Here is a 144,179-nt window from a genome sequence, read left to right as displayed (position 1 = left end):
TCCCATACTTATTCATTTCTACCTATCAGCATATCTATCCTTTCTTTTAATCCGGATTAATCTTGTTTTCATGTCCTCTACTCTTCTAGACCATGTTTATCTATATGATATTACCCCAGATTAGTTTAATCACTGCCTACATTTCCTTTACCAACATATTCTCCATCATATTCAAAGTCTGGCTCAATGATTATCTCAATATTAGGAAAGCTTTTAGCCTAACTGACCATCTCAATAACAAAGTCTGGCTTAAGACATTTGATTTAAGAGATTTACCTGACTGACTTCAATCAGGAAGTGACCATTCCTTTGCTTCATGTTCTCTGGCAATCCTGTGAGATTTATACCATATTAGTTAGATCTTACTTAATGATCTTGAAGGCAGTGTGATCTAGGGCCATATTGGTGAACCTATGGCATGTTTGCCAGAGGGGGCTGCTCCCTTCCCTCTCCATGCACACCTGAGGACATTTCTCTAATCACCTGCCCCTCTTCCCAGCAGCCCAAAGGGAGTACTTGCTTGCTTGTTTGCTTACTTGCTTGCTTGCTTGCTTCCTCCCTTCCTTCTCTGGGGTAAGGTGGGGGCTCAAATGATGTGTGGGTTGCAGTTTGGGCACTTGGTCTTTAAACGTTTGCCATCAGTGATCTGCAGGAAAGGGCTCAAGACTTGCAGTCAGGAAATACCTGAATTCCTTAGCTTAATCACTTACTTGCTACGTGAATTTGGGCAAATTTCTCTGAGCCTCAATTTTCTGATTTATAAAATATAGTTAATCATGCTTGCACTCCTTACTTCCCAAGGGTGATGTGAGAAAGCAGTCTGGAAACTTTCGAATGCTATACACACATGAACTCTTTATATGAAAATTACTTACATTATCAAATTGCTTCCAGGACTAATTCAATGTAAAAAGCACAAGATTTGAAGACTGATAATTAGAAAAGAAGTCCTGGCTTTGTAAATCTTGGCAGTATGGCATAGTAAGTAAAACATTGGACTTAGAGTCTTAAAACTAGAGACTTAGAGATCTAGAGGCAGCTAGGTGATGCAGTGGATAGAGTGCTGGGCATGGAGTCAATAAGATGTGAATTCGAATCTATACTCAAATACTCTGTGACTCTGGACAAATCACTTAACTCTGTTTGCCTTGGTTTTCTCATCTGTAAAATGGGGATACTAGCACCTCCCTTCCAAAGTTATAGTGAGGATCAAATAAGATAGTTACTATAAAGCATCTAACATATAGTAAGCACTATATAAATTTTAGCTATCATTATTATAGGAACACCTGAGTCTAAGTCCTGCCTCACATACTTACAGGTAGGGGTTGGGATGGAGATTCTGGACAAGTTACTCAGCTTCCATAGGAAGCCAGCTGGAACAATGAGGGCAACAGAGGAACAGGAAACTTTTCAAGAGCAGCAAAGAGATGTGAAAAGAATGCTATCTACCTCCAGAGAAAGAACTGTTGGATTAGAAATGCAGATGAAATCAATATGATTTATCACTTGTTTATATGGTTATATATGATGTGAGGTTTTGGTTTTAAAAGATCACTCTATTACAAAAATGAACAATATAGAAATAGGATTTGAGTGATAATACATATAAAACCCAGTGGAATTGCTTGTCAACTCCAGGAGTGGGGAGAGAAGAAGGGAAGGAGATAACATGAATCATGTAGCCTTGGAAAACTTAAGTGTAAATTTGTTACTGAAATAAAATTTTCAAAGGGGGGGGGGGGAGAGCAAAGAGAGCTGATCAGACTCAGTAACTTTTAAAGTCTTTCCCAAATCTTGTATCTATGATCCAGTGACCCTAACCAGTGAGAAGCCTATGAAAAATGTGTTTTATTTCTCCAAGTAGTTTGTAAACTTGTGGAGGGCAGGAATTTCCCCCTGTATATCTGTTGTTTCCTTCATAGAAACTATTTCAGCACTGTGTTTAAATAGGCATTTGTTCACTTTTTGCATCTTTTGACAGCAAGGGATCCTGCGAATAGTAGATGCTCAATAAATATTGAATTGAATCTATCCTGTAAAGTTTTATGCAAATATGTAATAAATATCCCCAATCCATATGTGCTTTGGAATTATTATTCTGGTTGAACATCAAGGAGAAATATGGCTCAAGTCTGTTTTCAGGAGCTACTCTACTAATATATGAATCAAGAACTATAAATCAAAGTATGAAGGAAAAGTAAGTAGCGAGACAAATTATTCTCAGCCAACATCAATAAATGATCTCATCCCCAGACTTCATGTCTTATTGGGAAAATGGGGGAAAAATAGTTCTGGAAAACTCAGGTGTTGAAGCAAGGAAAATTCAAGGTACTCTGTGGATTGGTATCTGTGCTGCCAGCTGTGGGTTGCACCTGGGAAAACCTCCCTGGTGAGAGATCTTCCATTTCCTTCTCCTAGCTAGGCAGCCTTGCCAACACTGCTGTTTGATGAAACTCTCCCCTAGCTCTCTACCAGACCTCTCTCTGGGACTATAGCCTGGTGAATCACCCTGGGCTGTCACCTCTATCTATACTTGCCAGTGTCACTTTGGAACAGTGTCACCACTGGTTTAGAATGAGATCACCTGGGTAAACATACTTCTGATTTAGCCTACATATTCTTCATTGGCATATTAACCAGCCTTGATTATCCACCTTGGCTGGGATACAAAAGGGGCTAGTGGAGAAACTCTAAGACTTCTGAGTTGCCTTACTCAATGAAAATTGTTTTAGATCCCACTCTTAGGTGAGTTGACAGGCTGAATCCCATTTTCTTCTTCCCTATCCCTAGAGGAAGAGTAGGTGTCTCCTGGACAGTCAGTACCTTTTTTGAAGGATTTCTGAAGCTGGGAATATGCCTTTTTAATTTGCCTTTCTTCTCTCTCCTCCATTTTCGTCTCCCTCTCCTCTCCTCTCCTCCTCCCCTTCCTTCTCCTCCTCTTCTTCTCACCATTATCTCAAGGTAGAGCTAGAAATACCAGAGGGAATAAGCCTAAGATGTCAGCCTCTGTGGGAAGGGCCCTCATTCCTTATATATATTATCTCCCACTACCTTTTAATTTCTGACATATGGTTATTAATATTTGGGCTTTTTCAGTTATTCTCATACTTTTCCCAGTTATACTATATAGGTTGTTTAATTGAACACAGCAGTAGATCACAGCCAGACAGCTAAAAACAAGAATGATTGTATTTTTTCTTTTATCATAACAGTAAACACACATGGAATTATGTATGAATATATAGGCAAATACTTGATTACAAACAAAAACTTGATTACACACACCTTTTCTATGTTCAGTAATATCCTTACCCAATTTCTATTTAATTTCAAATGTCCACTGCTCACTATATTTTATATCCTGATCTTAATAATATCAGTGACTAGCACAATTTAAAAAGAAACAACTTTATTATGCTTTTTCTAATTGCCAAGGAAATGAGAAATGATCTATAGTGCTAAGAGCTGTTTGTAGTTTAGTATGCTATCTGAAATTTGCCCAACTTTACCAAGAAGATGTCATATTATAACTGACTTTAGCCAACAAAAGAATTAGTACTGGATTATAACTGGTGTAACTAGTGAAAAGTAAACAAGTAATTTTTCCAAATCTTTTCAAAAGTAAATTTAAGAATTTCTGTGTTTTTAAAAAGTGTTGTCCTATATAATGATACTGACTTTACTGGAAATCAGAACAATAAAGGGTGAATGTGAAATCAAATCCTACTGTGATAATAACAGCTTAATACAACCTGAACAAAATAGCACATTTTTGACAGGTTTAATAAAATTACTTGTTTGGAATTCTCAAGTTCTATTGCATATAACAAATAGTCACACAACTCACTAATAAATTTTATTTCATTGTATCTTATAGAGGGATTAATGATATAAAATACTTACATTTTCACATTTAATCCTCACCTCAATGCTGTGAGGCAGATACTACTCTTACTGTGACCTTGATTTCATACTTTCTGGAACTTCCTCAAGGTGATACAGCTAGTAAGATCATAAAGGACATTTTGTTCAATGCCTTCATTTTATAGATGAGGAAACTGAGATGCAGAGGTATGACTTGTTCAAGGTCACATAAATAGTAAGTGGCACCAAACTGGGATTTTAAACCAGGTCCTTGACTCAAAATGCAGTGATTCTCCTTCTAAAGCTGGAATTTTAACATGGTCTTTACCTCCAAATCTAGTTGTTTTCCTATAAAGATTTTCTAGGACATAAGAATTGTTTGGGACCAATTCTGACTTTGGTCATTTAAGATTGAAACAGATCATCTGTTGTTGAAAATTGCTAGTAAATTGGATTTAAGAGAGGCACAGTTGTGCAGAGTTTCAACCTTACTCTCCCTTCCAGAGTCATCAAAGGCAGTGGCAAGACAAAAGTCAGGACGAAGACAACTGGTGAGCACTTCAGATGCAGTGGATGACTTTGGTGTCTTCAGCATCTGACCAAGCTCCAAGCACTCTACACTGCCTGCTTCCACCTCCTTCATGGCAATGGAACGAATTGTTCTCATCTACCCATTCTGTCAGGGGAAGCCTTCACATGTTTGGGGTAGACATTCCCCTAATTGACCAAGAGGGTTGAGGCCTTTTGGTTTCCCTCAAACTGGTTTAGCCTGTTTGCCAATGTGGTTGGAGTCACAGGTAAGAACTGAATGCCACCAAAAGTGTCTGTACAGCCCTGAAAAGGGCTCAGCAGACTCACACCAGAGGTGTTAGTTTCCCCCAAACACTCCGTACACCCCCTACAGATTATCTAATATTTAGCAAAAGGAAGGTTTTGTTTAAAAAAAAAAAAAAGAAGGGCACTATGCTAAGTGCTTTTGATCTCATTTGACCCTCCTGACAACCCTAGGAGATAGATGTTCTTATTATCCCCATTTTATGGTTCAGAAAAGTGAGGCAAACAGAAGTTAATAAATTTGCCCAGACTCCCACAGTAAGTAAGAGTCAGAGGCTGGATTTGTACTTCAGACCTAGTATAATCTCCCTTTTACCACCTAGCTGAGATTATAGCAAGTGGCAAAGATGTTGCCTCTAACTCTATATTTGTCTTTGTAGTTTTTCTGGATACTGGAGTATGTCAGACCCATGGAATTCTCACCTCATCCTGCCTAGGGCAGCTAGGAGCTACAGTGGATAGAACACAGGGGTTGGAAACAGGAAGATGAGTTCAAATCTAGATTTAGGTACTTACTAGCTTGTGATTTGGGACAGTTGCTTAATCCCTATTTGCCTCAGTTTCTCATCTATAAAATGGAGATACCACTGGAGAAAGAAATGGCAAATCATTCTAGTATCTTTGCCAAGATTACTCCATGGGGTCATTTAGAATTGGACATGACTGAACAGCAATAGCAATTTATGAAACTACATCTGTGTTTAAGACTCCAGGATGGTTTCATTGCCTTTTAGGGAAAATCTAGCTTAGTGTAGACAATTTCAGGTAGATGTTGTTCCTAACACAAAAACCCTCAATGAAATAACAGTAATGAAAATTTGATTATATGCAGAATAAAATAAGAATAGTAAATTAAAATGTTCTGTATGACCCAGAAAATTGATGTTTCTTACTGAAAAAGAAAAGAGAATGGGGTAATTATGCATATAATCTTTACATAGGAAACCTGGAAATAGATTACATTTTTAAAAATCCCTTACCTTCCATCTTAGACTCAATACTGTGTATTGGTTCCAAGGCAGAAAAGCAGTAAGAGCTAAGCAATGAGGGTTAAAAGACTTGCCCAGGGTCATACAGCTAGGAAATGTCCGAGGTCTTATTTGAACTCAGGGCATCCCATCTCTGGCCCTGGCTCTCAATGCACTGAGCCACCCAGCTGCAGTATACGTTTAAAAAAGACAGTTCTCTCATGTCTCTGGGAATAAAGCTAGAATAGGTGAGAATCTTTAATGAGTCAGACAGAGCCCACTTTAATCCTCCTCATATTACACAGGCTTAGGTTCTGTGGCAACTGCCTCCTAGATACCAATGTTTGTGGTACAGATGAACAGTGCTACCCTGAGTCCCTGCTGGGCAAGCTTAGCCAGCAGCTGGCACCAGCCGTAGCCAAGTCTGCCCTACATTGAAGTGCACCTCTCCCCAGAGCAGCTAATGACCCTCAAGAGGTTTCCTCGGACCTGAAGGCTTTCTGCAGCCTGTTCAGCAGCATCTCTGAGATCCGTGGGCCCCACACCAAGAACTGACAGCCCTGGGAACTGCTGACAAATACTTCGAGATCCCCAAGGAAAGAATCCACATCATTTACTTGGAGCTGAAAGCAGGGCAGGTGGGCTGCAAAGACTCCACCTTTGCCTGAGCACAGGAGCTCCTCCTGGGCACAGGACCTGCTTGGTGCTTTGAAGGACCCCTTCATCATTGGGGTGTCCTGCAAAAAACAGCCACCTTTTTCTGTTCAGTCACCCTGGAGGTTATTATGTGGTTGGCAAGCAAAGTAAACAGTTTAGAAGACTGAAAAAAATAATCTTTAGAAGACATTTGCAGCAACTTTGGGCTCAGAGTATCCCATCAGTAACTTGTCTTGTTCAGTTATTTGTAGGTGGTCTTGTCCATTAGACTGTGAGCTCCTTGAGGGCAAGGACTGTCTTCTGCCTTTCTTAGCATGTCCAGCACTTCGCAGAGTGGCACAGAGGCACTTAATAATTCTTGTTGCCTGACTGAGATTAGCGCTGCAGGGAACAATTCAGCAACAGCTGCTTCCAAAAAGACATGGTATTTTTAAGTGTACAACTAACAAAGTCAAATCTGTGCTTTATTTTTAAGTATACAACTAACAGTGTCAAAATCTGTTTCATGTAATAAAGAAAGAAAAAATGTCATTATCATGGGCTTGTTTTTGCAATAATATGATTTGAAAGTATACTTATTCTCATTACTAACACTGAATTTAGATGTTACATCTGTCTGGCTTTGGTGTGATAGATTTTATTTCTAATACTTTATGTACAATGACAATGACCCTGAGCTGTCAAAATAGATTATGTGTTGGTTTAACAAAAAAAAAGGAATTCTTTATAACATCAGAACCATTTTTTTCCAACCTTCTACATTTGTCTTGGAGTTAGCAGTTAGCCTCTTTATCCAAAGAGAAAGTTTGTTTAATATACACATGTATATTTTATATATATATATATATATTTACAAATACATATATTCATAACATATTAAATGTGTTCACAGAATCACTTTTTTCCTTCTTAAATAGGAACTTGTGGGAAATGGGGTAAGATGGAAGAACAGTTTCTGGTTTCTTTAGAGTAATTTGACAGAGATAATCATATTATTCTTATGGACAAGACTGAGATATATAGGCTAGAGTTTCATAGAGGTAAATGAATTTGACATTGGTTGAATGACTGGACTCAAAGTGGAGTGATTAATAGAATGATGTCAACTTGGAAAGAAGTCTCTATTGAAATGTCTCAGGGATCTGTTCTTGGCCTCGATACTGTTCAATATTTTTAATGACTTAGAGAAGCACAGGTGGCATGCTTACAGATGATAGGAACCTGGACTCTAGTTATAATGAGCTGAATTTAATTCAATTCAAACCTTTACTAAGACTTTCTTATGTCCATGACACTGTGCTGGAGAAACAAAGATAAAAACTCCAGGTGAGAGTCTGGATCCCAAGGGATGACAATAGACTGGAATAATATGAATAAGATGAAAATTAACAAGGACAATGACAAAGTTATGTCCTTGGGTTAAAAAAATAGCTTCAAAAATATAGGAAGAGGGAGACATGGCTAGACAATGAAAAAAGGCAAAAGAATTTTAGTGTACAGTAAGCTCAGTTTGAGATGATACTGTAACATATATTAATAAATGTGTAGTGTCAAAAAAGAAAAGATGCTTAAGTAAAACAAATTCCCACCATGGCCATATCTAAAAATGTATATCTCATTCTTCCCCTTTCAGTCATTAGATGGGTAGCAAACTTCATCACTGGTTCTTAGAATCATCAGTGCATTAATCAGTTTATAAAGTGTTTCAAAGTTGTTTTTGTTTACAATGTAATATTGTAAAAACTGTTCTGGTTCTGTTTACTTCACTCTGCATCAGTTTATACACAGCTTCCCAGTTTCTCTGAAATTATCATTATACTAATTTTTTAAAGCAAAATAATATTCCAATATATTTATAAATGATAATTTGTTTAGCCATCCCCCATTTGATGATGATATATTTTTTTTTTATTGTTTCAGGCATGTCTGATCCTTTGTGATCCCATTTGGGGTTTTCTTGGCAAAGATACTGGAATGGTTTGCCCTTTCCTTCTCCAGCTCATTTTAAAAATGAGGGAACTGAGGCAGAGTGAAGTGTCTTGCCCAAGGTTATACCATTAAGATACTGGAGTAGTTTGCCATTTTCTTCTCCAGCTTATTTTACAGATGAAGGACCTGAGGCAGAGTTAAAGATTTGTTCACAGTCATATAGCTAGTAAGAGTCTGAGATCAGAACTGAACTCAGGCCTTTCTGACTCCATGTGTTCCACTTAGCGATCCCCACATTTGATGAGCATCTTCTAAACTTTTAGTTCCTCGCTAATTTTAAAAAAAATTGCTCTAAAGATTTTTGTCCAGTAGGTCTTTTTCCTCTTTTTAAAAATTTCTTAAGAGTACAGACCCAGTAGTGGTACTGTGGATCACTGTTCAGTGATATTTGGGGCATGAATGAATAAATCATGAAGAAAGCATTTATTAAGTACTTATTATGTGTCAGGCTTTGTGCATGGTGTCCAGGATAAGTAAGACAGTCTCTAACCTCTGGAGCTTATATAATAAATATAAAAATTATAATTATAAAAAAATAAGAAGACTACACATAAAGAGGATCAGAAGTTTAAAAAATTCAAGTGCAAAGGGATTAGGAAGGTAAGAGATTACAGCCTGGTTTAGGAATGGCTAGAAAGTATGGAGTGGGGCCAAGGACTGAGCCAAATAAGGTGAGAGCCCAGGACTCCAGGGACAGGAGTTTGATGAGAGGAAGATAGAATGTTTAATTCCAAATTTATTTCCAGAATGACTGGACCATTCCTAGCTCTGGCAACAGTTTTTCCTGTAGTCCCTCCAAAGCTTCATTTTTGTCATCTTTTCCAAGCTGAGGGAGTAAGGTAAGCCTTAAAGTTATTTAGATATCTATTTCTCTATTAATGATTTATGTTTTTTCATATGTTATCAATTAGTTATTCATGTTTTTTGACCACTTCTCTTTTGGGGAATGACTTTTATTCTTGTATCTTTGACTCATTTCCTATATATTGGATATGAGACTTTTATCAAAGAAACTTCCTGCAAAGATTTATTTCCCAGTTAACTGCTTCCCTCCTAATTTGAACTACACTCATTTTGTTTGGGCAAAACCATTTAATTTTATTTAATAGAAATTGTCAATTTATTTTCTGTGATCTCTATTCCTTTTCTGTTCAGAAACTCTCCCTTTATCCAGAAAAGGTATTTTTTTCTCTTCTAATTGTTTATGATGTGACTGGTTATAATTAAGTCATGTATCCATTTGGAGTTTTCCTTAATATATAGTATGAGATGCTGATCTAAATTTCATTTCTGCCTTTTTTAGTTTTACTACCAGTTTTTCTCAAATAGTCCTTTTTCAACTTTTTATATTTTAGGTCAAACAAGTTTGTTAAAATTGGGATAGAGGGAAGAATCAAATGTATATTTCTGTATACTTATGCTTAAAAAAAGTTTTCCTGGAGGGTCGTAAAGACACAATGCGTAAAACAGAAGATTCAACTGTCATAGGATAGCTTGAGCTCAGAATATACTGTAAATGCATTATGGCACAGGATTACAGATGCAAAAGCTTCTAATACTTCTTGGAAATAATTCTTTTAAAATATTCACTTCAGTAAGTATTTATAAGCATTCTGACTATATGCCAGGCTTTGATCTAGAGTTTATGGAGAATACATAAAAAGTATAAAACATGAATCCTTCTTCCAAAAATCGTATGGTTTAACACATGCATAAATTAAAAAATAAAATGAGACCAATGGTGAGAAGCACCCCCAAAATGAGGGGAACCAATAATAGGTACAGAGGGTGTTCAGAAGATAGAAAGATCATGTCCGTTTTAAGAAAACAGAAAAGTATAAGAGTAGGTACATTTGAAACATCAGGAAAGAAGAAGTTGCCCTTCCAGGGGAGGGAAATGAACTGGCCCAAAGCAGAAATAAGGGTGAAATGCTGTTGGTTGAAGAGTAAAGGGGTCAGAATAAGGGGGGTAAGAGTCCATTTTGAGAAGTTTAGGGAAGGTAAGGAAGGGAAAGTTATGGAAGACTTTCAAAACTGAGTAGGAGAATTCAACATTTCATCCAAGGGGAAAGTATATATATTAAAAAAAAAAAGTATAAAGTATATAAAACTGCTACTTTAAAGGGTTATCTTTACAACTATTAAGAGAGGCAGTAATACCTGGAAATTATTACTGTTGGAGTTGGAATTCTTAAGCTTAATAGAGTCTGGTGAGTAAATGAAGCTAAAGACGAAAGAAATCGTCCTTTTTTCCAATCAATTTCTACATTGACTTAAGGTGAAAGTTGACTAAATTGCTTGAGTTTAATGGGGGGTGGGGGGAGGAATCAAATTAGTTTATTTTACACCCTAAGCCTTGCTAATCACCATTTTCTCTTTTCCTTCAGGGGGAATTAGAGCTGTTGATATGAAGGAGGAATGTGCCCTCCAGACTTACTGGCTCTCAAGATTCTTTCACAGCTTCTGGGCTCTTTTCTGCCTCATTGACCCTCAGCCACTTGAGGAAAGCTCTTTGCTACTTTTCTTTGGTTTTAATCTGTGGTTTTGTCATTGTAGGGAATTCATTGTGTGGAAAGCTCCCTGCACTTGATTATATCTTGCTAAGAATATCCTAAAAAGAGATTTTTAAATATATTATATTCTAAAATTGAATTATGCTGATCACTGAATTTTGCAATTATAGAGTTGCATAGAATGCAATGTGCTGTAGCATCTATGAACATCCATGGTTGCAATATAGCTTTATTATATCAATTTTTTTTTACATTTTCTTTGGTTATGATAAATATTGCTTGCCAAATTACAGAAGCTAAAGGGGCATTTTCAAAATTTCATAGTAGATTAGACATGTACCAAGGAATAACAAATTTAAACTTTGCTTTCTGATTTATTATGAGACAGCTAAGAATAACAGTCCAGTGCAATGCTATGAGAATAGTGCATTTCCAAATAAAATGTGTTAAAATAATAGCTCTGATCAAATATTAAGTAGAATAATCATCCTACTCCAAACCTTAAAAGTTAAACAATTTTGCGAGATTTGAATGACAAAAAGAAACTGCCACATGATGGCAGCATATTAAAAGAAAAAAATATCATTCACTGATAGCTGAATCACTGAATAGAAGAATTGGACAGGACCTCTGGTTAACTTAGCTAAAACTAACAATTTTTATACATTTTGCCTCTGCATAAAGCAGGGGTCCTTAACATGGTGGTCTGTGATTTTTATCTGATAACTATATTTCAACATAATTGTTTTCTTTCTAATCCTTTGCATTTTATTTCATGCATTTAAATACATAAAAAATAAGGGGATGGAGTTTCTAGGCCTCACCAGACTTCCAAGGAGGGCCAAGATGAAACAGAGGAGAACCTCTGGCTTCAAGACTTTTAAGGAAAAAGGTTCTCTCTCTCCCAAAGCCCCCATCCTTCAAATAACACAATCAACCAAGAGTCTCAGGATATGATTTTAAAAGTATAAAAAGAATTTCTTTTGGAATTTTCCTACACCTTACAACATAGGATTAGGTTTTAATGGATAAATAAAGATTATCTAAACCTTGATCCCTTTATCAGGTGTTAATAACCCTCTCTAATTGGGTCAAGAAAGGAATAATATAATTGGCTAGGAGAATTAGTCTCAATCCTTGGCCTAGTACATGAAAGCAGTTAGGAAGTAGTCATTTCTGAAGTCAAAGGATTCCGAGCTAGGGGAGTGCTTTATGGAGGCAGACCCCTTGTGGGACAAGAAGCCACCTCCCTCCTCCCCATCATTAGCTATGTCATCGGAGCTACAGAACCAGCAAAAGGCAATGCACCTAGTTAGAAAGAAGAGAGACAGACACATGGAGGATAAACAGGCATAAGAGAGACAATAACCCAAGGGAGGAGTGAGCTTTAAGTCAGATGACTTAAAAAATGTTCCAAATAACAATAATAATAATACCTATCTTTTAATAACACTTTATGTTTTAAAAAGCACTTTACAAATATTACCTTATTTGGTCCTCATAACAATCTCTAGGAGCTAAGTGTAATTATTATTATTAATATCCCCATTTTACAGATGAAAACGTTGAGAAATACAGAGGTAGAGTGACTTACTGAACTAATATGTGAGAGGCTGTATTTGAACTCAAGTCTTCCTGAATCCAGATCCAGTCCTTGATCGGGCAAATCATCCACTATCTCAAGAAGTCACAAATGAAGTCAACTTTGGCAGTTTAGCTGAGATGGCTCCAGAGTGTAGAGTTTTACCCCCAAAGGAGGCAAGGGAGGACTTAATTCAGAGAACAGACTTCCAGAACCAGGTGTTGTGACTTGGACATCCTACCCTTGGGCCTATTTGCTATTGAATTTGAAATCAGAGTCCATCCTACCTATGGATTTTGTGTGTATTTATAGGAAAGTGCCCCTCAGATTTGTTTGTTTGGTTTTTTTTGGAAGGGGATGGAGATATACTTTTCAAGACTCATTAGTGATGTTAAAAGTAGCCAACCATAGGTAATAGTTGACCCATGGGGACCCAATCTACATGAGTTGGAAGGGGATTGACCACAACTCCCAGAGAAGCTGATATATCTTTTGCTTGGTTAAACATACATTTTATCAAATGGAAATTTCTTGGTGTTTTATACTTTTTTTTTTGATCATTCATTCAAAAGTACAAAGAGAATTTATCACCTGCTCTTATTGGATGATGTAAATTTTTATATAAATTATGCAATATGAAGTGGTAATACGGTGTCATTTCAATAGGAGATATTATAGGTGCAATGTTTATTTCACATTGACTAGAAAAGATTTTTCTTCCTTCCTTTAAAAAAAAATCCTTACCTTCCATTTTAGATTCAGTACTGTGTATTGGTTACAAGGCAGAAGAGTGGTAAGGTCTAAGCAATGAGGGTTAAGTGACTTGAGGGTCACACAGACTAGGAAATGTTTGAGACCAGATTTCAACCCAGGACCTTTTGTCCCAAGGCCTGGCTCTCAATTCACTGAGCCAACTAGTTGCCCCCTACTGTGAGAGGAGATTTTAACATAGAGTGGAAATGGAACACTACAAGAAGCAAGAGTGACAGCAAAGGTTGGTTGGAATGTTGAGAACAGGAGCTGCTAGGAAATTTACCAAAGGACTAGGGGGAGTTCAATATTGAACCCTGAACAGAAAGGAGGTCCCTTCCTATCTCTGGATTGATAACCTGTCATATCCTGAAAATTTCCCAATCAAATCCATTGTTCATTTAGTCTGTAATTATTCCTGACTTCTCTGCTATCACAAGACCTTGTGGACTGACAAGATTTTCAGCTGTCTGAAAGGGTTTTGCCCTGGAGGGTAGATTGAATGAGTCCTGAAGAAAGAAACATCCTCTGTGTCAACTAATCCTACAAACAGTTTTTCCTTAACATTAGATTAGGATAGCCAGCAACAGGAACTCAAGAAGACAGAGAAAGCTTACAAGCTAGTCCTTTCAGCTGATGGCCTAGACTGGAAGGACCCTTCATCATCATCTGTGTTTAGCTTAAGGAACTCCTGGTTTACCTCTTCCATAATTCCATCATAGCTATCCTATCCCAAATAAATAGAGTTTGATTATTTGATAGCAGTCAGACCTTTAAACAAAGATAAGAGGGTTGGTAGGTGGAGGTTGGTCTGGGAGGAAGATCTCTAAGAGAAGTCCTGATTTGACTAACATTGGAGTCTTCCTCCAGCAGGGGTTTTTTAACAGAGTGGTACTCCCAGGAAGATTAGGTTTTGCAAAACTTCCTAATCACCTGATATTCTCCATTCCTATGGTGTGCCAAATGGGGTAAAGTCCTTCACTTACCTGTGTCATCATCATATTTGAAAGGGGACAGAGGGAAGCCATCAGCTGTCTGCTGTTAAGGGGTAAAATTTAGGGGTTATTGACTGAATATATTATACTAGTGGTCACCAGGGATTAATTCAATCCCAATAAAAATACTCAAGTCAATTTGGGAATTTTATGGTGGTTTAATTACAATAGAGGGAAGGAATTAAGAAGAAGAGAGAGAGAAAAAGCTATAAGATTTCTCTGGCCTAGCCTAAAACAAGGAAAGTTCAGAGAACTCAGCCACAAGACCTCCTCAGAAGATTAAAACTAGCTCAGCTTCCAGCCACAAGGTCTACTCCAAGATGAGGGGCCTCTTAAGAAGATAGTGCTTTTATGAGATAAAGGAAAAAGGAATCAGCCTAAATCACTCACTCAGGTCACTCAGGGAAGACGCCTCACCTAACCCACACTACAGAGCTTCTCCAGTCCCTTACTGGCAAGCCACAAACACCAACCACCAAGATGCCAAACGCCACCCAGCACTCCCCACAATGCTGACAGAGACCAATGTCTCCATGAGCAAGAGTAAGAACAAGCGCCACATCTCAGTGAGAGAGCCCAGACAGAGGAAGTGATGCAAAATATATAGACCGTTCTTTACATCACTTTCTGCATCTCATGTCTCACATATGCCAATGGTAGCTTAAGCTTGACTTAAGACAGCCCAGGGGGTCTGTCAGTTGTTTCTTATTTGTCACTTGCTAGCACATGTCTGTCATAGGCCATCCTCCTCAACACTTAATCCTTAAGTAGGGGTGTATACATTCCTGGTTGCTAGACTAAGCAGGGTGGAGTAAATCTAAAATTCACACTGCCCAGCAGACAGGGAGGAAAAATCCTTGGGGGGAGGGGGTTAGTTCACCAGCACAATCAAACTAACCTTAAACCATCATTCCCAAGTTTCTCCTCATTTCCTTCTTAATACTACCTATTTTTTTTCTTAAAAGGAAATGTAATTGCAAAAGATCTGATAGGACATAAAGGAGTCCAAATACCTCATAAATAGAGCTTAGAAATCCACTGTTTAGAAGAAATATGAAGAATCACTTGTAGACTTCTGTACCTAGCTCTAGGATCCACAGAAACACCCTCAGAATTCGATGTAGGAAGACAAGACAAGGAAAATAAAAAGTAAAGTTCCAAGTAGTTGGGACCAGAAGCCTTGAGACTGGGTCAGGCAGAACCCTAGCAGCAATGGCCCACAGGTGAGAGAAAGATCCTATGCAAAGGCCATCTAGACAGAGCATAGCACAAGAGTAGCATCTGAACACATCAGTGTAGGGAAGGATCCCAGGTAGAAGGTACTAATGGGAGGGAAGTCCCTGAGCCCATTGGCAGAACCCAGAACTACAGCATCTCTAGATTCTGTTGAAGGAGGAGCCTAGTTTTTGCACCATACTTGGGACCAGACAGATCCCACCCCCACCATTCAGTTGCAGAACTTAGCTCAAGGATAGTCCCTCTCCCCAATTCCCTCCACCATGTAATGAGGCTGTTAATAAACAAACCAAGTAAAAAATTTAAAACCATAAGGTAACATTTTGGTTTGGAGTCTCCCAAGGGATAGTGACTCCACAACAAGTTCAGGTAAAGTCTCAGGGGGAAAAAAAGTCCTAACTCTAAGAATGAGAGCAATACTAGAAAGGAAATAAGGGGTATATAATGGAATAGCTATAGATGAAAGAATGTTGAAAAGAATTGATACATTAGAACAGACAGTGAGCCTGACAACAAAATGCTCTGAAAATCAGAATGGATCAGATAAAAAAGAAATTTGCAATAAGACACTAAGAATAATTAAAATAAAAGAAAATGTTTTGGGGAAAAATCACAGAAGAAAATCTAAATAATCTTAAATTAAAAGCAACCAATTAACAAATATGTTAAGGAGAGATAATCTAAGAATTATTGGCTTATCTGAAAATCCCAAGTCACAAAAAGCTGGTTACCATATTTTAGGAAAAAATGAATGAAAATTGCCCAGAACTCTTAGAACCAAAGGGCAAAGTGAAAATAGGAATGGAACTTCAAGATGAAGACTTTCAATATTGTAATAGCCTTCAAGAACAGTACTATCAAATTAAAGGGGGGAAAAAATCAAAGCAGCAAAAAAAAAAATAATAAAGTATAAGAATCATGGAACCATAGTAAGGATTACAGAAAACTTAGTAGCTGCAATTATAAAGGAAAGAATAATGTTAAATATAGTATTTCCCCAAAGGAAAAATAAAAACTTATAACCAAGAATAACCCATGTGACAAAATTAAGTGTGATTATGAAGGGGCAAAAATTGATCTTTAATGGAATAGAGGATTATCAAGTATTCCTGATGAAAAACCAAAAATGTAATAAATATCTTGAAATGGGACTGCAGATATCAAGAGAAACATAGAATCATATACCCATTGGATTAATTAATATTCAGGAACTGAGTTGTTTACATATTAGAGGAAGAGAGGAAAATAAATGTCTTCTTAGAACTCTAATATCTTTAAGCATCATAGAAAAGGTAAAAATGTCAGAGGACTTGTAGATGGTTTTGATGATTCCAAGAGAAGATAAAAATGGGAGGGAGAAGAGACTATGTTAGAGAAGAAAGAAGGGACAAGGAGAGAGAAGTCATTATCACATAGTAGAAATGCAAAAATTGAAGAATATATAATAATATCTGGGCATGATAGCAAATTCTTACTATTCCAGCTATTTTGAAGACAGGTTGGTATATTTCTTTAGCTTAAGAACTCTTAGCTGATATGGGTTATGATGATTGGTTGTCCATTCCAATTTAAGCACTAATATGGAGAGTCACCAGGTTGCCTAAGGAGGGAGAGAACCATATTTGATAGGAAACTGTAAAGGTCAAAGCTCCTATAATGATTATTTGTAGGATCAGACCCCTGAGTAGTCCCTGATTTTCCACCCTAGATGAGATAGGAAGACCCAGATGTTACAGAAAAAAAAAAGGATATTAGCATGGATGAAGTATATATGTGTGTATGGGGCTGAGGACAGACATCTCATGAATTATATTTCCATTTGAACTATATATAAAGAAAAACTAGTTTAATTCCCCAAATATATAAGGAACTAAGTCAGATTTACAAAAAATCAAGCAATTCCCCAATTGACAATGGTCAAGGAACATGAATAGACATTTTTCACACAATGAAATAAAAACTATCAAGAAGTACATGAAAAAGTGTTTTAAATCCCTCCTGATTAGAGAAATGCAAATTAAAACAACTCTGAGGTACCACTTACACCTAACAGATTGGCCAATATGGCGGCAAAGGAAATTTGGAGGTGATGTGGCAAAATTGGGACACTAATACAGTGCTGGTGGAGTTGTGGATTGGTCCAACCATTCTGGAGGGCAATTTGGAACTATGCACAAAAGAATGCCTACCCTTTGACATAGCCATACCACTGTTGGGTTTGTACCCCACAGAGATAAGGAAAAAGACTTGTACAAAAATATTTATAGCTGTGCTCTGTGGTGGCAAAAAAAAAAATAGAAAAATGAGGGGGTGTCCATCAATTGGGGAATGGCTGAATAAATTGTGGTATTTGATGATGATAGAATATTATTGTGCTAAAAGGATTAATAAACTGGAGGAATTCCATGTGAACTAGAAAGACTTCCAGGAATTGATGCAGAGCGAAAGGAACAGAAACCAGGAGAACATTGTATATAGAGACTGATACATTATGGCACAGTCGAATGCAATAGACTTTTCTATTAACAGCAATGCAATGACCCAGGACAATCCAGAGGAACTTATGAGAAAGAAAGCTATCCACATCCAGAGGAAGAACTGTGGAAACAGAAACATAGAAGAAAAACATAAGCTTGATCACATAGTTTGATATGGATATGATTAGGGTTTTTATGTTAAAAGATCACTCTACTGCAAATATGAAATAGGTTTTCAATAATGATACATGTATAACCCAGTGGAACTGCTTGTCAGCTCTGGGAGGGAAGAGAAGAGAAAGGGAAGCATAAATCATGTAAGTATGGAAAAATATTCTAAAGAAAAAAAATTAAAAAAAGAAAGACTATACAAAATTATCTCCCTTCTCTCCCCTCTCCCTCATCCAGGTACAGAAATACATCAAATTCAAAGGGGAAATAGGAAGAGATAAATATAAGGTAAAGGAAGAGAGGAATCTAAGTGAGAGAACAAGAGGTAAGAGAATAGTTAAGAAAAATAATTTTAAATATTGAAGACAGTAAGATGAAGGAGAATTAAAAGGAAAGGAAAAGAGCAAAAATCTGGGATCAAGGATGAGAAAATGAAGAAAAGAACTACAACATAGGAAAGAGACCATTTCATTAATAGATTACAAGTGTCAGACACACTCCCTCTCTTTCACCATTTTCTTTCTTATAAAGGGAGAATGTTAAAGGAAAGAGTGAAAAATGTACAAAGAGACAGGATAAAGAGAAGTACACATTCAATCATTGTAATCCTGAATGTTAATGGTATGAACTTACCCACAAAATGGAAAAGAACAGTGGAATAGATTATAAAATAGAATCTGACAACACGTTTACAAGATGTAATTGAACTATAAGGATTCACAAAGAATAACAATAATGTGGTGGAACTATATTTATTATCCTTCAGCTTAATTTAAAAAAAGGAAGATTAGCAATCAAGATTTCAGATAAAGCCATACTAAATATAAACATAATAAAAAGAAGTAAGCAGGGAAATTACATTATCCTTAAAGGCATTACAGATAACTAATCAATATCAATATTTAACATATATTCTCCTATTAGCATATTATCTAAATAATTAAAGGAAAAGTTAATTGCATGGGAAAGAGAAGTAGTAAAACTATAATCATGGGGGAATTTAATATACTCCTTTCTGATCTAGACAGCTCTAATCAAAAGATATACAAGAAAGAAATTAGGGATCTGAATAGAGCTTACCACAAAATTAGAGATTATACATCTCTCACAATTATTTACATACTCAAATATTCATGGTACCTTTACTAATTCACCATATTTGGGGAGCATAAAGACCATTAAAAATGTAAAAAAACTAAACATATAATACTGATCATGATACAATAAGAATTACATTGAATAATACAATTTTAATAAAGAAACTTTGAAAGGAAGTATCCTCCTATTGGGGAATGGATATCTAAATTATGGTTCATAAATATAATAGAATACTATTGTGCTATAAGAAATCATGAAATGAATAGTTTCAGAGGAAATATAAGACATTTGTGAACTGATATAGAGAGAGGTGAGGACTAAAACTATTTATATAGTGACAACATCTTTATAAAGAGAAATAACTTTGAAAAACATTAAAACTCTTATAAATATGATAATATACCTTAATTCCAGAAACCTGAAGGCAAAACATGTCACTTATCTCCTACTTAAAATTAAAATTAAGAGAGGATGTTTGGGGTAATGCCTAAAGTAGGATTTTTGTTTTTTGCATTCACATTATAATAAAGATTTTCTTTTCTTTTGGTTCAAAGGTATGGGAGAGAAAAGGTAGTAAATAAGTGAAAAAGAAATATTTAAGGTAGTCCTCAAGATTAACTGCTTCAGAGCTCTGGACCTTAAGCCATTAATATAATTTCTTTAATACCTTCAATACAAAAGCCAGTTCTGGAGCATTTAAAGATTCTTCTCTTAGGCTTGATACATGCCTCTGAGCAGCAGGCCACCATGGCAAGTATGGAGACAGGGAAGCCACTCTCAAAGGAATTAGTGCTATATTCTTCCTGAATATCCTTTCCATATGATTGTTAATCTGTGATATCTGAGTATCTAATTTAGTTCCAACTCTGGATCTGAACTACCATACTAGCATTAGTTAGGTCTGGACTAGAACAAAAGAGGAAAGAATGTGGAAAACCCCTCATCCTCAACTCCCCACCACAAGGTTAGCAAAAAGTCAACAGCAGACTTTTTCTTGGTTGCTATATGAAGTCCCAGTCTATGAACTATGTGGCAGGATGTGTTTAAACATGTTTAGTATTGCATTGAAATGTTCCATGTTATACATTGGCCTATTATCTGTCTGTATAATTTAGTAAATAGCACTTGCTTTTAACCATGTTTTGTATTGTGTGAATATTCATGCACTATATTAAAATTTGCTTTGAGTGTGTCAATGATATGAATAATTTTTAAAAATGTATGCAGTGAGCTAATTTTTTAAACTCAGAGATGAAATGTAACTCTAATTAAGAAAGGATATGTAGGGGAATCTGGATGCCTTTTGGATAGAAAGCCAGAGCTGGAGTTCAAATCTGACCTCAAACACTTTTTAAATGTGGGACCCTAGGCAAGTCACTTAAATTCCATAGCCTAGCCATTACTTCTCTTCTGCCTTGAAACCAATATTTAGTATTGTTTCTAAACCTGAAACTAAGGGCTAAAAAAAAAAAGAAAAGAAAAAAAGAAAAAGAAAAGAAAAGAAAACAAACCCTGTGAACTCTATTTAGGTTATAAAATATGTGATCTGGATAAAATTCGGGATCCCCTCCTTGTGCAGCATTCATGACTGTGATTAATAAATACTTATTATTGGATGATACTAGTCTAATTATCACATTGACATTTTTACCTAACAAATTGACCTCCAAGTTTAAATATATTGAAAAATGTACAAACTACCAGCAATTTAAGAATTATTTTACTTAGTGAAGACACACCTACACCAAAAACACCAGAAAACTGGTGCTTGGACAAAGAAGAACCCAAGGATTCAGATTGTAAGGATATAAGGATGAACATGACCAGGTAGATGACCAGTGAGGTATTAATTCCCCATTTTAAGTAACCTTTCCATCCTCAGATCTTTTTTAAAAACCTAAACAAACTTAAATAACATAGTGATTTTAAATGATGTCAAAATTCAGATGAACTCTTACGTTCTAATTTAGATTAACAAATGGGCACCAAAATATGTTCAAACATGAAAATTTTCTTGAGAAGAATTAAGTATGAATAATATGTGGGAATCTGAAAAAGAATGCTCTTTAATAAGAATTATGATATGGGTCTCCCAAATATTGCTGCTTTATTTGGGAGTGGGAGAGCAAAGACAGAAAAAGACAACACTATATTTTTAAAAATACCAGTTTAAAAGGAAAGAAATTATCATAGGCAAGAAAACTGGTAAGTCAACTACTGATCAGTTCTGGAAAATTATGCTAACTTTCATCACATATTAAACTTCGTTCAGTGAGAAATTTTAAGGCAACAGATTGTAAAGATGTAGGTTTTCCTTATCTGAAAAATCTGTTGCTAAGAATTAGTGAGGCTAAAGAAAAAAGGGTCCCATTGGTTCCAAAACAAGGGAAATTTAAAGAGACACACATTTTAAAGAGTAGTTAAATGAAGTTGGAAGGAGCTTCATGAAAAATTTTTTTTCTTTTTTTTCCCCAAAGAGATTTTGTTTTCCCGGTTACATATAAGGCACTTTTCAACACATTTTCCAAAAGTATTAGATGAAATTATTTCTTTCTCTCTTCCTTCCCCTTCTCAGAGATGATAAACAATTTGATCTGTGTTGTATATGTGTATTATCATGCAAAATTTACTTCCATATTGGTCATTGTTGTAAGAGAATATTCATATAAAATCAAATCACCAAATCAAAGCATAAACTAATGTGAAAAATAGTATGTTTTGGTCTGCATCTGACTCCAATAGTTCTCATAAAAATAAATTTTAAAAGAGACCAAAAACTTTTTTTAGAGGAAACTGCAAGACAAAAAGGGCAACTAGTTGCCAGGACTGGGGTTAGGAAGACTCATCTTTAAGATTTAAATCTGGCCTCACATACTTACTAGCTGTGTGACCCTGGGCAAGTCACTTAACCCTGTTTGCCTCAGTTTCCTCCAAAATGAGCTGAGGGAGGAAATGGTAAACTATTCCAGTATATTTGCTAAGAAAACTCCAAATGTGGTCAACAAATTTGGATATGACTGCAAGCATGACAACAAAAATTTATTATTTGGTGATGTTTTCAGGAATGAGATTAGAGAGACGGTTGATAATTTAATGCCAAGTTGCTTCATTGCTTTTTTAAAGCAGTACAGAATATTTGGGTAGCTCTAGATCACCTATCTTTCTGCTCATATTTGAGAAAGCCCAAACTACTATAGCAAAAAAAGGTAGAAAATCATCTTAATTTATTGTCCTTGCCTAAGTAATCTTTCATCAGTAGCCAACAGATAATTTATTGAAAACTTTCTTTGTGGCATGGAAATTTTCTCAGAAAGTGTTTAACAAGAAAATATGCAGTTTTCTATGTATTGGTTCTGAGGCAGAAGAGTAGTAAAAACTAGACAATTGAGGTTAAATGACTTGTCCAGTCATAGAGCTAGGAAGGTTCTGAGGCAAATTTGAACTCTGCACCTTCTGTCTCTCAGCTCTCAATCCACTGAACCATCCACCAGGCTGCTCCCAGTGAGTTTATATTGTTAGAGAGAAGGCAAAAAACAAAGCACTAAGAATTAACAAAAGACAGAAGACCAAGCTTAACTCAGTCTTTGCTTCTCCCCACAGAAATAGAGTTGGAACTATTATTTGATTCAATTCCCATCCTTAAACAACCACCAAGTTCAACTCTGAGGTTACAAAGATGAAAAGTGACCCAAATTTTGTTTGTCTCAAAGAGTTCATCTCAGAGTAGGGTCAGGGTAGGAAATGACTCATTCGGAAGTTCAATACTAAGCAGAAGGGGATTAGGGCTAGGGAGAAATTCTGATGAAGTGTTCTAAGAAAATCTGAAGAGAGAAAGAACACTTAAATGAAAGATAGGAAGAAGGAAGGTTTTCCAGACGTGTCACTTGAGCAGAGCCCTGAAGGAAAAGAGTGGAGATGAGGAAGAAATGAATTCCAAGACAGAGAGATGCCTTTTGGGAATTGTAAGTATTAAAATTAATATTCAATAACTAAGTATTATATTTTAAAAGTTTTATTAATAATAACTAAAGTAAAAATAATACCTAAACCCAGCCCATTCACAAGAAGAAAAGAGCGATAAGGAGGAGCTACAGAGCTTATAAACAATTGCATGAAGATACAAATGTGCACAAAGGGAAAAACATTCTGGGTAATGTAGTTTTAGAGGTTCAAGATTTTCTAACTCTACAGAATGCACTGAAGTAGGGGATGGCAGGATAAGACTGGGGAATAATCTATTCACTGAAAAAGTAACCCCATGAAGTAAGACTAGAAGGGCAATTTGGATCCTATGGAAAAACTCTTGTTTGGGAATTTATATTTTAACCTTTGGGCAAAAAAAAAGAAGTCCTGAAAATGTTGGAGCAGTGGAATGACATGGGTAGATTCATCATTAAGAAGATTTTGGGGTTGGAGGAGGTTTGAAGGGGAAGGGGAAAGAGAAGGATGATAATACACATTAAATTAAATAAATATTAAAGTAATAAAAAATAAAATGAAATAAAACGAATTGGAGAAGGAAATGGCAAATTGTTCCAATATTTTTGCCAAGAAAATCCCAAATTGGGTCATGAAGAGTTGGACCTGACTAAAATGACTAAACAACCATAAAGTATCAGTTATGTGCTAAGCACTGTTCTCAGCCCTTTATAAATATTATCTCATTTGATCTTTATGATAACCCTGGGAGTCATGTGCTGTTTGAAGCTCCACACTAGAAACTAGAGCAAATAGAGGTTAAATGACTTGCCCAGGGTTACACAACTAGTAAGTATCTGAGGCTAGATTTGAAATCAGGTTTTGACTTCAGGTTCAGGCATCTATCCACTGTTCCACCTACCTGCCTTTCTTTAGTTGTAAGAAGAATGGACAGAAGAAGAAAGGTATTTAGGGCAGAGAAACCAATTTAGAGATTATTATCACAGGCTATGAAGGAGGTGATAACGGTCTGAACTAATAATGGGTTAAATAGTAATGAGTTTTGAGGAAAGGATTGAAGAGATAAATATTTTTGTAAGGGTGGGGCATTCAGTGAATGGCAAAGTTACTGCAAAACACTTAAAGTAAGTGATAAAATCCTCTGATGTTCTTTAAACATTTCTTATGAGGGCAGTTAGGTGGCTCAGTAGATTGAGAGTCAGTCCTAGGATGGGAGGTCCTGGGTTTAAATCTGGCCTCAGGCACTTCCCAGTTATGTGACCCTGGGTAAGTCACTCAATCCCCATTGCTTAGCCCTTACCACTCATTACTCTCACACAAAATTGGTTCTAAGATGGAAGGTAAGAGTTAAAAATTTTCTTTTTCAATTTTCTGAGACTAGAAGTCAAGAAAGATTAGGACTGGACAGTTCTGAGAATCATCTTACAGAGATGATGACTGAATCAATGGATGTGTCCCATTGCCCTACCCTGGACTTTTTTTTCCTTCTTCCAATACATTATTTCCCTTGGTGATATCAGCTCCTATGGATTTATTGATCATCTCATCTCTATGATTCTCAGAACCATTTATCCAGCTCTAACTTCTCTCCTAACTCCTTAGATTGCATCTCCCAACTGCCTACTGACCACCTTGAACTGGAGGTCCCAAAGGCACATCATATTCAGCATGACCACACCAGAACTCAAATTTCCCCCCTAGTTTACTTCTTCTTAACTTCCCTATTACTTTCAAGGGTACTACCAATCTAAATCCTTTGCTCCTGATTCTTCCCCATCTCCCCAATATCCAATTGGTTGGCAAGTCCTGTCAATTTTATCTTATTACTATCTCTTGTATACTCCTCCTTTTTTCCTCTGACACCATCCCAATCCTAGTACAGGGAACTCATCACCTCACACCCGGACTGCTTCAATGTTCTGTTGTTTGGTTTCCCCACCACAAGTCCTCCCCTCCTCCAGTCTATTTTCTATTTACCTATTAAAGTGATTGTCCTTCAGGTCTGACCCTGTCAACCCCTTATATAATAAACTTCAGTGGCTTCCTATTGTCCCCAGGATCAAATATAAAATCCTTTGTTTGACTTTTAAAGCCCTTCATAACCCTACTCCTTTACCACTCCATGTCTTCTTCCATGTTTCTCCCTTCTACATTCTCTAGAATCCAGTAACACTGGTCCCTTTGCTATTTCTAGCACGAAACAGTCTGTCTTCTGGCTGAGCATTTTCTGTCTGTCCTTCTCTTTCCTTAACTCCCTCTCCTGGCTTCCTTCACGTTCCAGATAAAACTCTAGCTTCTACAACAAGCTTTTCCTGATCATCCTTAATGTGAGTGCCTTCCTACTGTGATTATTTCCAGTTTATCTTCTACATATTTAGTTGTCTGCATGTTCTTCACCATTAGGCTTCTGAGTCATTGAGGGCAGAGACAGTTTTAAAAATTTTTATTATTGTTCTTTTTTGCTTTTCTTTGAATCTCCAGGTACTATGTTTATCATAATACCTACTACATAGGCATTTAATAAATGTTTGGCTTAAATCTATAGAATTCTGATGAATGACATCACCAAGCAAAATAATATAGCAGAAGAAGTAAGGACCCAGAGCAGAGCCCTGGGGGTCACCTATGATTAATGAATGTGCCTTGAATAAAGATATAGCAAAAAAGACTGAGGAGTCATTAAACAGGTAAGAGGAGAACCAGGAAAGAGTGATATCATGAAAACCTAAAGCTAAAATAATATGAAGAAGAAGAGTTGTCAAGAATGTCTAAGGCTGCAGGAGCATCAAGGAAGAGGAGAACTGAGAAAAGGCCATTTGATATGGAAATTAAGATACCATTGGTAAAGAGAGACAGACAGACAGACAGACAGACAGAGCCAGAGACAGAGCCAGAGGGGAGAGAGCGCAGTTTCAGTTGAATGATGAGGTTGGAAGCCAGACTGCAAGAGAGTTAAGAGGAAGGAAACAGATACTGATTGTAGAGAACCTTTTTGAGTTTAGCAGTGAAAAGGAGGCAAGATATAGGAAAGTAGCTAATGAGGATAGATGAATCAAATGAGGATTTTAAATATGTATATATCATAAAACATGAATATACACACAACACATGTATATATACATATATACCTTATATACATACACACATGTGTATATACATATCCTATATATGTGTATGTGTGTAGAGAAAGATAAAGATAAGGGAAGGAGAGAGAGTGAGAGACAGAGAGAAGGGGAGAGAGAGACATACACACACTCAAAAGGAGAGAACAAAAGAAAGAGAGAGGGAACCCATGAGAAAGAGCAAGACCCAAGAAGGTTAAATGACTTACTCTAGGTCACACAGATAATAAGCAGCAGCACTGGGATTCAATTCCGTGTCTTTTGATTCTAAATATAGCATTTTCTAGAGTTTTTTACTTTCACAACATTTTCAGAAATATATACACATACAATGTTTAATTATAATGTATATCTCTCTGTGTATATATATATATATACACACATATTATACAGTAAATAAGGAGAAGAATGGCAGAAACTGGGGGAGTCAAGAAAAACCTTTTGAAGAAACTGTCTCTTGAATTGAGGCTTGAAGGAAACCAGGAGTTAGTAGGATTGGTTTTGGAGGAGTTATTGTCTGTGGACATTTCACCTTGGATTCCTGTTTTGGCTCCCAGAGAGTCTATTGTAAGATCCAGCTTCCCTGTTTGATTTGCCTTTAGGATATCAGTGTAGTTAAATAGAATTATTAATTTAGGAGTTAAAATTAAGGGTTTAAAGAAAAGACCATTCTCTCCCTCTCCCCAAGCCCCCTCTCAAATCTCAAATAAATACAAACTATTTAAATGTTTATCCTTATGTGTTTCCCTTTCCTAAAATCATAACATAGTCATATAACATATAACATAACATAACAGAGGTCACATTTATTTTATTTAATTTAAAATTTTTTTAATTTATTTTATTTTATTATTTTTTATTTTATTTTAACAGAGGTCACATTTAAACTCAGGTTTTTCTGACTCTAGAGTCAGCACTCTATCCACTATTCCATATAGTTTAGGGATTATCTCTTCCAAACCTCTCAATTTATAGTTGAGGAAATTGAGACCTGTAAATGTTTGGTAACTTGCTCCAAGTCACATAGATAGTAACAGCTGTGATTCATTCCCAAATCTAGCACTTTCCAGGGTTTCTTACCTTGATAACATCTCTTCTATACCTTCAATTTCCTTCACTTATAACCAGTCCTTCTGTCATGTCATCATTACCAGTTTACTGCCATCATCACCACCACCATCATCATCTTCTTCCTTCTTTCTTCTCTTCCACCTCCTTTTACTACTTCTTCTTCTCCCTTACTTTCTGTCTTAGTATCAATTCTATGACAGAAGATTGACAAGGGCTTGACAATGGGGGTTAAGTGACTTGCTCAGAGTCACACAGTTAGGAAGTGTCTCAGGCCAGATTTGGACCTAGATCCTCCTGAGGCACTGATGATCCACTGTGCCATCTAGCTAACCATAGCCTTCTGACTTATCTCCCTTTCTCCAGTATCTCTGAACTCCAACCTATCTTCCATTTAGCTGCCAAGATTATTTTTTTTTTCAGTACAGATATGATCCCATCACTGTTCTGGATCAATGAGCCCTGGTGGGGGGGGGGGTTGAGGGGGGTGAGAGAGACAGAGAGAGAGAGAGGGGTAGAAAAGGGGGAAGAAAAGAGGAGCTAGAGGAGGAGTGAGGGGGGCAGAGAGAGGGAGAGAATCTACTTATTTATATATTGTCTCTCCCATTTGAATGTATATTTTTTGATGGCAGGGATCTTTTCTGGCCTTTCCTTATTTCTCTTGGCATTTAGGAGAATGCCTGACATAGAAAGTGCTTAATAAATTTTGAATGACATCTTCATGCCTTTCAAGTTAAAATATTCTTGGAGGTAGGGAGTGGGGAGGTGAGTATAGGTGAGGAGGTGGAGGGGGAAAGGTTGTAACATTAATCTCTGCTTTCCCCACTCTGTATATATAGCACAGCACCTTATACACAGTAACTGCTCATAAATACATATTTAATGAACAGGATATTAACACAGTGATAGCAATTATGTATGATGAGCAGTTGTGAATGATTTTAAGTATTATCAACAATGCAAGGATCCAAGCTGACCCCAAGGGACTTATGCTGAAAAAGGCTCTCTATTACCTTAGGAGGAAGTGATGGAGACTAAATGAAGATCGAGCCATTCCATTCTTCACTTTATTTTCTTCTTGAATTTTTCTCTAGCGTAAACGATACGTGTCTTCTTTCACAACATGACAATCATAGAAATAAGAACTGCAGTTGGAGGGGAATTTGGGAAAAGTCATAGGGAATGTGAGAAAATTGGGGCATTAATACACATTTTGGGGAGTTGTGAATTGATTCAACCATTCTGGAGAGCAGTTTGAATCAATTCCCAAAGGCCTATGAGACCATCCATATCCTTTGATAACACAATACTATTACCAGATCTCTTTTCTAAAGAGATTAAAAATAAAAGGACCCATAAGTATGAATATATTTATAATAAGGTTGTTGTTGGTTTTTTTTTTTTGGTGGTGGTAAAAAACTGGAAAGTGAAGGGATACCCACCAATAAGAGAAGGCTGAGTAAATTGTAGTATACAATAGTGGAATACTATGTGTTGTAAGAAATGATGAGCAGGAAGATTTCTGAAAAAAACTGAAAAGACATACAATCTGATGCAAAGTGAGATGAAGCAGAACCAGAGCATCCTACACAATAACAGCAATATCACACAATAAACAAATGTGAATAACTTATTCTCAGCCATACAATGATTGAAAACAATCTCCAGGGGATAAAAAATGTCAGCTAGTTCCAGAGAAACAACTGATAGAGACTGAATCCATACCAGAGCATACTATGTTCCATTTTCTTTCTTCACTTTTTTTTTAGTTTTCTTCCACAAAATATAGGGAAATGTTTTCCATAATTGCATATGTAAGATCTACAACCGATTGCTTACTGTTTTAGCAAAGGGGTTGGGGAAAAGGGAGAGAGAGGGGTCAGAGGTACAGAATTCAAGACTGAAAATGCAAAAAATGTTAAAGATTCTTTTTATGTGTAATTGAGAAAAAGAAAATATTAAAAAGAAAAGATATATGAATTACATGATAGCACATGTATAACACACACACACACACACACATATATATATATATTGCTTATTGTTTGGGGAGAGAACATGGCCTACAAAATGTCAGAAAATTATTCTTTTTGTATCAACATGTAAAAAAAGAAAGATGAGGAAAACAAGCAAACAAAGAAACTCCCAGGATATTAAAATCCTACTTTTGGAGTCTGCATGTCCCAACCCTTTTTTTCTTTCTGAGGCTCATTTCTTTGACCTGACTTTTTATCTATTTTGGTGGGGGAGAGGTGTATATTCTCTTCCAATTAGGAAATAGAGTTTTACATGTTGTGGCATATCTCATCCCCCCTTGATTTCTTATAGCAGGTTGGAAAGCAACTATGGTGATTGGTACTTCTTAACTTCTGATAGTTTGCCTGTTATTGTCCTTGTGTTTCTGAATAGAGGGACCATTGGGAATTGTATAGAAACATTAACATTTTAAGGGTTGGTAAAAGGTAGATAGAACTATTATGGGGAAAGAATCTTTTTCCTCTTTGAATCTAGGAGGAGGAGACTGGCTATCAGATACTTCATGCCAGGGTCTCTTATCTTAGAAAGCAGCTGTATTATCTCTGTCATGAATAGAAGACAAAAATCCTGCCAAATGATGCTAATGAAATTTGGAGACTGGGTATTGGCTGAGGTTGGAAGGTAAGATGAGAATGGGTAGAAATGGAGGTGGGAGGGAGATGAGAAGTAGCCCCCCCTCATGAGAGGACTAGAAAGTCATGCAAAGCTACTGCTTTAGCAAAAAGGTAAGGAACTGAGGAGATATTTTCTTCTTACTGGAGAAATAAGATGCCCTCACTACTTCAAAAACGAAAAGGAAGGGTCCAGGCAAAAAATAGTGAATCCTTCAGAGTACTGATGTCACAGAGGACCAAGAAACACACTTCTGTCCCATGGAGTAAATGTGAGGTAAGTGTATAATTACAGGACTTCAAAAGCAGACTATCAACCAAAGAGGGAAGGGGGTCTAGCTGCAAATCATCTCAGTCTTCCTCATCAGAATATATGATCTTAGAGCCAGGGATTAGGTTTTTTTTGGGGAGGGAAGCTGTTCTTTATATTCCCATGCTTAGTGTAGTTCCTGGCACACAGTAAATGCTTTGTGGATTGATAAAAATGTATATACTGAATCGTATTCTCATAATGCCCCCAAATATAGAATGAGATGCAGAAAAAAGTGTTACATAGCATTATGGATTTTACAGTCAGTTAGGTGTCATCATAGATGGAATATTTGGCCCTGGAGTGAGGAGAACCTGACTTCAAACCTGCCACAGATGCACTTAACAATTGTGTGCCCCCAGGCAAATCATTTATTCTCTCCCTTTGTTGGCTCATCTGTAAGATGGGATAAAAATAGCTTCTACCTCCCAGGGCTGTTGGGAAGATAAAATGAGATAATATTTGTGAAACATTTTACAAAAGTGCTATAAAAATACCAGTTATTATTACTAAAAGGTAATATTAGAAACAGCAACTTATTTTAATGTTTTATCCACACATACCAACTAGTCTGACGAGTCAGACAAAATAGTAGCTACAATTTAGTCAAAAAATTGTATTTCTTTGGTCTGTTTGCTCTGTTTTGATAGACTATGCCATGTTTTGGCCAACCTAGTCAGAGCCTTCCCTAGGTGGTCAACACTTAGCTGTTAAGCTCTAGCACCAACAAATATACTTAGAGAAAATAACATCTTGCCTCATATTATGTCTGGTATTTCAGGTTTGTGGAATATAGGCCTTTGTACACTGACTATGCCAGCTGGGCACACACTCTCTCTCCAGGTTCTACCTAGATGGAGAAGCTCCAAACACTGTGGTGGCTTGTGTGTCCATTATTTGACGATCCGCCTAGCTCAGTTTGGAAAATAACATCACTGTAATTCCCCTGCTCCCGCCAGCCACACAACAATTCCCGAAGATGATCTCCTGACTTATAAAGGGGTTGCAATTTTTGCTACCAGAGGGAGGGTCCAACAGTGAAATGACAAAATTACAGATTCCCAAGTTTCTGAAAAAGTTAAATGTGAGTAAAGGAAAATTGTCAATCAACCAATAAACAATAAGTACCTACTATCTAAACACTGTACTAAAAGCTGGAGATTCAAGGCTTGTCTCAAGGAGGTTTTATTTGCTTATTTATTTTTAACCTTTATCTTCTATCTTGGAATCAGTACCAAGGCAGAAGAGCCGTAAGGGCTAGGCAATGGGGGTGAAGTGATTTGCCCAGGATCTCACAGCTAGGAAGTGACCTTCCCTGTACTCTTTTGTATCTTTTGTTGTATTCCCAGTACTTAGTATGGTGACAGGCACACAAAAGCACTCATTATTATTATTTTTAAAAGCTTGATTTAAAGAATATTGGATTTGGAGTCAGAGGACCTGGGTTTGAATCCTAGTTCTCCTTACCTGCATGACCTTGGCAGGTTCCTGCTCAACAGAAGTCTATTGATCTGACTGTAGAATGATGAGACTGGATTCAAGGACATCTAAAAAGGTCCTTTTAGTTCTAGATATGATTCTATGATATTTCTAGATTAAAGCTTGGGAACATGAGATTTGCTTTTTCTGGTTTACCAAAAATCTCAAAAAATGAAGTTATCCATTCCTCTAGAGCTCTTTCTTAAGACTTGAAAATAATGAATTGATGTATGGAATTTTATACACACACAAATGTTCATATATGTATGTGTGTACAGCCACTGGGAGAATTTGTTTTGCTTGAATATGCAGATTTGTTATATAAAATTGGTTTTTTCTTTTCCTTGTTTTTTCTAATGGGGTAAGGGCAGGAGAGGAGAGAAAATAGAATTCTATTAATTAAAAAATAGAGGTGTGTGTAGTGCTAGAGATGTCAAATGCTGTATACACTTTCAGATGAGTTGACTTTTATTTAGCTGTAATTTATTTAATAAATTTATTTATTTAACTACAATACTTTGCTCTCACAAAGTGGGAATGATCTGTAAATATATAGCATGTGAAAATGAAACACATCAATAAAACTGAGAATAACCTCCCCCAAAGAGAGAAAATAATGAGTTAAGAACGAGCTGTGCATTTTCCTGGCAAGATAAGTGACTCTCCGGAAACCTTTAACTCAATCCCATATCTTGATAGCCGAGAACTGCCTACCCAGCCAGGGTTCCCCCAGAGGGAAGTTTCCTTTTCTCCATACCTCGACCAAGGCAAGTATGGAGATTCCATCTCAGATGCTGCTGATTTTGAATAATTGCTAGCAAACGTGTTTTTTCCTTAATGGGCTATACTGCACGAACCTATTGTCTTTCTGATAACTGTGGTTGGAAACAAAAACAAAACTGTTTGTACTTTCACTTGAAAGGTTTAAGCTTCTTTGTAAAAGGCAATCAGGCTGACTCATTGTTTTCATTGTCACTTTTAAGGCTTCATTTGCGATTTGAGTCTTCAGTCAAGTGAAAAAAAAACCACAGATTAAAAACAGATTTTAGTTGATAGGTTTCCCTCCCCTCTCCTCTCCCGACCCAGTCTGTGCAAAGTACTGATAAAGGTCTCTGAGTAACCTGTCTGCACTGGAGCCCTTATCAGCCAATACTCAGCTGTACTGGGTTGCTGTGGTCCAAGAGTTTTAAAGCTACATCCCAATTATCTTGGCAACTAGTAACATTTTCAAACTTAAAGGAAAACATCCCCACTAGGAAAGAAGGAAAGATAATGAGGGGCCCATCCAAAATAGTAAAAGAGTCTAAAAATTATGCTAGTTGAAGAATGGAATGGTTGATGGCACTGAGGTTATTTAACCCAGAGAAGAGACAGTTAAGGTAAAAAAATCAAACTAACTTCAAATAGTGGAGCAGAAGTGATGTGTGGTTTCCACATTTGGTACAGGAGGCAGAGCTAGGGCCAATGGGTAGAAGTTACAAGGAGACAGATTTTGGGTTAATATCAGAAAGAAATTTCATACTTAATAGATTTGGAATCTGGACAGGACCTTAGAGCCTATATGTTTCCAAATTCTCATTTTACACAGGAACCCAAACCCCAGGGTGATTTGTTTGAAGCCAATATAGAAATCATCAGAGTTGGAGAGAGATACTGAATCCAGAGTCAATAGATGGGTAAGAGCATTTATTAAGCACTTACTATGTGCCAGGCACTGTGCTAAGCTCTGAGGATACAAATGTAATCAAGGAGGTTACATTCTCTGGAAGGAAGCCAACAGAAGAGGGGAGATGGAAATAAGGGGAACGGGGGGGGGGGGGGGAAGGGGGAACAGCCAGCTCTAGAGGTTAATGAGAGACAATTGTTAAATTTCCAGTGAGTATTTATACCTAGGAAATCAGCAAATGCTACAAATCACAGCTTGATTGGTTGTATCAATGTGGAATCTAGAAGTCCCCAAACTTGTAGCTTGGAGGGATTTTGTGATCCCCAGTTTATTTAGTCAAACCCCAGGTTTTGACCTTGTCAAAGGAGTTTCTCCCTGAGGGAAGGTCCTACTTCACTGGTCTCAGGCTAACAACAGACCTTGAGTTATAGCGCAGTAGGTAGCACGTCAGTCTCATAAGCCGGAGGTCCTGAGTTCCATCCTCGAAAGGAGGATGTGATACAATGGGAGAAGCTTCTAAGGCTAGAAGAGGCATCTGATGGGATTAGCCATCCCCACTCAAACTAACAGTGAAGAAGGACCATCCCTCAGGGAGAAATTCTTCTGCGACAACGTCAAAACCTGGGGTTTCTACCTCCAAACTAAATAAACTTTGGATCTCTAGATTTCTACGTTGACAGAACCCATACTTCATATTGATTCTAATACAGAAGTTAAGGATTTTAAAAACAAAACAAAACATTTACCAGCACTCCATTGAGGGAAGTTACTTAATTAATACTTTGGTGAAGAAGATAGCAAGGAGATACTGTAGCATCTAGGAACTGCCTTCCCAACCCCCTTTCAGAGCAGTAAGACCTAAGAAGTATGCAAACATTTTGTCGACTCTGAATGTTTTGTGGAAAAAATTGAGCATTGAGTCAGTCAAAAGTGAGGTGAAGCATTCTGGATTCTTTCCTAAAATGGTGTTCAGAGGAGAGAATCGCCAAAGAGAAGAGGTTAATGGTATAGATTTCCCCGGCGGACAATGGGATTGAGAAGAGCACAAAGAAATAGGGACAAAGTTGAGGTCAGATGGAAAAAGAAATGAATTCTCTCTATGGCATCTCCAGATGTAGTCACCATTCCTTAGCTGCCTTCTGACTCTACTTGTGAGAGCCCCTTTTCCCATTGGTAAATCCATATCACAAACTCCATTTTGGAGAAAGTTCTTAGACCATTCTGGATTCTCCAGACTTAAGCCACTAAGTCACCATGCAGTACCTCTTTCTATCCCAATCCTCCCCCTTCACTTTTCATCTCCATTTTATGCATTATCCTCCTCTATTAGAATGTAAACTCCTTAAATTCATTTCCTGTATTCATATTTCTAGCTCTTAACACAATGCCAGCCGCCTCTTCAGCACTTAATGCTTGTTGACTGACAGCTTGGAGAAGCCTGAACCTCTAACAATTAGACCAACTTATCATTAGAATGTGGTGCTTCTTATGGTAATGAATTCTATGGGATGCTCTCCAAAGGGCTTAGGCCCTTCACTATCTGGATCCTTTCCCTCCATCTCTGAATTGATTAATTAGTTATCAGAACCCAAATCCAGAGCCAGTCTTCATGGAGCAAAGTACCTGGTACCCCTGAATTGGTGAGATTAAGTTAGTAGTCAGTCTGGTCATACCTAACTGTTAGGATCTGTTTTAGCCCCCCATAGCTAAGTTCTTCCATATGGCCAAATCTCTAAGAATGAGCTATCCAGGTGGTATTTCTTCCTCTGTCTGAGCTATTTCTGGTTGGGACTATGTGCTGGAAAAAACCTTGCTTTTATCTACTAGAGTTTTTTCTGCTTCTTGAAAACCATCCAGGGATTCCCCTTAACATGCCTCTCCTCTAATACTAATAATATAAACCCTGGACAAAGGGTCCCAAACTCCAACAACTGTTCCTACTTTCCAAGATTCCTCCTAGGGTGCATAGAAAACAAGGGCTGGGAGCATGGATCCCCTATGCCAAGGGGACAGATTCACCATTTCTCTGATACTCAGGCAGGGACCTGAACCTCAGATCCTTTGGTTTTCAAAATCCTCTTGGAAGTCAAAATCCTTTTGACTTCATAAACAGAGCCAATAGGGATGGGATGCTCTAGCACGAAAGGATAAAAGGCTTCCTAGGCATCTCTCAAAAAAAGCAATAAATTTCTTTCATATTAATTCACTAGATGAGAGTGGGCTGCTATGGTCCCCTCCTAACTCCAAGATTCTCTCAAAAGAGAGAGGAGTTCTGGTTCTTTTAGAGTACTAATCAATCAATAAACATTTAATAAGCACCTACTGAGGGGGGGTGTCAGGCACTGTGCTAAGGGCTGAGTATACAAAAAGAGGCAACCCCAAACAGTCCTTGTCTTCTAGGAGCTGAAAATCTAACAAAAACTTTGCAAACAAATATATACAAAGTGAGCTATATATAGGATAAATAAGAATTAATAATATAAATAGTATTTATATAAATACAAAATAAAATAATATACAGGATAAGCAGGAATTAATTATTTAAACAATAGTTAAAATGGGAAATAATTAATACTTGAATAATGAAAAGAGAAAAGGTATTAGAATTAAGAGGGGTTGGGGAAGGCTTCCCGTAGAAGGTGAGAATTTTAGTTGGGACTTAAAGGAAGAGGTCAGAATCAGAGTGGGGAGGGGAGAGCATTCTAGGATAGGAGAAGAACCAGAAAATGCCCAAAGCCAAAAGATGGGAGTGTCTTGTTTGTGGAACTGCCAAGGGGCTAATAGTTCTGGTTCTCAGTGTACTTGTCTGGGAGTAAAGTATAAGAAGACTGGAAAGGTAGGTTTGGGCTTTGAATCCTGGAGATAATAGGAAGCTACTGGAATTTATTGAGTGGTAGGGGCTGTTGGAATTTTCCCCTGCCAGCTCTGAAGATTCTCTGCCTGCAAATCATGCTTATACACTAAGCATTACATTGCAACAGGGCCAAAGTCAGGAGACTCCTAGATCCACTAAGTTTCTGAGTGACTTTAGTCAAGTCATTTCCTCTCTGGTCCTCAGTTGCTTCATAAATTGAATGGTGAATTCTATGGTATAACTCTTACATCCCATGATTGCAAATCACAGCATCATCAATATAGAAGCATCTACAAAAGTGAATAACTGGTGTATTCTAGTAGCTGACAATGGTTAAGATCAAGACATCATAGTTGTGGTTTGTCAGCTTTGGGGGTTTAACTTAAGCTGTAAATAGACAGGAGATATTTTAGGATATTTTTACAGCTGGGATTCTTAGAAGGGATCCTGGCAGCTCAAAGGTACACCTTCTTGCTAGCCAGAACAGCTCCAGAACAATACACAGTTAATGACAGCTATCAAGATCCAGAATTTTAATTAGAAATCAGGCTTTTGCTGATTGTGGAATATTGGGGGAAATAACCTTTATTGGTGGGAGTTTTGAAACTGTGGGAGCAGTTTCTCATTTAGAAGTAGACAAAAATTTTGCTGAGGGCTAATTGCACTTGAAACTTGTATATTATACAAGTATCTAGTGACTAACCCAGACAGATTAAATCAGAACATCCTAGACTGGGAAACTATTTTTAGACTTACAGAAGGGGAAAGCAAAATTATATTTGTATAAAAGTCAGAATATTGATTATATTAGATTTTATTATTTTATTAAACCCTTACTTTCTGACTTAAAATCTATGCTGAATATTGGTTCCAAGGATGAAGAGTGACAAGGGAGACCTGATGGGAGTTAAGTGACTTGTCCAGGGTCACATAGGAAGTGTCTGAGTTCAAATTTGAACCTAGTAGCTCCCATCTTTCTCCAGTCCTGACTCTCTATCCACTGAGCCACTTAGCTGCCCCCAACAAGTATTTATTAAGCACTAACTACATGCCAGGCACTATGGTAAGTGCCAGAAATAGGAAAGAGGACAAAATACAGCCCTCTTGCTCTTAAGGAGCTCTCAAGATAATGGGGGAGAAAATATGCAAATAATATACACAGAATGCATTGGGGTGGGGTGGGGTGGAGGGAAGGCACTAAGGTTTAGGAAGCCTTGGGAAAGTTTTATCACAGAAGGAAGGGCTTTAATTGAGACTTGAAGGAAGTCAGGGAAGCCAGGAAGTAGAGAGGAGGAAGGAGAGAGTTTTATGGGAGCTAGGGTACAACCAGTGAAAGCATCCAGAGTGGGGGAAAAAGGGACAAGGAATGAATATTTATTCCATGCCTACTTTTTGCCAGGTACAGTGCTAAGTGCTTTACAAATATCTCTTTTGATAACAACTAATACTTTTCTATCACTTAATATATGCCAAATACTGTGCTAAGCACATCACAAATACTATCTCATTTGATCTTCTCAACATCTCTAGATCAAGGTGCTATTATTATTCCCATTTTATATTCCAGGAACTTGATGTAGCAGAGGTTAAATAACTTGTCCAGAGTCGCATAGTTAGTATCAGAGTGGATTTGAACTCGTCTTCCTTATTCTAGATTTAGCAATCTATCCACTGTTCTATCTAGATAGTGTCCAGTTTGAGGAACACCAATCCCAGGTCAGTGGATGGCAAAGTACATGATGGGGACTAAGGTGTAAGAAAATTGGGAACATAGGAAGAGACTGGGGTATGTGAAGGGCTTTATTTTTTATTTTAATTTTTTCCAATTAAAATTTCTTTTTCAGTTACATGTAAGAAACATTTTTGGCAATTCTTTTGCCATTTTAAAGTTCCTGTTTTCTCTCTTCCTATGGTGCTGAATAGTTAGATAAACTTATACCCATACTTTATGAAAGGCTTTAGAAGCTTAACTGGAGTTTATATTTGATACTGGAGGTGACAGGGAGCCACTGGAGTTTACTGAGTAGGGGCTGAGTGGGTCACCTCAGATTTAGAACAATGAGCAAAGTCACTTTGGCAGCTGAGGGAGGGAAGGGGAATGGAGAGATCTGGGGCAGGAGGACAACTAGTAGGCTGTTGAAATAGACTAGATGTGAGGTAATGGTGACTTGTACCAAGGTAGTGGGAGTGTAAGAGGAGAGAAGGAATCTTTATTTCTACTCCCCTGTCCAAATACCTTTGTTCCAATTTGGTTTCCCAAAAATCTTAAAAATAAGCTTTCCTCCACAGGATCTTTTAGTCTGGTTTATATTTCCATAACTAAAGAGAAAAACCAATTTTTTTTCCATTTCTGAACCATGTTTTTAGCTGCTTCATTAAATGAGCCTAAAGGGAGGGGCTCATTTTTGCATTTGAATCACCATTGTGTTAGACACTGGTAGGTAGCTTAATAAGCAGTCAGTCAATAAACATTAAAAAAAAAAAACAAAAAACCAACCTTACCTTTGGTCTTAGAATCAATATTGTGTGTTGATTCCAAGGCAGAAGAGTGGTAAGGGCTGGGCAATGGGTGTTAAATGATTTGCTAGGAAGTGTTTGGGTCAAATTTGAATCCAGGACCTTCCACCTCTAGACCTGGTTCTAAATCCACTGAGCTACCTAGCTGCCCCCAGTAAACATTTATTAAATGCCCACTATGTGCCAGGGACTGTGTTAAGGACTGGAGAACCCAGAGAAAGGCAAAAGAATGCCTGCCCTTCTGGAGCTCACAGACAAGGTAAATCATGCTTAATATATTCATGTTATATGTTGATTGATTGATGTTTGACCAGTTGAGTTCATGTCTTGGAGCTCTTGTCTATTTTAATTTGGCTGTTCTACTTGTCAGTGAGTTTTTGTTGTTCTGAGCAAGGCATTTTCTTTTGTCTTTTTCCTCTTCTAAGAATGACTGGCTGATTGCCTTTCCAAATAAATATTGGCCCATCTAAACATAGTAATCATAATTTTCCCACCTGCAAGTATGAACACACATTTTTTCGCACATTTTGGTTAATCCAGGGAGGACTGAGTTCAAGTTATCCCTCTGAGATTCCTGCTAGAGATGTATGATCCTGGACAAGTCATTTAACTTGTCACTACCATCTAATCAACTATATAGATTCTGGTGCAAAGCCTCAATCTCAGGAAGAGATAAGTAAATAAAAACATCTGCCAGTATCAAAAATGATTGTAAATTAATTCCATAGTAACTTTGAGCAGAGACTCAAAGAAAAAATAAAGAATTTTCCATAAAGACCAGAAAACCTGGAAAAAATAAAAGGTATCAGATGTACCTCATTCTGGGATGAATAAACATGTGTATGGGCCTGCACACACATGCAGTTTTAAGTAGAAATACATAAAGCAACAGGCAATCACAGGGGGTTAAGAAGGAAGAAACTAAAGATAAGAAAAGGGAGGGAATAGACCTGAGCAGAACAGACTCCTTAATCCTTAACAAAGATATTTAATGAGGAAAGAAAAAAAAAGCCAGAATCTAAGAGGATGCACTTTAGATTGTTTCTTAAGTAATTGGGGAATGGCTGAAAAAATTATGACATGGGAATATAATGTGAATTACTATTGTTACATAAAAAAGCTGAAAACAATGGTTTCAGAGAATCTTCAGTAGTATAAATTGATACAGAATGAAATAAGAAAAACCCAGAAAACAATTTATACAAGCATAATAACATTGCAAAGGAAAGCAACTTTGAAAGTTTTAAGAACTATGATCAAAGCAATGACAGCCATGTCTGCAGAGGACCTAGGATGGAGCATTCATTACCCATTTCCTAACAGAAAGGCAGTAGACACAAAATGACAAGAAATACATTTTAAAAACATGATCATGTTTGGGTTCCCCCCTTGATTATGCATATTTGTTACAAATTAGAAATATTGTGTTTGGTTTTGGCAAGACATTTTAGGATAGTTATTAAGAAATCAGAGAGTCTGGTGGAAGGCAACCAGAATGGTAAAAGAACTCAAGTTGGTGCTATAGTGCTACTGGATGAAAGAATTGGGGATGTTTAATTTTAATGAGTCTCTGACAATTGTCTTCAAAAATGTAAAGGGCTTAATGATGCAAATATGGTTTTGATACCTAAACCAAGAAGAACAAAAATAGAGGGGAAAAACCAAACTATAGACCAATTTCCCTAATGAATATTGATGAAAACGATTTTAAATAAAGTACTAGCAAGGAGATTACAGCAACAAATCACAAAGACCATACATTATGTCCAGGTAGGATTTATTCCAGAAATTCAAGGCTGGCTCATTACAAAGAAAACTATCAGCATAATTGACCATTTCAATAACAAAACAACAAAAATCCATGTTCACTCAATAATAACAGAAAAAAAAAACTTTTGATAAAGAACAACACTTATTCTTATGAAAAAGACTAGGATGTAGCGGAATAAATGACGCTTTCCTTAAAATGGTACTATCTATCTAAAATCAAGAGCATGCAAAAACTAGAACTACAAGCCTTCACAGTAAGATTAAGGGTGAAACAATGATCTCCATTATCACTACTATTATTCAATGTTGTACTAGAAATACCAGCTATAGCAATAAGAAAAGAAAAAGAAATTAAAGGAATTAGCATAGACAATGAAGAAACAAAATTCACCCTTTGCAGACAATATGCTATACTGAGGGAATCCTAGAAAATGAACTAAAAAAACATTTGAAGCCATTAAGAACTTCAGCAAAATTGTAGGATATAAAATAAACCCACAAAATTCATTAGCATTTCTAAATACTACCAACAAAGTCTAGCCGCAAGAGATAGAGAAATTCCATTTAAAATAATTGAGGACAGTATAAAATGCTTGGGAATCTCTACTTGCCAAAACAAACTGAAGAACTATATGTACATAATTACAAAACACTTTCCACACAAGTAAAGTCACATTTAAACAATTAGAGAAATATTAATTGTTCATGGGCAGGCTAATGACAATACTAACTATATTAACTCATTTAAGTGCCATACCAATCAAATTAGTAAAAAATGTTGTATAAAAGTAGCAAAGATAACAACAAAATTCATCTGGAAGGACAAAAAGTCAAGAATATCAAGAGAATTAATGAAAAAAACAAAAACAAAAACAAACCTGTGAAGGAAAGTGACTAACAGTTTCAGATACCAAAACAATTTGGTAGTGCCTAAGAAATAAGTGGTGCGCCAGTGGGATAGATTACGTACATAATATACAGTCATATATAACCATAGTAATTTAGTTTTTGACAAACCCAAAGATCCAAAATTTTGGGACAAAAAAAATCACTATCACTGGAACACAGTCTGGCAGAAACTGTATAGACCAGCATCTCACACTGCATGCCAATTAATGTCAAAATGGGTACATGATTTAGTGATAAAGGGGGATATAAACAGATTAAGGGAACACAGAAAAATGTTTCTGTCACCTATGGAAAAGGGAAGAATTTATGACCAAATAAGAGAAAACATTATGGGATGTAAAGAATAATTCTGATTATATTAAATTCAAAAGGTTTTGCACAAACAAAACCAATGTGGCCAAGATTATAAGGGAAGAAGAAAATTGGAGAAAAAATTTTACAAATTTCTCTGATAAAGGTCTTATTTCTCAAATGTATAGAGAACTAAGTCAAATGGATAGGAACACAAGTGATAGGGCAACTAGGTGGCTCAGTGGATAGAGAGCCAAGCCTGGAGACAGGAGATCCTGGATAAAATTTGGCCTCAGGACAGTATGACCCTGGGCAAGTCATTTAACCCCAATTGCCTAACCTTTACTCTTTTTCTATCTTTGAACTGATACTTATTATTGATTCTAAGACAGAAGGTAAGGGTTCAAAAAGAAAAAAAAAAGAATACAAGCCATTTCTCAATTGAAAAATAGTTAAAGGATTTGAACAGGCAGTTTTCAGAAGAAGAAATAAAAAATCTCTGTAGTCATATGAAAAAATGTTCTAAGTCACAATTAATTAGAGAAATGCAAATGAAAACAACTCCGAGTTACCATCTTATACCTATAAGATTGACTAATATAGCAGAAAAAGAAAATGACATCTGCTAGAGGGATGTGGAAAAATTGAGTCTAATACACTGCTAGAGTTATGAACTGATCCAACCATTCTGGAGAGCAATTTGAACTAAGCCCTAAGGTCTGTTGATTCAGCAATTTCACTACTAGGTCTGTACCCCAAAGAGATCAAATAAAAAGAAAAGGACCTATATGTACAAAAATATTTATAGCAGCTCTTTTTGTGGTGGCCAAGAACTGGAAATTGAGGAGATGTACATCAGCTGTGGAATGGCTGAATAAGTTGTGGTATATGGTTGGATGGAAGACTATTGTGATATAAGGAATGATGAGCAGGTTGTTTTCAGAAAAACCTAGAAATACATAATGAAGTGATGCTACATTAAGTGAACAGAACCAGAAGAACATTGCACATAGTAACAAAAACGAGGATCAAATGTGAATGACTTAGTTATTCCCAGCGATATGGTGATCCAAGGTAATTCCCAAGGATTTATGATGAAATATGCTCCAAAGAAAGAACTAATAGAATCTGAATTCCAATTGAAGCATATTTTGACTTCTTGGTTTGTTTGTTTGTTTTTATCTGTTTTTCCCCTTTTTTATTTAGAAAATTTAAAAATTTGTTTTCTTTAGCATTATGGCTAATGTGGAAATATGCTTTGTATGACTTCACAGGTATAATTTAAATCAAATTGCTTTCCTTCTCAATAAGTCATGAAGGGAGGGAAGAAAAGAATTTGGAACTTAAAATTTTTAAAAACAAATGTTAAAAATTATTTTTATATGTATTTTAGAAATATTTAATGAAATAAAATAAATTGGGGGAAAAAGAATATGAAGGGCTAGGGTTTGGAAGCAGTACAAGACTTGTTCTGCTTGGCCTCAGCTGGCAGAATTAGTAGCAACAGATAGATGTTGCAAGAAGGCAAATTTAGTTTAGATGTAAAGAAAAATTTTCTGGGGCAGCTAAGTGCCTTAGTGGATAGAGAGCCAGACTTAGAGATGGGATGTACTAGGTTTAAATCTGGCCTGAGACTTCCTCACTGTGTTACCCTGGGCAAGTCACTTAACTCCAGTTACCTAGCCCTTACCTCTTCTGCCTTGTAATCAATGTATTGATTCCAAGATAGAAGATAAGGGAAGAGAGACAGACAGACAGACAGACAGACAGACAGACAGACAGAGAGACAGAGAGACAGAGAGACAGAGAGACAGACAGAGACAGAGAGAGACAGAGAGACAGAGAGACAAAGAGACAGAGAGACAGAGAAACAGAGACAGAGACAGACAGACAGACAGAGGAAGGAAGGAAAGAAAGAAAAGGAAGAAAAGGAAAGAGAAAAGAAAAAAAGAAAAGGAAGAAATTCTTAAAAATTAGAGCTATCCAGAAGTGGAATGGGCTGCCAAAGGAGACAGTGGATGCCCCTACTAGGGATGTCTTCTTCCAGTAAAGGCTAGATGACCATTAGGTGGATAGTTTGTCTTTTTCAGGGATGGTTTGTGCTAGATGGCCTCTAAGGTCCTTTCCAACTCTGCAACACTGTGATTCCTTCTTCTTTTTCTATGTTCTCTCAAACTGATTTTCCATATCTGAATTTTTTCTGATAAAAAACAAAACAAAATATCTTAGAATAAATACTGTATATTGGTTCCAAGTCAGAAGGGCTAGGCAAGGGGGGTTAATAACTTGCCCAGAGTCACAAAGGTAGGAAGTGTGAGGCCAGATTTTAACCTAGGACCTCCTAACTCTAGGTTTAGCTCTCAATCCACTGAGCCACCCAGCTGTCCCCATCATTTCTGATTCTTTTATCAGCTTTTCTTTTTTTTTTTAGGTACTGGTTATGGCAGGCTCTCTGGTCTTCTTGCTATACATCTGGCAGTATTATGAAAACTTCCATTTCCAGGTGGTCCACATGTACGCCTATCTGGGATACCCCAATGCTCAGCACATCTTAGGACAGAGATATCTGACAGGTAAACCCCCTTTGCTGAGCTAGAGCACAGTCTGTTTGAGTAGGAATTGACAGTAAATCTGCAGCTAAGGATGGAATCTTAAGGGACAAGCTGCTTTATTTCATATGTCTTCCTCTCTATAATGTGTTTTGCTTTTTTCTTCAGGAGCTGGTGTAGAAAAGAATGAAGTGATGGCAATGCACTGGTTTAGGTAAGACACTCCATTTGTTGCAACACTGGAATTCTGGAGATTGTTTTTTTCAAAGAACATTAAACTCCCTTGAGGGCAATTTAGGAAGCAGTAATACCTCCCACCTCCCCCATCCTTGAATTTGTCTAGGCTACTTGCTTCCTTTACAGTCTTGATTTCTTTTCCCTTTTTTTCCTTCTTTAGGAAAAAAAATACATAAAATATAAATAATAAAATAATACATGCAATAAAAGTACATAGTAAATTTAAAGATGACAAAGAAAGCAGATGGTTGCCTAGTTATCCACTGCATTTGAGAAAACCTAGACTCAGATAATTAATCAACCAACAACAAATAAAACCTAATAATACCTATCTACCACTTCAGACTTCTTAATCACTTTCCTCATAACAATTCTGCAAAATAAGCATTAAAAAGTATTTAAAATATTATTGTCACCATTTTGCAGAGAACAAAATTTAGACTCATGGATTTAAACAACTTGCTCAGGGTCCAACAGGAAGGGGTGGAGCAATATAATATTTATTGTGAAAATATTCTGGTTTAGTTAACACCAGAATAAGAACTCAGCGGTATTGGTTCTGCTAGGTTGTGAGACTTGTTGAACCTGTTAACACCATTAAAAACAATGTAGATTGTACATTTTTATACTAATGGAAAAATCCAGATGTATCCTCTTTATGATTCAAATATATACTAAAAAAATCTGGTTTTGCCTAATAAACCAAATACCTGTCTTCACAGATCTGCCTCTACCCAGTTTTCTGCTTTGACTATCTACCTCTGGTCTTTAGGTCTCTCTCATACAAAAACAATGGCTTGTTTTAGGAGAGTAGTCACATGAAGCAGAGAATAACTGTGGAGGCACATACCTGGCTCATGGGAATTCCATTTTCATACTCCTCTGAGAGGGTAGTGGATAGAAATAAACAGGCTTTGAAGATGCCAGGAGCACTGCCAGCAAGGAGACAGGTGGTAGGAACCAAATAGAATTTAGGGTACATTGGCACACAACAAAAATAGTTGTGCTTAAAGACAGCTTAAGGGCTGTCCAGACTCATTTAACATGGAGAATGGACATCTGTTGCATAATGGTCCATATTTGCTAGGTGCTAAAAGTCTCAAATGTTGTATTGTTTCCATTGCACGGTGTTTTAAGAGTCATTTTTCAGTGATTATGGAAGACTATCCCACTTCAGAAACTCATTTTTCTATATCTTGAAATGAGTTTGGGCAACTTGAAGCAAAGTACATACTTTGGCTCTTTAGGAATATAAGCCCTAATCCTACTCAGATGTTCTCAGTCTTCCTTTCAGCATGTAATTTGCAAAAAAAAAAAAAAAAAGCATATCAGAAAAAACCAACTAACCAAAAGTCCATTCCCAACCTCTAGTTTACAGTGAAATCCTCAGAGTGAATTCTTTTATTTGAGGATTTAGAATTTAAAATTTTATTTCATTATAGAATCCTAAGATTTTAGAACTGAGGATTTTTGAGATCATCTAGTCCAGATGGTTCATTTTCCAGGGAGTTCCAGTTGGATACTTGCCCAAAATAACACAGTTCATAAGTGGTAAAGGCAGGATTGACTCAAAAATCCCATTATTCCATTCTTCTCCATTTAAATCCATTGCTTTTTCCATTATGTCATTCTGCTTTCACAGTTGGTTTAAGAGATTCTCTCTTTGAGAGATTCCTTTCTGATGGAACTTGATTGTCTAGGAAAGGAGAGTTAACACTGGCCTGCAGAAAGGTGAAGTCAGAGCATTTATATTCACCAGGCCAAAAAAAAAAATAGGGCTCTCATTTGCCATGTGAAAAGAATAAAGCCTGAAGAGCTTCTAGCTTCCATTTTTGACATGGCTATTTATATTTTAAGAAGGGAGCTGTGGGCCTGGAGAAGAATTGAGAAAAGGAACTGCTTCCCTTCTTGGCAGAAGTGAACTGTCTCTGGATGTGATATACCATATGTACCATCAGACTCAGTTGATGTCTTTGTTGGTTATACCAATCTGATTTTGTCCTCTTGTGTTTTAAAAATCTCTTCTAAGAGATGGCTTATTCTGTGGGGTAAAGGGAGAGATATGGTTGTGAAAATGAAAGTAATATCTATTGTCAGAAATTCATTTTGCATGTTTATCTCTGTAGGGACAGAGAGAGTAGCCCCATGTGAAGAGGGGTCCACCAGCAGCAAGGGAACACAGCGTAGTGAAGTCTTGTCCTTGGGCAGACATCTTGAATAGCCATCTCTTCTTCTTCTTCTTCTTCTGGACAGACAGACAGAGACATACACAGAGAGAGAAGAGAGAGAGAGAGAGAGAGAGAGAGAGAGAGAGAGAGAGAGAGAGAGAGAGAGAGCGAGAGCACTATTTCATTCCTGCTGGGGAAGGAGAAGGAGGAGGTTGGGACCTGAGGCAATAAAGAAATAGGGAATATAGGGCTAGATTCATATCTCTCTGCTCTCTTAAATGTTATTAGGCTTGGGGATATTACCAGTTTGAGCCACCTTTAATCTCTTTGTCATTTGGGGGCAGAGGAAAGGGGACCCCAAGTTTTATATCCAAGACTTGACTTTTTTTACTACCTATTACCAGCTCCACAATGAACATCCATAGCAAAGGAACACTCATTTAAATTACAGCAAAAAGAGTAATAAGAGAAGGTATACATTTGTTGTTTAGTTCTATCTGACTTTTTGTGACTTCATTTGGGGTTTTCTTGGCAAAGATACTGGAGTGATTTGCCATTTTCTTTTCCAGCTCATGTACAGAATATATAATAGACAATACAGGGGGAAGGAACTCTCCTATTAAGAGTGAGAGAGATAACTAAAATCAGAAGGGAAGCAACAAATTGGGGAAAAATCTTCATAAAAACCTCTGACAAAGGTCTAATTACTCAAATTTATAAAGAGCTAAATCAATTATACAAAAAATCAAGCCATTCTCCAATTGATAAATGGGCAAGGGACATAAATAGGCAATTTTCAGATAAATAAATCAAAATTATCAATAAGCACATGAAAAAGTGTTCTAAATCTCTTATAATCAGAGAGATGCAAATCAAAACATCTCTGAGGTATCACCTCACACCTAGCAGATTGGCTAACATGACAGCAAAGGAAAGTAATGAATGCTGAAGGGGATGTGGCAAAGTAGGGACATTAATTCATTGCTGGTGGAGTTGTGAATTGATCCAACCATTCTGAAGAGCAATTTGGAACTATGCCCAAAGGGTGATAAAAGACTGTCTGCCCTTTGATCCAGCCATAGCACTGCTGGGTTTGTACCCCAAAGAGATAATAAGGAAAAAGACTTGTACAAGAATATTCATAGCTGCACTCTTTGTGGTGGCCAAAAATTGGAAAATGAGGGGATGCCCATCAATTGGAGAATGGCTGAACAAATTGTGGTATATGTTGGTGATGGAATACTATTGTGTTAAAAGGAATAATAAAGTGGAGGAATTCCATGGAGACTGGAACAACCTCCAGGAAGTGATGCAGAGAGAGAGGAGCAGAACCAGGAGAACATTGTACACAGAGACTAATACAATGTAGTACAATCGAACATAATGGACTTTTCCATTAGTGGCGGTGTAATGTCCCTGAACAATCTGCAGGAATCTAGGAGAAAAACACTATCCACAAGCAGAGGACAAACTGTGGGAGTGGAAACACCGAGGAAAAGCAACTGCTTGACTACAGTGGTTGAGGGGACATGACTGAGGAGAGACTCTAAATGAACACTCTGATGCAACATGGCAATGGGTTAAAATCAAAAACACATGTGATACCCAGTGGAATCACACATAGTCGGCTATGGGGGGGGGAGAATGATTTTTGTCTCTAATGAATAATGCTTGGAAATGATCAAATAAAATATTATTTAAAAAAACATTAAAAAAAAAAAAAGAGTGAGAGAGCTCAGCTGAATCAAGAGAGAGGGTTCTGGATCTCACCCATGGAGAAACTCCTCATAGTCTCTAGAGTAGAAAGTTGGGAATAAGGACATGATGGAGACTGCTGGCTCCTCTCATATCTTTCCAAAGTCTTTTCCTCTAGCAATCTGAAGTGGAGTGACCTCTTCTATCTTCCTTCTAGAGGTTAGAAGCCAGCTGGCAGCTTGAATAAGGTGTTGTTTTGAGAAGTCCCCAAAGAAAGAAGTAAAGAGGCCTGGGGTAGGCTGGAGCTCTTTTATCTCCCCAACTCCTTACATAAAAGCAGGGCAGTAAGGAGAGAGTCTCATACCAATAAGCCTCAGGATAGGGGTTACAGTACCTCCTTATAAGGTTCCTATAATATTTGCTGCTGTGTTTACTTGGATAAAACTGCATGGGAACAAGTTGATAATAGTATGTAACATTTCTGGTTCTATGAATTGAGATTCCATTTAAACCCCATTGAATTTATGCACCCAGATGATCACAGACTCTACATAGTTTTCAGTTCAATTTTGCAACATGGAAAGGCAGCATCATGCAGTAGAGAGAACGTTGCTTTTGGAGACAGGGTTTGGCTTAAAATTCTACTTCTGTCTCTTACTACCTGTGTCCTGGGGCATATAATTCGAATTCTCTGGGCTTTAGTTTCCTCATTTGTATTAAGAAATGTTATAACCCTTACTTTCTGTTTCAGTATTATTCTTAAGACAGAAGAGCAGCAAAGGCTAGGCAGTTGGGGTTAAGTGACTTGCCCTGGTCACAGCTGGGAAGTGTCTAAGACCAGATTTGGACCCAGATCCGGACCCAGATCCTCTGGACTTGAGTTCTGGTGCTCTATCCACTATAAGAGCTAGCTGCCCCCATTTTCTCATTTGTAAGCAGCATCTCTTTTTCATTTTGAGCTTGGACAGCTCCCCTCTAGTTACTTTTCCCTCTACATAAGCACACTCAGCACACAGAGTCATAGGATAGTCCTTTAGGGAACTGACCAAACTCACCTTGGGCAGGGATATTTTATATAAAATGAAGGAAAATGAAACTTAAGCCTTCACTTTAAGGCCTCATCTAGCTCTAAATCTATAATTATTTGGGGCTATAAAGGAAAGAATTTATTAAGCACCTACTATGTGTTAGGCACTTTACAAATATTATTATATGATTCTTACAACTCTGGGAAATAGGTACAATGGTTATTCTGTTTAAACTCTTACCTTTTGTCTTGTAATCAGTATCAATTTTAAGGCAGAAGAGTAGTAAAGGCTAGGCAATTGGAGTTAAGTGACTTTCCCAGAGTCACAAAGCTAAGGACTGAATTTGAACTAGAGTCTTCTTAACTTTAGGCTCAGAATCTATCCACTTTGCCACCTAACTGCCTCTACAAAGTACTTACACTCCGGTTTGGAGAAGCTGGTTGACTTGGGATTTTAATAATAATTTTCCTGCTTTAGGAACAAGGAGAATTTTTTTATTTGGCAGAGGGAATAAAATGAATGGACAAGAACATTAATTCACTGCTTGTGGAGCTATGAATTAACAATGAAGAATTATGCAAGAAAGGCTGCTAGATTGTTTATGCTCTTTGAGATAGAGATAACCTTCTTCACATTATACCTTAGACCTATATATACAAAAATATTAATAATAGTATTATGTATTTTTATTGTTGGATCATTTTTCAGTCATGTCTGACTCTTCCTGATCCAATTTGGAAAAGATACTGGAATAGTTTGCCATTTCCTTCTCCAGTTTATTCTACAGATGAGGAAACTGAGGTAAAGTGTTAAATGACTTTCCTAGGGTCATACAACTAGTATGTTTCTGAAACTGGATTTGAACTCAAGAAGATGAGTCTTCCTGACTCTTGGCATGGCATTCTATCACCTGTGCCACCTAGCTGCCCCAATATTATGAATTGCTGATAAAAAATGCAAAACCTTAGAATCAAAATACATACCCAACAACTGGGGCACATTGGAACAAAAATGGTGGTATCTACATGATGGAACACTGCCAGAGGTGGGATGGAATAATGACTAGAGTGCTGATCTGGGAGTCAGAAGGACCTGAACTTGGAACTTAATTCTAGATCTTTCTGAACAACACACAGAGTCTACAATGTAGGAAATGAGGACAACAATAAAAGTCAAGGAAACTTGGTTCAAACCCAAAAAACAATGCTGGGGCTGTATTATCAAAGTTAAGTGGGCTTCCTTTGAAAATAGCTTATATTTATGGCATTTACTTACATTATCTTCTTTGATCCTGCTGGTCCAACTGTTCCTCCTGTCTTTTTAGCTGGACCATCAACCTTTCCAGGGTGGGTATCCTCCAAGGTTTTATTCCAGTCCTTTTTCTCTTTCCTCTATAAATTCTCTTTTGGTGGCCTCATCAGCTCCCACAGCTTCAATGATCATCTCTATGTAGATAAGTGACATCAATATGGGCCACTAATCTATGCATCAAGATCCCTATAGGTCATATATTGCCTTAGAAAACCATATATTAACATTATCTATGTTCTGTTGTATTTTTATTTATTTTTGTAAAACATTTACCAGTTATATTTATTCTGATCAGGGTCACACTTGGAGTGTGTTTGATAACTCCAATGTAGATAATTCCCAGTTCCATATGCCCAGCCCAGTTTTTCTCCAGAGTTCTACCCTAGCATCATCAATTTCTTATTGAACATTTCCAATCAATCAAACATTTATTGAATGCTTTCCTTGTGCCATACCTTGCACTAAGCACTTGGAATACCAGTTAAAAAAAAAAGACAATCCCTATTCTCAATGAACTGACATTCTTTTGGTGAAGACATAAAATACATATATAAACATGGAATATACAAAGAACATATACACAAAGTAGTTAGGGAGATAGGGGAATTGAGAACAGCACATCCCATAGGCATCACACATTCAGTCAACACATATAAAACAGAACTCTCTCTTCCAGAGAGTTTAGGTTGATGACTTTGTACAGCTCTGACTCAGTGAAATCCAATTCATGTACCAGTCAAGACACCACCTGGTTGTGACATTGGTATTCTTTTTTTTTTTTAATTTTATTTGGTCATTTTCAAACTTTATTCATTGGAAACAAAGGTCATTTTCTTTTCCTCCCCCTCCTCCCATCACCCCTCCCCTAGCTGACACACGATTCCACTGGGTATCACATGTGTCCTTGATTCAAACCCATTTCCATGTTGTTGGTACTTGCATCAGGGTGTTCATTTAGAGTCTCTCCTCAGTCATGTCCCCTCAATCCTTGTAGTCAAGCAGTTGCTTTTCCTCGGTGTTTCCACTCCCACAGTTTGTCCTCTGCTTATGGATAGTGTTTTTGCTCCTAGATCCCTGCAGATTGTTCAGGGACATTGCATTGACACTAATGGAGAAGTCCATTACGTTCGATTGTACTACATTGTATTAGTCTCTGTGTACAATGTTTTTCTGGTTCTGCTTCTTTCGCTCTGCATCACGTCCTGGAGGTTGTTCCAGTCTCCATGGAATTCCTCCACTTTATTATTCCTTTTAGCACAGTAGTATTCCATCACCAACACATACCATAATTTGTTCAACCATTCCCCAATTGAAGGGCATCCCCTCATTTTCCAATTTTTGGTCACTACAAAGAGCGCAGCTATGAATATTCTTGTACATGTCTTTTTACTTATTGTCTCTTTGGGGTACAAACCCAGCAGTGCTATGGCTGGATCAAAGGGTAGACAGTCTTTTATCGCCCTTTGGGCATAGTTCCAGATTGCCCTCCAGAATGGATCAATTCACAACTCCACCAGCAATGAATTAATGTCCCAACTTTGCCACATCCCCTCCAGCATTCATTACTTTCCTTTGCTGTCATGTTAGCCAATCTGCTAGGTGTGAGATGATACCTCAGAGTTGTTTTGATTTGCATCTCTCTGATTATAAGAGATTTAGAGTACTTTTTCATGTGCTTATTGATAGTTTTGATTTATTTATCTGAAAACTGCCTGTTCATGTCCCTTACCCATTTATCGATTGGAGAATGGCTTGATTTTTTTGTATAATTGATTTAGCTCTTTATATATTTGAGTAATTAGACCTTTGTCTGAGGTTTTTGTTATAAAGATTGTTTCACAGTTTGTTGCTTCCCTTCTGATTTTGATTACATTGGTTTTGTTTGTACAAAAACTTTTTAACTTGATGTAATAAAAATTGTTTATTTTACATTTTGTGACTCTTTCTATGTCTTGCTTGGTTTTAAAATCTTTCCCTTCCCAAAAGTCTGAAATGTATACTATTTTGTGTTCACCTAATTTACTTATAGTTTCCTTCTTTATGTTCAAGTCATTCACCCATTCTGAGTTTATCTCGGTGTAGGGTGTGAAGTGTTGATCCATACCTAATCTCTCTCATACTGTCTTCCAGTTTTCCAAGCAGTTTTTGTTAAATAGTGAGTTTTTGTCCCCAAAGCTGGGGTCTTTGGGTTTGTCATAGAGTGATTTGCTGAGGTCACTTACCCCAACTCTATTCCACTGATCCTCCTTTCTGTCTCTTAGCCAGTACCAGATTGTGTTGATGACCACTGCTTTATAATATAGTTTGAGATCTGGGACTGCAAGGCCCCCTTCCTTTGTATTTTTTTTTCTATTATTTCTCTGGATATCCTTGATACTTTGTTCCTCCAAATGAACTTTATTATGGTTTTTTCTAAATCGGTAAAAACAAATTTTGGAAGTTCCATGGGTATTGCACTAAATAGATAAATAAGTTTGGGTAGGTTGGTCATTTTTATTATATTGGCTCATCCTATCCATGAGCAGTTAATGTTTTTCCAATTGCTCAAATCTAGTTTTAGTTGTGTGGAGAGTGTTTTGTAGTTGTGTTCATATAGTTCCTGTGTTTGTCTCGGGAGATACATTCCTAGGTATTTTATTTTGTCTAAGGTGATTTTGAATGGGATTTCTCTTTCTAATTCTTGCTGCTGAACTGTGTTGGAAATATATAGAAATGCTGATGACTTATGCAGATTTATTTTGTATCCTGCAACTTTGCTAAAGTTGTTGATTATTTCAATTAGCTTTTTGGTTCAATCTCTAGGATTCTTTAAGTAGACCGTCATATTATCCACAAAGAACGATAACTTGGTCTCCTCCTTGCCTATTTTAATGCCTTCAATTTCTTTTTCTTCTCTAATTGCTACTGCTAGTGTTCCTAGTACAATATTAAATAATAGAGGTGATAATGGGCATCCTTGTTTCACTCCTGATCTTATTGGGAATGCATCTAGTTTATCCCCATTGCAGATGATGTTAGCTGATGGTTTTAGATATATACTGTTTATTATTTTTAGGAAAGGCCCTTCTATTCCTATGCTTCCTAGTGTTTTTAATGGAAATGGATGTTGTATTTTATCAAAGGCTTTTTCTTCATCTATTGAGATAATCATGTGATTTTTGTTGGTTTGCTTGTTGATGTGGTCAATTATGTGGATGGTTTTCCTAATATTGAACCAGCCCTGCATCCCTGATATAAATCCTACTTGATCATAGTGAATGACCCTCCTGATCACTTGCTGATTTGGCTCTCCATCCTTAATGATCCTTACTGATCATTATTTTTATTGCCTTATGATCTGAAAAGGTTGCACTTATTATTTCTGCTTTTCTGCATTTGTATGCCATGTTTCTGTGACCTAGTGTATGGTCAATCTTTGTGAATGTGCCATGTGGTGCTGAGAAGAAGGTGTATTCCTTTTTGTCCCTATTTATTTTTCTCCATATGTCTAATAACTCTAATTTTCCTAAGATTTAATTTACATCTTTTACCTCTTTCTTATTTATCTTTTGATTTAATTTATCTAAATTTGATAGTGGTTGATTCAGGTCTCCCACTAATATGGTTTTACTGTCTATTTCCTCCTTCCATTCTCCTAGTTTCTCCATTAGAAATTTGGGTGCTATACCATTTGGTGCATACATGTTGATTAGTGATATTTCCTCATTATCTATACTCCCTTTTAATAGAATATATTTACCTTCCCTATCCCTTTTAATCTGGTCTATTTTTGCTTTGGCTTTGTCAGATATTATGACTGCAACTCCTACCTTCCTTCTATCACTTGAGGCCCAAAAGGTCTTGCTCCAACCTTTGATTCTGACCTTGTGAGTATCTACCCGCCTCATGTGTGTTTCTTGAAGACAACATATGGTAGGGTTTTGGCTTCTAATCCACTCTGCCATTTGTCTATGTTTTATGGGTGAGTTCATCCCATTCACGTTCAATGTTATGATTGTCATTTGTGAATTCCCCAACATTTTGATATCCTCCCCTTATTCTGACCTTTCTTCTTTTGCTATAACCTTTTAAACCAGTGGTTAATTTCGAATCAGTCCTCCTGGTCCCCTCCCTTATTAGACTTCCCTTTCTGGTCCCTCCCTTTTAGTTCCCTCCCACTACCCCCTCTCCTTCCCTCCCTTTTTGTACTCCCTCCCCCAGCCCCCCCCCTTAGTTTTCCCTTCTCCCTTGCCCTGTTGGACAAGATAGAATTCAAGATCCCAATGGATCTAGATGATCTTCCCTCTCAGAGTTGGTTTCACTGAGAGTAAGGTGTAAATATAACCAATTTTCACTCTTTTCCTCTCCTTCTTATAAGAGACTTCTTTCCCTTCCCTTCCCGTGTGTATCTTTGTGTGACAAAGATTATTCTATTTAATTTATTTCTGTTTCTTCAAGTATATATTAGTGCCCTCATTGATTCCCCCCCCCCCATTTATTTTTCTCACCCCCCCCCAAATCATGTTAATGCCCCGATCTTTCCCTATGAGTGATTCTTCTGGTTACTCTATCATTGCATACAATTTTTGATAGTTACACATAACATTCCCCCCATCTGTTAATATATTATATAGTTTAATTTAATTGTAGCCTTTATAGAAGAGAGTTTGAATAAAAGAAAAAAAAACACTTTTCTCCATTTCCCTTTCTTTCATATTTACCTTTTTATGTTTCTCTTGCTCTTTGTGTTTGGATGTCAAACTTTCCATTGAGTTCTGGTCTTTTCTTTGGAAATATTTGGAAATTTTCTATTTTGTTAAATGCCCATACTTTCCCCTGAAAGTATATAGTCAGTTTTGCTGGATAGGTGATTCTTGGTTGAAAACCCAGTTCCCTTGCCTTTCTGAATACCGTGTTCCTGGATTTGCGGTCTCTTAGTGTGTTCGCTGCAAGGTCCTGTGTAATCCTTATTGAGGTTCCTCTATATCTGAAGTTCCTCTTTTTAGCTTCTTGTAAGATTTTTTTCCTTAGCTTGGAAGCTCTTGAATTTCGCGATTACATTCCTGGGGGTTGTCTTTTGGGGATTTAGTATAGAGGGTGTTCTATGAACCCTTCCTATTTCTATTTTGTCCCCTTGTTTGAGAATATTAGGGCAGTTCTCTTTGATGATTTCTTGTAGTATGGCATCGAGATTTTTGTGAATCTCTGTTTTTTCAGGTAGACCAATAATTCTCAAATTGTCTCTCCTTCCTTTGTTTTCCTGGTCCGTCACCTTGTCAGTGAGATATTTTATGTTTTCTTCTAATTCATTAATTTTTTAATTTTGCTTTATTAATCCTTGCTCTTTTGCAAGATAATTGGTTTGCAGTTGCTCAATTCTGGTCCTTAAGGCCTGGTTTTCTGCTTTACTCTTTTAGCATTCAGCTATAATTTTTTGGTTCTCATATATAATTTGTTGGTTTTCTTTTTGAACCATTTCCCACTTTTCTTTCTAGAGGGCTTCCATCTTTCTGATGATAAGTTCCATTTGAGATTCTTCCAGGGCTTGTGGACAATTTTCATTTTTTTTCAGTTTTGCCTTTGTTTGAATTTCATCCAGTATTTGCTCTGTAGCTTGTGTTTTTTCTCCATAAGAATTTTCGAGGGTGATAGCTTTCTTCTTTGATTTCTTAGAGGGATTTTGAGGCCCCTGTGCACTGTTAGCCATTTCTTTCCCCTGGATGTTTTCAGTTCCCTCTTTAGTCAGAAATCAGAGTCTGCTGAACAGGTTTTTATGTGTATGGAGTTAATGAGCAGGCTCTCCATTTTCCTCAGTCCTTTGCGGCTTTTCTTGGTACCTTCCTCCAGGGGGCGCTCAGTGTCTTCGCTTTCTTGCCCGCCTCGTTTTCTGGTTTAGCTACTTTCGGGGGTGGGTCCCCAGCAGAGCTGGTCAATTCCCCAGGACCCCCCCAAAAACGCTCCTTGTTTGTATCAGAGGGGCTCCTGTCTCACTCTCTGGCTCTGGCGGGTGTGCTGGCTCTGGGCACCTGAAGTCCGTGCTCTCTCACATCTTGAGGTTTTTTTGCCTAGCTACCTTGGAGGGGGGTTCCCCTGCTGTCCTAGTCAGCTCCCAAGGGCGCAGAAGTGTCCTCTCCTCACTTCAGAGGCTCCCCTTGCTCGGTCCTCTCCCCCGGTTCTGGCCCTATAGGTGGGGGTGGGGGAAGGTGGATCCACTTGAGTTTATGAGGAAGCCCTTACCCTCTCTTAAATGCTATTAAAGCCTCGATCCCACTCACCTTTACTGCTGCTCCCTACTCTACAGCTCCTCTACTCCTCTGATATAGATTCTTAAGGTCTTTTGGGGGTGATCCTTATAGGTGTATGTTGATGTGTGTTGGGGAGAGTGAGTAAGCTGCGTTTAGCTGGCCACCATGCTTACCTGGAAGACCGTGACTTTGGTATTCTTAAAAAATGAAAGATAAAATAAGAACAACAAAAAATGAAAGATAAAACAAGAGCAAACAAAAACAATAGATTTGTTATTTCCTTCCTCCAAACTCACTCTTCTCCCCAACTTCCCTAGTTCTCTCAAGGATAACTCTGTTTTTTCAGTCATGAAGATTCTAACTCTCCAGGTAAAATAGGTGAAACTATGGGAACTGCTGAAATCCTCAAGAGAGAAAGAAGTAAAGTCAGAGAATAGAAAAGGTTGATCTCTTGGGCACACAAAGAGGGCAGTACAGGGATGACAAGCCTGCAAAGGAATCAAGGAATTAGTCCCACAGTAATGAGAAGTAGGAGAGAGCAGTGTCACTAAAACCCTGAGGTGAATGATTACAGGAGAAGAGGGCAATCCACTATGGCAGATCCTGTACAAAGAGGTCAAGAATAATGAGAACTGAGAAATGTACAACTGAATTTTTTAGTGAAAATTATTAATAGTGTCGGAGAGAGCAGTTTTAGTTGAGTGGAGGTGAAGAGAAAAGCCGAAAGTAAGTGGGAGTAAAGGTAAGAAGTATAAGCAGATTTTTCTAGTAGTTGGACACAATTTACTTCTCTGGATTTATATTTATTCTAGATTCAGAAACTTTTTTCTTAAATCTCCTTTCCCCCAACCCATTTAAAATATTAATGTGTGTTTAGCATTTTAAAAGATTATCATGTATGATTCTGAGACTTTGCTAAAACTAATGGGTGCATTTTGGGGAATGTTATTTCTAGTAAGGTTATTATCATTTATTGGTTCTCTCCTCAGTTTGAATAATTCTGCTTTAAGGATTTCTCCCAGCTATTTTCTTTGGTAATTTTTCTACTCCCTTTCTTTTCTTCTAGTTACTTTATGTCTATTTTCTCTTTCAGACGAGCCTCCCAGCAGGGTCACCCTCATTCTTCCTTTAACCTGGCTGTTGGGAAGCTAAAAAACTGGACTTTAGCACTGGAAGAGGGGTAATCAAATTACTCATCCCTTTCTGTTCAACTGTGATTTCATTTCTTCTGAACTTGCCCTCACTTGTTATCTATGATTTATGAGAAGTAAAAGAATGCACATGTAACATGGAACTCAGTCCCTATCCCATCTTCTTTTCCATTGGGATGAATTCTGATGCAGCTCCTGATATATAGTTTATCCTTAAATGTCTACAGTTCCTGAAAATTAACTCCATGGTGAGGGATGAGAATTGAGGAGGATATGTGAACCTGAGCCCAAGGGGCAGATTAGAGCAGGATCCTGCACCTCTCACCTAAATTTATAATTTTTCCATAAGGAGTTGGGATTGGGGAGATTTCTCTGTAAAGACCATATTTCTGAGTGGGTTTGTACAAATAAGATTTTGCTGATAAGAACAAGATAATAAGCATCTTCCCATTTTCATGAGTTCTTCATTCCCAGGAGATGTGTTCCTTACTTATCTCAAAATAATAAATATATGTTGCCATTCATTTCTTCCTTGGATGGTGGGTATCTCATTCTCTCTCTCTCTCTCTCTCTCTCTCTCTCTCTCTCTCTCTCTCTCTCTCTCTCTCTCTCTCTCTCTCTCTCTCCCCTTTCCTTCCTTCCTTCCTTCCTTCCTTCCTTCCTTCCTTCCTTCCTTCCTTCCTTCCTTCCTTCCTTCCTTCCTTCCTTCCTTCCTTCCTTCCTTCCTTCCTTCCTTCCTTCCTTCCTTCTTTCCTTCCTTCCTTCTTTCCTTCCTTCCTTTTCTTTCTTCTTACCTTTCATCTTAGAATCAATATTGTGTATTGGTTCCAAGGCAGAAGAGCTGTAAGGGCTAGGCAGTGGGGGTTAATTGATTTGTCCAGGGTCATACAGTGAGAAAGTGTCTGAGGCCAGATTTGATCCCAGGACCTCCTGTCTCCAGGCCTGGCTACCTCCTCCTCATTACCTCTTAAGGAAAAACCAGCCTAACTTGCATGAGGGAGAGGTGTTTGTTAGGTCAGGATATTGTCACTGCTCCCTTCTTTGGGCAGACACTGTGTAGCAAGACTGACTGAGCTGCTAATCATCTGCTGACTCAGTGGATCCCCAGAGCATGTTTAGATAATTCATTCCCTCTCCCATCACAAATGGGGGCAGTGGTATTTAGTGACTGAATTTCTTTAGAGGAGTGACAATTCATTTCAATCCTAGTGCCAAACCTGCAGAGCAAATGAAAAATAGCTACCATTTTGCTATTAACCCACCCTGTGGCTACTGGCTCAATTTTACTAGAAGTATATGATTCTTCAAAATACTTATAGTAGGTTTGTGTGTGTGTATGTGTGTGTGTGTGTGTGTGTGTGTGTGTGTGTGTGTGTGTGTGTGTGTGTGTGTAGGGGGGTGGATAGCAGTACCAGTGCCTGAGTTACTTTAGCCACTTAATATCAATTAGTTTTTGTAAAGGAATATTTACTTAGATATAGCAAGAAAAAATATAGAAATTTCCTTAAAATGCCTTGGGGGCTCTTTTTTTTTTTAAACCCTTACCTTCCATCTTAGAATCAATACTGTATTGATTCCAAGGCAGAAGAATGATAAGGATTAGGCAAAGGGGGTTAAGTGACTTGCCCAGGGTAACACAGCTAGGAAGTGTCTGAGGCCAGATTTGAACCTAGGATCTCCTGTCTGTAGGCCTGGCTCTCAATCCATTGAGTCACCCAGCTGCCCCCTGGGGGCTCATTCTTGACTCTTTATTCCTTCTTTCCCAGAGAAAATGCTTTCATACTTAATGTAGTTCCCACATAGCATTGATCTTGCCAATTTCACATCTCAATACAGCATGGCTGCTGGGTGAGACATCTTTCATATGGGGGAATTACAGTGGCACATTAGGCCAGTTCTTGCTTGTAAGGGCCAGGCTCATCATGTATTATCTCATCATATTAATAAGGTGCATGCTGGTACTTTTATTTCAGACTGAAAGTTGCTATTGGTTGGGTGGAGTGATGAGAAGATGACTTTTTTCTGCTTCTCTGAACATCTAAATGACTCTTTCTTTCTCTCCTAGGGAAGCAGAGATGCTTCTTGGTTTGGCTGCAGATCAGGGGCTTCCAGAGGCCCAGGAATTATTGGAGAAAATTATCCAAGCAAGAAACAAACTATAACCCATAGAGAGCACCAGGAATTCTCATAGGCCATTGCCAATGTCTTGAATATACCAACTGGAAAGATGGAACTTTCATTTTCCTATGGTGAAATTATAACATTTTACAAAATGTCTAGGAGAAGCTGACTTTTAACTGTATTTCCATTTGGTGCTGTTTTCTCTGTTGCTTTTCACAAATAATTAGAAACTATCATGAAAAGTGATTTTGGAGGAGGGAGTAGTAGGAGGCTATGTATTTACATCATGGTTTAGTAATTTCCTTAGATTGTAAACTCCTTGAGGGAAAGAATTGTCGTTTCCCTCATTTTGTGCCCTCAGTATTTAAACTTAGTTTAGAGCCTTGCACATAGTAGGCACTTAATGAATGTTTATTGTTTGATAATAAATATCGATTGATTCATGATTATGAGACCCTTCCCCTTCTCTGTGTCTGAGAAGAGTTGACTACATGATTTTGATGGTCCATCCCAATTTGAAGACTGCAAAGTTTTCTGAAGCCTGAATTTTAATCATTCTATATTTAGAAATGCTATATTTGGATTAAATTGCTACATCAACTTGGGGGTGGAGTGAGTCTTAAAATAATGAGCTTTTTATAGAGTAGGAGTGGTGAGAGGAGAGGCCTCATGATATAGTGAATACAGGAAAACTCTGACACATATGGTTTGGGTGAGCTTGGCAAAGCACTTAAGTTCGTGTTCTTAGTCTTTAGGACTATAAATTGCAGAGAAGGTTTTGGCTTGGTTTGGTAGAGAGATTCTCCTTAAGTGGGAATTCCTCATAACAGCAGAATGGAAGATCTAATCCCAACACTGTTCTATCCTATGGAGTAAGAAAGGATGAGAGGAAAGCAATGCAACTGCTAATGATTTTTCTTATTGCGTTATTTTTGTTCTCATTCTTGGTAAAGTAAATTCATTATTGGTTCAGAATTCAGAGTGTGATATCCTACTTAAAATAAATATCTTTTCACGTCCCCCTCTTTTATGATTTGTCTTGAAAATTTCCATTCTTGGGAATTCATTATATGGACATTTGATGGATAGCAATAAGAACAAAAGTTACTAATTTAATCCTGCTCCTTAGAGTTGGAAATGGTTTCTGTGGCCATCTGGTACAGCTGAGTGGTATGAATTGTCTCCAGCTCCACTGTCCCCTGTGGGTTTTCCTGGCCCTTTTTAATCTTAGTGCTTCCCTCTGAAATTGTCTTTAACTTTCAAAATATACATATTATGTATCTATATCTATCTATCTATCTACCCATCATCTGTCCATCCATCCATCGATTCATCCATCCATCCATTTTTCCATCCATTTCTCTCTCTCTCTCCCTCTCTCTCTCTATTCATCTCTCTGATCTACCTCCTCTTCACATGTTATCTCACCATTTAGACTGTGAGCATCTTGAGAGCAGAGACTGTCTTGATTTTTTTTTTTTTTGGTACCCTTAGCACAGTACCTGGTATGTAGTAGTTACTTAATAAATATTTATTGACTGATTGACTGACTGTGATTCCTGGGGAGCAAGATGATTTTTTTTAATTACCAGGAATCAGACTTCTTTCAAAACACCTTCTCTGGGCAAATCTGTCATTGTGACTGGCCATTGCATCACCTCCAAAGGGGTGCAGCTGAGAGGAGATCTGAGACTGAATCTGGACTCTTGTTTGGTTGGGCTTCTGGAGGGTTGGACCTTGAGCTGAGAATGGGGAAGGAACCTGGTATATGGGTTTCCTCTTTTCTTCCCCTGATTGTTGGATATCTAAAGAAACAGGAACTTATTTGATGCTTTTCTTATTATTTCTCTCTTTTGGACCTGCCACCTAGGGAGCAGGAGCCTGGATGCTCTTTTTTATACTTCTCTTTTGCTGGTGGAAGGTGATTAAAGAGGAAGAGTCAATGGTTTTGCTCTGCTTTTGTTTTCTGTCTGTGGTTTCCAGAGAGGATAGTTTATTTCCCCTCTTTTTCTGGTGACTGAATCTAGGTCTGTGCCTCCCTTCTGGTCTTGCTCATCCACCTGCTTCTGCTCTGACTTGGGGCCGAGCTAAAGAGAAGTAGCTTGGCTTTGTCACATTCTTGGCCCCTCTCCCCCACTCCTTATCTTTAAGAACCACATGGATTCAGTCCAAGATGGCCTGCTGGGTTTAGGAGAGATAATACAGAGACATCCTCTTAGTAGGAATCACTGTGTGCCTTATGTTCCTAGAGTTATTTTTTGTTTGTTTTGTTTTAAACTGTTACCTTCCATCTTAGAATCAATAGTGTGTATTGGTTCCAAGGTAGAAGAATGACAAAGGCTAGGAAGTGGGGGTTAAGTGACTTGCCCCGGGTCACATAGCTAGGAAGTATCTGAGGCCAGATTTGAACCCAGGATCTCCTGTCTCTAGGCCTGGCTCTCTATCCACTGAGCTACCTGACTGCCCCTGTTATGATTATTGTTGAGGATTTTATTTTCCTATTATTATTTTATTTTATTATCTAGAAGACTTTTTTAAAATTGCATTTGTATATCCCCAAAGGAATGTTTGTATTTCTTTAATAATAGAACTTCTCAGAAATATTGTTACAAGTATTTTCCCCAACTATTTGCTTCCTTTAAAATTATTGTTGCATTGATTTTGCTTGTGAGATAATACTTTTTTTCAATTTTGGATAATCAAAATATTCTATGTTATATTCTATGACCATATCTATCCCTTGTTTAGTTAAGAATCCTTCATTTAGTCATAAAAAATCTTTATAAGTTTAATCTACAAATGTACTGAGAACACAAGTGATGGAGGTTTGAGATCGGTTTTCATAAATAATATTCTAGTGAAATCCATTTGTACAGCCATAGAAAAGTGTTGAGAACATAGTTGACTTTTCAAAATGTCTAGTGAATGCAATATCCCACTGCAGCATTATTTATTGAATATATAAAAAAATTTGTTTCATTGTAGTGTAGTTTCTGGAGGCATCCCATAACCCTCACCTAGGTCCTCATTACAACATGGCTACCCTAGATTCAAGGATCTCTGTCAAGTCCACATTCACTCTACTACTACTACCATGACCCCCCTCTAGGAGTCAGAGAACACAATTTCCTTAAAGCAAAAACATTTAATGAAATTAAGTAGTAAGAAAAGCAACAGTAAAACATGCCAACCATAAATTTAGGGCACATTCTAATATATATACTCACTATCAGGGTGTAAAGAGTGAATATACTTGAAGATCTTCCTAGTTTTCTAATATGCAGGACTTTTATTCCCCCATGCAAATTGTGGGAGGGCACTAGAAACTTTTTTTAGTTCAATTATAAATATTAAAAAAGAAATAGTTCTCAAGCTTAAAATCCTTTCTAAATTTTCTTTTTTTAGGAAAGTATGTAGGAGGTCAAGGACAAAAAAAGCTTTCAGTGGAGCTGTGGAAAATAGATTAAGGATGGCAACTAAACAGAACAACCTCTTTTCTATTTAAGATCAGTGTCTCCTATTCTGAAGGTTTTAGGAGTATTGATCTTAGGGAGATACCCCTTGATTACTCCAGGAGAACCTTTGAAGGATATGGTCAAGGAAGAACTTGAATAGTTATCAATGGACTACTGTTTTGTGGGGTAGAATGTAATGGTAGTCCCATATGGTCTTATAATAAATACATCATGACCTTTTTCTAGTTCAAGATTTCTATAAATATTAACCCATTTTGTGTTGGGGGTAGAGATGTCAGCAGTGGAACTGAGTAGAAGATGAGAAGAGAAGGGGGCTTCAACAATTTTCCTTTCTTTAAACTAGAAATATTTGGATTTAGAATATTAAATTAATAAAAATTATCTGCTCAGATTTGTGCCTAAAACACAGTCTAGAATTACTATTTTTTTCTCCTGCAAAATGAAAGGAATAGCAAAAGATCAGTGGAACAAAATTAAGCCAACTGGCTATGTTCATTTTCTTCTTCCTACCCAGCCAAATTCCTATCTTTAATTAATATCTATGTGTGGCCTGCCACAACCCTATTCAAACTTTGAACACAGAGCTTATAAGAATAAAAATATCCCTACCTAAAATGTCCCCTTCAACAAGGCTCTTCCCCTCTGTGTCAAAATCACATAAGACTCTTTGAAAGATATGTATAATATAGATAATTTTATTTTTGTTCATTCAAATAAGGCATAAAACAGGAAGATATTTGTTGCTAAAGGTATTTGCTACCATCACAGGAAAATGATCATAGAGTCCAAATTGATTGTTTGGTCTTATAGATGCTTGTGGCTACCCTCTCCAAGGTTTCCCATCATTTCTACTCCAACAAGTAGTTCCCCTTCATTGGTATGAAGCCTAACTAGAATAGAATTTCTTCTCCCTGCTTCTTCTGTCTTTTGATTTAGAAATTATCCTTTTTTAAAATTTCAAGTACTGATGATTTTCTTTTATTAATTTTTAGATCCCCTACCCCCATCAGTGACATGAATATGGTGGGTGCCAAATTCACCTTTCTTCATTTGAAATTAATTGGGTCTGATAATGGTATTTCATCAGTCTAAAACATGCTTAGAATTATATCTTTCATGAACATGAATTATCCTTGAGACTAATTGGTGGAGGGCCATTGGTTGACTTCCCACTATTGTAATTTCCCAGGCCCCATCACCTTCTGGATAACCACCACCATTTTCAGGAACATTGGCATTAGATGAATCCATGTTGAACACAGTTACAGTTAAAAGTTGCACAGTACTCGTGATTTGTCATTTTGTTCAGTGGTGGTTGAGGAGGAGGAAGGTAAGAAATAGTTGCTGTTACCCAGGGAACACCATGAATAGCCCCCGTTTTGGCTTGCTTGTTTCCCTTTTGTTATCTGTCAGCATTTCTCCCTCTCTCCCTTCTGTAGTATGCTATTTCTCTTTTCTCCACAAGCATAATTCCTCAATTTTTCAAGTGTATTTCTGGTTTGTATGACAGTGGGGGGACCTCTTTTTTACTTAGGAAAAGATATGATCTCAGAGAAAAAATTAATGATGCAAGAATTAAAAACAAACCCTGCATTTTACCACTATGTGTCCTACTTTCAAATTATCTATATTTATTTAATAATAGGCATATACATAAGGGGGTTTATGTACACATGCCATTCTAAATTTGGTTTTCTGTATGTATGTATATATTTATGTGTGTGTGTGTATATATATATATATACATACATGTATATATATATATATATATATATATATATATATATATAGAGAGAGAGAGAGAGAGAGAGAGAGAGAGAAGCAGCTAGATGGCACAGTATATATATAGGCAGCTAGGTGGCACAATAAAATGGATCAGGAAGACATCTTCCTGAGTTCAAATCTTACTTCAGATACTTACTACCTGTGTGACCCTGGACAAGTCACTTAACCTTGTTTGCCTCAGTTTCTTCATATATTTAAAATGAGTTGGAGGAAGAATGGCAATTTATTCTTGTTTCTTTGCCAAGAAAATCCCAAATGGGAGTCATGAAGAGTCAGATATGACTGAAATGGCTGAACAAACAACAGATTTGCTTTAAAGATGTAGTCAGAACAAACATACATATCCTCCCTCCATTCTCTGCTCCCCCTCTTATCTTTCCCTACTGTTTTTCCATTTCTGAAGGAGTAGGCTCAGAACTCAGCTCAGTTCCCATATAAAATTGGTCTGGGGGCAGCTGGGTAGCTCAGTGGATTGAGAGTCAGGCCTAGATGTGGGAGGTCCTAGGTTGAAATCTGGCCTCAGACATTTCCCAGCTGTGTGACCCTGGGCAAGTCACTTCACCCCCATTGCCTAGCCCTTACCACTCTTCTGCCTTGGAGCCAATCCACAGTATTGATTCCAAGACAGAAGGTAAGGGTTTTAAAAATAAAAAGGAAAAAAAATTGGTCTCATTGGGATAATGTATCCATAAAATGTAAATTGGTCTTATTGGATCAATTGGTTCATTTCAAGCTCTTGCTGACATAGATTTGAAGGCCATTTCCAAAGGCTATTCCTTGTTTTTCCAAGCAACAGTGCCATTGCATTAGCTGAAAAATTAGCCTGGATTCTGATTCCTGGATTCCTATGACTTCTTCTCTCAGACTCAAAGCTCCCAAGACCTGAGACTAAACTCGCTTTTCCTAAAACAGAAAAAGAACAACTAAAAAAGTCAAAGTCCAAGACCCACTTCTGGGGGACCCTGCAGCTTCAGATAGGGAAGATGCTCCCCGCAGCTATCTCTCTCTCTTTTTAAAAATAATATTTTATTTGATCATTTCCAAGCATTATTCATTAAAGACAAAGATAATTTTCTTTTTCTCCCCCCCAACCCCCTATAGCTGACGTGTGATTCCACTGGGTATCACATGTGTTCTTGATTCGAACCCATTGTCATGTTGTTAGTATTTGCATTAGAGTGTTCGTTTAGAGTCTCTCCTCTGTCAAGGCCCCTAAACCGCTGTAGTTGGGCAGTTGCTTTTCCTCTGTGTTTCTACTCCCATAGTTTGTCCTCTGCTTATGAATAGTGTTTTTTCTCCTAGATCCCTGCAGATTGTTCAGGGACATTACACCGCCACTAATGGAGAAGTCCATTACTTTTGATTATACCACAGTGTATTAGTTTCTGTGTACAATGTTCTCCTGGTTCTGCTCCTCTCGCTCTGCATCACTTCCTGGAGGTTGTTCCAGTCTCCATGGAATTCCTCCACATTATTATTCCTTTTTGCACAATAGTATTCCATCACCAACATATACCACAATTTGTTCAGCCCCAATTGAAGGGCATCCCCTCGTTTTCCAATTTTTGGCCACCACAAAGAGCGCAGCTATGAATATTTTTGTACAAGTCTTTTTTGTCCATTATCTCTTTGGGGTACAGACCCAGCAGTGCTATGGCTGGATCAAAGGGTAGACATTCTTTTATTGCCCTTTGGGCATAGTTCCAAATTGCCCTCCAGAATGGTTGGATCAACTCACAACTCCACCAGCAATGAATTAATGTCCCTACTTTGCCACATCCCCTCCAGCATTCATTACTTTCCTTTGCTGTCATGTTAGCCAGTCTGCTTGGTGTGAGGTGATACCTCAGAGTTGTTTTGATTTGCATCTCTCTGATTATAAGAGATTTAGAACACTTCTTCATGTGCTTATTAATAGTTTTGATTTTTTTATCTGAAAACAGCCTATCCATATCCATATCCATCCTGTCCCTTGCCCATTTATCAATTGGAGAATGGCTTGGATTTTTATACAATTGATTTAGCTCTTTATAAATTTGAGTAATTAAACCTTTGTCAGAGGTTTTTATGAATATTTTTTCCCAATTTATTGTTTCCCTTCTGATTTTAGTTACATTGGTTTTGTTTGTACAAAAGCTTTTTAATTTGATGTAGTCAAAATTATTTATTTTACATTTTGTGACTCTTTCTATGTCTTGCTTGGTTTTAAAGTCTTTCCCCTCCCAAAGGTCTGACATGTATACTATTCTGTGTTTACCCAATTTACTTATGGTTTCCTTCTTTATGTTTAAGTCATTCACCCATTTTGAATTTATCTTGGTGTAGGGTGTGAGGTGTTGATCAATTCCTAATCTCTCCCACACTGTCTTCCAATTTTCCTAGCAGTTTTTATCGAATAGTGGATTTTTGTCCCAAAGGCTGGGATCTTTGGGTTTATCGTATACTGTCTTGCTGAGGTCGCTTTCCCCCAGTCTATTCCACTGATCCTCCTTTCTGTCTCTTTGCCAGTACCAAATTGTTTTGATGACTGCTGCTTTGTAATATAGTTCAAGGTCTGGGACTGCAAGGCCCCCAACATTTGTGTTTTTTTTCATTATTTCCCTGGATATCCTTGATCTTTTGTTATTCCAAATGAACTTTGTTATGGTTTTTTCTAAATCAGTAAAGAAATATTTTGGGAGTTCAATGGGTATGGCACTAAATGGATAAATAAGTTTGGGTAGGATGGTCACTTTTACTATATTGGCTCATCCTATCCATGAGCAGTTAATGTTTTTCCAATTGCTCAAGTCTAGTTTTAGTTGTGTGGAGAGTGTTTTGTAGTTGTGTTCATATAGTTCCTGTGTTTGTCTCAGGAGATAGATTCCTAGGTATTTTATTTTATCTAAGGTGATTTTGAATGGGAGTTCTCTTTCTAGTTTTTGCTGCTGAGCTGTGTTGGAGATATATAGAAAAGCTGATGACTTATGTGGGTTTATTTTGTATCCTGCAACTTTGCAAAAAGTTGTTGATTATTTCAATTAGCTTTTTGGTTGATTCTCTAGGATTCTTTAAGTAGACCATCATGTCATCTGCAAAGAGTTATAGCTTGGTCTCCTTCTTGCCTATTTTGATGCCTTCAATTTCTTTTTCTTCTCTAATTGCTACTGCTAGTGTTTCTAGTACCATGTCAAATAGTAGAGGTGATAATGGGCATCCTTGTTTCACTCCTGATCTTATTGGGAATGCATCTAGTTTATCCCCATTGCAGATGATATTAGCTGATGGTTTTAGATATATACTGTTTATTATTTTTAGGAACGACCCTTCTATTCCTATGCTTTCTAGTGTTTTTAATAGGAATGGGTGTTGTATTTTATCAAAGGCTTTTTCTGTGTCTATTGAGATAATCATGTGGTTCTTGTTGGTTTGCTTGTTGATGTGGTCAATTATGTGGATGGTTTTCCTAATATTGAATCAGCCCTGCATCCCTGGTATAAATCCTACTTGATCATGGTGGATGACCCTTCTGATCACTTGCTGGAGTCTTTTTGCTAGTATCCTATTTAAGATTTTTGCAACTATATTCATTAGGGAGATTGGTCTATAGTTTTCTTTCTCTGTTTTTGACCTGCCTGGTTTTGGAATCAGTACCATGTTTGTGTCATAAAAGGAGTTTGGTAGAACTCCCTCTTTGCTTATTATGTCAAATAGTTTGTATAGTATTGAGATTAACTGTTCTCTGAAAGTTTGATAGAATTCATTTGTGAATCCATCTGGACCTGGGGATTTTTTCTTAGGAAGTTCTTTGATGGCCTGTTGGATTTCATTTTCCGATATGGGATTATTTAAGAATTCTATTTCTTCTTCTGTTAGTCTAGGCAGTTTGTATTTTTGTATATATTCATCCATATCACCTAAATTGGTGTATTTATTGCCATATAATTGGGCAAAGTAATTTTTAATGATTACCTTAATTTCCTCTTCATTGGAGGTGATGTCCCCCTTTTTGTCTTTGATGCTGTTAATTTGCTTTTCTTCTTTCCATTTTTTAATTAGATTGACCAGTACTTTGTTTATTTTGTTTGTTTTTTCAAAGTACCAGCTTCTTGTCTTATATATTAAATCAATAGTTCTATCACTTTTGATTTATTAATTTCTCCCTTACTTTTTAGGATTTCTAGTTTGGTTTTTTGCTGGGGGGTTTTAATTTGATCGCTTTTGAGTTTTTTTATTTGCATTTCCAATTGATTGATCTCTGCTCTCCCTAGTTTGTTGATATATGCACTCAGGGATATGAATTTACCTCTGATTACCACTTTGGCTGCATCCCAAAAGGTTTGAAAGGATGTCTCGCCATTGTCATTTTCCTCAGTGAAATTATTAATTTTTTCTATGATTTCTTCTCTAACTAAATGATTTTGGAGTATCGTATTGTTTAATTTCCAATTAATTTTTGATTTGGTTTTCCATGTACCAATACTGATCATTATTTTTATTGCCTTGTGATCTGAAAAGGCTGCATTTATTATTTCTGCTTTTCTGCATTTATGTGCCATGTTTCTGTGACCTAATGTATGGTCAATCTTTGTGAATGTGCCATGTGGTGCTGAGAAGAAGGTGTATTCCTTTTTATCCCTTTTTATTTTTCTCCATATGTCTATTAATTCTAATTTTTCTAAGATTTCATTCACTTCTTTTACATCTTTCTTATTTATTTTTTGATTTGATTTATCTAAATTTGATAATGGTTGGTTTAAGTCTCCCACTAATATGGTTTTACTGTCTATTTCTTCCTTCAATTCTCCTAGTTTCTCCATTAAAATTTTGGGTGCTATATTATTTGGTGCATACATGTTGATTAGTGATATCTCCTCATTATCTAAAGTCCCTTTTAACAAAATATAATTACCTTCCCTATCCCTTTTGATCAGGTCTATTTTTGCTTTGGCTTTATCAGATATCATGTTTGCCACGCCTGCCTTCTTTCTGCCAGTTGAGGCCCAGAAGGTCTTACTCCATCCTTTAATTCTGACCTTGTGGGTGTCTACCCGCCTCATGTGTGTTTCTTGAAGACAACATATGGTAGGGTTTTGGATTCTAATCCATTCTGCTATTCGTCTACGTTTTATGGGTGAGTTCATCCCATTCACGTTCAAAGTTATGACTGTCACTGTTGGACTCCCTGGCATTTTGATATCCTTCCCTAATTCTAACCTTTCTTCTTCTGCTCTACCTTTTAGTCTAGTGATTTACTTTAAATCAGTCCCCCTTGTCCCCTCCCTTGATATGTTTCCCTTTCTAGTCCCTCCCTTTTTGTTCCCTCCCCCTCCCCCCTCTTCTTCCCTCCCTTTTTTGTGTTCCCTCCCCCCTCCCCCTCCCCCCTTGGTTTTCCCTTCTCCCTTCCCTTATTGGGTAAGATAGAATTCACGATCCCAATGGATCTGGATGTTCTTCCCTCTCAGAGTTGATTTCCCTGAGAGTAAGGTTTAAGTAAAAACTCTCTTCCTCTCCATCTTATAGGAGTTTTCTTTCCCTCCCCTTTTGGTGTGAATCTTTGTGTGAGAACAATTATTCTATTTGGTCTTTCGTTTCCCCTTATTTACACATCACATTTCCCCCACATGTTAGTATACATAGATTGATATAAATGTAGTCCTTATAGAAGAGAGTTTGGGTAAAAGAAAAAGATAACATTTTTCTCCTTTTCCCTTTCCTTCATATTTACCTTTTCAGGTATTCCATCCTCTTTGTTTTTCAATATCGAACTTTCCCAGAGCTCTGGTCTTTTCTTTGCAAAAACTTGGAAATCTTCTATTTTGTTGAATGCCCATACTTTCCCTTGGAAGTATATAGTCAGTTTTGCTGGATAGCTGATTCTTGGTTGAAGACCCAGCTCTCTTGCCTTTCTGAAAATCATGTTCCATGCCTTACGATCATTCAGAGTGGAACTTGCAAGGTGTTGTGTGACTCTGATTGGCATTCCTTTATATCTAAATTGTCTTTTTCTGGCTTCCTGTAGGATTTTTTCTTTTGTTTGATAGCTTTGGAATTTGGCAATTACATTCCTGAGAGTTGTTTTTTGGGGGTTTAGTGTAGAAGGTGTTCTGTGAGCTCTGTCAGTGGCTGTATTGCCCCCTTGTTCTAGAATCTCTGGGCAATTTTCTTTGATTATCTCTTGTATTACGATGTCGAGTTTGGTGTTTATTTCTGGCTTTTCTGGAAGTCCAATTATTCTTAAATTATCTCTTCTTCCTCTATTTTCCAAGTCTGTCACCTTGTCAGTGAGATATTTTATGTTCTCTTCTAATTTCTTGATCCTTTGGCTTTGCTTTATTGATTCTTGCTCTTTTACGTGTTCTTTGTCTTCGAGTTGTCTAATTCTGACCTTTAAGGCCTGGTTTTCCTTTTCAGTTTGGTCAAACTGGTTTTGTAGATGCGTGAATTTCTTTTGCATTATTTCCCACTTTTCCTCCCAGAAGGCTTCCATCTTTTTGATCCTTTCCAATTCAAATTCTTCATGTGTTTGTGGAGAGTTTCCATTTTCTTTGGAAGGTTTCGGAGCATTTGCTTGTGTTTCCTCTTCTATCTCCTCTGTATTTTGTATTTTGGCTCCATAGAATGTGTCCAAAGTTGCCCCTTTCTTCTTGTTTTTCTTGGAATTTTGGGGCTTTTGTGCTTCTGTGGAGTTTGCCATCTCTATCTGAGTGGGGAGGACTAGCTTTTCTTATCTCTGTCTGGTGTATCCCTAGGCAGATTGTCCATTCTATGCAGTTGTTGTTCTGTCTTCCCGGGGAAGCCAGGAATTGTTGGTGTTTCCCTCTTACTGCCCTCCTCAGTTCCCTCCCGATGCTTCTCTGTTGCCTTACTTCCAGGCTCTGAGCCTGGCTCAGCCCTTTCCTCGGGGTGTTTGTTTCTGTGCCTTAGCTGGCCAGGAGAACCAGCACTCTGAGGGGGGAGGGGCCGTGGCTTCCTGGAGCTCCAAGGGCTCCTGATAAGATTAGCTTTCTCTGGGTTGAACTGAGTATGCTTTGAGGCAGGGACCTTGAGACTTGGATGGAAGGATCCAGCCAGGGGGCTGCAGGCTCTCCCATCTCTTTCTGTTTCCCTGCTGTCTGGGTGCCCCAGCGACTAGGTTAGGTTGTTTTCAGGAAGTGGCCTTCAGGATAGCCGGCCCTGAGGCTCTGAGTTTCCCTCTGCTGCCTCAGACTTAGCGCTCTGGGTTGGGGGATGGGTCCTGGGACCTTCCTTCTGCCTACCCCTTAGGTCCGAGTGATCTCGTGTTCTGGCTTTTGAGGGGGCCATACCTTTTGATCCAGGTCCAGGTCCAGGAGGAGGATTCCCGGGGTCTATGCTGTTGTTTGTTTTGAATTTTGGTGCCTTAAGAGCATATAGTTTGAGTTCGGTAGGGAAGGGTTTCTGGAGATCTGAACTTTAGCTTTTTCTAAGCCGCCATCTTGACCGGAAGTCAGCTATCTCTCTTTAATGCATGATCTCTCAAGGTAATTAATCCCTGATAAAAGCCTATCATGACCTGATATCTGAGATCAGATTTGAATTTAGGAAGATGAATCTTCCTGACTTCAGGGCTGGCACTCTATTTGCTTGTACCACTTAACTGCCCAAAAGAAATATACCTTAAAAAACCCCAAAACTTGTCTTCTGTCTTAAAAACCATCCGGAGTATTGATTCCAACGCAGAAGAATGGTAAGAGCTAGGCAATTGGAGTCACTGTGACAGAGTCACACAGGTAGGAGGTTTCTAAGGTCAGACTCGAACCCAGGATCTCCTGAAAATAAGTATTCTTTAAGCCTTTGTGCTTTAGGCTAAAAGGGCTATAGCAGAGCCCCATCTTCCACTCATAGGGAGGAATCCAGTCCTAAGTAAGTAGGGTAGATCTGTATGCTAATATTAAAGACCTGGTGCCAGGGAAGTGCCTGGTTCTCTGCCACCTGAGATTGTAGGAAGCCATATATGGAGTGACTAGGAATTATTCTGATATCCATTTATTTTCTTGTGTGAGTTACCTTGCTATTATATTTTATTTAATTATTTTGGTACTTCTTTACTGTTCTTGAATGGTCTATGAATAGTGCTGATCTGGATGGCAACTCAGGCTGTGATTTGTGCAGTAGGCAATGTAAGAGACGCCCCAAGGAATCTGTAGGTAGCTAGGGACTCCAGGATGAGAGTGTGGGGGTCATATTCAGTTTGTGGGGACTAATCTGGCATGTTCAGGATCATGGACCAGGCACAGATTAATAGAAGATGTTTATGGGGTATTGGGTTAAGCCAAGATGATCTAAAACTGAATTGCAAGCATTTAATGAAGATTTTTTTGGGGGGCTTCAGACTGTATCGCTATTTCATGGTGCAAATTGCTTATACTAATAACCTTACAGATACAGGGCTTGTTGTTTATGTTAATAGCCTTCATGCTGATTGGCTCATTAAGGCTCTAAGTTGAATTGTTCACACAAGAAGATATTAATTACACTGTACAAGTTACATACAGTAATAGCTTTGAGAATTTTTATTTCTCTTTCAAAGTTGAAGCTATAATCTAAATCCTTCTTAAACACATAGCAGTGATGGCCTGCCTGGTCTGTGAATAGAAACCATGTACTAATGACTACATTCCCATGTCTCTGTTTTTGTTCAGACTATGTGAGATGAGGAGAAGAGACCAGATGGAAAGGTTTCTCATTCACTCCTAATAGGGACATCCCATGCCAAAGGCAGAACCAAGAATTTAAGGGATGTACTTTATTACAGCTGAATATCAATGCAACCTTGTTTAAAAGCAAACAGATTACAGGTGGTGATATGACTATGAAGTAATAGGACTGATCTTAAAAATTCTTTTTTTATTAAAAAATTTTAATTTAAATTTTTAAATATTTCCCCATATTTACATGATTCATTTTCTTCCTATCCCTCCTTTCTTCCCCGCTCTCAGAGTTGACAAGCAATTTCACTGGGTTGTACAAATGTTATCACTTGATACCTATTTCCATATTATTCATTTTTGCTATAGTCTTTTAAAACCAAGACCCCAAATCACATACCTATGATTCACATGATAAGTGAAGTCATATGTTCTTTTCCATTTCTGCTCCCATAGTTCTTACTCTCAATGTGGTTAGCATTCTTTACCATAAGTCCTTCAGGAGTGTCCTGGCTTATTGCATTGCTACAAGTAGCAAAGTCCATTACATTGAATTGTTCCACAATGTTTCCCTTTCTGTGTATAATATTCTCCTGGTTCTGCTTATTTCACTCTGTATCAGTTCATGGAGATCTTCCCAATTTTTATAGAAATCAAGCAGTTCATCATTCCTTATAGTACAATAGTATTCCATCACCATCAGATGCCTCAATTTGTTCAGCCATTCCCCAACTGGAGGGCATCCCCACATTTTCCAATTTTTTGCTACCACGAAGAGCGTGGCTATGAATATGTTTCTATAAATATTTTTCCTTATTATCTCTTTGGGGTACAAACCTAGTAGTGGTATTGCTGGATCAAAGGGTATCCATTTTTTTAAAGCCCTTTGTGCCTAATTCCAAATTGCTTTCCAGAATGGCTGGATTAATTCACAACTCCACCAGCAATGCATTAGTGATCCGATTTTGCCACAACCCCTCCAACATTTATTATTTTCCTTTACTGTCATATTGGCCAATTTGGTAGGTGTGAGGTGGTGCCTCAGCATTGTTTTCATTTGCATTTATCTAATTACAAGAGATTTATAACACTTTTTCATGTGCTTAATCCCTTGACCATTTGCCAATTGGAGAATGGCTTGATCTTTTGTACAATTGGCTTAGCTCCTTATAAATTTGAGAGATTAGACTTTTGTCAGAGGTTTTTGTTATAACCCCCCTCCCCATTTGTTGCCTCCCTTCTAATTTTGGTTGCATGTGGTTTTGTTTGTATAGAAACTTTTTAGTTTTATATAACCAAAATTATTCATTTTATAGTATTTTATTTTGTAGTATTCTCTATCTCCTCCTTGGTCTTATCTCCTCCTTCCTTTCTCATATATCTGGCAGGTATGCTATTCTATGTTCACCTAATTTGTTATGATTTCCCTCTTTATATTTCAATCATTTAATTAAATTAAAATTAAAATTTAAATAAATTTAATTAAATTTAAATCATTTACCCATTCTGAATTAATCTTGGTATAGGGTATAAGATGTTGACCTAAACCTAATTTCTCCCATACTATTTTCCAATTTTCCCAGCAGTTTTTGTCAAGTAGTGTGTTCTTGTCCCAAAAGCTGGGATCTTTGGGTTTATTGAACACTATCTTGTTGAGGTCATTTATCCGAAGTTGATTCTGTTGATCCATTCTTCTATCTCTAGGCTAGTACCATAGTGTTTTGATGATCACTGCTTTATAGTATAGTTTGAGATCTGGTATTACAAGGCCCCCATCCTTCACTTTTTTTTTCATTATTTCCCTTGATATTCTTGGTCTTTTGTTCCAGATAAATTTTGTAATAATTTTTTCTAATTCTATAAAAAAGTTTTTTGGTAGTTTGATAGGTATAGCACTGAATAAGTAAAATAATTTAGGTAGGATTGCCCTTTTTATTATATTAACTTGTCCTACCCATTGTAAAAAAATAGACTAGAACTCTGGACTTCAATCCCCATAAACCCTTGCTCCACTTCCCCAAAATGCTTTGTAATCTCACGCAATTCTGATGTGGGCTGAGATCGAGGAAGGATTTAAGCTGATTGCAAAGGCTTTTGTGGTCTTTTTGGACTTCCATTTTGGGGCAGATGTGGCTCTCTCCATAATGTAGGTGAGGTCTTATCTAGGCCTCCCTGGCCTAGGCATGTTTTCCTTATCCTGTATTTTCTTTTACTCCTTAACTTTTAATAAATCTCTAAAAATATAATACTCCTTGCAGAGAGAAACTAATTTCTACCTGCCTCAGTCTCCCCTAAATTTTAATCTTTACAGTTGGTGACCACTAGATTGGATGAGAACTTCTCAAATCTTTTAGCCTAGATAATGATTTTTTTAAAGCCACGTTTCTCCAAGATGCTTTTTAGAAAACCATATTGATTGCTCTTGCCTGCGGCCCTCTCTGGCTCCTGCTTCTGCTCCTGGCCTCTCACCTGGTGCCCGAGCTCCCAGCCCTGTTTGTCCGTGCTCCGGCTCCTAGCCCTGCCCACCCCAAGGTCTTTCTCTCGCTCACCTGGCCCACCTGATTCAACCAAGATTGCAATCACCTGGTGACCTGCCTGCCCAACAAACTCAGTTCCTTTGAGCAGATAGCTCAGGACTCATTTCTATCAGCTGGTAACAAAACGGGGGTATTGGCTCCACGTGGCCTGGGGCAGGAGGAGGGATCATAGCAGGGGAGAGAGAAAGGGAGAGGAGAAGAAACAGATTTTTCAAACAGAAACTTAATAGCAATGGGCTGTTTAAAAGGATACCTTTTGACTCTTCTGGTAATTTCATTGACTTCACCTGTCTGTCAGGGAGCAGACTCAGCCCAAAGATTCAACTTTAACATTGAAGGGGCAAATGGGTGGCCCAGCGAACTGGGAACCAGGCCCAGAGACAGGAGGTCTCTAGTTGAAATCTGGCCTGAGACACTTCATGGCCGTGTAGCCCGGAGCAGATTGCTCAGACCCCATTGCTTAGCCCTTACCACTCTGCCTTCAGACAATAGACATTTAAATGGATAATTAATTAAAAGAAAAAAAAACACACCTAAAGAACTTCAAAGAGACTAAAGGATAAAGTTTGAGGCATTTCAAACTCCAATGGTTTATAAAAATCTCTGTATTCTATTGCATTTTTTGTTTAAGGTGATGTTAAATTCATATATTACTGGATTGAATATTATTCTGTTATACTGAAGGTTGATTGAATTTATTTTGAATGTACTGAGTTTTAAAATTCTGTTGCTTTCCCCCTATAACTGTGCTGAACAAATATTATTGTAATTAAGCCCATATGAAAAAAACCAGCCTTTCTATTTTGACTTTGTAAATTATCACATAGATGGATTTCAGGACTGGTTATAATTGTAGAACAATCTTTGGAAAATTAATGTGCTAAATATCTCAAATGATTTTAAGGGTTTTTTAAATATGATTTTTGGAATTTTTTTTAACAATCTCTGGTCATTTTTGCCTGCCCCTACCATGAGGTAAGGCCCATTGTAATAGATGAAGTGAAATACATTTTATAGCCCCCAACCTTCCCGAATTTCTAAATATGTGAATGGAAGTTGGGGCAGTTAATCTCAGGGCATTTGTATCCCTAAAAAGCCTACAAAAAAGGAGCATCCCTTTATTTATACTCTTCAGCTCACTATTTTACTTGCACCAGAATGATATATAGATTTCTTGATTATGTTCTTAACCCAAGATGAGTTTTACTTTGTTTAAAAATATGTTTGAATACCAAGGTTGAAAGATTGCTATGTTTGTAAAAATTGTGACAAATATCCATCAATTCATAGATTTTAAAAAATGCCATACATACTAGAAACACTAGCAGTAGCAGACCTTTGGGAGGGGAAAGACTTTAAAATCAAGCAAGACATAGAAAGAATCACAAAATGCAAAATAAATAATTTCGACTACATCAAATTAAAAAGCTTTTGTAGAAACAAAACCAATGTAACTAAAATCAGAAGGGAAACAACAAATTGGGAAAAAATCTTCATAGAAACCTCTGACAAAGGTTTAATTACTCAAATTTATAAAGAGCTAAATCAATTTTACAAAAAATCAAGCCATTCTCCAATTGATAAATGGGCAAGGGACATGGACAGGCAGTTCTCAGATAAAGAAATCAAAACTATTAATAAGCACATGAAAAGGTGTTCTAAATCTCTTATAATCAGAGAAATGCAAATCAAAACAACTCTGAGGTATCACCTCACACCTAGCAGATTGGCTAACATGATAGCGGAGGGTCCTGGGTTCAGATTTTACCTCAGACACTTCCTAGTTGTATGACCTTGGGCAAGTCACTTGTCCTCCCTTGCCTAGCCCTTACCACTCTTCTGCCTTGGAACCAATACACAGTATTGACTCTAAGACATAAGGTAAGGGTTTAAAAAGAAAACAATTTCTTCCTCAAAGGTCAAACTGATTTTTGGAAATAGCCAAATGTCATTCAGAGTCATATTTTCTAGCTGTTATCTACATAGTGCTTTAAAGTTTGCAAAGCACTTTTATATGTTATCTCACTTGACTCACAACAACCCAGAGGTTGTTATTAATATCCCCATTTTATGAATGAAGAAATTGAAGCCCAGAGAGGTTGCATATAATATAGCTAGTAAGTACATATGAGGCAGAATTTGAACACAAGGTTTTCCTGACTCCAGGCCCAGCTTTTTATCCACTATGCCATAGTAAAAAAAAAAAATAATAATATTAGTTAACATTCATATAAGACTTACTCTGTGCCAGGCACTTTACAATTATTATCTCATTTGATCCTTACAATGACTCTGGGAGGTAGGTGCTAATATCATCCCCCATTTTATATATGAGGAAACTAAGGCAAACAGATTAAATGACTTATCCAAGGTAATACAGCCTGTAAGCATTTGAGGTCATGTTTGAACTCAAGTCTTTCTGACTCCATGTGCAGCACGATAATCCACTGTGCTATCTAGGTAGATAGATAGATAGGAAGATAACTAGATGGAAGATGGATAGAGTTAACTGAATAGATAGTGATAGATGATTGATAAATAGATGGGTAGAAGAATGGATAGATTTATATGTGTATATATATATGATTGGTAGATAGATATATAGATGAAAGAAAGAGAAAGCATTTATTCAGTGTTATTGCATCCCAGGCATGATGCTAAGTGCTGGGGTTACAAATGCAAGAAAATGAATCACTTGCTCTCTTCCCCCAGCTTACATTGTAATAGAGGAAAATAAAACTTCAAAGGGAGCTGGAGACAAAAAGGGTACCCATCCCAGGGAAAAGCAGCTGGAGGGAGAAACTAGAGCAACCTGGAGAGTGAGCTGAAGTGAGAGTGAAGTAAAGAGTAGAGCTGGAATCCCTCAAAAATGATGGTCAGGGACTCACCAATCGGAGTGCCAGTCTCATCCTTAAGCAGGCAAGGCAGTTGGGGACTGTCCAATCAATTGTAAAGTCCTGCCATTTCTTCTTCTAGGACCATCTCTTGCACCCATTCTCCCCTTTTCATTCCTGCTTTCACCATGGTGCAATAGTTTTTTATTCAGCTTTTCTATTTCTAATTTCTTCACATTTTACTCCTCTCTTCTTATGCATGCATCTGAATGCCGGGGTGGGGGGTGGGGGGTGGGGGGGTGGGGAGGGTGGGATGGGGTGGGGAAATCCTTTTGCTTAGTCATTAACAGTCCAGACTCCTCATCCTTACATTAAAGTCTCTCAGTGATCAGTAATATCTCTTTCAGCTTATTAATTCTCTCTTAAAACCAGCATTCTCTCTAACTTCTCCCTTTCTTTTTAGGGTACCACCATTGCTCTAGGTCACCCAAATAAATATGCAACAGCCTTCTAGTTGGTCTCCCTGAACTCATTTTTTTCCCCTTTTCCAAATGATGTTCCATATTTCCAACAAAAATATTTGTATGAAGTACAGGTTCAACTGACATTATTATTCCCTTACTCAAGAATCTCCAGCTTTGGGGGCAACAAAGTGGCTCAGTGCATTAAAGAATTAGGTCTAGGGACAAGAAGTTCTGTGTTCAAATCTAGATGTAAACACTTCTTTGCTGGGTGACAAACAAGTCACTTAACCCCAATTACCTCACCCTTATCACTCTTTCACCTTGGAAATGATATGCAGTATTGTATATATTGAATACTATGCATAGAAATTCCTCCCTCCCTCTCCCTCTCTTCCTTGCTTCCTTGCTTCCTTCCTCCCTCCCTCTCTCCCTCCCTCCCTCCCTCCCTCCCTCCCTCCCTCCCTCCCTCCCTTCCTCCCTTCCTTCCTTCCTTCCTTCCTTCCTTCCTTCCTTCCTTCCTTCCTTCCTTCCTTCCTTCCTTCCTTCCTTCCTTCCTTCCTTCCTTCCTTCCTTCCTTCCTTCCTTCCTTCCTTCCTCCCTCCCTCCCTCCCTCCTTCTCTCTCTCTCTCTCTCTCTCCCAAAGGAGGTGTCAGAGAAAGTGGGGAAAGGAAATGATATATATACAGAAAGGTGAAGTAAAAACAAAATACATCAAGAAAACATTTTTTAAACATTTTTAAAAACGCTAGATAGAAATGATCACATGACATACAATCTTGCTATTAACCTATTTTTTTATTCTAGTCTTACCCTAACACTCTGTTTCAGCCAATTTGTATATAGACAGCAAAATTAAGGCCTTAAAAACACAACAGTTTAAAAGTAGCTATTTTCTTCCAGATCTGATATTTGAGCAGATATACCAGGTCTACGATAGCACAAGTCACATGTGAGACTTATGTACTAAAATCAGCTCAGAAACGGAGACAGAGCTGAGGTTTAGATCTCCTGTTAGTCACTTAGCTGTTCCTAGTGAGGGATGGAAACTATACACAGAACTGTGTAACCATAGTGACTAAGCTATTCCACTTGAACTTTTTAATGCTCAGGCTCAGAGCCTGAAGGCCTCCTGGGCTATAGCTCCCAGTGGAGTTATTGGGAGCCATTGCTGGGCTCAGGCTACAGGACGAAGTCCTGAAATGGGAAATAATGATTTGTTTTTTCCCCTTTGCACTGGCATTTTTTTGAACAGTTATAATGACTGACAGAATATAGACTTATTGACCAGTTGAGTGTGAAGTTTGGAGGCAAATCTTATAACATTCTAGCTCCTGCATAAATATTGATCCCTGTGACAGGAAAATGTCCCATCCCTTGACAGTGACTGTTTGAAATGCTATAGCATTTACCCCAAACAAATAAACAAAAGGCAAATGCCATGTACCTTGGAAATCCTTGAGATGAAATGTCTCCATTTGAAATAAAAACTGCATTGCCCAATGATTAGAAGAAAACCAAATTGTTCAATTGGACTATGATGTTCAAATAGGCTGAGTTTCTGCCTTGATATTTATTAAAATGCAAAATTCCCCAGGAAAGGCAATACTTTAAGCTTTTATTTCATATGATGGGGAGATTGTTTGATTAAAATTATTTTGAGAGACTGGTTTTGGGTAAGAATATCAGTTTATTGATTAGGCTAGCATTATAAACAATGAAGTGATGGGTTAGAGACCCCCTATTCAAGGGTCATTCAGACCAAAGACCCTGAAACTAAGTGAGGCAGACCTATAAATAGAGTTTTAGGATCTCATTATTCAATCCCATCCTTGAACATCCCAAGACATCTCTGATTCCTAAATAGCTAATTCTGAGGTGTTCCACCAAACTACATACTTCTCCTTTTCCCTAGGTGATGAAGGTCACACATACAGGAAGAGAATCTTTGTCTCACTTTTCTATTAAATTTTGTTAAAAGGGTGGGAATTCATAAGAACAAAGACAATTTAAGAAGCAGAGTCTCTGACACAGAATCAAGATACAGAAATACCCAGTAATTCTTTCTAATTCATAGTCCTTATATAGAAATTAATATAGTATATGAACAATAAATTGTTACTGGATAGAAGAAGAGAGCAAGAGGGTGACTGGGTACTTTATAAGGGGAGAGGTATAAGGTAGGCCCTGAAGAAGGCCTAATCAAAGGTGAAAAAGCAAGAAACTAGGAATGCTTGACAATTAAAATTTTTCTTGGTGTTTAAACCAGCAAAATACAAAGTTCAAACAACAGAAGAAAAGTCCCTGTAATGATATCCAATGCCCAACAATAAATGGCTAAAACAATAAAAGGAAAAAAAAAAGTTGTATTTAAAAAGTACAGGAAGATGATTAAGGATGAATATAAAAAATGTGGATTAGTCCCATAAATATATATACATATATATTTAAATATACTCAAATACTTACCTTATATGGCTCAGATCAAATTGTTTACTATCTCTAAGTGGGAAGAGGTAAAGGAGGGAGGGAAACAGTTTAGATCTGTAAAGATAGGATTAAACTCTCCCCTTGCCTATTTTTAGCTAATCAAATCAAGAACTTAAAGTACCCCTACTTTCCAGTTAGTATGTGAGTTTACAAGTCACTTACTAGAGTAAGTGATGACTCCAAAGGCCACTGCCCCCTTCCCCCTTGGGCAGTGTTAGGCAAATTGAAAGACTGCTATTGGTTTCTGTGAAGAAGGAGGAGTGACATGAAGTGGTGTGGAAAAAAAGGGGTATAAAAAGAGACCAACATGGTCTAGGAGACTCATTCTCTTCCTGGCGTTTGGAGAGATTGTTTCCAGGCATTCCTTTCCTCACTTCTGGAGAAATTGGTTGAGGAGATTCCTGTTTTGGCTTTGGAGGAGGTTGTGTTGGTGAAGACACCATTGGGACTTCTGGTTTGGAGAGATTCTTGCCTTGGTGGCTCTTCAAGGAGACCCTCTCTGTTCCTTGGTACTTCTGTGGGACACTCCCTTCAGCATGAGTTCTGTGGAGAGCTTCTTTTCCTTGGATACTGTATCATCTTGCTGGTGAGTGATTCAGACTTCCACGTAGAGACTGGAACTTTGTCGGGGAGAGAGCTGAATTTCATTGGATCAGCACTTAGTGTAGGCTAGGCAACTCCTACCTCTTTCCCTCCTACATTTCATACTTCAACTCTTTCTCTTCCTCATAAATAAAAGCTGCTAATAGTTTTTTTCTAGTTTAGGGATAATATTTTGAATTTGGTGACCACAACATTGAATTTATAACTCTCTTATTTAGTCAAAACGCCAATGTAACCCTTAAAGATCTTAACATTTTGGAAAATACACGTTGAAAATTATTACATATAATTGTGGAAATACAATATCTTTGAATGAAAACAAAACAAAACAAACAAATAAATACTCCTCCCCCTTACTTTAACTAATATCAAGTTATTGGTTCCAAGTCAGAAGAATGGTAAGGGCTAGGCAAATGACATTAAGTGATTTGCCCAGGGTCGCACAGCTAGAAAGTATCTGGGGCCAGATTTGAACCTAGGACCTCCAGTTTCTGGGCCTGGCTTCTCTCTGCCCTCAATAAATTACATTTTTCATAGTAGGAAGTGGGACTTTTGTTACCCTCAAGAAGTTTTTAAAGTAGAAAGCAGGAACAGGCTTATGGAGGGCTTAGATGAAATTTTAGACACTTTCTTATAAGATACTTTTTGACAAGATGGAGAAATATAGGTTTGATGAAAGAATAGTTTTGGGCATTTGAAACTAGTTGAATGATCAGATCCAAAGAATATTGTTTAATTTTATATAATGTGGAAATGAATCTATATCTAGGATTTTTTTTTGCATATAAAGCAAGAGTTTAAAAAAGGTTCTATAATTTTTTTTGATGGGGTGAACTACTCCATGTTGGGGGGGAGATAGAAACTGTTGGGTACTGGCAAGAGGTTATGCCTGAGAGATCTGCATGAAGAAGAGGCACTGTGGGTCATCTGACAGTTTCTTATTTTAACTAATAATTTTTTATGACTTAGTGCTATTAAAATTATGAGTGAATTATCCAAAGGCCCAAGATGATGGACATGAATCAGGAGAAGCCCGAAATCCTTCTCTACCCTTCTCTGCTGTTAAATTTAAAATTATATTTCTACTAATAAAAATATTATATTTTATGAGGTTTATTAAGAATTATTAGAAATCAAGGAATCAAGAAAACACAAAATAAGAAAATCACATGCCCATGGCTGATTAGCCAATTTAGAAATCCCAGCGCTTAGCTTACTTACTACATCTTTGCAAAAAGCAGGAAGGAAGAGAGAGAGGTAGGTGTTACTGCCAGTTAAATACTAATTGTGATCTTGTTCAGGTGGAGACTCAGGTGAGATTATAGAGAATTCTGGGAAATACCAAGGACTTCTGGGGATTGAAGTCTAGGGTTCAAAATCTCCATTTTACATTGCTCTTTTTTACTTTCCTCCCTGTATCATTCTGTACAAGTATGATGCTAGGCACCAATCTCTCCTCTCATGCTGATGTGTATATCAAACCCTACATAGGAGGAAATTGCTGATGTGGAAACATGTTGGGAGTGAGATCTTATGGTGATGTTGCCAAATCATGTTGAACAGGTACACTTTCACCTTCTCTCATCCTCACTTTATGTATGAGAAAGAATTGGTAGAAGAGATCACATTATTGAGGGGCTGCACCAACCAATATAGAGAAAAGGATTTGTGGGTTTTTCCTTGCTTTCTAGTGTCTTTATATTCACCCTCCACATTTCCTTTTTTTTCTTTGGAGCCTAGAGATGGCAAGAAAATGAAGAAGAAAAAACCCAGACAACATACATTACACAAGGAGTTTGCCAACCTTAAATCAGATAGTTGCCTGGGAATGATAAAAAGTGTCAACTTGGAAAAAACACAGAAGCACTAAAATGGTCAGAAAAATCAAACCTTAAATTAGGATAAGAGAAAAGTTCTTAGCCACCACACAAACACTAAATACTACACAGAACCAAAGCTCTAGGACTCTGGGAACAGTGTCTCTGGGAGAATGCAGCACCAAAGATGATTCTCCAAAGACTGACAGAATTTGGGGATCTTATAAACCTTTTGGGGAACAAAAGAAAGGAAGTAAGATGAATTATTTCTAAATTAGCAAAAGGAAATGATGAAGCTTGGTTAACAGGAATGGGCTAATACTATGCAATGCATACAAAAAAGATGTTTCCTGCCAAGGACTGGACTATGGGGGAGGGGTCTCTGATTAGTAGGGGAGAAACTTCCAAAACTTGATTGCATCCTAATCTTATCTAAACTGGAATCATTAAGTACTTTAAGGTCTGTTGCTCAGTCTGGAGATAAGGTCAGTCTGGGACTTCCCCCAAAGCAAGTTCCTAAAGGACCGGGACAAACTTGGAGGTTTCAAAAACATAGTTGACAAAGGAATAGATTTAATCTTATTCTCATTTGAATTTTGTTAGATATCTGTTTAATTTGGCTTAGTGGCTCATAGATTTAGTTCTATGCTGTAAAAGACAGACCCCTGTGTTTGCCAGGGAGAGGTTTTTTAGACTTTGTTCTTCAATAGATAGGAGAAGAGAAGAATAGAGGTGTGAAAGAGAGGTGAAATAAATCAGATGGTAACACAGAATATCTTGGTGATCATGGAGCCAATTGATAAGCCCAGGAGAAAGTCCTAGGTAAAGTAGAAACATGAAGACCATTAGAGAGCAACAAAAGACAATCTAATGAGATTACTAGAGGTCACTGGTCGCTTGTATTTTTGTAGCATTAGAGGGATGAAGTACTCTGGATTCTCATGTTCTCTCTGACCATAAATATTTTCATCAAAGTGTATGCCTTAGTGCTCCCTGGTCAAGTGTATTCTCTGATGAGTGTCCTGTGCTAGTAGTAGTAGCCTTAGTGAGAGATGTATCCCATGTGTATTTTGAAGAATTTATTTGCTCTGCTATTTGAGTTAATTAAAAAAAAAATTCTTTTACCTAATGTGTCCTCTGCCTTGTTAATAAAAGGAAACTCATGGTTTTGACTAACAAAATGCCTCAAGCCCTTTTTGGAGACTGAAATGTGAAAGGAAATGGAGCTCTAACATAAAACCTTGCTCTTTTCCCAGTGTACATATTGTCTTGGTATGAAGTTTTCACAGTGTTCCATGGAAGGAAAATAAAATGTACATAGCAATAAATATATCAGAATGTAGCATAATAGGACATTGATGTTCAGGGGTATGCTGGAAATCAGTTTGGACTGGCTTACTGGAGTGGATTGTTAAAATTTTAAGTGTATGCACATATCTCAAAAATGAACAAGTAAATGATAAATCACAGTTTGATTTATTGTTTTGTTGATTGTTTATAAGTAATGGAGAAAATGTTAATACATCCTAAGCTTACGAGTATGCCATGAATTTTTGGAGAGCTGGTTGTTAAACATTTACCAGCATATCACTGCTGATATCCTAAATTTGATAAGACTTCATCTCTGCAAGCTGGGGCCCAATTAATGTCAGACTTTGAGTAACTTTCAGTTTCCTATCTGTTTTGTAAAATGACACAAAACGATCCTTGGATCCCCAAAGACACTTTCATGTATTTTAAAGCACTTGTTAAGGGTTAATAAATGCCCTGATCCATTCTTATCTGTTACTATTTACTGCCATCCGGTGGCCATTTTATTTTTTTCTTTGAAAGTTAGAACAATACAGGTTTATCTGTCTTAGACTCAATCCATATGAGCAGAGTTGAACCATGAGGTTCAACTATTCTTGTGAGAGGCAGAGGTTGTGGCAGGGTTTTGTAGGGAAATTATGTAGGATTCTCTTGGAAAAAAAGGATTTTACAAGAATGTAGGGTTTTATCCCAGTGGGAACCTCCAAGCTCAGTTCCTGTGGGAAGAGAACCTTGTGTCTTTTTCTTTTTTTAATTTTTGTATATTATTGTTCTTTTCTGTACATTTATGGGCTTCTGTGAAACTTCTGTATTTGTGTGTGTGTGTGTGTATGTGTGTGCATGTGATGAATAAAGGCTACTTTCTTTCTTTTTTAAAAAACCCATATCTCTCATCTTACAATTAATACTGTGTATTGATTCTAAGGCAGCAATATGGTAAGGGCTAGGCAATGTGTTAAGTGACTTGCCCAGAGTTACACTGCTAGGAAGTGTCTGAGATCAGATTTGAACACAGAACCCCTTATCTCCACACCTGGCTCTCCATCTACCAAGTCACCTACCTGCCCCCAAGGCTTTTTTCTACCAAATATACATTTGTTATCTTCAATACTTGTCCATGAAGTGAGTCCTTATTATCAGCATAGGTATACTCTGTCTATTTTTAATATGAAGTAAATATATAAAACCAAAAAGATAGCATATCTACAAACAGTAAAACATTTCCCAATAAATACAAAGGTTGCCCTCTATCACCTATATTATTTGATATAATTCAAGGAATTCTAGTGACTAAAATAAAAAACAGAAAAAATATGAAAGGTTTAAATACTGACAAAGAGAAGACAAAATTATCTCTATTTGACAATGACATGATGGTTTACTTAGAAAATCCCAATGAATCAACAAAGAAATTCATTTAGATAATTAAGATTCAGCAAAGTGGTAGAATAAAAATTAAATTAAAAGACCCTGCATTTCGACATAGCAAAAATAAAACACAGAAGGAAATAATAGAAAGGGAAATTCTATTGAAATGGTTTTGGAATTTTCTTTCTCAGAGTGTGAAAACAGGAAAGAATAAACACAAAAGATACAGAGGTGGCATGCTCATGGACATGTGCATAAATTGTCTGGAAGCCATTCTACCATGACCCACTCAGGACTTGTAAAGATTCAATTTTAAAATACTCTTTAATGGAATAGGGAATGACAAATAATTGGAAGAAGATTCATTACTTATGGTTTGACCATGCTAATATAATAAAATTATGACACTGCCTAAATTTAGGGCCATAACAAATGACCAAGATATTGCATTATAAAGCTATACAAAATAATTACAAAATTCATTTAAAAGATTGAAAGGTCTAAAAGCTGAAATAAAATAATGGGAATAAAAGGAAAAAAGAAGTAGAACTTAACAAGAAATAGTACTTCTAAGCTCAAATTACATTATACAAAAGCCTTAATTGCTTTTTTAATATTTGATCTAAGCAGAAAAATAGACTAGTGAGACAGTCAATAAACAAGAATTAAAATAAATTGAATGAAGTAACTAGTGTAGCACCTTCTCTAGGCAGTTAGGTGGCAGAGTAGATAGTCTTTGACTTGGAGTTTGGATTACCTGAGTTGAAATCCAGCCTCATATACTTCCTAGCTGTATGACCCTGGGTTAATCACTTAGCTTCTTTGCCTCAATTTCTTCATCTGTAAAATGGGGATATTAAGAGCACCTATTTCTTAGGGTTGTTATGAGGATCAAGTGAGATACTAATTGTAAAGTGCTTAGCATAATCCTGTGTGAATTTTAGATTTACTCCATCCTGTTTAGTCTTTAGAATTCTAGCAACCAGAAATGTATATAGCCCCCACTTAAGGATTAAATGTAGGGGAGGATGGCTTCTGACTGAAGTGTGCTAGCAAGTGACAAATCAGAAACAATTGACTGACCCCCTGGGCTGTCCTAAGCCAAGTTTAAGCCACCGTTGGTACTTGTGAGACACAGGAAGTGATGTAAAGGACTGCCTATATATTTTGCATCACTTCCTGTGAGAGTTCTCTCTCGGTGGCATTGAGAGCTGTTGGCAGCGTTTGGCATGCTTGGGGCTTTGACAGACTTTGGCAGTGGAGTTTACTGGGAGGAGCTCTGTAGCATGGTTTAAGTGAGGCGCTTTCCCTGAATTGGCCTTGGTGAGTGATAAGGCTGACTCCCCTTTTCCTTGATCTTCTGAAGGCACTATCCTCCGAGGAGGCCCCTCATCTTGGAGGCCCTGTGGCTGGAAGCTGAGCTAGATTTAATCTTCTGAGAAGGTCCCTTGGCTGAGGCCTCTGAACTCCCCCTGGCTTAGACCAGGCCAGAACAGATCTTCTACCCTTTCCCTTTTCTCCTTAATTTCTTCCTTCTACTATAAATAAACCACCATAAAATCCCATACTGATTTGACAATTTCATTGGGATTGAATTTAAATCCCTGGTAACCACTAATACAATATATTCAGCCACAACCCTAGATTTTACCACTAACACCTGGCACATAATAAGTGCTATTTAAATGCTAGCTATTATTATAATTATTACAACTTCCCCAATTCCCACTTGTATTGGGCAGGTTAGATCCATAGAGGTGACATACTTCTACTTAATGTTCTAGGGGTAACTCCCAGGGGGTGATGTTTCTAGTACCAATCACTCAAATGCTGTTAACTGATAAGCTCCTCTTTTTCAGTCAGCCAAATGAACTCTGTTAGTTTTCAGGAAAGAGATGAGAAGATGTGGCAAGAACAATAGTTACAAAAAAAATTAACAAAAGCAAAAACTTCTTCCCTATCACACACAGGCAGTAGAAGTGAATGGGCTTAGACTTAATTAGAAAAAGCACTTGTGTGGAGCACATTGGGTTGAAGACTTCTGGACCTGGCATTTATTTTCTCTTTAGGTATAAGAACTGGTCTCTGAGAATTGGTGCCTTTTTGAAATCCATCATCAAAATTCCTCTCCATCATTAGGGACTGCCACCTCACTACCGTGGGGAGACTGTCTTCCTCTCCATAATTTGCTACTGTTGCTCTGGAGAACTGTGTCACTAACTCTAGTAACCAGTGGGATTTCTGGTTGTTCTGATTTGCATGGGATTTCCTTTCTCAGAATGTGAATGATCAGTAAAGAATAGATTCAAGAGAAATAGAGGTAATATGCTTATGGACACATGACAACAAGGTTGGAAATATGGAGCTTGTTATACTAATTATGCTTTGATCATTGCTAGGAAGGAGGAAAAAACCCTAAAAAAGGGATGCCCAGGGTTGAATCATTTCTTTTTTCCTGCATGCTCAATGTGGGCTTAAAAGCTCATGAGCAATCAGTCTTTCAGTTTCTCAACTCACTATGCCTCCATGTTGTGTTGTTATTGGAAGCAGGGTAGGGAATATCTGCCCTTGTTTTATGTAAGCCACCAGGAAGATCACATTTAAACATACTCTAAGAACTGGTCCCTCATTGCCTCATACCCCTTTAAATCAGTGTTTGATAAACTCAAAAATTGAAAAATTCCTTATTTCAGATGAACTGCTAAGAAAATTGGAAAGCAGTTTGGCAATAAATAAATTTAGATTAGTATCTTACACCATTTACTGTTATAATATGTTTAGAACAGATAACAATCTTAAGTATAAATGGTCACATTACAAACAAATTAGGAGGAGTGGATGCAGGAATCTTTCACAACCATGGCTACAGGTAGAATTCTTAACCAAACATGAGATAGAGGAGATGACATTGGACAAATCAGATAGTCTTGATTACATGAAATTCAAAGATTTTTTGTTCTCATAATGAAAATCAATGCATCGAGGAAAAGAAAGGAAAACTATTGATTGGGGAAAATATTTTCACCAAATATCTCTGATAAGCTTGCTATACAAAATATTGAGAAAATTATCACAGATATATATGACCATGAATTTTCCCCTAGTGGTTAAGTGGTGAAAAGATATATTTAAATAGTTTGCAAAAGAAGAATAAAACATAAATAACCATATGAAAGTTTCTTCTGAAGAGAAATAGAAATTAAATAACTTTAAGATATCCATCTGTAGTAGGGGCAATATCTTATGCCTTCTCCCCCCCCCCCCCCACTATACAGGTAAGGCTAATTTTTTTCCCCCTAAAACCCTTACCTTTAGTCTTAGAATCAATACAGTGCATTGGTTCCAAGACAGAACAGTAAGGCCAGGCAATGGGGGTTAAGTGACTTGCTCAGGGTCACACAGCTAGGAAGTATCTGACATCAGATTTGAACCTAGGACCTCCCATCTCTAGACCTGGCTCTCAATCCACTGAGCCACCCAGCTGTCCTTTTCCATCATTTCTTATAGCAAAATAGTATCCATTACAATTATATACTACAGTTATTCAGCCATTTCCCATCCCCTCAGTTTCTAATTCTTTGCCACCACAGAAAGAGCTACTATAAATATTTTTGTAAAAACAGGGTCCTTCTTCTTTAAAAAAAGTCTTTGGGGGTAGATACCTAGTAGTGGTATCGCTGAGTCAAAGGGTATGTACAGTTTATTTTTTTAATTGCTAAAGTTTTCATCTTAAGTACTTAGAAACTATCAAGGAACAAAAGCAAAATGAGTGCTTTAAAAAAACCCAGCCCCCCTCCTCTTTCTAAATTAGAAGAAAGAACACAAAAAATACTGATTAGAATTCTGATTATTTTCAATGATCTCTTTCATTTGGGAAGAATGTCTGGGCTTTTCTTTTTCTTTTCTTTTTTAAAAATTTTCTTTCTTTATTTTAAAATATTTTTCCATGGTTACATGATTCATGTTCTCTCCCTTACCTCTCCCCTCTTCCCTCCCCCCCTCCTGGAGTATGTAGTTTTAAATATTTTTGGGCATAGTTCCAGATTGCTCTCTAGAATGTTTGGCTCAGTTCACAACTCCACCAATAGTGCATTAGTGTCTCAATTTTGCCCATAGCCCCCACAGCATTTATCATTTTCCTTTTCTGTCATTTAGTCAATCTCGTTGGCATGAGGTGTTGTTTTAATTTGCATTGAAGAAACAATTTTTAGATGGGATTTTGGAAACTTGGGAGAGAAAATGATCTACAGTATAGAAGTGAAGACTCCTTCACAACAATGTAGACTATTGACTCACTTGTATGGGAATAGTTTAATGTTATAAGAAGGCTGAGCAATAGTTTTCATTTTTTAAAAACTAGAGAAAACTGATTGGACAGAAACAATTCCAGGGCACCAAAGAAGCACATTACCCTGTTGAAGACTTCAGAACTAAGTCATGATAGGTACCTACTCTAATTTACACATACATTTTATGCTCAAGGGAGACTCAAGTCTAATTTAAAAAAGGACTATTTTGGGTGATGTGTGAAGTGGGAATTGAGGGGACCTTGAAAATCTCAAAGTACACTCTCTTTAACCACTCTTAAAAAATATGACCAGGGAAACCATCACTTAAAATATAATGCTTTATTGAGAGAGAGAAGAGAGGGGAAGAGAGAAAGAGAGAGAGAGAGAGAGAGAGAGAGAGAGAGAGAGAGAGAGAGAGAGAGAGCAAGTTCCCAGACAAACTCCAAAGACTCAACCCAAACACTTAAAGCTGTCCTACAGGGAATAGATGGGGGGGTGGGGGGGAGGGGAGGCTGAGGGAGGGAAGCAGGTTTTACAACTTTTTGGAAATATTAATAACTCTTAATAACTTGAGAATAACACATTAATTTCTCACTCCACCCAGGTGAGTATCTTAAAAATTAATTAATTAATTAATTTAAAAAGTATTTTAAAAATTATTTTTATTAAATATTTCCCAATTATAAACGAAAAACTTTAAGAATCATTTTTTAAAAATTGAGATATAAATTCTTTCTCTCCTTCCCATCTCCACTTGAGAATGCAATAAAAATTATACATGTGAAGTCAGCAAAAATATTTCCTTATTAGCCATATTGTGAAAGAAAACACAAAAAAATAAGACAATAAAAATAAAGAAAACTTTAGAAAAGTATGTTTCAATTTGCATTTAGAGTTCATTGGTTCTTTCTCTGGAGGTGGATCTATAGGTTTTCCTCAGTGTTCTTTTGGAATTTTCTTAGGTCAGAGGAAATTTATATATATATATACATATATACATATATATATATATATACATATATACATATATATATATACTTAGAAGTGGTTAACTCTAAAAAAAGCTTCACTTGTGTGGTTCTTGATTGGTCAGAGAAAACTGAACTTCAATGCTGAAGAAATCCAGTGACAGTTATTGCCCTTCAGCATCAGCTAGAGTGGAAAAAATGTTGAAGGTTTTTTTATAAGGACTTTTTGCTCTCTGCTATCATCTCTGGCTTGAGAAGAAAAGGCAGAAGAGACTGGACAATTCTTTGATATCTTGATGGGTAAGAGCTGTCACTGTGCTGTGATATCTATTCTGATTGAAAATTCAAGTGAGTGAATAATTGGCTGGGTTGGGCTATAGGCCATAATAAGATGTCTTTCTGGCCCTGCTTCACCTAAAAGGAAATCATCTGATGTCCTTGTAGAATGAATGAAAGTGTATTTTTTAAAATCACCATCAGTCATTGTGCAGTATTTTGCACAGTATTGCACAGTATCTGAAGTAGGATTTAAGTTCAGACTTCCCTGATTCCAGGTCCAGGACTCTATCTTCTGTACCACCCAGTTGCATAAATCAATGCCAAATTTAAATTACAGTTTAGTGAAAATAGAATGTGATTTTTTTCCCCATCCAATTTCATGGGCCCCTGAAATCTATCCCTGTACATTATGGAGGGGGAGGTGGGAAATCTCAGATTAAGAATCCTAGATAAAGGCATAAACATATAGATAAAGGTCTGTTGTGGAATGCCCAAGGAGTTTACTCTTGGTCCTATCCAATTCATACATCCTCCCAAGGTTCTCTCACTTTCTTATATTGATCATTTTTCATAGTGCAATAATATTCCATTGAATTCATGTCCATTCAGACCTGAAAAATTTCTCTCTCTCTCTGGTGCAAATGAGTGCCTTTATGTGGTTAATGCTCTTCAGAGTTTTAGAAGCCTAAGAAACCATGCAAGCAAAGCGAGTGGAGAACTGAGTAATTATTCCATGAATCTGAAGAATGTAGACAGTCTGTATAGATCACTAAAGACAAGATTTCTTTTTACTCAATATAAGTGGAAATTTTTAAGGGGGAGGGTAATAAGCAGGGGTGGCAGGAAGAAGGTTGACTAAATCATCTGGGTAAGTAGTCTAATAAGAGAGCCAGTCTGGCTTACTGGGTAAATTCTACCTCTGCACCATTTTGACTGTTAGACTTTGAACAAGCAACTTAACTTTTTGATGTCACTGGCAACTCTTTAAGATTATAAACTGAGGAGGACTTGCTGATCTATATTGTAAAGGGAATCTCTTTATTCTTGTTTTCTTAAGAAACAAAAAGTGATTCAAATTTTAAATTTATTTTACCTGTGAATTATATTTTTTATTAAAAAAATTGGTTCTCTTAGATAATGGTTCTTAATCTAAAGTCCATGGACTTTCAACCATGAATATACTTAAGGGAATCTATGAAATTGGATGGGAAAAAATTATATCTTTATTTTCATTAGTATTTTGGTTTAAGCTATTTAAAAACCATACTATGACTTTGAAGGACACTATGTATTTTATTTTATGCATTTAAAAATTAATATTTTGAGAAAGGGTCTTTTGGATTCACCAGACTGTCAAGGGGTACATGACACAAGGTTAAGAATATCTGGTTAAAGACACGGCTAGAAATTAAAAACATTCTAATCATTTTAGATTCTTTAGAACTTCTATTATTAATTATTGTTTAGATTCAAAGTGCTAAGGATTCAAAATGTATGAGTTCATCTTTGAAATCACTTGAAATTTATTTTTAGGACCCATCTCAACCACTTCTTCCCTACCTTCACCTCAGTTTTTCTCCTGCTTGTATCACTCAGCAGTGAGGAATCAGACCCCCTTTCCTTTACAATGCTTGTTGCTTTGGCTGGCTTGTGCTACTCTGAAACTCTCACTTTACCCCCACCTCAGACCAAGGGAAAATTCCATCTCTGCTCTGGACTCACCTCCAGAGATTCTTTAATTATTTGTTTATTTTCTAATTGAAAAAAATTGCATCCTCAGTTCATTAAGTCCTCTTTTTCTATTTTGTTAGAGGATGTTCTCAGGGACATCATTTTTCCTCTGAGGAGAGCTTCACTTCACTTGCCTTCCAGAATTTTTGGTTTGTTGTCTCATCATTCTCATTCTCTTTCACAGATTTATTGTTTGTATGAATTGTTCTCTGGCCTATTCACTTATCAAGTTTCCATTTAGGTCTTTGTGTGCTCCTTGGATTAATTGCTATTTTTATTAGATTTCTCATTTAAAGAAAGTACTAGTGTCTCAGTTCTTCATCTATAAAATGAACTAGAGTAGGAAATGGCTAACAACTCCGGTATCTTTGCCAAGACAATTCCAAACGAAGTCATGAAGCGTTGGGCACACTAAACAAGAGAATAACGACAAAGTGTAACTCCTGGTAAGGCTTTCTTGCCAAACTTCTTCACATATGACCCTTGGAGGTGTCCAATCAAAAACCTATATTAAATCAGTGGCACTCTCTCCAGTGAGTCCTCTAATTTCTTTAAACTAGATGTTCTGGTTGTTGGGGGTTTTAGACTAGGAACTAGGATTGCTTTGTAGGAAGAAACCTTCAAGTTAAACTGTTCATAAACTTGTTCTATGTTCTATTGATGTTTGGCAAACTTCATTTATTGATTACTTCACTGATCCTTTTTATATCAAATTTTGTATGTAAGTATTGATTTACTGAGATGTTTTATATTACAGTTCTAAATAAGTACTGATATAATGTGAGAAATCTAGTGCCATCTAGTAGAAATGTTCATATTGTTCCTAGACTACTCAGTTATCTCCATAATTCCTTTATACCTTGAAAACAAGCATTTCCTTGTTTAAAAAAAAAAAGCCTTCTAGGCTGATAAGCAGCCCTCCTCCCCCCATTTCAGACTATCAAGGAATTTGTTGGAAGCCTTGGCTTTTCCTGAAGGATCCAATGTTCTGGTTTTGCACAGAACAACACTAGGGGTCCTCAGAGAACTTTGGAAAGGCATGAAGAAGACGCTGGACTGTGCAGGCAATTTCATAAAGTGAGGCTTTGCACTTAACTCACTGAACATACAGCCTTACTGCCTTCTGAGTGAGGGCTAAAGCAAAGGGAAATCTCTCCCATGTGATCTCAGCACTCTAAGGAATTCATACTACTCCTGGGCCTGCAAGGATTTCTTAGGTCCCAGAAGAGTTGGTCTGTGTGCTTTGCTCTGGTCTCCCGATTTTAAGAATTGCCTTAGTGTTGCTTTAATGTGTTTTTTAGGGGTAGGATTGGAACAATATTTAATTTTTTCTGGAGTTTTAAATGTGCCTGATATGAGTAGTGTTTAAAAAAAAAAAGGAATGTGCCCCCAAAGGGAGTCTTGGACCTTTGGTATGGAGGGGCGCGGAAAGAGAGAACCTCCCCCTTCCTCAAAAGCAGGGTTCAGGGGAAGACAGCAGATGTAACAGGTTGGCTCAGAGAGAGGAGAGGGGGTTTGAAGATTTTCTCCCTTCTGCCTTCCCTCCTTAGCTAAAGCTGCTCTCCCCAGTTCACTCTTTTCCCTCTTGTCCTCCTTCCACTACTCGAGACCAAAAGGGGCTAATCTAAGTTCCTATCTTATGCTAAGACTGAGTTGTGGGAAGAGGGTTAGGATTATGTGCCAATAAAATTTTTACAATATAACAATTTCTTAGTACAAAAGTCATTCCTATTACAATTAATATAAAATTTAAATCTTAAGTAAAATTGAACTATCCTATGCCTTATATAATGCTAATTCCAGTGTAACAATTCACAACATTTATAGGTATATACATAAATATTAACTTGCATCTAATGAAATTTGATTTATTCTGCCCCTATGTTACCTCTCTAGTTACAAATTCCCTTTTCCACCAGAAACTACTCTGTCCCTGTCTATTAACGGTTAGTATTTTAACTCTCCTTTCTATTTATATTACTGGATTTGATCATTATTATGCTATATGTATGTATATACATGTGTACATGTATATACATGTCTGCAATTTTAAACATTTACATATGTCACATGTTATTTAAATACATATATATTTTTAGGTAGTAGAGATTTATTCATAGATATACACTTCATGGGCTGTTCTTATTTATGGCACAGTCCCTAATGTCAATGTGAAATTTGTTTGTGTTCTAGTTATATCATGGTGGATGCATATTTATTCCAATGTATATGTGGATGTACTTCCCTATATGTGAAGTTAATGTGATCAGTGATTAATCTAACGTGACCCACTTTCCTGAAGTTCATTCCCCATAATGTCTTTGATTCAAAGTTTTTTCCAGTTGTCCAAGTATCTTCCATCCTTTGGTGTTGCTTGAAGTTTGTCACAGGTCCAGGGTGCCTTCTTCTTTACAGGAAACATACTTGCCTGTTGTCTCACCTTGAAAGATGATCTCAGGTATCTGAAACTACAGGATCATGCATGTGTGTAAGATTAACATGTGTATGCATATAAGAGTGAATATTTTTATGCATGTGAGTGAAACTTTATATAGGATGTTTGTGCCATCCTCATGTGTATAAGTGAGATTCTTTTTTTTAATGTAATGAATGTAGATAACTTTCTTAATGTGTGATTGTAAGGCAATTATTCTATTCCCATGTGGTTGATTGTAGAGGTTAATGATATTTTAGTCTAGGCTTGAGATTGAAATTCATATATAGGTTAAGGGATTCTAAATCCACCCAAATAAACTCCCAGGTTCCCCAAGGAACCACTTCTCCTGTGTTTCACAGGCTACACTAATCCTCCCTGATTTAACTAATCCAAATTTATACTATCTATCTTGGACATTATTCTATTTTGGTTTCACTGTCTTTGTTCAGTGTCTCTATTTCTTCTTGTGTGATTTTGGTGGATTCATGGGCTCTATGTTTATTTATCAAGGGTTGTCCTTGGGGTGTCTATGTTTGAATGGATTCTTGGGCTCCCATTAAGTTGTCTTTCGGTGTGTTATCATGGGTATAGTGATGTTTAACGTGAGATGTGTGAAGCCAAGAATATTTTCCTACTACTTTGATTGATGTAGGAGTGGTGAGAGCTACATCATATGGACCAATTCATCTGGGCTATGTAGGTTTGTCTTTGGCAACATTTTTTACATATACTTTGTCCCCTGGTCTTATGGTATGTAATGAGAAATCTAGTGGGACCCTTTGCACTAGTAGTCCCAGCCTTCTCAGTTCCTCCAACCTATTTTGTATCTGTGTCAGATAGGTGTGTAACTGGCATTCCCCTCCCAGCATGGAAAGATAAGATGGTTTAGGGGTCATTCCTATCCATACTGGCTGTCCATACAACATCTTATATAGGGAAATATGTAAGTCTCCTCTGGGTTTCGTCCTCAGATAGAACAGTGCAAGTGGAAGAACATCTGTCCATTTAAGATGAGTTTGGGCACAGAGTTTGGCTATCAAGGTTTTTAATTCCTTATTCATTCTTTCCACCTGTCCTGAACTTTCTGGTCTATATGCATTATGGAAATTACCTTTAATTTTCAGAGACTTATACACTTGTTGTAAAATGCTAGATGTAAAGTGACTTCCTCTGTCTGAGTCTATGGTGTTTGGAATGCCATATCTAGGAACTATTTCTTTAAGTAATGTTTTCACTACCATGACAGTGTTGTTTTTCTTTGATGGATATGATTCTGTCCATCGAGTGAGTCTGTCCACTATGACTAAAACATATTTATATCCTCGGTCCCCAGGCATGTTAATAAAATCAATCTGTAGACACTGAAAAGGCGTATAAACTAGGGGTCATCCTCTCAATGCCTTGCATTTGAAATGACCTTGATTTAACTTTCTATAGATGTCACATGTCTGACACACTCTTATAGCAGTTGTTGATATCCCCGGAGCTTCCTCAAACCGGCGGACCTCATCCAGCATGGATTGCACTCTGTAATGACCTCTGGAGTGAATCACATTGCATAGATGTTGGTACAGCCTTTTGGGTAAGATGGGCTTCCCTCTTGTGATAACCATATTCCTCTGACTAATCTGGCTCCTAGATGTTCTTGCCATGACTGAATCTCCTCTTGGCAGTATGTTTGTTTGAGATCATGCTTATCTACCAGAGAGAAATTCAGAACACGGATAGGACTAAATCTGGCCATGAATCTTGCCATTATATCTGCCCTATGATTTCCTAGGGATACCTCATCCTTGCCAGAGGAGTGAGCCTTGCAATAGATCACTGCTACTTTTATTGGCAAGTTCACTTTTAAGAGTTCATTTATGAGGTTCTCATATGCTATCCTTTTCCCAGATGTTGTGACAAATCCCCTATTCTTCCAAGTTTGTCCTGTGGCAAATAAAATGCCAAAGGCATAAGCTGAATCCGTATATATTTACTCATCCTTTTGCCTTTTGATTGAACCAGTGCAATCAAACGAGGGCTCTGAGCTCAGCTCCTTGAGCACTGACATGACTCGGTAATGATGCATGCCAGAGGGTCATGTCACAACTGCAGCCCCTCTGATTCTTTTGCCTTCAAAAACATATGAAGAACCATCTGAATATATCTGAATGTCTGGATCATTGAGTGGTGTGTTCTTCTCTGGTTCTGTGTACTGTTTCTACAGTCTGTGTGCAATCATGTAGGGGCTTTTCTTCCAATGATAGGTCAGGGATTAATGTGGCTGGATTCAATGGTGCACATCTATGTAAAAATAGATTGTAATTTGCCAACAAAATGATTTCATACTGAGATAGCCTTGCAGATGTAAATGCACACCTACTCTGGGATTTTAGCAATTTTTCCAGCTGGTGTGCAGAGTAAACATGGAGCTTGTATCCCGGCACTAATTCATTAGCTTTTTTAACCATGAGGGCAGCAGCAGCAATGCTGGGCAGACAATGCACCAAGCCTTTTGCCACTGGGTCCAAAATTTCACTGTAATAAACAATAGGTCTCAAAGTCAATCCTAGATATTGGGCTAGCACTCCAGAAGCTATACCCTTAGCCTCATGGACATATAAATGAAAATCTTTGTTTTCGGAATGCCAAGGGCTGGAGCTGTCAGGATAGCTTGTTTTAAAGTGGACAGAGCTTGTAAATGTTCTTTTGTGAGCTTCAATGGCTCCTCAACCTCATCTTTCATCAGATCTGTGAGACACTTGGAAATATGTGAATATCCGGAGATATGATGACGTGAGAACCCAGTAGTGCCCAGGAATGCCCCAAGTTGTCTTTTTGTATGTGGAATACCTAGTTTCTGTATATCTACTATTCTTTTACTGGATATTTTCCTAGTGCCCTTTTCCAGGATAAAACCTAGGTACTCGACTTTTGGGAGAACCCATTGCAACTTTGTTTTTGAGACTCTATGTTCTCTGTACAGTTCTATTAACAACCTCTTTGAGTCTTCTAGGCATGTTTTTGCATTAGGGGATGCCAGAAGCAGATCATCCACTGCCGGGGACATCTACGGAGTCACAATAGGGGACAGTTTAGAACTGCCGGGGGACAGCTTAGAGCTGTCGGAGAACAGCTATGGAGTCACAAGAAAGAAAGACTGGAACATTATCAAAGAGGGATAATGAATGTTTATTGTAAGCAGCACACCAGATTTAAAGCTCTTCTCAAGAGACACAATCTATCCTCCCCAATCCTCCCCAGAATGTGAACAGGGGAGTAACCTGTTCCCAGGAGATCTTGGAACTGTTCATGCAGCCTTGAACTGAGATTACTATGTTTTGACGTATTCAGCAGGAATGGTATGTCACAAACACCTGGGAAGAGGAACTCCGTTCCATGAAGTCATGAAAGATTCACTGCAATCCACATAATCCATTAGCTTGCTGTGTTTGAATTTTATATTTTCCAGGTCTCTTATCAGCAGCTGGCAGAAAATTGATGTACTCTGACAACAGCCTTGCACTAAATGAGTCCAGCAGAGCTTATTTTTCTTCCAGGAGAATGCAAACATATTTTGACTATCGGGATAGAGAGGAACCATAAAATATGCACTGCTTAAGTTAATTATGGTATACCATAATGTGTTGCTAGGAATCTCAGAAATACTGTCATTGGGAGATGATGTGATGGTATGGGTTTTCTTGATTATGTAATTGATTGCTCTGAGATCCTGCATAAATCACCAATTTACTGTACCATAAGAATTTGGCTTGCTCTTCTTAATAGCTAGTATTGGGCTATTATATTCTGACACTGTGTGTCTCAATATGTTCTGCTCCAGCAAGCTGTTTATAATAGGTATTATGCCTTCGTCAGCTTCTCTGCTGAGCTTATACTGAGGGATCTTGGGAGGTATACAGTCTTTGACTTCTATCTTTACTGGTTGTACTGATTTAATCATTCCCACATCATTCTTATGTGCTGCCCATACACCCTGTGGAATGTCTGTAGTAATGTCATAAAGAGAGGTAATAGCCTGCTGCTGATCAGTGGTCTCATCAAGCTGCTCCAAAAATAATAGAGGATAATGTTTCAGGGATTGTTTTGTTAAATGGAGGTAAATGTTCCCTGATTGCTCACATTGTAAAGTTGCTCCAATTTTAAAAAGAAAATCACATCCCAAAAGATTGTCTGGACACCCTGGTATTAGAATGAATGTATGGACAGTAGACCTAGCATTACCATCTTAGATTTCAATTGTGGGATTCATTCTATCTGTCCCATAGCACCTGTCACTGAAGCCATGCCCTCTATCATGGTGTCACCTGGGAATGACGGATTTGACTGTCCCTGTATCAATGAGAGTCTTGTAATTCTGATCTCCCACTTTGATCCATACATAGGGTTCTTGTATCCTTGCCTCATATTGCAAACTAGATATTGTGTTGATTGCATGCACAGGTTTCCCATTATCATCTTTACTTTCTTGCCTCAGGGTTTGTAATATACTTGTATCACTTTGGACCACTGCTGTCCATGAGCTAACAGTTTGCTTAGAGGAAAAGTTTGTGTTTGTATTAATTCCAGTTTGAGAACTGCTTGGATGATGTTTCTCTATCAAAGACTTTTCTGTTCCCACTTCCTTACATTGTTTTGCAGTCTCTGGTTCAGGGAATATAAAGTCATTGGAAGTTTGGTATTGATCTGTGCTAAACCCATCCCCAGGACTGGTATCTTTGAGTGTTATAGGATTTCATGGATAAAAGTCTTTGGATTTTGGATTTAAGTTAGTTCTCCTATCATTTTCCTTTCTTTCCCCTCTTAGATGCATAATTTTTTTTAGCTCCAAAGTCTCTAGCATTAATGTCTTGTTTAGCTATCTTGTCAGAATGGTCTGCATATTTAAGTTGCTGTTTGAAAGATTTGCTAGCCCTGTTTAATTTTCCACTGTCTAGATCCATTTCACAAGCTAAAAATTTTTCCAAAAAGGACTTAATCGGTTCCTTGCTTTTCTCCATGCATTTTTGTGTACCCATGTATTGTGAACCATAAATGTCATGTTTCATGTCTGCTATTATTTGTGCAATTTCACTCTCCATCTCAATTATAGCTTTTTGTCTTGTACTTAAGTTGCTTCCCTTGGCATTTTGCCCAACTATCTGTTTCTCTACCACTAAAATTTTAAAGTTTTCATTTTCCTTTCTACCATCTCTCTTTGTGCACTTTATGCTTATGCCCTCATGTTTCCTCTCTGGGGTACCTCTCAAATTCGTCTCTTTTTTACTAGATAATGCTAGGGCATGGCATCATGTAGTATAATGCTTATTTCTTGCTACAACTTCAGAATAACAGGCTTTTGTTCCAGAAGCTATTGCTGCTTCCATGGATTTCAGGCCTGGGGTCTCCTGTTCTCTAAGTCTGCAGTGAGAGCAACACTGCTTGCTATTAGAGTCCTGTCTCCCATAGTTTTTGTTATATACTTTTCCCTGATAATATGCATTTTGACCTTTCCCATTTCTCTTATTTTGGCCCTGTTCATAATGATGTTTCATCGGGCAGTTTCTTACTATGTGTTCTTGACGAGAACACAAAAAGCAAGTCCTGGTATCTCTTTGTACCCTCTGTTGACTTTGGGCTGTCTATCTATACTGTGTGGTTTGTCTGTTAAATGTCTTAATTGTAGCCAGGTTCTTAACCTCCTCTAATTCTTTCTGCTTTAATATTTCAGAGGTCTTTTGGAGCTTTTTCTTTAGATCATTCTTTTCTCTTTCTTGATCTACTTCGTTATCATGAAGATAGGTGGCAGTATCTCTAAGTTCATTAAGTGAGATGGTGTCAAACTTAGGGCAAAAGTTCCTGAAGAAATCCCTCAAGTGCTTAACACAGCCCTTGAGAAATTGTCTCCTCACATGTACTTCTGCATCTTTTGAATCAGGGCTAAAGCCTAGTAGTCCCTCAGTTTTTTCAATAAGGTGATCAATAAATGAGCTTGTATGTTCATTTTTTTCTTGGGATAAACTGTCAAATTTCCCTCATGCATTGGGTCTTTCTGACAATTGCTTCATTCCCTGCAATAGATCCTCATGGAAGTTTCTTAGATAAGCCATTGATTTTGGATTAGAAAAATCCAGAGCCTCAAAAACTTCTGGCTAGCTCCTGAGTGAAGAATTTTTTCTAGTTTGCTCAATAAAATGTTTATGTTCCTGGGGTGTAAAAAGTTCAGATAAAAGAATTTCTACATCCTCAAAATCTGGTTCATAGAGGAGAAATGCTCTTTCTAATAAAAATTTAGGCACACATTTACGTAAAGAATCTAAGTCATGGGTGGTGAATGACTTATGAATCTTTGCATGTAAAATGCCAGCGTTATCAGTGACCTTAGCTACATCACGCAAAGGCATAATCTTTTGAGCCCTTGATGTATTTGCAAGATTGTTTTGGCAAGGTAATTTCCCCCTATTGCACCTAATGGTGTCCCAGTATTAGTATTAATAACTACATTGTCCTCATTAGTCTGTCTAGTCATGTCCCCAGTCTCCTCATCGGTTCCCTTACCCATGCTTTGTTTTCTCTGCATGTAATCCTGGTACATCTCAGTTATAATAGGGATCTGATCTGATTTGATCAAGATTGCCTATGACTAGAGCATGTACAGTTTTCTTTGGGAAGATCAGGTTGGCACCAGCTTTGATATTCTTTAAGATGTTAGTCTACCATGAACACAAAATAGACTTGGAGTATGATTTGTCAGAGGTAATTTATATCTAGATAATTCATTGGCAATTGTGTCCATCCCATAGTCATATTGGTCAATTTACCCAGAACATTGTCTATCATCCCTGCCACTGTATTATAAATGACACAGTAGCCCCAATAAATGGCAATTATTCCTAGCAAAGTCAGCCACAGTATTAATTGTAACATGGTCCCCATTAGATCTTTTCTAGGCTCTGTCAGGAGTTAACAGAAAACGTTTGTTGTTCCCACAAGCTTTGCTTCTAGCTAGATAGGATCCAAGATGGCTAGATCCTATTGCTGACAGCTCTAGTACAGCCTCCCTTTTACACTAACCTCTCCCTCAGTATTGTAATTGACCAGAGTGGCAGTTGGTAACTGACTTGTTCTCCCCCTCCCCCCCCCAACCAGGAATCAAGATGTTTTTGATCCTGTGTGGAAACTGATAGGCATAGTCAGTTACAAAGACAGCTCTCAGGAGTTGTAATTGACAAACTTCACAAGTGGTAGTTGATGGCAGTTGGTGACAGTCACTAAAGGTTATTATTTTTTAAATAAATGGGGTCCTTTTAAATCTGGGGTGCCAACTGTTTTAAAAAATAAAGAGGGAAAGGAATATACCCCCAACAGGAGGCTTGGACCTTTGGTATGGAAAGGGGGGAAAGAGAGGAGAACTCCCCCTTCCTCAAAAGTGGGGTTCAGGGGAAGACAGCAGATGTAACAGTTTGGCTCAGAGAGAGGAGAGGGGGTTTGAAGATTTTCCCCCTTCTGCCTTCCCTCCTTAGCTAAAGCTGCTCTCCCCAATTCACTCTTGTCCCTCTTGTCCCCCTCCACTACTCAAGACCAAAAGGGTCTCCCCTTGATCAGTTCACTCACACTCAGCTTGGGGAACAGATAACTTTAATGTTAACTCAATCAGGTAATACAAAAGGAATGATGGGCAGGGAAGAATGGTAAAAGTAAAGTGGGAAAAGGGGGTCCCTGTCTCTATCTAAACCCTTTTCCTCCCTCCTTGAGTTTGGGGGGAACTCAGGCCTTGGCAGCCTGAGCTCCCTGAGAGAAAGTCAGGTTGACTCACCCCTGGAAAACAGGAGCTGAGGTAAAGTCTGCTCAGGTTTGTCCTCAGAAAGTCCCTTCAATTGGGAAGTGTTGGGGGGAAAGATTTCCAGTCACCAGCAGGAAAAGTGGGTAACAGTCAGGAGAAAGTCTTTAACCGCCTTCTCTCTTCGATGTCTCAAGACCGAGAGACCCTCTGCTCTCCAGCCAGTCTTCTCTCCTCTGGAAATTCACTGTGGGGGGCAGGGGGGGCCCTCCCCCATCAATGTGATCAATTTCATATACTCTTCAGTCTGGCACCTTTTCTCTAGTGCCAGCTTCTATCACAGTAGATAAGTATAGGGAAAGGGCAGTTGATTAAATAAATGCAATGACAACAGTTTCATTGAATGCAATTATAGGAGTAATTGAAGCAAAAAAAAAAAACTTGTGGTAGTAGGGTCACCTTTCCTGGTTTGGATGGACTTGTTGACAGTGATTAAAGGGCCCAAAGAATGGTTCTGGTTCCCATTCATTTGCCTGGTAAATCGGGAATCCCTACAAGAAGAGACAATGGGGTCAGAATAGGCTAGAATTTGTTAAATGAAGTCAAAAGGATCGTAGGGTCAAAGTTGGAAGGCATCTCATCCAATAGCCTAATTTTATAGATAAGGAAACTGAAGCTGAGAAGTGAAATTTAATCACCAATTAGAAGTCAGTCATCCCATTCTTAGTTATCAAATAGGACCTGACTCTAGGATTAGCTTGTGGCTGTACATTCCACTATACTGAGGGGAAGTGTCTGTCAAAGGCCAAGTTCTCTCCACTGTTCTGTGGGTGACCTTTTGTCATCTTGTTCTACCTTTCTGTGGGTGCCCACACTCATTAATTTAAGCAGTGGAGTTAGTCTGAATTTGTTTTATTAGAAAAGCTTTGAGATTCTATATATAGTACTTAGCATTAATAAATTAATAAACAAAGAATTTTTTTTGTTTAATAAACAAACCAAGTGATTGATTAGAGATATCAACTCCTCTAATAATTCACTATATTTTTTATGTCATCTTGACATCATAGAATTCTTACTCTTCCTCTCTCCCCACCCCCAAATGAACAGAAAGGCATGCTTAAATGCTATGCAGTATTTTTATTATTTTTGCATCAATAAAATAATAAAAAATGTATTTTTAAAACAATCTACCATGTGGCGTGGTACTCTTGATCCACGTTCTGTGCCACAGAGCTAGAATCCAATACAGAATGAAAATTTTGAACCCATTAAATGAATGAAAAGAAATGATTCTGTTGGTTAGTCCTCTCGGATGGGACAAATCAAATGGCTCCTCTTGGGAGTGGGCAAAGGTGTGTAAGAAATACAACATAATTCTCTTGACTTGTGGCACTGAGGAGGGCTTGTCATTTGATGAAGGACCTGGAAACTCTAGATTTAGATATCAACTTCTGAAGGCTTGGCCCATGGATTAGGAAATGCTTCTTGTATTGGAAGAATCTCAAACCAATGGTATTTTTCAACTTGGTGTCCTGTTGTTGGAAGGGACTGCTAACTACTCTGCTTTGTGGTGTGACTGCGAAAAGTGTGGGTTTCAAGACTGTGAATTGCCAAAACTGTAAAGATAATTTTAGTGTCTTGATTTAAATAAAAAATAAGTGGTCACCATGGGAAAATTCCCAAATATGAAAATACCCAAGCTAGCTGGGTTTTATGGAGACTTTAATTAATACAAATGAAGGAATTAATGAAAGGGAGAGAGAGAATAAGAGAAAATAGTATGAAGGGCCTAGGCCTGAGCCTTAAGAGATACTAGTCAGTCTTTTATCACTCATCACAAGATTTTGTCCCAAGCATGCTCCAAACCTCTGAACTCCATCTCCAACTACGAACTCCAACTAGTCCGAACTCCAACTAGTTCAAACTCTCTCTAGTCCAAACTCCAACTAACTCCACCTTGAGCTCCTTCCTTTTAAAGAAAAATTTCTCTTGTGTCACCTCCCCTAAATTTTCACATCTACCAATCACAGTAGATGTTTTCCCCAGGCCTGACCATTCTTAGTTCACATCTTCTTTTGTTATCACCTTCTTTGAGTAGACTAAAACTTCACACCTCTTTGCTAAGCTTGCCCTTTGTAAGTTGCTTGACCTTATAGATACTAATTTAACCTTGATAGGTACTTAGCACCCTTCTGTATTAGATCTAAAAATAGACCTAGCTTAAGGTTTTAGCTTCACTATAAGTATGTGTTGGGGACTTTTCATTGTTCAGTAAGGAGTTTACAACTTTATCTTCACCTAAGGCACTAAGTATGGGTGGAGTAATGTTAAAATTCCCAATACATTCCTGATCAAGTACCTCCATTGTTTAAAATGGGGAATAGCTTAACCAAATCTTCTAAGGTATAGTTTGAGCAATTTTTAAGATTCACAGTGGTTAGCTTACTGCTAGTTCAGTGGTAAAGGTATAGGCAAGGGCAGGTCCAGTGTAGAAACTCTCTTGACACTCTTTACCATAATGTCTCCATTACCTTGTTTTTGCCTCTGATTGTAGTACTACTTCATTTTCTCTCCAAACTATCATGTGACCTTTTTTTTCCAGCATTTCAGCTTCATGGGACATCTTGGGGGATGGGATGTAAGAACCTGAGACTTGGAGTCCCTTTTCTCAAGATCTAACAAAGTGTCATTAGCATTTAAAACTCAGGTCCTCAGACCAAATCTATTGCTCATTTCATTATAATGCACTTGTCTTACCTTTTTGTAGTTTCCAAACCAGCAACTTAAAAAATTTCTTTCTCTATTCCTAGATGCTTCAGCAAGACCAGAGTATGTGCTATTTTCCAAATGTCATTCTTTTCCCCTCCTTCCTCCCTTCCCTCCTTCCTACTTTAATTCCTTCCTTCCTTCCTTCCTTCCTTCCTTCCTTCCTTCCTTCCTTCCTTCCTTCCTTCCTTCCTTCCTTCCTTCCTTCCTTCCTTCCTTCCTTCCTTCCTTCCTTCCTTCCTTCCTTCCTTCCTTCCTTCCTTCCTTCCTTCCTTCCTTCTTTCCTTCCTTCCTTCCTTCCTTCCTTCCTTCCTTCCTTCCTTCCTTCCTTCCTTCCTTCCTTCCTTCCTTCCTTCCTTCCTTCCTTCCTTCCTTCAAATTTAGTGCTCCAAGTCTCAACACTCTTTCTGCACATTTCATTGCATATATTTGCACATATGTCTTTGCTAGTTGTTTGTAAACTCACTTTCTTTAGTTATATGTCTTAATTTTTTTGGCACTAAGATATTTGCTGAATGGAATTGAGAATTCACTAAATACACCTAATGTAAAAAGATGTGGAAATCAAGGTAACATAATCTGGCTCATATAAAGAAATGATGGGGCACTGCTTCTGTGTTCACTCCTTGATCCTGCTTTGCCCTGCTTGTCCCTTCTATCTCCTCTCCAACTAATTTGTCACTAGATGGGAAGTTTCATAAGTGGTCATTCTAGTTCATCCCTAAGATGCAAGATAAAATCATTTATTAGGAGTAGCACATTATGTTAACCTTTGGGGATACCAAGATTAAAGAAAAAAACTATAGAATTGCTGCCCTCAGAGGGCTTATATTCTGTTTTTGGGTAGTTTTCCATACAGTATTAGGATGTACTCAGATATATTTATTACTATAATAAATGTAACAAGAAAGAAGGTAGGGTGTGATGGGGCAAAGGAATAACAAGAGTGATATAGGATTATTTGTGGAGGAAGGGTACTTTTTCCCCCTCTCTCTCTGGGGTGGGGCTTGTCAGGGTAATAGTGTAAGATAGGGGGATTTTTAAAAAAATTATATCCCAGAATCAATACTAAGTATTGGTTCCAGTGCCTACGAGTGGTAAGGAAAAGGCAATTGAGGTTAAGTGACTTGCCCAGGAACATGCAGTTAAGAAGTATCTGAGGTCACATTTGAACCCAGGACACCTAGCTGCTCCTAGATAAAGGGAAGCTCTTCAGAGGAGGTAGAACCTCAGCCAACTGAAGAGAGTTTTGCAAAGGGACAATGAAGAATGCTTGCATTTGAGTATGTGGGATGACCAAAGAAATGCAAGAAGGCAGGAATTGGTACTTCAAATTTAGGGAAGTTAGTATTTCAATTTACCTGGAATGAATGGTATACAGATGCAAGCAGTACAAAATAAATATAGAAAAGTAAGTCAAAGTCAGACTGTAGAGGTTTCTCCTAGTTTGTATCTTATTGTAGAGGCCATAGGGAGGCATTGAAAATTTTTAAGGAGAATGATATGGTTAGACCTTTGTTTTAGGACTACTATTTTGGCAATGGTGTGAAGGAGTTAGGAAAATATGGGTTCAAATCTTGATTCTAACACCTACTAGTTCTTTGTGAACTTGGGCAAATTCCTTAACTTCCCTACAAGTTTAAGTTAAAGGCATGCTATATCGTCCACACTGACAAAACCAGAGGCCCTTGGATTAGAGATGGGTTAGAGAAAGGAAAGCCGAAGCAACCACTTAGGAGGCTATAAACACTAGTTCAGATGAGAGGTGATGAGGGGTGGTGGCAGTTTGAGTGTAGAGAAAGTAATGCATATGTGAGATGGAGAAGGAGAATCAATAGGATTTAGCAATGAATTGGAATTGGAACTTGGAGGGGAGGGAAGTACCAAAGATAACCTTCAAGTTTTGATCCTGAGTGACTTGGAGACAGAAAGAACAAGTGATCAATAGACACAGTGAGATTGAGATGCTGGGCACAATTTTCAGGTGGAGCTGTCCAGCAGATGGCTTGAAAATTTTGGGAGTCTTAGGTCAGAAGTGAGGCTGGTTGTATTGATTTTGGATATTTCTATAGAGAAATGGTTCTATAGAGATGGTATCACAAATTGAAATGGAAAAACCCAGCCCCAAATATTTCTGTATTGTATATCTTTCTCTCCCAACTCTGAGGCAGCAATAGAACATTGTAAGGCTTGGAGAAAGGAAGACCTGAGTTCAAATTTGACTGTAGACACTTACTATCTATGAGATTCCAGGAAAGTAACTTAGTTTATGTTTGGTATGGGTTATCTTCAAACTATGAAGAAAATAAAAGCTCCATTTCAGTGTTGTTGTGATGATTAAATAGAATTAATATTTGTAAAGCACTTAGCACAGTACATGGCACACCATAGGCACTTCCTTTTATCTTTACTGTCTTTGTGACAATAGCAGAAGAATAATTTTGGTTGGTTTGCCTAATGAGACAATGATATATAATGGCTAGATAAGTTGTTTTGAAGGAGGAAGACCTAAGTTCAAGATCCACTTCAGACACATACTAACTCTGTGATACTAGGCTAGTTCCTTAATTTCTCAAAGTTCTAGATAACTTTCTAGGACCCAAGTTGTAAAATTGGTATTAATTTGCATTGGTAATATTTGGCTCACCCAGAAGTTCTCTATAATAGCAGTGAAATCGCTGTCCCTAACTACCTAATAACCATATTTATCCAACTGTTTATAGGTAACACTAGATGTATTTATATGACCTTACTTATCATATTCCCTAATGATTTGGTGTTATTTGCTCCATTCCAATTCTCTCAATATTCTAGGTGATTTTCTGACATGGAATGAATGAAACTAAATAATAATATCTCCTTGGATTTTTTATCTGCATGCTTAATTAAAAATATTTTGGACTTTAGATGCTCAGTTTGGGCAAAATGAAGGAATGGTTACATATGCAAAGTTGGATGTATCTGGCTGCTAGCCAGAACATGTTTTGAAGCAATTTTTCTTTCTAGACTATACTCCTGAAAGGATAATTATCAGGGGAAAAGCCAGTAACTAAGAACTACTTAGTATTTAGATATCATTCACTTTGTAGGTCCAAAGGGCTTTCTAACAGCTTTCTCTCAAATATGATGTCATTATTAGATAGGCTAATTCTTCTGTAAAAATCATTTCTCAACAGAAAGTGAAATAGGGAAAGGAGAGGTCAAAGAAGAGCAGAAAAAAATATTGTAAATTCTCTGAAATTATCACAAACCAAGCGTTAATTCCAATTTAGCAATGGTGTATAAAAGGCCAGCTAAAGCTTCTAGGCTATTTATGTCCCTAGAATATACAAAATCATCTCTATGATTAGCAAGAAGTGTAAAGATTCATGAGAGTTTCAGTCCTATTCTATAGTCAGGGGTTCAGGTCTTTCAAGAAGTTGTTTTAACTACAGATTCTTTTAGTTCTTCAGGCAATTAGGTGGTACAGTGGATAGAGCACTATGTCAGGAAGACAAGTTCAAATGTGACCTCAGGTACTTACTTCCTGTAAAACTGCAAAACAGTCTGAATTCAGAGCCCGTTAACACTACTCTAACTGGAAAGCCACGCTTGATGCTTGGTGTAGTTTGTTATCATGATGAGGCTGTCCATTTTACAAATGAAGAAACTGAGGCCGAGGGGCTTGCCCCAAGTCATGCAGCAGGAGGGAGGTGAGATTCTAAGGGCAGTTCCTTGATTCTACCGCGCTGCCATGGGATCTAGCCAAGCTCAACCTTGCTTGTACACCAGGGCTAGCCAATATTGCACAGTACCTCCCTCCGAGGCTAACAGAAATGGGATTATGGATAATTTTCTTCTCAAGGGGGGCCAGGGCGTTCTTGTCGCTGAGGCGGGGATTGCCTCTGAGAACATAAGTATGCGGACTGTGTGGGAGGAACTCCATCAGCCCTCTACTCCTTCAGGACCACAACCCTCTTGGGATGGTCGAGTTTCTTCCGGGCTGGGAGGTGGGGTGGGGGTGGGGTGGGGGAGGCTGCTAGACATTGCCCAATATGGGGATCCAGCCCCGGGCTTTAGGGATGCCACCCTCAGGGGACCCGGAGCGGCGCTCCAGCCAGCCGGGGACCTGATCTTGTCTTTCCTTACAAGGCTGCGCCTATCTCTCCTAGTTAACGGAAAAGGCGGGGGCGAGGTTGGTGACTCAGCAGCTGGGGGGCCTAAATATCTGCTCTCAGGTTACCCAGATCAGTCTCCTGGCAAGGGTGGCGAGGCTGCCCTACTGCGGAAGCCAGATAAGGCTGCACCAAGTCTGCAGCTAGAGAAAAAAAAAGGTGATGCTGGCTGGGATACCAGCTACGGTTAGGGCAAGGAGAAAGCATGCTGGGGATGGCCAGTCCTAGCGCTGCTTTCCCCCTAAGTGCCATTTCCCATTCATTTCCAAAGTGAGCATTTAGGACAGGTTTAACGCTGCCCTCCCCGGAGACAAAGACCTGAGTATTGTTTAGTAGTAGTCTCTCGGTAACCGAGGATGACGATTTGTTCTTTAAAGCCCTAAGAGAAAGCCAGGCTGGGTCCTGGAAAGCCACACGGGATTTTGGCTCCGGAGTTCTTGGCTTGAGTTGTGAGTAGAAGCAGCCGAGAGACGAAATGGGAAGCACGGCCTCCTTGAAGGGTACCCAGCAAGGCTCATTGGTAGGGAGATTTGATCCCCACAAACCTGCTGGGGGTAGGAAGCTGGAAAGAGGCGGAGGGATCCCAGACACTTCTTTGCCAGGCACCAAAGGGAACAGGGGGATGACAGTTCTTCAGGCATTGGGCTAGGCAGTCGGGTTAGGGCGACATTTTATCAAGCCAAGTGGGCAAGCATTTATTAAGACCTACTAGGTGACGGACACTGGGCTAAGCCTGTCCAATTGAGGGCAAGGTATATGCAAAGTAACTTGGTGATGATCTTAGGAAGAGTATACCATCATCAAGGGGAATCAGGAAAGGATATATTTATTTATGCATTTAAAACTCCTACCTTCTGTCTTAGAATTGGTTCCAAGGTGGCAGGGTCACCCAGATAGGGAATGTTTGAGGTCACATTCCATCTCTAGATCTGGATTGCTATCCACTGAGTTATCTAGCTCCCTCAACTCCCCACCACCATCCCATGAAAGACTTTTTGCAGAAGGCAGGATTTTTAGCTGAGATTTGAAGGAAGCCAAGAGGAGGGAGATTGTTCCAGGCATAAGGGACAGCTATGAAAATGTCTGAAATTGGGACACAGAACAGCAAAGAGACCAGTGGTACCAGATCCCAGGGTATGTGCAGGGTATTAAGGTTTGAGAAAGGTAGGTAGAAAGGTTATGAAGTCTTTATGTGGTAAACAGAGGATTTTAGTTTTGGCAATAGGGAGCTGGATTTTTTTTTTTTTTCAGATAGAACTGTGACATGGTCAAACCTTGTGTATTAGATAGATCAGTTTGGCAGCTCAGAGGATAGACTAGAGAAGGGAGTGACTTAAGGCAAGGGAGTCCAAAAGGAAGGCTACCACAGAAGGTGATGAGGACCTGGATCAGGGTGGTAGTAGTGTTAGGGGACATGTTCAAGAAGTGATACAAAAGTAAAATCTACAGGCAATGCACTTGGATATAGAGGTGAGAAATAGTGAAGAGGTTTCAGAGCCTGGATAAATGGGAGGATGATGGTAACTTCAATAGCAGTAGGGAAGTTAGAAGAGAGAGAATTTTGTTACCTTTTGTTAAAAAAACAAAAACAAAAACACAACAGCCCCTTTCCTTCCATCTTAGAATCAATACTGTGTATCTGTTCTAAGAGAGAAGCACAGTAAGGGCTTGGTAATGTGGGTTATGACTTGTCCAGGGTCACACAGCTAGGGACTGTCTGAGGTCAAATTTGAACCTGGGACCTCTCATCTCCAGGCCTGGCTGTCTATCTACTTAGCCACCTAGCTACCTAAATATATCTGATATATATGATATAAATATAATATAAAAGATATATAATTTATATATAAGAATATAGATAATTTTAGTATACAATAAATATAAATAATATATAATATATTTTATATTTAGCATAAATATAAAATTTATTTCAAGCACTCTTTTCTTTTTAAATTTTGAACTCCAAAATGTCTCCCTCCCTCCCACTCCTCCTCCATTCACTAAGAAGGCAAACAAAATATCAATTAATTGTACATGTGAAATCATACAAAAGATATTTCCATATTAACTACACTGGGAAAAAAGGTGAGAAAAATCATACTTCAGTTTTCTCTCAGAGTTCATCACTTTTGTTGCAAAATAAAAAATGAATAATTTTGATTATATTAAATTTAAAAAGTTTTTGTATAAACAAAACCAATTAAATCAAGATCAGAAGGGAAAGAACAAACTGGGAAAAGATTTTTCTAGCAAATTTCTCTGATAAAGGTATCATTTCTCAAATATACAAAGAATTAAATCAAATTTATAAGAATACAAGTCATTACCCAACTGATAAATGGCCAAAAGATGTGAGTAGGCACTGTTCAGATGAAGAAATCAAAACTATCCATAATCATATAAAAATGTTCTAAACACCTCTTGGTTAGAGAAAAGAAATTTAAAACATCTCAGATATCACAGATTGTCTAATATGACAGTAAAGGAAAATGATAAATGTTGGAGAGGATTTGGCAATATTTAGGACACTGATACATTGCTGGTACAGCTAGCTATGAGCTTATCCAACCATTTTGGAGGGCAATTTGGAATTATGCCCAAAGGGATATAAAACAATGCATATATTCGATCCAGTAATACCATTGTCTGTATCATAGGTCTGTATCACAGAAAGATTTTTTAAAAAAGGGCAAAGGACCTACTTGTACAAAAATATTTATAGCTGCTCTCTTTGTGGTGGCAAAGAATTGGAAATTGAAGGGATGTTCATCAATTGGGGAATGGCTGAACAAATTGTGGTATATAATAGTGATGGAATACTATTATGCTATTAAGGATTTCTATAAGATGAATTTCTATAAGAACTGGAAAGATCTATATGAACTGATGCAGAGTGAAATAAGCAGAACAAGGAAAACATGGTACACAGTAGCAGCAATATTGTGGAATGATTGACTGTGGATAGACTTTGCTACTATCAGCTAGACAATGATCCAGAACAATTCTCAGGAACTTAGGACAAAGAATGTTATCCACCTCCAGAGAAAGAACCATTGGAGTCAGAATGTAGATGATAGCATACAATTTTTAAGTTGTTTATTTGGGTATATGTTTTGGGGTTTTGGCTTTGTAAGATTTTTGCTTACAAAAATGAACAATATGGAAATATATTATACATGATAACACAGATCAAATTGCCTGCCAGCAATTGAATCATTTTATTCAATGGAGGAGCCAAATCTTTCTTTGTTCATTATCATGACAACAAGGCTGTTACTTTACACAATGATCTCCCTGTTCCTCTCACTTCACTTTGCATCAGTTCATATAGGTCTTGCCATGTTTTTTTTTTTTTCTGATGCAAAGTGAAGTGAGAACAGGGAGATCATCTTTCATCATCACCATGTGCTGCAACTTATTCAACCATTTTTTTCAATTGACAAGTATCCCCTCAGTTTCTAATTCTTTGTCACCACAAAGAGCTGCTATACAGAGTTTCCTTTTTCTTTGATCTCTTTGGGATACAGATGTTGTGTAAAGATTAAAATTAATATTCAATACTCCAAGTATTATTTTAATATTATTTATTAAAATCCACTTAGAGCAGAGAGAAATTAAAAACAATCAGATAAATTAAAAAAAAAACAACAGAGAAGAGCCAAAAAGCTGCTCCCTCCTTCATGCATCATACCAGCCCAAGTGAGCCCACATGGATGCAAAACGGAAACTCAAAACTCAATCCATGGAAGGAGATGCACAAACAGGAAAAGGAAAAGGGGATTGTGGAAAATGGATTCTAAATCAATACAGTAACAATGATATTGCTGGTTCAGAGGGTATATATTCATAGTTTTATAGTCCTTTGGATATAGTTCCACACTGTTCTCCAGAGTGATTGGATCAATTCAGAACTCTACCAGCAGTTTAGTAGTGTACTTATTTTCCTTCATTCCCTCCAACATTTGTCATTTCTGAAGTTGAGCTGCCAAATGGTCTTAATTTACATTTTTCTAATCAATAGTGATTTAGAGCATTTTGCATATGAATATAGATAGCTTTGATTTCTTCTTCTGAAAACTTCCTATTCACATCCTTTGACTATCTATGAATGTGACTTACTTCCTTATATATTTGGGAAATGAGGCCTTGATCAGAGAAACTTACTATAAAAATTGTATTAATTCATTGTCTATGGTATCTTTTAGCAAAATATAGTTTCCCTATTTATCTCTTTTAATTAGGGCTTCTTTGCTTTGTACATGATCATGATTGCTAGCTACACCTGTCTTTTTTATTTCAACTGAAGTATGATAGATTCTGTTCCAGCCTTTTATTTTAATCGTTTGTATCTTTTTTTTATTAAAAAAAAAAAAAACGCTTACCTTCTGTCTTAGAACAGATACAAAGTACCATTTAAAAGGCAGAAGAGAAGTGTGTACTTAGAATTTTGTACCCCAGGACTATGTTTCCCAGAACCTCACTTTCGTCCTTATGTTGTATCCTTACGTTTTGAAGATTAAGTGTCTGTAACTTCACCTTCTCTCCCTTGCTTTCTTCTCCCACTTTCACGGTCCGGCAAACTTGTCTTTACTCAGGCTTTATCTATTTCCTCTACTTCAAGTGATTATTAATAAATCTTATAAAATATAACACTTGGAGTTATTGGATATTAATTTTAATCTTACATTTCTGGCAACCAGCAAAGTTGGAAAAAATAATTCTCAACTTTTTCTTTTAAGAAAGCCTTTGAGTAAAGAATAGAGAGGTGATAAATTTTGCAAAGCCGCATTTCTCTCCTGACACTTATGGTGTTCCACTGCTTGTTCCTGCCTTGTTTTTGTTTTTTTTGTTCTTTTTCTCTTTTATTTCTCTCTTATCCCCAAATTATTGTAATTTCCCTTTAGAGAATGCAATATTGTATGTATCTCTAGTTAAAGATCTTTTAAATTTGTTATGTGTACTGATTCCATGGGAAAACTAGGCATGTAAATCTGGGAGATTTCTATATGCTCCTTTCCCCAGGGAATCAAAGGGAGATTGTGTAATTAGAATTTTGTACCCCAGGATTATGTTTCCTAGAACCTCACTTTTTTCCTTATGTTGTGTCCTTACATTTTGAAGATTGAGTGTCTGTAACCCCGCCTTCTCTCTTTCTTCTGCTTTTGTGGTCTGGTAAACTTGTCTTTACTCAGGTTTTATCTATTTCCTCTATTTCAAGTGATCATTAATAAATCTTATAAAATATAATACTTGGAGTTATTGCATATTAATTTTAATCTTACAGAAGTGATGGCTAGGTAATTGGGGTTTAGTGATTTGCCCAGGGTCTCATGACTAGGAAGTGTCTGAGGTTAGATTTGAACCCAGGATCTCCCATCTCCAGGTCTGACTTTCTAACCACTGAGCTATCCAACTGCCTCTTGTGTCTTGGTGTATTAAGTATATCTCTTGTAAACCACATCTTATTGAATTCTGGTTTCTAATGCATTCTTCTATCCATTTGCATTTTGTGGATGAACTCATTCCAATTATATTCACAGTTATGATTATTGACTACATTTTCCTCCATCCTATTTTCTTTCATTTATCCTTTTCTCTCACTTTTTATTCTGTCCCTTCTCAAATGTCTATGCTGTTTCTGATGATTGTATCCCTTAATTCACCCTGCCTTTTATCATCCATATCCCCATTTCTCTTCTCTCCTTCTTCTCCTACTTCCCTATAGGAAAGATAGATTTCTATACTCAATTGAGTGTCCATATTTTGTTTTCCCTCTTTGAACCAATTCCAGTGAGGGTGAGGCTCAAGGATTGCATGTCCCCCACCACTACTTTGTAGCTGTACCTATGGGAGATGATAAGATCATCAGGGAAAATAATGTAGCAATTCCTAAAACTATGTGGAGTTTTCTATAGAATTTGTTGTGTCCTCTAAAACAAAGTGGTCAGAAAAAAGAACTGCTGTCCTACCCCCCCCCCCCAAAAGAACTTCAATGCACTCAAATTCAGTGAAGATTAATAAGCACCAATTGTATTAGGATAATGTGCTGTGTTAGTGGGAGAAATAAAAATTGAGCTAAATCAAGGGTTCTTCCTTCATCTAATTTACAGTCCAGTCTCAAGATACAAAACATATTCTGCTATAATATAAGTACTCAGAGGAATGCAAATTCTATATATTGTTGCAAGGGTTAGATGGGGTATAAGAGGAATGTCCTTGGGGAGGCATCATTTGAGTTAGATTTTTAACAATATGGGTAGGATACAGACAAGTATCCTATTCTTTTATTCTTAAATTGTCTCTTATCCCTCTATTTTCCAAGTCTATGACCCTGTCAGTGAGATATTTTATGTTCTCTTCTAATTTCTTGGTCTTTTGGCTTTGCTTTATTAATTCTTGCTCATTGTCTTTGAGTTGCCTAATTCTGACCTTTAAAGCCTGGTTTTCCTTTTCACTTTGGTCAAACTGGTTTTGTAGATGCATGAATTTCTTTTGCATTATTTCCCACTTTTCCTCCCAGAAGGCTTCCATCTTTTTGATCATTTCTGATCTGTGTTTGTGGAGAGTTTCCATTTCCTTTGGAAGGTTTCAGAGCATTTGCTTGTGTTTCCTCTTCTATCTCCTCTGTATTTTATATTTTTGCTCCATAAAATGTGTCCAAAGTCACCCCCTTCTTCTTGTTTTTCTTGGAATTTTGAAGCTTTTGTGCTTCTGTGGAGTTTGCCATCTCTATCTGAGTGGGGAGGACTAGCTTTTCTTATCTCTGTCTGGTGTTCAGAGGTTTTAGCCCTAGGCAAATTTTCCGTTCTCCTCAGCTGTTCTGTCTTCCCGGGGAGGCTAGGAATTGCTGGTGTTTCCGTGTTACTTCCCTCCTTAGTTCCCTCACGATGCTTCTCCGCTGCCCCACTTCCACACTCTGAGCCTGGCTCGGCCCTTTCCGAGAGGTGTTTGTTTCAGTGCCTTAGCCTACTAGAAGAGCCTATACTCTGAGGGGGGAGGGGCCGTGGCTTCCCGGAACTTCGAGGGCTCCTGAAAGGATTAACTTTCGCTGGGTTGGACTGAGTATGCCTTGAGGCAGGGACCTTCCGTGAGACTTGGATGGAAGGATCCAGCCAGGGGGCTGTAGGCTCCCCCATCTCTCTCTGTTTCCCTGCTGTCTGGGTGCCCCCGCGACTGGGTCAGGTTGTTTTCAGGAAGTGGCCTTCAGAATAGCTGGCCCTGAGGCTCTGAGGTTCCCTCTGCTGCCTTGGACTCAGCACTCTAGTTTGGGGGGGATGGGTCCTGGGACCTTCCTTCTGCCTACCTCTTAGGTCCGAGTGATCTCGGGTTCTGGCTTTTGGGGGGTAGTACCTTTTGATCTGGGTCCAGGAGGAGGATTCCCGGGGTCTATGCTGTTGTTCGTTTTGAATTTTGGTGCCCTAGGAGCATGTAGTTTGAGTTCGGTAGGGAAGGGTTTCCAGAGATCTGAACTTTAGCTGTCTCTAAGCCGCCATCTTGACTGGAAGTCCTATCCTATTCTTTTAAAAATATTTTATTTTCCATTGCTTACATGTAAAAATTTTAAAATATTCATTAAATTTTTTTTCAATTTAAACATTATTTTTATTTGGTCAATTTCAAACATTATTCATTGAATACAAAAATCATTTTCTTTTCCTCCCTCCCCTCCTGTCACCCCTCCCATAGCCGATGCGTGATTCCACTGGGTATCACATGTGTCATTGATCTGAACCCATTTCCATGTTGTTGGTATTTGCGTTAGGATGTTCATTTAGAGTCTACATCCCCAACCGTATCTACTCAGCCCCTGTAGTCAAGCAGTTGCCTTTCTTCAGTGTTTTTGTTCCCACCATTTGTCCTCTGCTTGTGAATAGTGTTTTTTCTCATAGATCCCTGCAGGTTGTTCAGGGACATTGCATTGACACTAATGGGGAAGTCCATTACATTAGATTGTACCACAGTGTATCAGTCTCTGTGTACAATGTTTTCCTGGTTCTGCTCCTTTTGCTCTGCATCACTTCCTGGAGGTTGTTCCAGTCTCCATGGAATTCCTCTACTTTATTATTCCTTTGAGCACAATAGTATTCCATCACCAACATATACCACAATTTGTTCAGCCATTCCCCAATTGAAGGGCATCCCTTCATTTTCCAGTTTTTTTTTGCCACCACAAAGAGCGCAGCTATGAATATTCTTGTACAAGTCTTTTTCCCATTAAAAAATTTTAAAGTTCCAAATTCTCTCCCTCCTTCCCATCCTTCCTCCCTCTCTACCTTCTTCTCTCCCACCCCTCCATGACATGTAAGAAATTTGTTATAGATTTTATATGTGCAATCATGTAAAAATTTTTTTGATATTAGACAATTTGTGGAAGAAATCTCAAATGGAAAAAAAGAAGAAAGTGAAATATTGTCTGTTTCAGTCTGTATTCAGATTCATTCTTTCTTGGAATGCAGTTGGCATTTTTCAGCATGAGTCTTTGGGATTGTCTTGTCTCACTGCACTGCTAAGAATAGCTAGGTCATTTACAGTTGTTCAACAAAAAATATTGCTATCCCTGTGTACAATATCTTCTGGTTCTGCTCACTTCACTTTGCATCACTTTGTATATCTTTGCAGGTTTTTTTGTGATCATCTTATCATTTCTTATGACACAATAGTATCCCATCACTATCATACACCATAACTTGTTTGGCCATTCTTCAATTGATGGATAACCCCTCAGTTTCCAATTCCTTGTTATAACAAATAGAGCTGCAACAAATTTTTTGTACAAGAAGCTCCTTTTTCCCTTTTAAAAAATCTCTTTGGGATACCAACTAGTGATAGTATTGATGGATCAAAAGGCACGCATAATTTTAGAGCTCTTTGGGCATAGTTCCAAATTGGATGAATCAGCTCAAAACTTCACCAACAGTACAGTAGTGTCCTAATTTTCCCTCATCCTCTCCAACATTTGCCTTTTCAGTGGGTGGATTATGGGCTGGAGGGAGAGAAAGAATAAGAAAATTAAAATAATAAAAAAAGAAAAACTTAAAAGATTCTTTTCTCCATCTCTTCATTTAAAAATGACCTCTATTTTAGAGAACCATATATTATAACACTATGAATAGGGTAGTTACGTAGATTAAAAATCAATATCCAAAATACTCCAAGTATTATATTTAATAAGATTTATTAATAATAACTTGAAGCAAAAAGGAAAAATAAAAGGCTAAAAAAAAAGAGAAGAGCTCACTCAGCCACACATGAGGGAAGAGAGTAAGGGAAGAGTTACCAAACTATATATACACATAACAAACATAAACGTGAAGACAAAGGGAAAGGGATGCTTGGGACAAGAAAAGAATTCTGGGAGATAGAGTCTAAGGGTTCAAGATTTTCTAATTTCACAGTGGTGTAGTGGATAATGCTGGGCCTGGAGACTTATTTTTCTGATTTCAAATCTAGCCTCCAATACTAGCTGTGTGATGCTTTGCAAGTCACTTAACCCTGTTTGTCTTAGTTCCCTCATCTGTAAAATAAGCTGGAGAAGGAATGGCAAACCACTCTAGTATCTTTGCCAAGAATACTTCAATTGAGGTCCTGAAGTCAGATATAGCTGAAAATGACTAGAAAATAATATAACATGTGTCTTAATTGATTGATGCTAAGAAAATGCTAATTAAAGTCCATGAAAGAAAGATCAGAACTACCAGAGATCAGGAAAGGTTTTGTAGAAGTCACATTTGAGATGAGAAGGATGAAGAACACAACCTTTCTGAATCTCTTTCCTTCCCTGTAAAATAAAGATAATGGCATCCAAAGTACTCATCTCCCAGGATTCTTTTGTGACTTAGAGGAGCTAATGCATCTAAAGTAAATACATACACACATATATATGATATAAGCATATATATATATATATATATTTAACATTTAAAACTTTGTACCTCTTAAAGCTCTACATAAGTATAGTTCATGTTATAAATATAATTTATTAAGCCTTTTTATGAGTAGAGTTTATTTGAAAGAGGGAAAATAATGTCTTTAACTTTCAATGAAAATGTGTTTAAAATTGGGAGGTGCAGGAAAGAAGGGGTTGGTACTTTGGACCCAATTGTAAATTCTTCTTTTCTTACCTTTGCTGAGGTTTTACCTGTATATGCCAGAATAAGCATTGTTTGAACCTGCTATTACCTAACACTGTCAGATAAGGTAATAGCCATTTTGGGAACTTCTTAGTCATTTATGGAATTATGAAATTATGAAAGTTGTTTGATTTGAGGTATATATTTTAGCCTCTATCTTACTTTTGGGAGTGGGAATTAAGCCAGTATTTATAGGAAGAGTCAAGGAGTCCTTATTTTTTTTCTGGAGATTAAAAAAAAGAGTTTAAATAACACCTGCTTTGGTCTATGACAGTGTCCATAGAGTGGTCCCCCTATGATACATATTTTGTAGCCCTATGATTTTGAGTTCTTGAATCCACTTTTCATTCTCTCACCTTACTACTGTAGCAATATGGAGAATGTGGGCCCCATATATATTGTAATAAAGGGGGGAAAAGGAGAGATTTATGATAAAGGAAGAAAAGGTGAAAAGGGAATGGAGTGGTTTTTCTTCTAGGCAAGGGCAGAGTGAGAGGAGGAGGAGTTGTTTAGCCAGAGGAGAGGAGGATGGATTTTGTCTTCCCCCCCTCAGCCCTCTCTGACTAGACCCTCTCACCATGGCTGCCTTCAATTTCCACTGCCAAGCTCTCTGGGATCTTTGTTGAAAGAGGTTTCAGGTGTTAAGCCTCTTTCTTCTGGGGAGAAAGAGAGAGAGAGACCACTTCTCTTCCTCCTCAATTCAGGCTGTCCTCTAATAAAGCTGGAGTCAGTTCTGGGTCCTAGTAACTGAGTTTATTCAAGGGAAGCAGGAAAGGGACAGCTGATGAATGGTAAGGATTGAGATTCAGGAGGGAAAGAGGGAGAGGGGGTCCCTACCTAATTAACACTCTTCCCCCCAAAGTTAGACAGCTCAGATCTGATAACCTGAACCCCCGAGAGGTTCGGAGTAGAGAAACCCTGGTTCCTTGGCTGGCACAGCAAGTGTCCTCAAGTTCAAGGTTCAAAGGGAATTGTAGAGATCTTCTTTGTGGACTGCTTGTCTCTCCAAGTCCTTGTCCACTGGCTGGGGTTTGGGAGAATCTGGGATCAGGAATTCATGGAGAGAAAGATCACTGACTTTGAGATTCAGTCAGAGTCAAACCCCTCTGCCCAGGTACTCTCAGCCAGGAGTCAGTTTCAACTGCCTGGATCAGCTTTTTTTTTTTCTCACCCAAGATTCCAAGTTCCTTTTTGCCCATCTCCCCTTTGTTGCTTGCAGGATTCTTGCAGCTCTTCCAGGCTTCTTCCCAAAGTTTCCAGATTTCTCTCTCTTACAATATCTAGAAAGGACCTGACCTCTTACCTAGAAGTTCAATTTAATCTCTTTCTCAGGAAAGTTCTTTTCCAGGATCCCTAGCTTCTTAAAGTTATTCTATGCTCTCAGGCTAGCATTTGTAGACTTGAAGCTTGTTCTGATTGAGAACTCTATCTCTAGAACTCACCATATATCTGAAAAGGTACTCAGGGATTGGAAGGATTACTGATAAAAGGATGATGAAGACCAATCATGAAAAAAAGGATTAATGGTGGGAAGTTTTGGTAAGGAGGCAGGGTGATATGGAAAGAACCCTAGATTTATATTTAAGTGATCTGACTTTTAATATAGGGTTGAGAGTTAATTACCTAAATAACCTTGGACATTAACTTCTCTGGAAATTCATTTTCTCACCTGTAAAATAATGGGATTGCTTCTAGAAAGCAATTTGGAGTTATGCAAGAAAAATTGCTAAATTGCTCACAGCATTCAGCTGAAACTGTCCAAATGGATGATTGACAGTGAGAAAAGACAGATGTGTACAAAAATATTCATTGCTGTATTATTTGTGATAACAAAAAGCTGTAAATAAAATAAATGCCTAAGGATTGGGGAATGAAGGAACAAACTAGGGTATATGAACACAATCTAAATTGATACATTGTGAGGAATGATAAATATAATTTAGAGAAATCTGGGATGAATAATATGTATGGTCCAGGGTGAAGAAAACACAGCTAAGAGAATAGTATACACAATGATTATATCAATGTAAATAAAGTCAATACTAAGAGATAACAAACTTTTTGGTCAAAGGCAACAGGCAATATTGTTAACATTCAAGCATACATCCTTTCTGTTGACAATTGATTGACTATAGTATTAGAAAGTGGCATGTACTAAGGCACAATCATCCTTTGAGGGCTTCTGCTGAATTATTTTGGGTGTAAGAATTAAAAATAAATATTTCTACCCAGATATATATCTTATAAAGTTTATTGGAAGGGTAGACAACATTCCTATAAGTAACCTGACCATATGGTGCCTAGCCTGCATGTATCTTCTCTCCTCCCCCCTCATCTGCCTGCTCTATCTCTTCTCCATTCTCCCTTTAAATTCTCATGCAGTTCTCTCCTGGTTCTCTCAATTCTGCCCCAAACCTTAACTTTTATTGATGTACAGAACACACACTGGCACAACCCTGGTGCAACTGTGGTATGTCAGGAATGTTTGATAGATAGGTAAAATTACTCAGGAGGGGGAGGGGATGAGCTTCCTTGACACAGGGGGAATGCACATACTTTCTGGAGGGGTGTTTGGGTATTAGTATATGTGTCTTGTATCAAAACAAAAGGTATTAAATAAAACTAAAATAAAAAAGAGACTATTGGACTAGGTACCTAGGTGTCTAAGGCTTCATCTTCCTTTAAGATCCTAAGAGGAAAAAAACAATCTTAAACTGAAAATAGTTTAGCTATTTAGAGATGTGATTTTGACTACAAGCCTTTATTTGGGACATGCTGGGAAGCAAAGGATTCCTGTTTAAGAGGGAGGAAAAGAATTTTCATTTTGGTATGCTATTTTGTCTCTTTTTAAAATTGCTTTTTGCCACTCTCTCCTTTCCTCATCCTATTTTTTCCTTAGTTTTGAAATCATGGGAAATGAATATAATGCAATTGTGAATTTTAAAACTATTCCATCCTACTCAGACTGTACTTTAGAAGGTCTGATTTAGCTATTTCCTGATTAGTAACAATGGAGATACGAGGTGTAACAGAATCAAGTCTTGGTAACTCTACATTTCTCCACCCTACTTAGTTTAACAAAGTCAGGAATGTCTGCACCATACACAATGATTAAGTATATGAGAAGATGGCCTTCAACAGACATGTGCATAAACAGTAGACAGACTCTTGTGCTGTCCTAAGTCAAGCTAAGCTAACATTGGTACAGATGGGATGCAGGAAAGTGATGTAAAACCATCTATATCAGTCACATTACTTCCTCTCTTCGGCCTCTTTTCCCAGAGAGGCGTCTCTGGCTGGCAGCATGCTAAGCATTCTGATATCTTGGCGTGGTGGCAGCTATTCGTCTGGGTTTTGGCAGTGAGTTTGCCCTTGAGCTAATTCAGGCTCAGGCATCTTGGCTGAGGCCTCTTGGAATTCAGGATGATTCCTTCCTCTTTTATTCTCCAAAACCTTACCTTCTAGAGCCTTTAATCTTCCCACTCGGCACAAGCCAGGTGGGAGAAATCCTATACCCTTTCCTTCTTTCTTCTTAAATTTCTTTCCACTATATTAATTAAATCACCATAAATTTCCAGACTGACTTGGGTAAAATTTTTTTATTATTTGGGATATCCATGGCAACCAATAATTATAATAGTTTAGGTCACAATGCTAAAATTATCCTTTACACAATTCAGAGTAATGAACTGGAAGCAAATTCTACTGATTCCACAACCAAGTAAACAGAAGTAATTCTATTTGTGTTTAAAAGTCACATTTAGTAAATATTGGAGGAGATGTGGCAAAATTGGGACTAATACATCTGTTCTGTAAGGTAGTTTGGAATTGATAAATCCATAAGGACATTCTGGGCCCACTGAGGCAAAATCAGTCAGAAAAGACATATTTTCAGATCCGCCACAGACCCAGGCAAGGACCGGTTTTGACCTTGTAAGTCTACAAATCATTGTCTAAAGAACACATGGCTTTCTTAGTTGGCATCCTGACCAGCTAACTTACTATCACAAATCTTGAGCCCTATCTCTGCGGCAGTGGCCTTCGTGCTATGCCTTAGTGTCTTTGTATTTCTAAGAAGTTCTTATGCCAGTGATGACAGATCAAAGAAGGCTTTGAAGATTACTATTGACAAAGTGTATGTACTCCTTAATGCAGGTAGTGCCTGTGTACTCTGATTGGCACCAAGGATGTATGCCTTTGATTATTATTTTCCTTTGATCATGGAATGTAGAAATTGTATAAATATTCACCTATATGCTCAATAAAATGGAATCTGTGATCCCACTCACAGCCCCCTAAGCTCCCATAATTTTCAACTCAATTGTGCCTGATAGGCTTGCACATCTCTGTCTCTCTGCTCTCACTCTGCTTACTATCTCTCTGCACTTCTGAAACTTGCATGGTGCTGCCCTTTCACTCTTAGTTTCGGCTCAGCCATCTCTGCTGGCCAGAAATTTACTGAAACCTGATTCCCAGCTTGTCAAGCCATGGAGACCAGCTTGGGGTGGGCTCTCCCTGAACTCTCACTGCAGCTACCAATGAACCTAATGAGGAACATTTCCCAGACCTGTTATAGGAGTTATGCCCAAAGGGTTTAAAAGAATTCATGTCCTTTGATCCAGCAATGTCATACTAGGTTTTTATTCTAAAGAGATAAAAAAAATGGGATGGATCTGTTTGTACAAAAATATTTATAGCTACACTTTTGGTGGTGGCAAAAAATTGGAAAATGAGGTAATGTTCCTCAACTGGGGAATGGCTGAACAAATTGTGGTATATGATTGTGACGGAATATTACTGTGCTATGAGGGATTATGAACTGTTTGATTTCTATATGAATTGGAAAGACCTTCATGAACTGATGTGGAGTGAAATAAGCAGAACCAGTAGAACATTGTACATAGTAACTGAAACATTGTGGGATGATCAAATGTGACTGACTCTGCTACTAAAAGCTATACAATGAACCAGGACAACACTGAGGGACTTATGAAAAAGAATGTTATCCACATCTGGAGGAAGAACTGTGGGAGTAGAAATCCAGAAGAAACATATGATTTATCACTTGTTTATATGGGTATATGATTTGGGATTTTGATTTTAAAAGATTAGTCTATTAGAAAAATGAGTAATATGCCAATGGCATTTGAATCTTAATATATGTATAACCCAGTGAAATTGCTTGTCAGCTCTGGGAGTGGGGAGGGAGGAGGAGAGGGAGAGAATCATGTAACCATGGAAGAAAAATTTTTAAAAGAATCACATTTAGTTACTGTCAGAGGTGTTATGGAAAAAGAGACACACTAAAGTGCTGCTGATGGAGCTGTGAATTGGCTCAGGCATTCTGGAAAGCTATTTGGAAATAAGCAAAAGATAGAAACTAAAATCTCTATTCCATTTGATTTGTGCTCTGAGGAACTTGGTGAGGAGGAAAAACATCTTATGTGTATCACAATATTTATAGCAACCCTTTTTAAAAAATATTTTTATTTTTTTTAAACCCTTACCTTCTGCTTGCCCTTACCTTCCATCTTGGAATCAATACTGTGTATTGGCTCCAAGGCAGAAGACTGGTAAGGGCTAGGCAATGGGGGTCAAGTGACTTGCCCAGGGTCACACAGCTGGGAAGTGTCTGAGGCCAGATTTGAACCTAGGACCTCCCATCTTTAGGCCTGGCTCTCAGTCCACTGAGCTACCCAACTGCCCCCCAGCAACACTTTTCATAGGAACAAAATACTGGAAGGAGAGCTTATGGTCATCCATTATGGAACAGCTAATCAAATCATTGTAAGTTAAGGGGATTTAATTAAAAATGGTTTAATTATTAATAGAATTCTACTGTACCATAAGAAATAGTGAATATGATGAATATAGGAAAACACTAGAAGAATGGATGCAAAGTGAAGTAAGCAAAACTAGGAAACAATGTAGACAACAACCCCAATAGCATAAATGGAAAACACCAACAAAACAATAAAAACTGAATGCTCTGAAATTGTAATGGCCCCAACGAGGAGATAAGAGAAATCACCTCTCTCTTTATTTGTAGAGATGGAGGACTGACTATGTGTGTGGAATACTACATGTAAAGTCAACATTTTTTTACCTGGATCAGTTAGTTCTGCTGAAGTTCCTCTGAAATAGAAAATCCTTCTTCAATCTTGGTTATAAGGGTCTGGCTATCTGGGATGAGGAGAGGAGAGGAGAGAGATATATGGGAAATGAGGTGATGTGAGAAAGTAAAGGATAGCAATGAACTTATTTTGGAAAATAAAAGTCACAGTTTAATATATTATATACAATATTTTAGCACTTTATTTCAGGGATAGACTATTTTGTGTTTCTGTGTTTCTGTGATAGCATTACTTACACATCTAACATTTAAATCCAGTTCAGATCAGCCATAATACCAAGTCACTCCAAATTTAACCAATCTCCATCTTCCTAACTTTTTTTTAAACCCTTACCTTCTGTCTTAGAATCAATACTGTGTATTGCTTCCAAGGCAGAAGAGTAGTAAGGGCTAGGCAATAGGGGTTAGGTGACTTGCCCAGGGTCAAACAACTAGGAAAGACTTATAGCTAGATTTTAACCTAGGACCTCCCATCTTTGAGCCTGGCTTTCAATTCACTGAAACACTTAGCTGCCCCCACTCCCATAATACAGTTATGATGGTTTTTATTGTTATTGTTTTTCCATTTAGAGTGTTGTGGTTGTTGTCTACAGTCATTTCCCAGCTCTGCTTGCTTTATTTTGCATCCATTCTTCTTAGACCCTTTCCTGACTTTTAATTTGAGTGTGGGATGATAAAGTCAAAACCAGAATAAAGATGGCATTGATCCTGATCATTTCAGTGCAGTCAGTCCCTTAGTGGATACATTTTTATTAGTGTCTGATTTTGCAATGAAAACAATCTTGAAAAGCCATATCATAGCCATGACATTTTTTCATAGGACTTTTATAGTCTTTGTAGGGTTTCAAACATGACTCCAATTTTTAAAAGTGAACTTTTATTGGAATAGATTTTTTCCCCATTATTTAAGATTTCTGCTTCACTTGTTTATGTCAAAAAGCTCATCATAGTTTTATTAGGCATCCTGGTTCTTTCTTTTCTAAGAAAATTTTGGCATGATGTTTAACACTTTCAACATTGTACCTTTTCCAAATGCCAGTGGAGTCACTTTTTATAAAGTCATATGTCAAATCTGACCTCAGACACTTTCCAGCTGTGTGACCCTGGGAAAGTCACTTAATCCCCATTGCCTAGCCCTTATGACTCCTTCTGTCTTAGAACCAATAAATAGTATTGATTCCAAGATGGAAGGTGAGGGTTTAAAAAAAAATAAAGTCACATGATTCTGCCTAAAATCTGCCCCCCAGCATAAAGTTTTCCATGATTACAGCAAAGCAAATATGATTTTCTGATTTAGTGACTTCAGAAGAAGTAGAAGACACAATCATATACACACATTTTTCATCTGCTTTCTAATTGCTTTGCTTTTTTGTTGTTGCTACTGTTTTTGCCTTTTTAGTGGGTGTAAGGTAAAATCTTAAGATTGTCTTGATTTATATTTCTTATATTATCAGGGAATTTGAACATATTTTCTTGTAGTTATCAACACTTGGTGTTATCATTGTCTTTTCATCACTTGCTTCATTGGAGAATATGGATTTTAGTTTTGTACACATGAGATGTTTCATTATGGATTACAGATCTTAGCACTTGGATATATTTACTGAAAATGTTTTCCCAATCTGTTTCTTTCAATTTTAAACATTTTTTTTGCAAAATTCTTGTACTTCTGTAAACTCAAACTTATTGATTTTTTCTCATATAATTTCTTGTTTGATTACTAAAAATGTCTTTCTTCTCCAAAGGTGAGGTTATGTTATTATAATTACTATCTATTATGTAATTATTATGTAATATTACTTTTGTCTTTTAGGGTTTTTTGTGATTTCTAAAATAAATAATTTAATGATTATGGAAGAAGTTTGTAAATATTTGTGGGGAATAGAGATAGCATGGACTCCTCTCAGGGAAGTACATCTGACTGGCTGAGATAAGAAGTAACCGTAACAGAGAAGATGTGTAGAGACTAAAACTTAAGAGCAGGAGATAACCTCCTCCTTTGACTGGTTGAAGAAAAATATTGTGCAGGTGAGTAGGATTGAAAATGTGCTCTACTCTGATTGGCTAGGTCCAAATGAATATTTAGTGTAGGCACTGTTAGCCTGTGTTCTGATTAACTAGCTTTTGAGATAAGATTATAACTCTTAAATAACCATCCAGTGCTTCACAAGGGGAGAGACAAAGATAAGAGGAAGTCTGTGAGCCTTCTCACCTCATACTTGCTTGCTGTAATGCTTGTAACACTGAAATAAAAGTCTTTGACACTTGAACGCTGAGTTCGAGATTATTTTTGAGTAGATGTTCTTTCTCCTTTCACTATCTGAATTCACATTTTTATTTGAAATATTATTTCATTTATGTACTTTCACAGATTCCATAATTTATAATATCCTCAGAGGATTGCTGGAAATGGTAGTTGGTTTGGCAGCTAGATCTCTTCTTGGAGTTTTTATTCAATATTTTTTCAGTAGAGATCAAGGACAAAGGATGTTGTATGTTTGTTGGAAAAAATTGCACTCAGACATGTTAGTAAAAATCTCATTTTTAGAAACATCCATGAAAAAAAATTTTTTTAGACCGTTACCTTCCGTCTTAGAATCAATATTGTGTATTGGTTCTAAGACAGAAGAGTGGTAAGGACTAGGCAATGGAGGTTAAGTGACTTGTCCAGGGTCATATAGCTGGGAAGTGTCTGAGATCAAATTTGAACCCAGGACCTCCCATCTCTAGGCCTGACTTTCAATCCACTGAGCTACCCAGTTGCTCCCAGGGCTGTTTTCTTTCTTTAGGGTATTTACTTTATAAAATTAATGCAGGTATGTAGAATTCCTGCCCCCCCCCCCCAAGAAACTGGTTGATAGACTCTGAGAATAGACATTATTCCAAGATGTTTGTAATATTTTCATATATGATGAGTATAGAATAGATTTCAAGACAATCACTTCACTTACCAAATTTAACTGATACTGTTATAAAACTAAGAAACAGTATAGCACTAATGTTTCTTTTAAAATAAAGCCATGTCGCTTTTAAAAAGAGACTTTTAAGTTAGTTTGGCCTTTTTCTACCCAAGGAACCTGTTAATTTTAAGAAGATGCAATGAGACCCATAGAATGCATTAGAAAAAAAAAAAGATGAGATGATCTTCTTGTCCCTTTGTCCTGTGAGAAATATAGATAGTGTCCCAGAAGTCTTAGTTAAAGTTTAAACTTATTAAAGTTTGAAATTGAACTAAGACTTCCAGAAAACCTGGTATAACAAAAAGAGCAAAACTCTAAACTTTATGAACTTATTTTTTTAAAAACCCTTACCTTCAGTCTTAGAATTAATACTATATATTGGTTCCAAGGCAGAAGAGCAGTGAGGACTAGGCAGTAGGGGTTAAGTGACTTGTCTAGGATCACACAGGTAGGAAGTGTATGAGTTCAGATTTGAACCCAGGACTCCCAACTCTATCTACTGAGCCACTTAGGTGCCCACTCCATTAACATCTTAAAATACCTAAAATATCCCTAAGAATGCCCCACATTCTTTTGTTGAGCTTTTATAGACATCTCTTCAGAGTTTTATTTTCTTCCTTCATGATCTCATTCTTTTTGGTAATTCAAAAAGAAGAGGTAACCTGGTATGAAAGAGAAAACAGTTCATTGGGAGTTAATGGAGCAGGTTTGAAAATCACTCTGTGGCTATTAGGCTATTAGGTATGGGGAAATAAATACCCTTCAGGTTCCAAATGCCATGTGCTCTTGGAAAGAAGACTGGGAACTATGCTTTCCATAGAAATGTAAAGTAAGAATATTTTAGCTTTTAAAAACAACAACAACAAATAAAAAATAATCTTCTGGACACTTAAGACAAGGAATAATATATACCCAGGAATAAAGAATACTAGTGTAATTTATTTGTTTTATTTGGAGAACAGATGGAAAGACTAGTAAAATGTCTTATGAACTAGTATATTCTTTGTATTTAATTGTCAGAATTAAATGCTAGAATGTTTTTTTTTTTTAAACCCTTACCTTCCGTCTTGGAGTCAATACTGTATATTGGCTCCAAGGCAGTAGAGTGGTTAGAGAGGCTAGGCAATGGGGGTCAAGTGACTTGCCCAGGGTCACACAGTTGGGAAGTGTCTGAGGTCAGATTTGAACCTAGGACCTCTCGTCTCTAGGCCTGGCTCTCAATCCACTGAGCTACCCAGCTGTCCCCTAGAATGTTTTTAATAATATTTGTATGTTTTAAAGAGAAACCAAGGAGTTTGTTGCTTAATTTAAAAAAATTGGATACATATTGGACACATTATGCCTGTTTCTCGACTTTTGTAGGAAAAACTGATTGACTGGGTTTTGGCGTCTTCTTTTGGTTTTTGCTTTGCTTATGGTTTCAGTTGAATATCAGTGATTTGAGTCCTTATTAGTAGGGAGAGGTCCAGCCTTGGCTGCTCAGGAATTTCCTTTACCGAAGTTTCTGGGGTTTTTTGGACCTGTTGAAGGAACTTGGTCAGTTCTTTGTAATAGCAGAGGGTTGTTTTAGACTAGAAACATGAGCCTCAAGAGGTCTTCTAGAAGGACCATTTTAGTTCTGTTTAGAGCAGGTTAGCTTCATTTCAGGTTTAGTTTTTAAACATAGTAATTTTCTTATACTGTCCTCTGTTGGACTGCTAGGAATTTTTTAAAAAGTGACTAAATATACTTAATAAATGCTTGTTTGGAATCTTTGCTTTTAAACTTTCCCAGTTTATTTTACTATCAGCTTTTAATTAAATATATCTATTGATGTGAAATATATTGTTGAAAGAACCTCCTTGTAGTCTGGTAGGCTCTCAACTGTGTCAATCAGTGTAATAGTGAATTGAAACTCTGAAATGAGCACAGTTAGATGAGTTAATACCTGTCACCTAGACATTTATTATATGTTGATGAGAAAAATAAAGTGAAAGATTTTTTTTTTATCTCCCATCTTGGAAATGATGCTGTGTATTGGTTCTAAGGCAGAAGAATGCTAAGGGCTAGGCAATGGGGGTCAAGTGACTTGCCCAGGGTCACACAGCTGGGAAGTGTCTGAGGCCAAATTTGAACCTAGGACCTTCTGTCTCTAGGCCTGGCTCAATCAACTGAGCTACCCAGCTGCCCCCAAGGTGAAAGATTTTATTAAAAAACAAACAAACAAAATGAGAAGATCAGAGTTGCATAAACAGATCCAGAAGACTCAGTTTAATTAAAAAAAAAGATATCTCTTAAATTCCTGTGATATTCAGATAGCAGTGTTAGTATAGAGACAAAAATGCAGCAGTTTATGCTCTTAAGGAGCTTCCATCCTATTGGGTAGATAAAACTGATACATGGATGTTTAATTTCAAATAAAAAAAAAACCTAATAGCACCAACAATAGCAATGCAGAGGAGGTCAGGAAAGATTTAAATTATGTTTAAAGAAGTGTGTAATGGAGAATAACGGCAGTGATGGTGGTGGCCAGTTGGCAGTGGTTTGCTCTGATGTTAGGGCTGCGGTTTTTGCTTGTGTCAGTCCTGCAAGCGGTATCTATACAGGGATTTGAATTATCACCAGAAGCATGCAGAGATTTGGGTTTCTCCAGCAATTTTCTCTGTAGCTCTTGTGATCTTCTTGGACAGTTTAGCCTAACACAGATGGATCTTGATTGCAGAAAATGCTGCCAGGAGGCACAGTTTGAAAACTGAAAGCTGTATGCGGGTGCTACCTGGAAGTATGTGGATAAAAACTAGGGCGGTTCCCCCAAGTCCAGGCGTTTGTCAGGAGTGACAAACCCAAACTCTTCAGGGTATTGCAAATCAAGTATGTTCTTGGTTTGGATCCTATGCTAAAGCTGTTGGATGACAGTGGGAACATTGCTGAAGAACTCAGCATCCTTAAATGGAACACAGATAGTGTGGAAGAATTCTCAGTGAAAAATTAGAACGTATATAAAATATGTTTTCAGTTTTGTCATATCATTTATTTTCTTCAGTAAATTTTCAATATTAATCATTGTAACCTTTGTTCACCTTTGGGGGGATTAATTCCCTGCCAAAAGGTTGTGTGTACTTTCTACTTTGAACCAAAAGTTTCTACATTGCACATGATCTTGAACAAGTTGACCAACTGTACAGTCTGCTTTTGATCTATTCCCTCTCTTGTCTGTTGTTCCCTCTGATGAGATGCTTTATAACAAACTTGGAGTTAATTATGCAAATACTAGAATTTGTTATATTTGTACCAGTTCTACACAAAATGGGGAGGAGGTGGGTGAATAAGGAAACCATGTCTTGTCTGTATGCTATGCTCCTTCTTTATAAGCAATGACTAGAAGTCACCAGCAAATATAATATACTGTGCAAATGACGTCTTCATTTTTGTGATACCCCAGCTTTATTTTTAATAGAAATACTGTAGTTTATAATTGTGCCTACTTTCAGCATTTGTAGCATTTTGTGAAACACTCCAAGAAGTGCACGTTAGTGATGATCTCACAGAAAGCCCTGAGAGGGCTTGTGTAAATCTGATGTTTAGTGTATTCTTTCCAATGTTTGACTTTGCTACAGTGAATGAGTCAAGAAAAGAGTAATTTATTAAACTGAACTAGAATAAAAAAATTTTCAACCTCTGTCTCAAAAAAAAAGTGTGTGATATTTTATTTATTTATTTATTTTTAAACCCTTATCTTCTGTCTTAGAATCAATACAAAGTATTGTCTCCAAGGCAAAAGAGTGGTAAGGGGTAATTTCAACTCCAAATCTATAATCTTGATTGCAATACCCACAAATTGTATAGACTAACTCAGTGGGAAAAAAAGTTGAATAAAATTGAACCAAGATCAAAACCTATACTAGTCTTTTTCTTTTACCAAGCTTTAATAAATGCTTATTTGATGAATGGAAGCAAATATTACCTGTAGAGTTCATATCTGGACTTATTTTTGCAAGAAGATTCTAATCTTTTCATAAGCATTTATCTGAAAATTAACAATTAATGTGTAAAGTTCTTAAATAGTTTTTCTCTTGGAAGGTTATACTCTTGTGCAATTTTATTTAATACTTATTTGTCTAGAAGAGCTTTTCTTCTTATATATATCAGTATGTAAATTACCTAAGGTAGTTCCACCTACTGACAGGAAGTAGAGATTGCAAGCATGGCTCAGATTCCTGCCTATCTCAAATAGCTTCTGTTTACAAAGAGTCTTACCAAGCTCACACAGCTTACAGCTTTAGGATATCTTTTCTTACTTCCAGTCCTGGTTTTTTTTTTTTTTTTTGTATTGATTGGATACATTGCAGCTGTAAGCTTTAGTATTCTCCAGATTCAGAAGGGGAGATTCAGCTCCCTACACCCCCTTGTCATTTTTGCTTGTCTAGTCTCTGCAACACACTGTAGTATTTAAATTAGTTGTGGGGCTTAAATTGTTGTAGATAAAAGAGTGGGAGCCATAAACCGTAGTATTTAAATTAGTTGTGGGGCTTAAATTATTGTAGATAGTCACCATAAACTGTGAGATTTAAAATGGTTGAGGTCTTAAAATGTAGTGATTAAAATAGTGGAAGATATAAATTGTGATAGATATAAGAGAGGGTGAGTAAATTTGACCGCAGAAATATGTTTCACTACAGTGTCTTGGGTTTTAAAATCAAATATAAGGTGGTCGCCAGGGAAATATTCCCAATTATTCAAATACCCAAGTCAATTGGGTTTTATAGAGATTTTAATTAACAATACAATGAGTAATCAAAGAAAGAGAGAGAGAGAGAGAGAGTAAGAAATAAATAAGTATGAAGGGCTTCAAGCCAATATAGCCTAGATCTGAGCCTTAAGAGAGAAATCAGTCAGTTTTTTTTTATTACTCACCATAAGATCTGTCTAAATAAGGATTTCTAATGACACCAGGCCAGCAGCATCTCAGCTGCTTTGCCCAGCTCCCTCCTCCATCTGAATGTTTCGGAATCAGTCTCCTCAGAATGAGTCTCTCCAATCTGAATGTTTCAGAATGACTTCCGAGCTCTTCCCTGAGCTCTAATTTTTAAGGGTAAAATCTTCTCTGTCACCTTCCCTAAGTCCTTACATCTACCAATCACTGTAGATGTTTCTAAAGGACCACCCATTTTGAATTCACAGCTGAGTAGTTTTAATCTCTTTAGTAAGTCAGGAAAAAAATGCTGCTGTGTTGACAAATTTCACTAGAAAAAACCTCTGAATAAGTTATCACCCTTTTAGGTTTAAGTAGTTTACAAGTTGCCCCACCTTTATAGGTACTTAGTATCCCATTGTATCAATTCTAAAACAGTCATGACTCAAAGAACTTCCTGTCCCTTCCATAAGCATGGATCAAAGTACTTTTCATTGTTCTCAAGGAGCTCTCTGTCCTAAAGCAGTCCTAAGTAGGGTGGAGTAGAGATATTCCCAAGGCAAGGAGCCCCCACACTCAAGTAGAGTTCTCACCATCTGCTAGGGAATTTTTTTAAGTAGAAGATTCCCCAATGGGGGAAACCCCTAACATTCATAATTCTGAGAAATTTTGAGGTTTACAACACCCAATATGGGATTTGTCCACACTATTCTCAGTGCATGTATGGGAAACTGCAGAGGTGTGATCAAAGGAATCTAAATGGATGATGATACTTAGGAGGGGAAGGAATCTTAATGAGATCTGGAAGTGAATTTTTAAGCCTTTTCAGACTCCATTGCTTTAGTGATGTTAACTCTTTCAGTTTCCCAAATATTGAACAAATCTTTATTGGAATTGGAGAAAAGTACTCTTGAATTCCATGCCTATATCCTGTCAAGCTTATTGTATTTGTTGAGTGTTTGCTTTAAAATTCAATTTTGTTTTTTAAGTTCACATATTAATCTGATCTAAACTATTCTGTTACACTGAATCATTTTCAGCTGCTGTGTTTTGACTATTAGCTATATGTTCTGTTACATTGTCTTTATTTGTACCTCCCCTATAAATGGACTAGAGAAAATACCATTGCAAAAAATCCATTGCCAACTTGTGCAAGCCCTTTTCAATGACAAAACGATAGGTCCTTATGAATGCTGGATTTGTCACCAGATCTATTGAGGTCACATGTTGCCTTAATGGTATTTTGTGCCTTTTTGCCTTTCTTAATTGTTACATAGATGATGATGGATGGACTCCATCAAACTGTTTACAACCTATATATAACCTTTGAAGAATTTAATGAGCTAAATATCTCAATTGATTTTAAGGGGTCTGCAGAAATGGTTTTTAGATATCTAGTAGCATCCCTACCTATGACTGATCATTTGCCTGCCTCTGAGTTGTTTGTAACAAGAGGTAAGGGTCCTTTTAGTAGTTGAAGTGAAGTGCAATAGCACTTTTGTATTTTCCCATCTCTGCATTTATTAAAAAATGTAATGGATGAGACATCTGAAGTGATTTTCACTATTTAGTCATTGGCTCCACATTGAAATTGGTTGGACATATTGGAGACAGGTTTTTTATGCTGTTATAGTCTCATACCAGAGGGAGGGATTTGATTGAAAAGGGATTTGGATACCTTGTGAATGGATTATAATCTCATCTGGGAGGTGTGAGGGATTTTCCTGGGAAGCCTAATAGTTTCTGAATGGTTTTTATATTTGTAACTCTTCAGCTTACTCTACCCTCCCACCAGAATGATCTAAATTCTTGGTGACATTTTAAATCCAAAAGGTTTTCATTAGTAGTACAGAGGTTTGTGTTTTTTCTGGTTTCTTCTACCAAAATTTGGAATGATGACAGTAATAGACTTTGTTAAAAATATCTCAGCCAAGGTTGAAAGATTGGCTAGATCTGTCTTGTGACAAGTATCCATGAGTTTCAAAGTTTTTTTTTTTTTTAGTCACACAGCAACTCATGTGTATCCTAATAATAGAGGGTTTGTTTGATATTGTCATTAAATGAGCTATTATGATTTTTGGGAATTTTGGTATTTCTTTGAATGTGCATTACCTCTTGTACTACTGTTTTATAAAGATATTACTTGGTGAAAATCATTTGCACTCACACTCTACATCATGGCCAAGTTAAAAAAGAAATGGATCTCATTTTTTGGCGAGAAACCTTTGTATTCTACCTCTCCTGGGCTAACACAGTGTGCCACTGATTGTAACTTATGTATTTTTGATTTTTAAAACATTTATTATTATTTTTTTCTCTTGCATGTGGAATATAGTATTTGAGTTTTATTTTTTCTCTCATTTTTTGTACTTGAAGCACATGTTACCAGTATTACAGGTTTTTTTGATTTTGCTCTAAGGTAATGTCCATTAAAATGTCCATTAGCCCAAATGTCAATGTATACCCAAAAGCTTTGGACTATGGAAACAGTGCCATTGCTTTTTTAAAATTATGGGACTTTGATTAATAATTGTGTTTGATTCCAGGATAAGGGAGCACATATGAACCTGCATAGGGCCAATTGAGGACATGGTCAAAGAGACCAACCAATCTTGGTGGGATTGATGACATTCTGCACCAAGATAGGAGGACTTGAACTTGCTTGAGGTTCAAGGTTGCAGCTGTTTGACATATGTTAGATGCAGGACTTCCCCTTCCCACATTCTACCAAGCATCTCCCTTTGCCTGCCATCCTGGCTTCCCTATCCCTGAGAGAAAAGGTAAAACCAGACCAGGGAATGCTATTTCCCATTTGCTGCTAAAATCTATTCCCTTTTTTGTTTTTCATAGTGTGGAAACTTTCTGTAGTACTGCCTGTTAATTGGGTAAGTGCATAATTGCTACTACAGGCTTGTGTGACATAAGTCATTTAAATAGGGCCCTGATTCAAGGACCTGTTATAGGCTTATTGTCCTATGCTTAGAATTTTTACAAGAGACTTTAATATTTTATATTTTACCCAGAAGTTATTTTTCTCTTTTATTTGGATTTTCTGATATTTTTGATTTTCTTATGGCAATTGATTCATATACCTCATAACTCAGCCATCCACCCTGAGTGATCCATGTGTTTATCAACACCCTCCTCAGGGAGGATTGTATTATTATCCTATTTTTTTGAATGTACACTCTTATGCAAAATGGGACTGCCCCATAACTGATTTTTTGTAAATATAGTAATCATTGTTTTTTGTTCTTTTTCTCTTTTATTTCCCTTTTATCCCTCAAATTATTGCAATTTCCATTTAGAAAATGCAATATTCCATAGACCTATAGTTAAAGTTATAAGTTTATTATGTTTAAATGATCTATTGAGGCTACTAGTCTCCCAAAGGATCACAGGGGAAGAATGTGTAAATAAAAGTTTGTACCCTTGAACTACATTTCCCAGTATCCCTTTCCCTTCATCCTCATATTAAGTTCTTGCATTGTATCGATAAAGTTGTGTGTAACTCTGCCCCTCACTCTCTCTTCTCCCATGTACATAGCTGGGAAAGCTAGCTTTACTCAGGCTTTTACTTTTGTCTTTTTATTCCTTCACTTCAAGTAATTATTAGTAAATCTTATAAAAATATAATACTTGAGAATTGGACATTAATTTTTAATCTTACATTTTGAAATATCTGAGGTTAGATTGAAATCAGGACTTATTCCTTAATTAATAGTTGGCATAAAGAAATTAATAATAATAAATTGAGAAAAGAGATAGATGAGACTCACAGAGTTCATAGCATCATAGATTTAGGGTACAAAGGGACCTTTGAGGCAACCTAGTTCAACTTCTTCACTTTATAGATAAAGAAACTAAGGTCCAAGGATGTAGTATCAGAGAAAGACTTTGAAAGTAATTTTCTGATTCTTAATCCAGCACTGTCCCCTCTGTCTAACCGCCTCTCTTCTATTGTCATTAAAAATTCAAGTCAAGTATGTTTATAAAGTATCATGGTACCAATAGACCAATAGAGGTGATCTAATGAATTTGGATGAAAAAAAAAAAGACATCTTTAATTTCACTGACTTCTAACTGAAATTTAGCATTTCCTTCAATTATTTAAAAGCATTATTCTGAAGTTAATCTGAAAAGGAATCCATTCATAGACTTCACCAGACTGCCAAATGGGGTCCTTGACACAGAAAAAGACTAAGAACACTTAGAGAGAGAAGCTGAGGAAGTTAGCTATGTTCTCACTTATTCAAAAATGGTAGCCCCAGATCCCCACAAAAAAGGAAGATTAAAAAAGAACAGAGAATAGTGCACGGAAAGCCTAGAGAGGAAGTGGAGAGTACACCTGCTGAGATGGAATCCTCCTGCCTTGGAGTTTCTGAGTTTTCAATGACTCATAGATGTTCCTTCCCTTTGTGTCTCCCAGCCACCCTTCCACACCATCTCCCAGCCACCCTTCCACACCATCTCCCAGCCAGGGTGAATTAAGGTCATGGAGTTTTGTGAGGCTTTCTTATCTCCCCAACGGACCATGTGCAGGATTAAGTCTAGACATTTCATTCCTGCAGCGTGCTCTCCTTTTCATCCCCTCATTCTCCCACCAACATAGAAATAAGGAAGTGAGGAAGGAAACAAGTGTTTGTTAATAGCCTACTAAGTGTCAATCTGATCTCATTCACAGCAACCTTGAGAGGAAGGTGCTATCAATAAAACATTTGTTAAGCAGCTACTATGTGTCAGCCATGGCACTAAGTGTGTGTGTATATGTGTCCCTGCCACGGAGGAACTTTCCCCACTTTACCCTTGAGGGTAAGGGGAAACTGAAGCAAAACTGTAACAATTAAAATTAGTTTCTCTGCTAAAAGTATTATATTTTTAGAGGTTTATTAAAGATTAAGAAATAAAGAAAATACAAAATAAGAAAAAGCACGTGCAACCTACATTTTGCCTGCTAGGCAGAGAGCCACATGTGCCTAGAAGCATAAGCTGAGAGAGAGAGAGAGAGAGAGAGAGAGAGAGAGAGAGAGAATGAAGTAGGCGGAGAGTCAGTTTAAATACAAATTGTGTTCTTGCACTCAGGTGAGGACTCAGGGTGATATTATAGGGAATTCTGGGAACTATCAAGAACTTCTGGGATTTGAAGTCTGGGGTTCAAATTTCCATTTTACAGAATGCAATTAAAGGACTTGCCAAGTTGTCACAAAAGACAGCTTTTAAATGCTGGAGTCAGGATTTGAACTGAGCTTTTCCTGACTCCAGGCCCAGCAACCTTGAAAGACACAAGAAATTGGAGGAGACAGATGACTAAAGTGACCCAGCAAATTTTCTAAAGGCTAGTTTGGGGAAGGGGTGATCAGAGTAGCACAGGCTAGTTAATGATGGATTAAAAAGAGTAAGGGAACCTGCCCCTGTGATTTTGAGTATTTTATGTCCCCAAAATAAAGTCAGATCTTTGATTTGGGAATTTCAGTTAGCACCCCATCAGGGCAGAGGAAATCCTCAGAAAAACTTTCTCAGTGTTGCTCAAGAACTATTCTCTTTGAGAAACTACTCCTCACTAAAAGACCCCATCCACTTCGAGTTGAAATAAGCACATATCTTATGGGGTGATTCTTTCATGAGCCATTCTGTGTTGTTTAGTTTTGTTGTTGTCTTTTTTGTCTTATTTTACTGTTTTTCTCCTCTATAATCTATTTATTATTATTTCTTTAGTGAGCCACGTGGATGAGTGGGCCTGTGGGCCAGATAGAATTTCTGTCAACTTCTGTGAAGTCAGACATTTGCAGATGAGACTTTTTGGCTTGTAGGTAGTTTTTTTTTAAACCCTTACATTCTATTGTCTTAGAATCAATACTAGTATTGGTTCCATGGCAGAAGAGTGGTAAGGGCTAGGGAATGGGGGTCAAGTGACTTGCCCAGGGTCACACAGCTAGGACGTGTCTGAGGCCAGATTTGAACCCAGGACCTCCCAATTCTAGACCTGACTCTCAATCTGCTGAGCTACTCAGTTGCCCACTTAGAGGTAGTTTTCTCACAAAGAAAAAATAAAAATAAACAAAACATTTGAGTTAGCCACATGCAAGTTGAGAGAAGAAAATGTTTTTACAAATATAGGTGCTTCCTTTCTCAACAAAGGGTTCAAGATTATTGTAGCCTTGGCAGAGACCTGTCTAAAAGATAGGGAGGAATAACTTTGCTGAGAGAAATTTGTGTTAAAATAAGGTATTTGTCTTTCCAGATGAGAACCTAGGTAGTTTTGGATGTATCTAAGTGATTTGTATTGTTTTTTAATTCATTCATGAGCTCTGCTGCCTTTGAGGGCATTTTTAAAAGTTGTTCATTTGATAAAATTGTCTGAGTCACAAAAGAGATCTGCACAATTTCAAATTGTTCTTAGATAAATTAGCTGATCAGCAAGAGAATTAAGAATAGTCAAGCAACAGAATCTGTAAAGACTACATTTCAGAATTTTTTCACTCATCAACTATTAATATCTTCAAAAGAATTAGCCATATTTAAGGAAAAATCCAGTTAGGGTCTTTGATTTTTGATGCTATAGAATTTAGAGTTCAAAATTGGTAACAATAGGCTATATGTTAGATAAAGAAAAATCGCTTTCAAAAATTTAAAAATGATAGTTAGCCTTCTCTTTCAATATTGTTGTAAATATAATGTATATAAACTTTGAAATATGTGTTTTATAAATAAGTCTTATAGAGCAGGAAGGAAGGAAGTCCTTGGCGACTGAGCTGAGAGGTTTGTAATAACAGTATGACAGAGGAAACAATTGTCTTGGTCAAAACTTCACTAAAGCAACTATGGCAGGAAGGAATGCTAAGCTCCTGGACAATTAGTATGATCTGAAATGCCTTCCCTCACATGGGCTCTGTTCTCTTATCCAACCTCTCCTTTCTGCCAAATCATAGAACCTTTATTAACAGGAGCACTAGTTTGTAAGTCTAAGGCAAAGAAGCAGAATCCTCTAGTCTGTGGAAAAAAATAAGGGGCACAAAATTAAATGGGATCCTCAGGTTCAGTGTTTTTCATACAAAAGGACTTGCTTTTGTCAAAACCCGCTATTTCTGTTCTATTTGTTCCTTTACTTTTGATCTATATTTATTCTTTTCTCCTAAGAGAGACCCAGAGAAAGTAATGACAGAAAAGTTTGAAAATAACAGTGAGAGCTTAAAAGCTGAAAGAAAATGAAGGGGATTCTGTAATCTAAAAAGCCATTATTTGTGCTTTGTACCAGTCTGCTTTATTTATCTATTAGTCCTAGCTTATGCCTTGGTCTGAGAAGTCAAAAAGGAAAAAGATTGACAAAAACAAAAATGAAAACTTTTAAAATCATCATAACAATAAAAATGATAATGATATCTTTTTATGTCCTCTTTCCTCTTATTCAATGCTGGCTACATTAAAAAAGAACAGAATTGAAGAACAGACATTAAATGAATGAGAAACTAATCATATGGCAAAGAGAAATACTTCTTGGATTTTCTAAATTATTTGTTTCAAAAGCAAAAAAATGGATATGTTATTTTAAAAAATAAATCTTAGAAGATAGGGCGGAGTCAAGATGGCTGCTTAGCAAGCTGCAAAAGTTCAGACCTCTTAGAAGACCCTTACTTACTGATTACAGACTGAATGCTCCTAGGACACCGAAATTCAAGCTGAGCAACAGGACAGAGGAGGGGAACCCTCCTTCTGGATTTAAATAAAAAGGTACGCCCCCCAAAATCCAGAACCCGAGAATACTCGGGTCTAAGGGGAAGTCAGAGGGAAGGTCCCAGGACCCCTCCCCCCCAACACAGAGGGTGAGCCCCCAGCAGCAGCAGGAACCTCTGAGCGGGCAAAGGTACTGGTTTGGAGGGTCTACATTGTGAGCAGCAGGGGTGCTGGGCACCGAGCATCCAGGGTGTACAGCGTGGAGGAAGCCAGGGAAAGACCGGGGCCGTGGCTGGGTCCCTCCATCAGGCTCCAGTCTCACCATTGCCTCGGGGCACATCCAGACCAATCCAGTTGAACCTAATCCCATCAGGACTCCTCAGAGCTCAGGGAGGCGGACAAAGGCACTGGGGAACCTTGCGGACAGCGAAGAAGCAGCTGGAGAGAACTGAAGAGAGCCTGGGTGGCCCAGCCTTCC

This window comes from Monodelphis domestica, chromosome 6 (genome assembly GCF_027887165.1).
Source record: "Monodelphis domestica isolate mMonDom1 chromosome 6, mMonDom1.pri, whole genome shotgun sequence".
Taxonomy (NCBI): Eukaryota; Metazoa; Chordata; class Mammalia; order Didelphimorphia; family Didelphidae; genus Monodelphis; species Monodelphis domestica.
This window is presented reverse-complemented; position numbering follows the sequence as displayed.